The sequence below is a fragment of the Eriocheir sinensis genome, chromosome 3 (genome assembly GCF_024679095.1).
Source record: "Eriocheir sinensis breed Jianghai 21 chromosome 3, ASM2467909v1, whole genome shotgun sequence".
NCBI lineage: Eukaryota > Metazoa > Arthropoda > Malacostraca > Decapoda > Varunidae > Eriocheir > Eriocheir sinensis.
The window spans coordinates 25825704-25969882 of NC_066511.1; the positions used below are offsets into that span (position 1 = coordinate 25825704).

The 144179-nt window shown below is 39.8% G+C and overlaps 8 protein-coding genes and 1 long non-coding RNA gene across 14 annotated transcripts in view; 3 read left to right on the forward strand and 6 right to left on the reverse strand.

Moving 5' to 3' along the window:
- The window catches only part of LOC127007230 (transmembrane protein 70 homolog, mitochondrial-like), an 8987-nt gene extending 6436 nt beyond the window's left edge, over positions 1-2551 (forward strand). For all 4 annotated transcript variants that reach the window (XM_050877960.1, XM_050877946.1, XM_050877970.1 and 1 more), the window contains exons 5-6: positions 504-686; positions 1440-2551. In XM_050877960.1, coding sequence (XP_050733917.1) covers positions 504-686; positions 1440-1625 — 369 coding nt within the window. In that variant the 3' untranslated portion in view covers positions 1626-2551. The remainder of the gene's footprint in view (positions 1-503; positions 687-1439) is intronic.
- A 600-nt stretch (positions 2552-3151) lies between these two features.
- LOC127007224 (uncharacterized) lies at positions 3152-42105 on the reverse strand. The gene is made up of 4 exons (XM_050877933.1): positions 41275-42105; positions 8072-8323; positions 4034-4528; positions 3152-3568 (listed from the first exon to the last, which is right to left on the reverse strand). The coding sequence occupies exons 1-4, from the start codon at positions 41797-41799 to the stop codon at positions 3332-3334; spliced, it is 1509 nt and encodes a 502-aa protein (XP_050733890.1). The 5' UTR covers positions 41800-42105; the 3' UTR covers positions 3152-3331.
- LOC127007249 (uncharacterized) lies at positions 5922-21521 on the forward strand. Its single transcript, XR_007760127.1, has 3 exons — positions 5922-6246; positions 8140-8401; positions 21069-21521. It is a non-coding gene; the product is annotated as an uncharacterized LOC127007249 (long non-coding RNA).
- A 7115-nt stretch (positions 42106-49220) lies between the features above and the next one.
- On the forward strand, positions 49221-54677 carry LOC127007261 (X-box-binding protein 1-like). The gene is made up of 2 exons (XM_050878003.1): positions 49221-49586; positions 53433-54677. Exons 1-2 carry the CDS (start codon positions 49378-49380, stop codon positions 54001-54003), a joined length of 780 nt encoding a protein of 259 aa, XP_050733960.1. The 5' UTR covers positions 49221-49377; the 3' UTR covers positions 54004-54677.
- A 3742-nt stretch (positions 54678-58419) lies between these two features.
- LOC127007253 (condensin complex subunit 1-like) lies at positions 58420-95681 on the reverse strand. Of its 2 annotated transcripts, XM_050877998.1 has the most exons (30): positions 95514-95681; positions 93796-93916; positions 92578-92718; positions 92302-92477; positions 90418-90563; positions 87209-87359; positions 86223-86477; positions 85585-85746; positions 85166-85336; positions 84794-84983; positions 82523-82685; positions 81744-81978; positions 80437-80548; positions 78816-78957; positions 78213-78319; positions 77645-77759; positions 77347-77508; positions 76995-77115; positions 73575-73685; positions 72610-72828; positions 71898-72031; positions 71536-71662; positions 69388-69515; positions 66436-66575; positions 65922-66054; positions 64545-64679; positions 64055-64314; positions 63100-63201; positions 62544-62782; positions 58420-60979 (listed from the first exon to the last, which is right to left on the reverse strand). In XM_050877998.1, the coding sequence occupies exons 2-29, from the start codon at positions 93914-93916 to the stop codon at positions 62550-62552; spliced, it is 4392 nt and encodes a 1463-aa protein (XP_050733955.1). In that variant the 5' UTR covers positions 95514-95681; the 3' UTR covers positions 58420-60979; positions 62544-62549. The 2 variants fall into 2 exon arrangements, with proteins under 2 accessions (XP_050733955.1, XP_050733945.1); XM_050877988.1 differs by having other exon boundaries at positions 58420-62782; positions 95514-95679.
- A 4056-nt stretch (positions 95682-99737) lies between these two features.
- On the reverse strand, positions 99738-105433 carry LOC127007273 (cyclin-dependent kinases regulatory subunit-like). Its single transcript, XM_050878040.1, has 3 exons — positions 105223-105433; positions 101496-101623; positions 99738-100397 (listed from the first exon to the last, which is right to left on the reverse strand). The coding sequence occupies exons 1-3, from the start codon at positions 105279-105281 to the stop codon at positions 100321-100323; spliced, it is 264 nt and encodes an 87-aa protein (XP_050733997.1). The 5' UTR covers positions 105282-105433; the 3' UTR covers positions 99738-100320.
- Positions 105434-107230: 1797 nt separating this feature from the next.
- LOC127007264 (malate dehydrogenase, cytoplasmic-like) lies at positions 107231-120784 on the reverse strand. Of its 2 annotated transcripts, XM_050878026.1 has the most exons (7): positions 120627-120784; positions 114274-114469; positions 112679-112815; positions 112042-112197; positions 111649-111831; positions 110554-110778; positions 107231-109388 (listed from the first exon to the last, which is right to left on the reverse strand). In XM_050878026.1, the coding sequence occupies exons 1-7, from the start codon at positions 120627-120629 to the stop codon at positions 109290-109292; spliced, it is 999 nt and encodes a 332-aa protein (XP_050733983.1). In that variant the 5' UTR covers positions 120630-120784; the 3' UTR covers positions 107231-109289. The 2 variants fall into 2 exon arrangements, with proteins under 2 accessions (XP_050733983.1, XP_050733974.1); XM_050878017.1 differs by lacking the exon at positions 120627-120784 and having other exon boundaries at positions 114274-114499.
- A 1610-nt stretch (positions 120785-122394) lies between these two features.
- LOC127007278 (coiled-coil domain-containing protein 6-like) lies at positions 122395-139141 on the reverse strand. The gene is made up of 8 exons (XM_050878052.1): positions 138852-139141; positions 134977-135126; positions 134667-134810; positions 132408-132496; positions 130186-130343; positions 129102-129353; positions 128495-128661; positions 122395-125230 (listed from the first exon to the last, which is right to left on the reverse strand). Exons 1-8 carry the CDS (start codon positions 139128-139130, stop codon positions 124991-124993), a joined length of 1479 nt encoding a protein of 492 aa, XP_050734009.1. The 5' UTR covers positions 139131-139141; the 3' UTR covers positions 122395-124990.
- Positions 139142-143001: 3860 nt separating this feature from the next.
- LOC127007288 (sodium/calcium exchanger regulatory protein 1-like) overlaps positions 143002-144179 on the reverse strand; it is a 4054-nt gene continuing 2876 nt past the window's right edge. Inside the window, exon 3 of the mRNA XM_050878064.1 lies at positions 143002-143755. Within this exon, the coding sequence (XP_050734021.1) occupies positions 143705-143755 (51 nt within the window). The 3' untranslated portion in view covers positions 143002-143704. The remainder of the gene's footprint in view (positions 143756-144179) is intronic.

Below are 144179 nucleotides of genomic sequence, written 5' to 3' on the forward strand. Positions count from 1 at the left end.
GGGAAATTCCAGTTTTATCTCTAAACCTCCTTACTATTTTCCTCTTCCTTATCCAGATTAGTATATTATAAAGTGTTGAATTTTTCTGCGACTTCTTCCTCCATACTATTCATAGCTTCCTCTTGTGTCCTTTAACCCGGTAGCAGCGACAGGCCAAATTTGTGGCTTTACCACGTAGCAGCGACGGGCCAAATTTGTGCCATGATATAAACCCCAAAAGTAGATGATACATAAACTGATCACAAATGCTTTGATATATATTATGAAATGGTTTGTGTGAGTGATGATTTTTTCTCATTTTTCTCACTTAGAGGGACCATTAAGAAACACGATCCCCGCTGCTACCAGGTTAAAGCAAACTGACTTTCCATCTTGCATTTTCTAATTCTTCAGTTAGTACAGTTATGCTTCCTTCTTTTGCCAGTCATAACATTGTGTGTTACCAAGATTTTGAATATTTATTATAGCTTAAATGTAAAGATTAAGGAACCTTTTCCTTTCAGAAACTCTTGGGGACAAATGCAGGTATGATAGTGGCTGTAGGATCCTTTATTGGGTTTTTCACTTTTGTCACTCCATTGCTCATCCACTGGATCACCAAGAAGTATGTGACCAGCCTTGAGTATGACCCAGAAAGGGATGTGTACTCTGCCACAACACTCTCCTTTTTCCTAAGGAACAAAAAGGTAGGAATGATGAGAAATAGTTTTGTTGATCTACAGTGGATCACTCTCATTCTTGATAAAGTTATGAAGAATATCCTGTAAATCTTAGTGCAAAATGGGATAAATAAAAAAAAGATGAATTGATATAATGAACAAAGGCTGAACTTGAACTACTTGGATGAATTGCAGCCGAATGCTACACTAGTACCTCCTGATTTTTCTTTTTTTTTTTTTTCTTTTCTGTTGTAGTTGTTGTTGTCCATGGCAGGTTGAAAATCTAAAGATTAAGCAAAGTAGTCCCTGTGGGGGATACAGTGGTCAGTGATGGAGGGTATGGACTCAGCTGTGGGAAGGAGGGGTGACACAATAGTAAGCACAGAGTAGAGAGTCTCCCTCAGGGGGGGGGGAGTGATTACTAATGTGGAGGGTGTAGACCTGGCCAGAGGAGAAAACATTCTCCTTGAGTGGAGAGGAGAGGAACAGAGTTGGGGCTGACTAGAGCCAGCATAAATGTATATATTCTGTTAGTATGTGATATTTGTTCCTCTAAGAGGATACATCTTTTTGCTGAGAACCCCTTTTCTTCCAAAATAAAGGTCATTGGGCCCATGTTTCTCTGGTTCAACTAAACTAGACTAGTATATGCCCCCCCAAAATAATAATAATGAAACAAAAATAAGTTAGAAACTTTCTACTACCATTCTTAAAACAAACTAGTAAATTTAACTTGATAAATAGGTGCCTAATGCTGCCATTGTATTTCTGTTTCTTCAGATTCACTTTACAGTTGATGATGTAAAGGTGCCGGAGGTACCTGGCATGTTCACCTCGTTCCTCGTTAAAAACAAGCCCCTGTTTGTGGACCCTCATATGTTCAGTGACCTGGAGCACTATGGTCGTCTCATGGGCTATGACAAGCCAATCGACTTTCATCTTGGTAAAGAAGAAAAGGAAAAGTGATACAATAGTTGTTACACATTCAGAGTATATTACAGTATACCTATTTACACATCTTGAAACAAATGGGCTAATCTATATGTACAGTATGACAAGAAGTAAAATATGAAATGGCAATACTGTGTACCTACTTTTTGTCCTCATCCACTACAATTATATCCTTATTAACTCAGTTCAGGCTAACAGTAGGTGCTTTTTATGAAGTTTGGAAATTGTCTAGTACTGAATGGGATATATATGAAATTATATTTATGGTAAAATATATATATTAAATATTACTACAATAGACTTTATTACGAAAAAGGGTAAGTCAGCCTCTATTGTATAAAAATTTACATAATTATTTATTACACTTCATAGTTCATACTTGATAAGCTGACACACCAGTCCACCTCTATTCCTTGGCTCTACCTCCTCAATCATAGTCAAGATTCTTCTAACAACTAAGACAACTCCATCTTAAGGAGGTATGTGTTACCCAACATAAAGCCATGCCACCCAAAGTTTTGAGGTCAGGCTAGCCCATTTGGACTTCATTATGTCTGACTCATGAGAAAACAGTCTTTCCACAGCAGTAGAGCCGAGGATTGCTTTTTTATACCTGAGGAAAATCATCAACATGCTAAGACTTGTCTCTATAAGTTTGCAGGCAGGTTTGCAATAGCAGAAGTATATTTTACTTCTGCCAATACAAATCCACAAACAAAATCACGTTTCTGCTATTGCGGAATATGCAGTTAATGGAAGTCAGAAGTGCCCAGCTCTGAACACAACAATCATGTGCACCATAAACTCATATGTTCCTGTATCAAGACAATGACTAAGCAAAAAGAAATTGGCTATTGATATGTTGCCTTCCGCCATGTATATGAAAGCCCCTTTAACCTGATGTATACGTACTTCATTCTGCAGAAAAAGAGAGAGGGGGGGATAAAAGTTGGGAGTTATGCTATATTCAGCAGTGAAAAACCTGTGTCCTTTGAAGCTTTGGTGGATTATCAGGTAGTGCCAAGGAGCTTCATGGTAGGGTACTTGGCATGGATCCCAAAATTTTAACTGTGCCTTACTCAAGACAGCTTGTAGATAAGAAAGGTAGTACTCCAACCACACCACATTGCTTTCATTGCTAGGTCTTGGGATTATGTTCTGTTTTTCCCACTTAGTAAAGAAAACAGTTTCAATTACTATTCAGTAACATTCAATTACTAATGCATATTTGAAATATGTACACAAATCATGCTCTAACCACACATTTTTGAGCAATATGAATGTATGCAAAAATAAATGCATTTATTGGAGCATTTTATAAATTGATATGGTAAACCTTACATACATAAAAATATAGTGGATTATTTTAAAGTGCAGCTGGCAGTATGTTTTATAGGTGTTAAAAAAAGTAAGACAGAACAGGAAGATTGTAAATCTATCAAATGAAAAATTGTGTCATAGTTAGCTAGGGAGATGGTCAGCCTTAGCTTCACTTAACCACTGTGCTTACATGACAAATATTAAGTGCTACAAAAGCACCATATAATGTATGTACCTTAATACAGAATCATTATGGCACTGCAAGCAATTTTGTTCTCAAATATATAAATCTAGTATTCATTATAATCTACCTAACAAATATAAACAAAAATATAGTGTTATGTGCATTGTTTTCATATCTTACAGAATAGATATTAGTAAGCTTATTTTATTGCTAAAAACTAAAATGAGTCCTGCTCAAAACTGTTGCTAAAAGCCCTCTGAATGGAAAGGCCAGGCTCCATGGTGTTGTCTATGAATTCTTCTGCCAGTTCTCTGTCAAGGCCCGTGTAGGTACGTTCAATCTGTTCATCTGTCAGTTCTTTCTTGGGTTTCTTTGATTTCCTTTTCTCATGTTTTCCCTTCTTGTGTTTATGTTTGCCACCATCTCTCCTCTTATTTGTTCGTTGATGATGTTCCTGAAAGAGTGGAAAGAATGAGTTTTCCTTAATAGTACATAGCTACATACGTCATAGATCTGAGTGGAAATGTTTGAAATTTTATTAAATCAAATTTAGCTCGGCAAGTTGCTTTGTGTGGTTATTATTCATAATAATGAAGCAAATATTTCAAGAAACGTGTTAATTAACAATAGGGTTTGATTTGAATTAAAATATGAATATCCTTTGGTCATTAGAGTAAAATTAATTGAATTAATGTTATACCCTTGTAACTATATATCTACAGTTGGGCAGAAGAGAGTACGTTATACAAGTTTTGACTATACATTCAGAATTGTAATAGTGTGCATGAATATTTATTACTGAAACAGGAAAACCATTGCAGTACTGCAGAAGATTGACTTGACCATAAAAAGCAGGATGTAATGTGGTTGATTTATAATTTTAGTGATCTAGATATTTAATTAAAGCTGACAAAATCACCTGATCCTGTAGATGTTGAGGAACTGGCATCATGGGGGTCATGACTTGTGGGTAGTACAGGGAAGGATGGGCTGTGTGTGGTGGAAAGTGGTGTGGGTAGGAGGGGTGTGGGTAAGGCAGAGACATATGCATAGGTATGGGATGGCGGTGGTCTTGGGGGTGATGGGGGAAGTGTTGAGGGTGCTTGGAGGGAGGAAGGTATGTTGTTGGAGGAGGAAGGGAGTGGGGACCATGGTTGATGATAGGGAGAGCAGAAGGCTTGAGAATGGAGGGGATAGAAGTGTGTTCAGTTTTGAAAGAAATGTGAGAGGGTGCGGCAGTGCCATCAGAAAGTTTATGGATCTTGTGAGAGGTGGAAGACGGCAGGGTTGAGGAACGAGATGTAGGATCGCTTGAGGCCTTTCTCGGTGTGGCTGAATAGGAGGAGTCCGAGGAAGAGAGAGGCACAAATTGGGAGATGGAAGACACTCCCCTTGCTGGATTGTGCGAAGAGCCCTGAAACACAAGATGACATATCTTGTATTACACAGGCATTAAGGTGAGGTTAGGAGATAGAATGCTTGTGTGTCTACTTCTGCATCAGATATTTTATAATCAGAAGTGAAAGACCTATAATTTCACTTACACAATGAGTTACATATTTTGAGGAAAATCATTTATTTTTTGTCATTCTAAAATCATACCATACATGCTTATCAAGCAAGTCTGTTTTATCACACTGCAACTTTATGTTCATACAGAAAGCTCCCTTTGCCAAATTCTAGATGGATTCAGCACATTTGGGCTGATGTGCTTCCTGCTGCTACATAAACATTCCTGCAGGAATGGGCTAATAAGTAGTCAGCTTTTTCAATGACCACATTTCTTTACATTGTATAGATTCTTGTACAAATCTCTCTCATCCTTACTCATATGTATGTAATTCACCATTGTTTCACCACGCGATAGACTCGTGATCGCCTGCCAATACCCTTTCCGAACGAGCTTGGGAACTCTGAAGGGATGGATCTTTGAGTATGGCTGGAACCTCACACCCGGGAAGACGGACACAACACCCCTACTGACACCCGGTACCAGGGAGTCTAAACTAGACTACTCTAGAATCCTTGTCCGGTACCCATTAACTGCTGGGTGGACAGTAGGGAGATTGCCCATGCATCTACACTTCGCCAGGGAATTGAACTCGGAACCTCTCGATTGTGATGTGAGGGGGCTAACCGCTGCACTACGGAGCTTCATGTGTGTCAGTGTTAAGGCGAAGTTAAAGCTGTTATAGCCTGTGGTGGGAAGAACCCATTACTAGGTACCTCGGGACACGGGCCAGTGTGACATCCGAGTTCCTCGCATTTCCCCAGGTAGGCTACCTATTTACTGACCCAGCCCGAAAGTGATCACATGGGTGAGCCCGGTGAGGTGCATGCCGACAACCCCGATTCGATCCCAGTCCCGCGGATTTGTAGCTATAATAGGCACACTAACCATTGCACCACGGGGGTACGCAGGAGTGTATTTCACCACGCCCTGATCACGAGCTGGACTCGCAATCACCAGCCAATACCCTCCGGACAAGAGCAATACCTTTATAGTCGATCACTGGGTAGCCCTATTGCCAGGACCTCTACACACCACACACACCATTCCCCTTGCTCAAGGGGGGACAGTAACCACTCCTTGTCAGCGGAAAAATCCCGGCCTGAGCAGGGCTTAAACCTCAGCCTGTCAAGCCGCGAAGCCTGGCAGCGTAGAGCTTTTAACCACCGAGCTACGGAACGGTGTGTATGTGACTGTATAATATATATATATATATATATATATATATATATATATATATATATATATATATATATATATATATATATATATCATGGTCACAAGTTTGTGATGAAAGCAGATCTAAAGGACTGTCGGTTTGCGTCGGGCTTCGTAGTGCTCGGAGTGGCAGTTCCCGCGGCGGCTCGGGTAAACAAGCTGACGCCGTTGACCGAAGAGTGAGATTTTGTGTATAAACTCCTGAGAATCGACCGTTGCTGACTTTAACAAATATATTGTGACTGAAAAGGTATCAGCAGCGTCTGCTGTTTGTCTTAAATGTGGTGAAATGTAATAAAACAAGGAACACCGAATCGGATGAAAGGTGCCGCGGCCATGGGCACCTCCACGTCCCATGGCGGGGTGGTCCTCCAGCCAGGCAGCGGCATCATTTATGGACGCGTGTAAGTTACATGTGACTGTTCGTAGAGGAGCGTCATAAGTCAACATTCTTCAAATGATATTTCATTTTTTTCCTAGGAGTGAACTAGTCGTAGATGATAGGTGATCGGTGCTCCTTCACCACGTCCAAAACAACAACAATGGTAAGGTTTCAATTTTAAGTGATTCAACTTTTATACATATTGCATGGCTATTTTAACACTTGTTTTGATCTCTACACTCGTTCTGATGGGTTTACTGGAGGTTTAAAGGTTAGTAGAATAAATATATATATATATATATATATATATATATATATATATATATATATATATATATATATATATATATATATATATATATATATATATATATATATATATATATATATATATATATATATATATATATATATATATATATATATATATATATATATATATATATATATATATATATATATATATATATATATATATATATATATATATATATATATATATATATATATATATATATATATATATATATATATATATATATATATATATATATATATATATATATATATATATATATATATATATATATATATATATATATATATATATATATATATATATATATATATATATATATATATATATATATATATATAGAGAGAGAGAGAGAGAGAGAGAGAGAGAGAGAGAGAGATTGATTCTCTAAAGAGTTTCATACAAGGTGTACTCGTAGAACATACTACACGCCACAGTTACAATTTTACGTGTATAAGCTCAACATTAATCTATCATGCGGTATGTCATGAATACAGATTTCGTAAATGAAACTGAGGAAAACTTATCGATACATAAAACAAATGGAAAAGCACGAAGGGATCAATCTTTCAAAACGAATGTAAGTGAAATGCTTTCTTCTGACCTTGGCGTGCGTGGGAGGGAATAGTGACAGATTGGTTATTGTTGTTTAACTGTTCTATTGTTATAATTTCCAAGTAGGCAAGTACACAAACGTGACTGGGTACCGGGTGTCAGTCTGGGGTTGTGTCCCGCCTCATGAGTCTTGTCTTGGGTGTGTGTGGGTGTGAGGTTTCAGCCTTATCCAGATACGTCACTTGTGAAAGTGTGAGCAACCTCATTCGAGGAGGGTACTGGCTGTCGATCACCAGACTATGGTGAGTGGCTCAGTGAAGGCTGAGGACAGCTCCTCTCAAGCCGAAAGAAGTTTTCTGCTGATAAGGGCGTGTGTGGTGTGTGAAGGTCCCAGCAGTACTCATAACACGACTAACGAGCTCCGAATGCTCCCACCGGGAGGGTACGTGCTATCAATCACGAGTCCAGCACGCGATCAGGCCGTGGTGGTGAATTACACACACACATTCCAATACGTATCATAAGCTACTTAGTAAGGAATAAGTTGCTGCGCCATGACTGCATGCCCCAATCAAATGATCTATGGTGAATGAAAATGCTGGACAACTGAAACGATAAAAAAAAATAACTAAAAGTAGCTAAAATAAAGATGTATCACCCGACCCCAGTCTGAACATCACCGTACAATCCGTTTTTAGGATTTGTTAAAGGATACCAAAAAATAAAATTAAAGATTAACTCGGATGAAATTTATCAGACTAGAAACTGGTATGTAATCCGGTAATTTTGTATGCAAAGTTTAAGCTTGATCCTAATTTAAGTTTGTGATGCATTGTTCACAAGCTGGGTTGAGTAATATATATTTTTCTTTTACTCCATGTCATTGTATGCATCAGAGTTTTTTATCACTTGAAATCTTCATTGCATTATATTTTACAAAGAACTTAATCTAAATACACTTAAAAAAGAAACTGACAATGGGGAAGATGGTTTTCTGTTGACCCAGCCAGCGGTACAATCTTTCCTTCCGGTTGTGACCCTCAGACAGGCCGTGGACTTGGTCGGTGCCCTTTGAGTGCAGCCCGCACGCCTCCCTGGCACACACGGCAACGCAGGCGAGGCTCACTATGCAGTCCAGCACGCCGAGCAGCACCAGCGCCCCAGACACCAGCACGGCGGGCCGCTGCACCAACACTTCGCCAAGCACCTCGACCTCCTCCTGCGTCTCCTGAAATGTAATTAAAGAACGTTATGTGCTGCTCCCTCCGACAACACACAGAAGCAACTTAGTGCAGGATTTAATGAGGTAAAGTCAGTTTTTGCACGTATAATTATTTCCTTGATAAACAGACAATATTTTTTCTTCAAACGTAAAACATTCCTCTTGCCTCTTGCAATATTTTGAGAAATACAAAATCAGAGCTACTCAATACAAATTGCATTAGTAGTTCTTATTATCATTAGTTTTTATTAGGAAGGACAAGGTCAAACACATAATGAAGCAGGAAATGTTGAAACTCATTAATGACGAGCGAGAAGATTGTTACTAGTCGGGGAGTTTCTTCATCACTCTTACAGCAAAATGATTTCACTTCTGCTGTAGCTTTCACTGCGGCGCGTCGGAAAGTTTGGTGTATCTGGACAACAGATATGTGTATGTACTCCATAATGGGTGAAAATAACGGGAGTCGGCTGCTGTTGGCTGAGATGAAAGGTGCAATTTTCCCTGAGCTAGCATGCCGCGAGAGAAATCGACCCGCAGAAATCGCATGATATAATATTCGGTCACTCTCAGGTCCCTCGTAAAAATGATAATGTAAAATGATCTTTCATATTAAACACATCTATATTCTGGCGAGTATTTCTTCGTCGTATAATCAGCTGTGATACATCTACGTCGACGTGCTTTCTGCCATCCTATCAGCTTCTCAGCGCCGAAACACCGAGATCTATTCGTAGGTAAACACAAATAACAAACCACTGACTTCACATGCTAACGGAAATGTTCAGCTTCGTCATCCAAACCGGGAAAAATCTCTTACATGTTTCTGATTTTTTTTTTTTCATCTTTGCGACTAACCAATAATTAAATGGTCATAATATGTGGGATGTAGTTGCTTGTCCTGTAGTGCACGGGAGGCACCCACTTCATTATCTGGTTATCTAGGTATGTTTTACACATGTATGGCATTCACAAGATGCAAAATCAAAGAAAATGAAGGACAGGAAAAGTTTTCAGTTGTGTAAACTTACGTAAGAGTTGCCTCAAACACATGAGCATTAGCGTTCTTATCGTGGAAAGTAACACACACACACACACACACACACACACACACACACACACACACACACACACACACACACACACACACACACACACACAGGAGCACTATGACTCACGCCCATGCAAACGTCATTCCAAAGGCCAGTGACCTACTACAGACACCAGGGCCGTGACGATCAAGACAGGAAAAAACGCCTCGGAATTCCAAACATTATTATGATCAATTAGAAACAATATGCCTTCTCCCCATTGGGCGTAATGCACACAACACACACACACACACACACACCACTCTTGTGGCGCAGTGGATACTTTGCTCATCCTGTTATCCAGGACACTGAGGCTTGCTTAGGCCGAAAAGGTTTTTTTCTGCTGTCAAGGAGCAACTATTCTCCCCCTTTAAGAAATAAGAGGTGGGAGGGGTGGTAGTTGAGGACTCAGCTGTACTCAAAACCTACCCATGGATCGGATGACACTCAACGGAAGGGTACTGGATGACGCCCGCGAGTCCAACGCGTGATCAGAGTTTGGGTGAATGACACACCTAAACGAACTCTTTATTGTCATTAATATTATGTTCTGTTGTTGAAGCTTTTGTTTCTGCTAGTGCCGCTGCTGCTATTGTTGGTGCATGACCGCCTTAAAACAGCACACTTGTCTTAAATTCTTACGGGGAGCGAGAGTGACTCGGGGTTTGTCGCAACAATGGGACTGAGTAATTACCTGCATGGTAGTGGTGGTGGTTATGGTGTGTGTGTGTGTGTGTGTGTGTGTGTGTGTGTGTGCATATATATATATATATATATATATATATATATATATATATATATATATATATATATATATATATATATAGACGTTTACATAAATACATAAATATATCTATACATATATATATATATATATATATATATATCTATATATATATATATATATAGAGAGAGAGAGAGAGAGAGAGAGAGAGAGAGAGAGAGAGAGAGAGAGAGAGAGAATACTTCTCAAAAATATGTTCAATCTTAGGCTTTAATACCCCCATTTCCCATCGCACTTCACCCACCCCTCCCGGACGCTTATTCCTGAACTTAAGCAGTGTTCAGCACCCGACCCGTTTTAGGTTAGGTTAGTTAAAGTTACGTTCCCGCAGCAGCCTCCACCCACCACCCCGCATGCCGCCACCCCGCCTCCTGCTGTCTCCCCCGGGTTTCTTATGGTTCATTGGTCCTGTCTGTTGACGTGCCGATGTATGGTATGAGACTTGGGAATGCGTTGTGATATGTAGCATCATCAATATATGTCTTATTTCACTGAGCCTAACGCTTTGTGACGATGAAAGGACTATGGTTGCTCTCTCTCTCTCTCTCAATCTCTCTCTCTTTCCTCTGCCTCGAGGTTTGTTATCAAAGTTATAATACATCTGCCCAGCCTCTTACAGTTGGAGTAAATACATAATAGGCAGGAGAGAGAGAGAGAGAGAGAGAGAGAGAGAGAGAGAGAGAGAGAGAGAGAGAGAGAGAGAGAGAGAGAGAGAGAGAGAGAGAGGTCAAATTTGTGAAGAAAAAGAATAACAAATTACAGTAAGTGCAGGGAAAGGAGGAAGATAACTGTGCATGTAATGGTGGGAGCACGTACGTTTGTGAACCTTCTTATATAAGTGTGTGTGTGTGTGTGTGTGTGTGTGTGTGTGTGTGTGTGTGTGACCTCATATGAATAAGTGTTAAGAGAGTCAGCAATTACATGGGCGCCAGCCAGGCATGTACTACCCACCACCTTCATTGGGTTAGGTCAGGGCAAGGAGCCTAGAATCCGCGGGTCAGGGCGTCTGGAGTGAAGGTAACTGGATTGTGAACTTAGGTATGTTCGTTTAGGACATTGGTTTCCAAAGTGTGGTGCGCACCCCTGGGGGGGAGGGGGGATGCATGAGCTGATCACTAGGGATGCGTAAGGCAAGAAATAATAATGTAATGGCGGATTATATGTCTCATTAAAATTTCAAACACCTCATTAACTGACATTGTTTTAAAACTAATGTATGTTGTACGCTTCAGCGGAGTTGTCTGTTTTTTGTTTGAAATTTACCCAGACTCTGAGCACATTCATCCACCCCGCAGACCTGTACATTTCGTTCAGTTTTGATAGCCATCGCTCAGAGCCTCATACTTTGCGAGCACAAAATTCGTAAAAAAATGGACAAAATTTCAGGAAATCGACGGGACCTTAGTACTGCTCGAATCTTGGCGGGGGGGACTCGGTAACAGCCTGGGAGGTGGTGCGTGACCTGAAAAGTTTGGGAGCCGCTGGTTTAGGTCATGCTGCTAGCTATATATACGTGTCAACGAATCGGAAATCTCCTTCACAAAATTGTAAAATATAGTAGTGCTTTTGTTTAGGTTTTATACCCGTGTTGTGTCGATGCTTCAGATTTCATTTAAACGCAAGGGTTTGATCAGCTATGTTAGGTTTAGTCATTTATGTTCGGCCAGGTCATACCGCTAAGTGTCGAGGCATCAGAAAACACACATATGAAAGGGTTAGCTCAAACATGGTACATATATTGCATGTGTTTAGGTCATGCCGCGTAGTGTTAACCCATCAGGAATCATTTACACATGTAGCTTAAATCAATTACTTAACCTTTGGAAATACCTTGCAATGTTGATGAAATTAACTTCACATACAGTAAAAGGTCAAAATTAGATTAATTACACTGGTGTCAACTCTAGGCAAGCAAGTAGACTATATCATTAAAATGTCCAGCTTAACAGCCTTACACTTCGTTGTTGTTTTTTTCTTTTCTTTTCACGCAAGGAAAGCTTTGGTCGATCGGGAGGCATCGGACTTCATTAATAGTAGAGGCCTAGAATGACTCACAAGTATGTCATCCTGTAATATCCAACCCTTGTAGCTTTACAGCAGTGGTTCTTAAAGTGGGCCTTACCGCCCACCTGGGGGCGGTGGAAAGATCTGGGGGGCGGTGAGGATAAAGGAGGCGGTAGTGGGGCGGCAGGGTGCCTTTAGGAGTAATTAATTTGTTTTTACAAAATCTGAATGACAAAATCCATGTCACGAACACTAAGGCTAAGCTAAAGGAATACGTATTCTTTATAAATAATAAAACTGAAATAAGAAATATAAACGATAGCATAGCTTTATTTTGTTGCGTGTCCGCAGCATACCAAATACCGAGAAAGAGGCGTGTGTTCGCATGTGTGTGGGTGGAGGGGGCGCTAGGAACTCACCTGGAAACCAAAGGGAAACCAGCCTGGAAAAGTTTGGGATCCACTGTTTTACACATTGCACGTTTCCTAAGTCACATAGAGAAAGCTTTAGTTTTCGAACATACTAAATTCCACTTAGTAATGGTTAAATTAATTCATCAGGTGTTCATTTCAAGGCAAGCAATCAACCACACAACCACTGTAATGACGAGCCCAAAAACTTCACACGTCCCATAATTTCTGATGGACTTATAGAGAAAGGTAGGGGGTTCCGGGGGAGGTATCGTCTTCGTGGTCGTGTGTAGTCCTTCTCCGGTGAAAGTTAGGCCACCGGATCCTGGATTGTTCATGTGTGATGCTTCCCCGTGATCAAGGCTCGGTGGATGGGATGATTGCGTGTGGAGAGAACTTTGTGTGCAGGGAAACTCACATCGTTATTTCTGCTCAATGAAAGATGGAGCGACTGCGGTCGGACTTTCATTAGCAACGGTTGATATTTAGAAATGTGGTCGAAGGGTGGGAGGCGGGCGCAGATCTCTCATCGAAGTGTTCCTTTCTAAATAATTATTGAAAAAAAACTTATTATTTTGCTCCTTATTGTCTTTATTTATATTTATTCAGTTATACATTTATCGATTCAGTAATCAATTCAGTTTACTTGATTACTTGAAAGGCAAACTTGACCACGAGTGCATTCCTCTCCAGTGCACCGTTGTTCGTACCGCGGCCCTGTCCCACTCCTCGATAGTCACTCCTCATGCTGCACCGTTCACTTCCTCCGGGTTAGCCGCGCGCCTTCCTCCCCCTTACCGTTTTCCCTGTGCCTTTCCGCCGCCTTCCCGTCCCAAGGTGAGGAGGTGACCCCGTCCTGACCCCACGTAGCGGACCAGCCACCTCCAGACACGCCTCCTGCCCTCAGTTACGTTATAATGTAGCGAGGCGACGTGAGTGCTGTGATGCTAATAAGTAATGACGCTCAGTTATCTCTAGTGAATGACTGACTTGGAGAAGGTGGATAGAGTAGACACTATGCACAGAGCAGTACCAGCCGCGCCTGCTGCCCTCAATTAGGTTCGAGTTCACCGCGGGAAATACAGGTGTTGGTAACGTTGTGTAGTCTATTGTGAACTGACATGGTGAAGGGTACTGGGTCACCCCATCACAACTAGAGCATTAAATACCGTATGACTAGAGAGAGGTATGTAGTACTGCACAGCCTTACTAAGATAACTGTCAAGAGGCTTTTACATGCGTGGTGAGGGTAACTTGAAGTGGATGATAAGTCCTAGTATGAAAAGTCTGAAGGATGGATAGTGTTGTGAGGGTGGGTATAGCGAAGAGCGGCGCCACCACCAGCCACACACACCTCTTCTGACCCTGTACGATGTCGCCTTTTACCTGCTTTTTACTATTGTTTTTCCTTCACATTTTAGCATTTTTTAGTACTCACTTTGTGTCCAGATTGCAGACTTCCTTTTTATCCTTTTTTTCTTCTTTGTTGTCTTTGTTTATGCTTCCTCTTTTGTCCTTCACATTTTAACGTATTTTGGTAACGAGTCTGTGTCAGGGTTACGGACTGTCATGGCATTCTATTTAACCTGTTGGCCGGAAAAAGAGTAAAAACCTAATTGCCACGCTGGACCAGGAAATTAAACCGAACAAAAACAAAGCCGAATATAAGAAGATTGAGTAAATGTCATCTCATTACTGCGTTGAAAATTCACTACGAGTCGTAAGAACAACAACAAAAAAAAAAACTAATAAAAAAGTAATGGACTGTAAAATATTGACGGATGAAGAATAAGTAAATGCAGTCTCATTAGTATAACGTTAAAACATTATTATAAATTTAAAAAAAACTGCTTAAGAGGAAAAATAATGAAATGCTGAAAATTGACAGATGAACAAAAGAGTATCAACCGTAATACGTTATAACTTTCGTCGTGAGCTTAAAAATACAATCGATAATGTAAAAAAAAAAATAGATAGCCTGCGTGCAAAGTACTGACGAATGACACATTATCGGATTGTCTATTTTGTTTAGACTTCAGGATACGAATCACGAGGAAAACAAGTCTCTGAGGAGGAGGAAGAAAAAAGAGGAGAGGAAAGAGCCTCAAGTGTTTCTCGCAGAGGTTATGAAGGGATCAAATGGGGAGAAACGAGGAGGAAGAGGAGGAGGAGGAGGATTAAGTTACGTCTCGTTCAGAGGTCATGAAAGGATTGAATGGGAAGAAGACGGAGGGAGGAGGAGGAAGAGAAGGAGGAGGGTTATGGCTCTCAGAGGTCATGAAGGGATTGAATGGGAAAAACGAGAAAGAGGAGAAGAGGGCAAGAAAGAGGAGGAGAGGAGGAGGGGGAGGATTATGTTAAGCTTCATTCACGCCAAGCCAAGAATGAATGAGAAGACAAGGAGTAGGATTAAGATCTGTTTTGTTCTGATATCTTGGGATAAAGTCAATGCATGGGAAGACGAGGAGAACGAAGACGAGGAGGAGAGCGATTCTGCGCTGTGACATCATGGGGTCGAATCAATGGCAAGGCGAGGATGAGGAAGATAACGGGACCTTCGCATATAGACGTCTCGAAGATATTGGCTGGGGAGAACTGAAATGGAGTAGGTTCAAATGGTTTCGTTCTGACATCTTGAATACGAGGAGGGCGAGGAGGAGGAAGAGGAGGAGGATAAGCACCGTTGCCCCCGTGGAAGGAATTTCATCACTTCGCTACATGACGTGACCTGTGACACATGACCTCTTGAGCTTACTACAGCGGGGAAAGGGAGGAGCAGAGTACGGGAGGGAGGGAGTGGAGGAGAGGAGAGGAGACGGGATGGGGAAGGGATGTTGGAGGTGGGTCATGATCTGTGAATACCTGTTCTGTGTGTATGTGTGTGTGTGTGTGTGTGTGTGTGTGTGTGTGTGTGTGTGTGTGTGAGAGAGAGAGAGAGAGAGAGAGAGAGAGAGAGAGAGAGAGAGAGAGAGAGAGAGAGAGATGGGGTGTAACTCAGGTATTCTGTTAATGAACCCACCGTAAAGAGGATAATTGTTCCTGTAATTAAAAACAAAAGTAATTATCTCGTGCTGTGGTGGTGGCGGGGGGAGAAAGAGAAAGAGAAAAGAAAAATAAATAGACACAAAAGACAAGAAAATGGAAGAAAAATAAATTCAAGAAAAAAGGAGGAGGAGGAGGAGGAGGAAAAATAAATAGAAATAGAAAATAGAAGATGGAAAAAAAAGAAATTTAGGAAAAAAAGGAGGAGGAGGAAGCGGAGGAGGAAAAATAAATAGAAATGAGAAAGAGAAAATGGAAAAGGAATTAGGAAAAAATAGGAGGAGGAGGCAGAGGAAAAATAAATTGAAAGAAAAAGAAGAGAATGGAAGAAAAAAATAAGTTTGGGAAATTAGGAGGAGGAAAAATAAATTAGAATAAAAGAAGAGAAAAATATATAAGAAATAAGAAATTTAGGAAAATTAGGAGAAGGAAGATAATGATGAGAGGAGGAGGAGAAGGAGAAGGAGGAGGAGGAGGAAGAGAGAAAAAACGTGGAGATGGAGGCGATGGGAAGCATGGAAAAAAAATGCAATCAGTTAGGACATTATGTTTTACCCCCCCCAAAAAATTATGATGATATATTAATAAGATAAAAACAACAACGAAAGAACTTCGCCCGTCCACCTCTGCCTTGCCAATTCTCCACTTTACTGCATGAAGGCTTGCTCACATTGCAGCATAAATGTGACCGTTCTCTCCACGTAAAAAAAAAAATTCTGGTTGGCAGAAACACTTGCAGGCAGTGCTCCACGGTGAACAGAAAATCTTAAAAGAATATATACCGATCGTGTTTGGCAAGTCATCGACTTTCACTGCAATGAAAATATATTATTTAAAACGGTGTAAATTCGCTTAATGCTAAATGAAAAAAAAGCCTTGTCTCTTAAAGTGAAATAAAACTCCGGTTGTAAAGAAAACCGTGCCACATTGCGCCTGGCCCAAGGTACAGGACGAATCAAGTACTGAACTGAACTTTAAAGTGCAGGGAGTGTTCGAAGTTTCCAGGCTTGGGACACGTGCTGGTTGTTCGCAAATAACAGGCTGTTCATACAAGAATGATCGCTTAGCCGCTTGAAATGACACCTAAGATACCACCACTGATGTATGGTTTATTGACTTCCATTGATTAGCATGGCTGTGATAGCGTAATGTCAGTGACGAATGTCAGGTGCATGTAGAAGGGTTACTCAGTACGTATGGCGGCGGCGGCGACAGCAGTGGTGGTGGTGGTGGTGGTGGTATGCTTATGCTGTAAGTGATAGCAATATTGGTTGTGATCGATATAGAGGACATGCTGGTGGCGGCTCAGTAGACTGGTGATGGTGGGGGGAAGGTATGTTTATGCTGTAAGTGATAACATTGGCGGAGATCGATATCGAGGGGATGCTGGTGGCGTTTCAGTAGGCTGGTGATAGGGGTGTGGGGATGGAGGTGTTGAATGCTTATGATGGAGACGATAATGTTGTTGATCATTGTAAAAGAGTTATTGGTGGTGATTCCGTTGCAACAGCGACGTATATTTGAGGACACCGGGTCGCGACACACGTCTGGGGCGCACGTGAAGGTGCATGGTGCAAGTAGAACTTGACACAGACCAGAATGACTTTGACCCTTCCCCCCAACGTAGCATTACCCTGTGACCCGCCGCCTCCCAGCGTGCCTGTCTAACATTAACCAGCGAGGGCAAAAGTGAAAGTAGAATAGTGTATATAGAGATAGAAAAAAAAATGTAGGTTTGTGATTTGCTTGAACCAGTGTCGCGCAGAGAACCTTATAGACTAAAGTGTCAATTCATACAGCCAGGAGCGGGCCAAGTTCCCGGGAGAAAGTGAGAGGGGTTGACGAGGCATTGACTTGAGAGAGTGGGGGGAGGCGGTGGGAGGGATGCTGGTTTACGCCCTACAGCCTCCCTTACTCTATTCTCCCCACACATATACGTGAAATCTTCTCTCACTTTGGGGTTACAACTGCCAAGAGAGGAAGAATGAAAAGGCTGGGAGGAGGATCGAGGGAAGCTGGTATGCACTACGGTTTCAAGAGGGGCATTTCTCCCCTTTTCCACCCCTTGCCCCCCACCCCATTCTGTAGGCTACGTGTGGCCCTCACTCACTCGGGGGTTACAACTGGCACGAGGGAGTGGAGGGAGAGGCGGGAAGAGGAGTAGAGAGGAGGGAAGGTGGTATACACTGCAACCTCCAGGGGGTCATCTCTCCCCTCTGCCGCTTGTCCAGCATCCTACGCGTGGACTACTCTCACTTGTGGGGGTTATAACTCTCATGGAAGAGAAAGAGAAAGTGTACTACGAGCTTTCTCTGCTCCTGGGTATGACTTTCCCCTTTCGCTGGCCAGTGTCTGACGCTACGTAGGCAAACTACCAACCAGCCTAACCCGGACCGCAACTTTCTCCTGTGATAAGATGGAGAGAAACATTACCGCTGCCGATGCTCACGTCGCCTTTCAACCACGGCAAGCCACGGGGGAAGAGCGGAGGGAGGGAAAGAGAGTCTATATTCATCATCCACGTCTCGAAGTACGCGTGATTGAGGTCGATATCTCTGCTGCATGCTATTCTTCTCACACTCAATAAAGTGATGGTGCAACTACACACACACACACACACACACACACACACACACACTGGTCCTTCGTGACAACTCTTTACGTGTCGCTTAAAATCCCAAACACTCCCCGTTCCCACACACCTCCCCTGAACAGCTGTTTCTTCCTCCCTCCTCACCATTAAAAGCTTAAATTCGTCCCGCGAGTTTTAGCAGTTTCACTTTACCTTTAGTGAAAGTACGCACATGATATAACGAACACCATGACCGGCTCGTGTGTGTGTTTGTGTGTGTGTGTGTGTGTGTGTGTGTGTGTGTGTGTGTGTGTGTGTGTGTATTTACCTATACGTAATTAGAGTTAGTATCGCGTTGTCCTCGTATTTTTTTTGTGAGATACGATAGACGATAGACAGACAGACAAGCAGAAACACACACGGGTGAAAGTAAATGGAGACAGACATACACGGTGAGAAACACAAAAAACACACACGCGGGGAGAAAGCAACGAGACAAACAGACAGACAGACAGAAACACCCAATCTTACACACGTGGAGAAACCAGAAATAACACAGACACACAGACAAATATACAAACAGACAGTCATACAAAGAAAGGGACAGACATACAGCCAGACGAAACCGAATCAAACAGCTAAGCCATGGAGGGAGGACCGGCGCTTTCTCCTTTCCCTCGTTTATTCAGACAGGATTGAAAAATAGAAAGGCAGGCAGACAGACAAACAGACAGACAGAACCAGGCAGCAAAGAGGAGACCACTATTTCCTCATTCCGTCATATATACACAGATACAGACAAACAGGCAGACATATAGTATAATCATATATCACAAATGGTAGCTACAGTATAAATAAAGCCAGGAGAACCAGACAGTCAACCAACCAGCACCTCCCTTCGTTCCGCCTCGTGTGCACAGAGACAAACACACACAGAAGGACGTACACACAGACAGGCAGACAGACCAAACAACCGCGTGTCAGAAATGTCTAGCACAGGGAGACGAGAGCCAACCAGTCTGTCAGGCACTCAAGGAGGGTGAGACTCTGCGTTAATAGGTTAGGTTAGGTTAGGTTAGTTAACTTCATTCCCTCGTACATACATAGACAGACAGACTGAACCAACGTGTTTTAGGAATAATATACAAAGACAAAAGCCAGTGAGGGAGTTGAGAGGAGGAGGACCGGTCTTTCTTCCGTCATCTATGCATAAAAAGAGACGGATATGCATACAAGTTGTTAGATGAACGGACAAAACCATCGGATATCATGGTCCGTATTCTCAGACCCTTTCGTCGGGGCTTCGTGGTGCAGTGGTTAGCACATTCTGCTCACAACCGAGAGAGCCCGGGTTCGATTCCCGGGCGGAATGGAAAAATTTGGGCGGCTTTTCCGATACCCTGCGCCCCTGTCCACCCAGCAATGAATGGGTACCAGGTATTAATCGGGGGTTGTGTCCCGTCTCCTGGAGTCTGTTCCCTTCTCCTATAATTCCTGCCCCTCCTGTCTCTCTCCGGTGTCAAACCATCAGTAGGCTTATAAAACTACCCATGGAAATACCCACAACCTCTACGAAAGCCTTGTCAAACTATCAGTAGGCTTATAAAACTACCCATGGAAATACCCACAACCTCTACGAAAGCCTTGTCAAACTATCAGTAGGCTTATAAATCTACCCATGGAAATACCCACAACCTCTACGAAAGCCTTGTCAAACTATCAGTAGGCTTATAAAACTACCCATGGAAATACCCACAACCTCTACGAAAGCCTTGTCAAACTATCAGTAGGCTTATAAAACTACCCATGGAAATACCCACAACCTCTGCGAAAGCCTTGTCAAACTATCAGTAGGCTTATAAAACTACCCATGGAAATACCCACAACCTCTACGAAAGCCTTGTCAGATGTGGGTGTGTGAAGCCCCGAAATCACAAAAAATAGTTCCAGACATGGCATACGGCAATGGCATACGATGAGTCAGGGGGTGAGTGGCCGCGCTTTCCTTGATGCGTCTTGTATACACAGAGACAGATATATAGACAGACGGATAGACAGCCAGAACCACATTATGTCAGGCAGGAATAGCATACAGTGAGTCAGTGGGGAAAGGAACCACGCTTTCTTTGATTCGTTTTATATACACAGACAGACAGACAGACGAATAGGCAGCCAGAGCCACTTTATGCCAGCCGGTCAGAGGGGGAAGGAAGAGGAAGACACCGCGCTTCCCTTCCTCTTATAAAGTGTAATTGTCGTAGGTTCAGTGGCCAGAGGATTCACAGCGACTAATGAGACAGGATGGAGAGGCCTAAAAAGAAAGACTAAAAAAAAAAAACATTTCCTGTGCCTTGTGGGAAGAGAAAGATACATGTTCCTCCGTGTCTTGCATAGTTAAGTTGGACTCTAGTGTTTTTGTCTTCTAAAGCTGGTCTTCCCTCTAATGTTACCTTCTAATTTATTCTTCCAGTTTCATTTTTTTACATAGCTGGCCGAGTAATAATTTGTGTTTTTGTTCCATTCATTTCTCCTCAGTTTCCTCTGTTCCTGTATTGCCCTGTTCTATCCGTGTCATTTTTTCCTGAATCCTGGCTCTTTTTGCTTTTTCCCTCACTATACTTTCTCCTGAAGTGGGATTATTTTTACTTTGCCTGTTCATTCCTTCTTTTCTATTATTTAAAGCTGGTTTCCTAGTCATATTTTGTGTATGTTCCTTTCGTATTATTTCTGCTAACGTTGATGTCCTCTTTTTTATTCTTTTTATTTATCCCCTCTTTTATTTATCTAAAACTGGCCTATTCTTTTATATTGTCGCTAGTCTGTAGCTCCCATATCTTTTCTCCCAAAGCTGGTGTCCTCTTCTATTTTATCTCATCATGCTCCGTTACTCCACTTTGTGCAAGTCCACCGTTATCCTGAGTTCTGGCCTTAGTATCTATCGGCTACCGAAGACGTATCATCATAGCTGTTTCCGCCGCTGCACGCCTCCCCCTCCTGTGACCTGGAACGCAACCGGACGAAGGAACACACGCTGTGGCCCCCGTGTGAGCTGGCTGCGGAGCGCGTCGCCGCCCCCTCAACTCTGAATGGGAGGGAGTACACGCGTAGCTTCCTAGCGGTTGTTCCTGACACTGCAACTAAACCCAGGCATTGCAAGGGAGCGTCCGTTGTGATCGTGTGTACGGAGAAGCTTGATTGTATCGTCCCCGTATACCGAGAAAGTGTTGTCATGTGGGACTGATCAGGGGACAATAATGACTGCAATATCGTTGGTATGTGTATAGATTTCCTTAATGGCGACAATACAGCGCTGGGCGGAATAGTAGTAGTAGTAGTAGTAGTAGTAGTAGTAGTAGTAGTAGTAGGAGGAGGAGGAGGAGGAGGAGGAGTAGTAGTAGTAGAAGTAATAATGTTAATTCTATCTTTAGCCGATAGAGTTCATCGGTTCTATCCGTGTTCATGATTTTTTTTCCCCAAGCTGTATGTGGCCTCAGTCAACGGTAACTGTAGAGCAGGTGATAAGGCTAAGGGAAGATTAGTAAGACTCCCCAGATGGCGCCTGTAAATCGTCCTGCAAGTCACAAGGGCGCCCTGGAGTGAGGTAATGCAGCGTCACGTATAATTTTTCCTTGACTGATTACAACTCGTCCTTTACGTAAGTCAACACAATACGCAATCAGTTACTTGTCAGGCACGCGTCAACGGAGATAATTGTTCTGACAACTTAATTACTACTCGAGTGTGCTGTGAGGATGAAAGCCAATATGATCGTTAGTGAATGATGAAATACGGTGAATACTTGCGCTCATTGATGTTTTAGCTATTTTTGAGCCCAGAATAAATAATCTAGCGCTGTGGTAAAAAAAAAAACTCCACCAGTACACCTGAGCCTTTGTTTGTTAGGTGTGTGTATGAAACTTGTTCGAAGCATTTGACGCAATGGTCGGGGCACACACACACACACACACACGACCATTACAGCTATTTCTCCCTTATAAAGAATCTCTCTCTCTCTCTCTCTCTCTCTCTCTCTCTCTCTCTCTCTCTCTCTCTCTCTCTCTCTCTCCACCATTTCTTCCTCCCTTTCCTTCCTCATCTCTCCCCTTCCGCCTCCTCCTCATTCACCCCTCTCCGTCTAGCATTATTCTCCATTTAATCCCTGTCACTTTCCACTTTCTACGGGCGTGTGAGCACCTCCAGGTAAAAGCGGTGGAGGAGGCGTGGATAAAGACGAAAGGGAGGGAGGAGGAGGCAGGGCTCGGGAGGAAGACTGGTGAGAATGGCGATGAGGAGGTGAGGGAGAATAGTTGATAATTGTATTTTGAGGAAGAGGAGGAGGAGGAGGAGGGTAGTTTATGGAGGAGGAGGAGGTATTCGAGGTGGAAGTGATAATGGAGGAGGAGGAGGGGAGGAGGAGGTGGAAGAAAAAGAGGAGGAGGAGGATAAGAGGAAGGAGGAGTATGTTTTTATCACTGTCATTAGAGTACTTTCGGGAACGCTGTCATTTTCTCTTTTGTTATTGTGTGTGTGTGTGTGTGTGTGTGTGTGTGTGTGTGTGTGTGTGTGTGTGTGTGTGTGTGTGTGTGTGTGTGTGTCACTCTCTCCACCTGTTTCCACCACAACACATTTGCCATCTGTCACCGCCGCCACCACCATCACAACAACAACAGTAACAACAACAGTACCTTTGTCATTTAACGAGCCAACGCCTCTCACGGCTGCTCCAAACCACCACCATCACCATTATCACCATCACCACCATCACCATCACCAATTCCATCTATGTAACCCTCTCTATTTTCCTCACTTCCTTCACCCACGCCTTTCACTATCACCACCATCAACACCAGAACAGTTAACTACAGTAATAACCACATGTAAAGTCATCTCCCATAAAGGACCTCACACCACCACCACCACCACCATCATCATCCCTCTACCATCATCATCAACAACCATTTCTATCCACGTATCATCACCACTACCTATAACCACCTCCCTTGTAAACAAAACCACCACCATCACCACCACCACCACCACCACTACCATTTTATCTTCATGGTCATCACCCACATCATCACCATTAAAACTCCCCATTATAATTACCACTACCTAACCATCTCCATTATCAACTCCATCGCCACTATGTTCTCTCTGATATCAGCACCACCACCACAAACACCTATTACCAGCGTCTCTATTATTACAACCCCTACCACCACTATCATCCCCCTCCCCCTCCCCACAAGTTTATAGCACCCCCTTACCCCCACCCCCTCCACTACACCGGTACTCATTCGCTCACGCACGCACGCACACACGTTCTTCATTTTTCCCACGAAGATTCTTACACCGCGGGAAAGATAGACAGACCGGACAGATACTCGGCGGCTATTGCTCGTTTTCCCCATTGAGTGAAGAGGCGACGGTGGTTCTGAAAGGGGACGACGGAGGGGGAGGAGGACTACTTCGCGGCGGCTTCTTCTGTTTACCGTTACGCCGCGGGGTCGGTATAGAGGTGACATACCTTGTGGTCATTATCTTTTTGTCGGTCGCCTCATTCCGAGTAATAGACTGATCCAGAACACACACACACACACACACACACACACACACACACACACACACACACACACACACACACACACACACACACACACACACACCTGAGTTAGAGCGTATAAAACTAATGGATGAATATCACATCAAAACCAGCACCACCACCACCAAGGACACATACCTATCAGAGTACCTATGTAGCTAATATAATACTTACCTCATGACATTTCACGAACTCTATTTTTTCCCCTTATATTTATCCGAGGAGCTCTGTAACCTCTAACCCCGCGGTCCTTATGCTGGCTGGCCTTGAACTCCCAATAGTACCCAATCAAGTCACCAGAAATAAACACAACCGCAAGGAATGAAGATACCCACAAAGATAATCACAGGGCGCTCTGTTTCCCGTGGTAGCATAAGTTAACTATGAAGCCCGGCGTGAGAATGACGATGGCAACAGTAATGGCCAGCAGTGTGTGTGTACCTGGCTATGAAGTCACTGATACTCTGCACTCCAGCACAATAAAGGGACAAAGCAGTCTTGCCTCGTCTGAAATATCTGTCGGCCCTGACGTGAAAAATTACCACCACGGCAGTAATTCATCGAAGTCTCGTGTAAAGCGGCGTTGATACCACTGTGCAAAAACCTCCGAGTATGTTAGGGTAGAAAAAGGAAAGGGAATGAGGAAGACCACCCGCCTAATATGCCTGGACAACGGAATGTGAGAGTCATTTGTCCACTTCGGAATTCATCTCTTCCCTCCTCCTCCTCCCCTGTTTCTTCTTCTTCTTCCCTCCGTCCTCATCGGCTCATCTCGGCGCCAAGGTTAGTCGTGCAATCAATCAACCATTCCCTTTCTCCTTATCCACCCCGTGTTTTCATCTCTTCGTCTCCTTCTCCTTCTTCTCCTCCTCCTATTTTTTTTTTAATCCGCAGCATCCTCTCCATTTGTTCCCTTCCTTCTCGCATCCTCCTTTTCATTCTTCTTCTCCTAATCCGCCCATCCATCCTTAATTTCCCCCTCCTCATCTTTTTGCCTTCTTACATTCGGTTCGTCCCTTTATTCTCTATATTTGAACATTATTTTCTCTTCACTTTACCGCCTCCTATTTCTATACTCCTCCTCCTCCTCCTCCTCCTCCTCCTCCTTTCCCGTCCCCCTCACGTCACCTGTAATGCCGTGACCCAATCATGCCTTAATTCCACACGCCTCGCTAACCTTGACACTGCCCTAAACACAACCTTGCCACATCATCACGACAATTTTCACCCATCAGACGGTTGCCACATCTGCACGCCCGCCCGCCCCGCCACACCCGCATAATGAGCCTTGCCACACTACCCACCATCCCACCACACACTCATACTTAATGCCACCTTCTTCCACTGCCATCTAGAGTGTGAGTGCCACTTATTGCCATACCCATTCAGTGCCATATGCCACACTGCACCTGTCACCATACCCACACCCTATAAATACCCCTTCCTTCCACTCACGCTTTCTGTACCTAAAGTCACACCACATCTATTGAGCAAGTGCCACATCTCTTTCCATTCCTCTGCAGTACCACCCGCCTGTTTTGCCACACCTATACCCATTATGTACTACTTTCTTCCACACACCCATTGACACCCTCTGCCACGTCCATTGAGTGCCAGTGCCATCTCTCGTGCCATGCCCATTCAGTGCCACTCGTCAAAACAGACCATTCACTCATTACTCACAGTTCCACATGTCATCATATCGTCACCTTCGTAAACAAACCGCCTAAGTCATTATTTTCTATTTTTCAGGATATCAGAAAAGAACTGTCATTATCTCATTTGGGTTAAGATTTAGGCAGGAATGATAATGCCAATTCTAAAACACTCAAACCCTGAATAACGAAGGCAACTGTACAAAAATGGGCGTCACATGTTGAAAAATTGATATATACTAAAACCTGGAAATCGCTGAAAAATGACTTAGGCAATTATTTTATGAGGGTGACGATATATAGTACCCCCTCTGTGTCACCTCCCGCCATCCCCAATTAAAGTCACCTGTCATAAGCTCTCAGTAAATGTCACCTGCGGCCACATTGTCTTCAGTGCCACATTCTCATTCCTGTCACGCATAACCCCCTTTTTTCTTCTCATCCCGTCACGCCTCCCACGAAGTCACCACATTCCACCTCACATGTCCAAGATTACTGAAAGTGTAAATGTATGTGTATTTTTCTCTCTATCTATTCCATCTACTTATGTCTTCTCTATTTCTCTGAATAACTTGCCATCGGTCTATCTATATGTATCCATTTGTCATTATATCTATGTATCTGTATATCTATGTTTTATTTCTACCGATCTGTCTACCTTTCTCTTATTTTTCTCTTATATTCATGAAGCGGATACTTTAGAGAAGAAAGTGAGAAGAGTTATACCGCTGCAAACCATCAGGATAGAAGATGTTTTTGTTCCTTATGTTTTTTGTGGGAGTAATATTTCTCAATGATCATGGGAGCACTACCACCTGATAGTTCGCTCAAGATGACGACTTAGTATCTAAAATGCGCTTTGCGAGTAGCCAGAGGAAATTCACAGCGGCAGCTTCTTTATAACAGTTACTCCAATAAACAATAAAGCTGTTTATATAGCCTTGAAATGAGCATGTGTAGGCGGGCTAAGACTCATGCATCAACCTAATTACGTGGTCCGTTATGTTGTATATGTGCCATGAGAGAGAGAGAGAGAGAGAGAGAGAGAGAGAGATAATGGCTCGTATTCTCAAATATTTCGGGGCTTTAAGTACACACATTGGTAAAGCTTTGGTGGAGGTTCCCGGTATTTCTATGGATAGTTTTAGGAGTCTAGTGATAAAATGACAAGGCTTCTGTACCATGAACATGAAAAACGCTCTCGAGATCCCGACATATCTCCTGTGAGGCCTTTGGAAATAACTGTTGTGAGAACCGAAAGCGTTTGAGAATGTGCTTATATAGTATTTCGGGCTCGCCGGAGTGGTTGGTAGGCCTGCGCTGCGTCGCCGGCCGCATGTGTGAACGAGGCGCCAGGAAGCTAGCGTGACGGGGGCGTCGGACGAGGCGGATATCATTGCGGGTGTTTGGATTCCATGTCTCGTGGGCTATGTAGACATGGCAAACCCAGCGTGACCAAGACGTCCACAACATCGAATCCGCGCGATGTTTATGATCCGCGTGATGTTTATAATCCGCGCGACGATTATCATCCGCGCGATGTGTTCCTAAAACCTCAAACATCACACAGAACAAGATAACCACCACACCAGACCAGGACAAGCGATCTGTGACACCACGAATACTGGACACGATGCACTATATCAACACCACATGTGCAATACAGGACACTGCCACCAACACAGACCCGAGATTGTTAAGAGCACTATATCAACACCACATGTGCACTACAGGATACTGCCACCAACATAAACCCGAGAATTGCTAAGAGGGAAAAAAATATTAACACCAAACTTGAAATACAAGACATCAAAAAAAAATATTAACACCAAACATGAAATACAAGACCTCAAAAAAATATTAACACCAAACATGAAATACAAGACCTCAAAAAAATATTAACACCAAACATGAAATACAAGACATGAAACCAGACTCAAACTAAACCAGCAGTTCTCGAAATCAGCATTATATCAACACCAAACAGGCGATATTAAAGAACACCAGTCCACCCAGCCAGGCCAAAGCGAAACCGTACTCCTTGATCAACACTTCGCCTTACAAACAAAATCACTTCGGCATCAAGGTTTCTTCGGCTAACCCAGATTCTCAAAGCTTTTTACTTCATCCTCCCCCGCGTTGGTTGCCCTCCCTCCACCTCAGCGGCAGACTTAATGGTGTTGATTTGGATCCAGCAGGAAGCCAGGTGGTGGTTACAACTCTTTCTTTCTGCGCTGCTCACGAGGAGGAAACGCGTGAATTTAGTTCCGCGTGCTGACTCTCTCTCGCTTCTTCTCTGCGTCTATAAAAGGTAAATTATGTGATTCTCTCTCTCTCTCTCTCTCTCTCTCTCTCTCTCTCTCTCTCTCTCTCTCTCTCTCTCTCTCTCTCAATTTATCTCGCTCAACCCATTTTTTTCTATAATTATCTACCCTCATCATCATCATCATCTTCTTCTTCTTCTTCTTCTTCTTCTTCACGGGGATGGACACAGACAGAGTACGAAAAAACTTGTCTCCTCGTATATTTTCCTCTCTTTCCTTACCTCGACCCGTACAGCCTTCCTGCGCGTTCAACGACTAACCATGAAGAATGCGAGCCATCCGTCTACCCTTCGATGCGCCTTGGCTAGCGAGTGGCTCGTACTAAGATCCAGGGTCCGTTGGAGGAAGATTATCAGCGTTGCATTTCTTCGTGCGTGCGGGTGTGTGGGTGGGTTGTTGGGTTGACGGGTGGGTGTATACTCTCTGCGTGGGTTTCAGCGGGTGCATGGTTCGTGGGGTCGTTCGCAGGTTCGTCAGGGGTCATGAAAGTATTATCAACGCTGCTTTCCTTGGTGCGGAGCGGGTGGCCTCGCTGCGTGCACTGGTACTCTGGTATGCAGAATCAAAGCAATCTAGGCCACTGGAGAGGTTATGAGCGAGTTCCGTGCACGACATCACACCACTAAACGCCGTAACTATCCGTAACCATTCACCGATTTTTTTCTTTCTTTTTACCTGTGGTGTTTATGGCAGATCTGAACGCGGAATGGCAGGGTATACGTCTTTTTAGGTTTGATTTATACGCCAGAGGGAAGTGTTCGTAGTTTTTAGTCAAATGTGAATGCTCAAAGGTGGCTGGCGCTCATGAGAGACGATGCAGAACGCGGAAGGTATGCGCAGTCTTGTTCCTTGTACGTACACATTTGTACTTTAATGGGTGAAAATTACCTGGAAGGATTTGAAGGAGTTGATTGCAGGCGCAGGAAAGTTTGTATTTATTTAAAGCTGTTTTAAACGCGGGAAGTGAGCATTTCCATCACATCAATTGAGGAAGGATCCAAACGCTAAAAGAAAGTGTTCGTAGTATTCAGGAAAATTTAAACGTTAGAAGGGAGGTTATGTTCTTTCAAGGCAAATTTTAACGCGGTAGGGATGTGGGTACGTTTTTTTTTTTTTTTTTTTTTTTTTTTTTAGAGGGGGATGGGGGGGCAGGCACTAGAATTTACATATTGATTGCTCTGCGTGCATCAAATGATCAAGGACGCATTTTGCCGGGATAAGCCAAAGCAGTTAAGAAGATAGTATGTGTGTGTGTGTGTGTGTGTGTGTGTGTGTGTGTGTGTGTGTGTGTGTGTGTGTGTGTGTGTGTGTGTGTGTGTGTTCAAGCACAAGGACATTACGAGCTTGGTTCAGTCCCTTTAAAATGCCAAGAGGAGTATTCTATTAATCACTGTTGTTGTTGTTGTGTTGCTGTTGTGCTCTTGGTATTGCTGATGGTGTTGCTTGACGTTGCTTCATCTTATCTTTTTTTTTTCCACCATCATCCCCCCCCCCCCCCCATATAATTTCCTCCACCTTGTTCTCGCTGGCCTTGAATTTGTCTTCTTTCTGTTTTGGGTTTCTTTTTGTTTCTTTGTTTTTTCTCGCTCTCCCCTTAACTCTTCTGCTTCTCCCGTCCATGCTCCCCTACCTTCTCTTGCTCCTGCTTCTCTTTCTGCTCATTAAACAAGCTACTTCCTCTCATATTAATCATTCCCTTGTCGTCATTCTCATCCTCTTTGTCCTCCTCCTCATCCTCCTCCTTCCCCGCACTACCTCACGTCTTTTACTGTCATTTTTTCTTTCTCCTCGATCTTTCTCCTCATCCTCCGTCGCCTCCTCCACTCCCTCACTACCTAACGTCTTCTACTGCTATGTTTTCCTTCTCTCTCTCTCTCTCTCTCTCTCTCTCCCCCCACCCCCCTCCTAACGTCTTTTATCTTTTCCTCCGCACACCCTTGATTTCCACTCTAGATGGCGAGGTGAATCAGCGGTGCTTCCTCACTCGGTACACATCGTCTCGTCGTTCAAGGGGAAAGAATGCGCCAAGTTCGTATACAGAGGCGGAAGGAAGGAGGTAACGTGTTAGTTTGTATAGACATGGGCTGATTCTTGCGCTCCTCACCCCATACTTGCATACTACGTTACATCCACAGGCACGCGCTGATTAAGCCGGATTAAACACACACACACACACACACACACACACACACACACACACACACACACACACACACACACACACACACACAGGCATACACACACACACACACACACCTGCGGATCTTAATGTTTTTGTTTTTATTATACTTTGTTCATGTAGTAAATAGGATTTCTCTCTCTCTCTCTCTCTCTCTCTCTCTCTCTCTCTCTCTCTCTCTCTCTCTCTCTCTCTCTCTCTCTCTCTCTATCTCTCTATCTATCTATCTATCTATCTCTATATCTATCACACACACAGAGAGAGAGAGAGAGAGAGAGAGAGAGAACCGCCGTTATAGTGGGTGTATATTCCTTATACTCGTAGCCGTCCGCCCGTCATCCGCTGTTATTCTTTACATCTGTTGCGTTCCATCTCCCTCTAATCTTCCTCCGCCTGCCTCCCGCTGCGCGCACGTCTACTTTTGAAGAATCAAGTCTCACTCTCACGGATAGTAGTCTCCAGTGTTTTCTCCGCGTTATAAGTGAGGCTTCGCTGTGGGCTTGATGGCTCTGGAAATGAATTGTTTTCCTTCACACCTGAACATTTTCTGTTTTTGTTGAACATACTGTGGTAGAAGTTTATTTTGTTGCTTTTATTGTTCGCAATCCCTTCTATAATTAAATATAATTCCAAAACCGTACATAATCATCGTCACAGGTACATAGCGGATGATAAATACGATGTTACTCACTATGTTCAGATAATCATTTGGACGAGTGATTATTATTATTAATTATTTTTCGTTTTTGCATGAAGCAATCATCGCTCAGCCATCAAATTGACACACGCTATGCACTCTACCTCTTCCGATTAATTATCACCTCAGTGTTGTCTGGTGATCAGAAGTTGAGTTCCATGGCGATAAAATTTTCCCGATCCTAAATGAGGCTGTCAAAATCTATTCTGCCATCCTCCTCTCGTTTATAGATAGAAGCAACGAAAAAATGTTCGTTAAAAGTAGGGTAGCTGAAAATGCAGTCGTGTAGGGAGTGTATAATGTGTTTTGTTTCACACACACAAAAAAACGCTAGAATAAATTAAGATATGATACTAAAGTGTCTTGGTTTAATAATAACTGATGTATGTACTGCAAACGTAACAAGAAAATAGAAAAGGAGGGCACCAACAGGATATCTCATGTGAGACAGGAAGTGTAATTGCAATATGTGGAGAGTGAGTCTGCGCGCACACAGAAGCGTAATGTGCCTGACTTTTTTATACTTCCGCGCCACCCAACAATGAAGCGCCGCGGTGTGGCGCAGCACCGATCAGCGATGGTCACCCAAGGACACGCGCTCACGGGATGTTTGGCTACCTGGCGATACCTCACGGTTTAGAAAAAAGTTGCTACATAAAGTTATAATAATAATGATAATAATAATAATAGATAATAATAATAATAATAATAATAATAATAACAGTAACAGTAATGATGCTGACGATAATAATAATAATAATAATAATAATAATAATAGTAATAATATATGAATGAGACGAAAAAAGAGGAAAACGAATGAAGGGAAGGATGAGGATGATAAGAAGAAGGAAGCAGAGGACGGGCGGGAGAATAATTCCGCTTCGTTGAGACTGAGTTTTATTTATTTGCATTTTTTTTTTTTGTTTTTCTAGACCTCCCGTTGCACTGACGCATCGAAAACAGGCACTAAACATATACTTGGATAAATCAAGCACGATGGAGATGCAACGAGTTTGACGCAATCCTCCCTGACAGGCAATGGTGCGTGAAGTGGATGACGGAGCATGCAATACTTTTTTTTATCTCTTATTAAAATGCAGGTTTGTCTTAATCTTTTTACATATTTACGGAAAATTCTGAAGTCTTACAGTTACTCCTACTACCCCTACTACTATTTGTATTATGATTGCTCTCGTGTCCTCTGCCGCGTCCTTGTCCATGAATGCACGTCTTATTTATTTATTTATTTATTTTTTCTTTCCTCTCGTGCATGGCAACGCTGACATCATCATCCTTTTTCGTCTGCAATCTGACCGACATATTTTTAAAATTGGTTTGTTTTCTGTATTGAGTCTACTTTGACATCTTATGGTTTTATTATCTGATGACATATTTTTGGCGTCCATTTTCTGTATCTTTTTCTCTATAAATTTATATCACATGCCTTTCTTGGGCAATTGATTCCCCTGATGCAGTTGATCAAAACATTTTCACCCATATTCCGAACGATGGAACAGGAAATGAGCGAAAACTATGAAGGATAGAAGCTACCAGCTGTAAATGGCGAATATTTTAGACCGTATTCTTTTGTTTTCATTAAAGAAGGCAGTTGTAAGCCAAATAAAGAATTAATATGATAAGCCGCAGAAAACTGTTCTCACCACAAGAGGACAAGTTGAGTTAAAAAGATAGTCAGTTTAGGTTAAAGAAGTATTTATATACTTCAAGTCCTATAAGTAAGAGGAAATACGGACGAAGGAAGGCTGGTCTACAGTTTATCAGGGATAGGGATGAAAGAAGGAAGTTAAACGTTAATTCTTGCATTAAGGAGTTGGACAGCATAGGATTCAACTAGAAGAGAAAGACGTGTGCAGCAAGGTCGCAGGAGAGGTGGAGGCGTGCAGTAAATTAGCAGGTTCAGAACAGGAGTTAACATCAAAATGAAAATAGAAGTAGCAAGGGAACCAACGTTGCCAGTCAGTATTTCATGTTCTTGATGTTTTGTGGCAGGATTTACTATTTTGTTTGACTTTATTATTTTTTTATGAGATTCGACTTATTTTTCTGGGTGTATCTCGTATTGCTGTTAATTAAAATGCTTTAATACATCATCTTAAGCTTTCTAACAAAAAAATGTGTTTTCTTTTGTTTAACTATGCAGAGGGCCTATCGATTTAGTGCTTCATCTTTAGGATCGTCTCGGAGTGGAACCTTTCACATTTTCCGTTTTCTTTCTGGTGTTTCTCCTATTGTTAATTCATCAAAATAGTTTCTTCAGCTTTAAAATTAAAAAAAAAAATGTATTAGCTATAGTTTAATCATACAATAGGCTATCAGTTTAGTGTTTCATCTGTAGGATCGTCTGGTAGTGTAACTATTCGCATTTTCCATTTTCTGCGTCTGTCCAGTTCCTGCGTGCGCACTGTGAACCTCAAGTCTTGCGTCACGAAAGCTCGGCCGCCTAACGGTGCGAGGAACAGCTGCTACCACTCTCCGCCCCCCTCCCCTTCCTTCTTCAGCCAGGTGTGTGTGCGTTAGTAGGAGGCGGGGGAACACACACACACACACACACACACACACACACACACACACACACACACACACACACGTACTACCTCTTTCGCTGACCTAGAGACATGCTGATGATGATGATCGTTCGTTTTCTTCGCTCCATTTATCTCTCAACCTTTGTTCCCTTCCTACTTGTTCATCTCTTCTGTTGCAAGCCACTCTTTCTTTTCATATTTGCAAGCTCCTTCACTTTTTCCCTCATTTCCCTTCCCACTGGTTACATTTTTCTACTATTTTTATTTTTCCTTTTCATCGTTTCCCTCGCTTCATTTATGTCTACTCCGTTTCATTCAGTCTTATACACCTTTTCTCTGCCACTCTTTCTCTTCAAATGTACCACCTCTTTTACTTCTCTCGTCAAACTGGTTTCATCTTTACTCTTCCACTTTTTATCGTTTCATCGTTTCCATCAATATTATTTTTTCTCTTATTTGCCTTCCCATGAGTATATTTTTCCTCTGCTGTTTTCCGCTTTTCTCCTTCCTTCCGGTTACATCTTTTCCACTTTTTTTTTCATCGTTTCCACCACCCTTGTGTTTCCCTTTATTTACATTCCCACGAGTATATATTTCCTCCGCTATTTTCTTTTCTTTTTCATATTTGTCTCCAGCCTTGTGTTTTTCCCTTTATTTCCCTGCCTACTGGTTACATCTTTTCTCCTCCACTTAGTTTTTTTCCCTTATCGTTATTGGCATCATCTATATTTCCCCCTCATTTGTCTTCTTATATTTTTCCTTTGCTACTTCCTTTTATCATATTTCTCACCGTCCTTATTTTTCCCTTCATTTCCTTTCTCACTGGTTGAATCTCCTAATTTTTTTTTTTTTCGTTCCCACCGCCTTTATTTCTATCCCCTCTTTCCTCTTCCTGCTCGTACACATCTCCTTTGGCCCTATTTTTTATTTCCCTTCGTCATTATTCGCGTCTCCTTGGTGCAATGGTTAACATGCCTAACTACGAATCTGGGGGCCTGAGTTCGAGTCCTGGCCTGGGGAGTCGGCGCGCAGCCAACCCAGCCTCTCATCCTTCCCTGGGTACCTAGGAAACCTGGGAAAGGTAAACTGTGGTAACCCGGATGTACCACTGGCCCTGTGTCCCTGTGTTCTAGGTTCAAGGGCCAATGGTATGGAGATGAGCACCGCTGTCACGCGCAGTTAAAAGAGCATCCTCTCAACTTTACCTCACCTCTTTATTATTACTCATGTCACTCTTGCCTTTCAAATTTCCCACTTCTATTTATATAAATCGCTTGAACTCAGTGGAATGGCCGCTTCCTTCTTTGAATAGTTATAAGGAAAAATCCAGGTAATCGTTTTATGATTAACCAGGTTTTTATGTTGCACTTCTTTTTGTATGACTTTCTGTAAAATCCCACGAAAAACACACTCTAAAAAGTCGTAAGTATACAAACATTCCTCAGGTGAAATAATAAGGTAATTATGAAGAGAACCGTAAAACCTTTCCTCGTTTTCATAACCATCACGTCGGCTCCTCAGGCCACCCTACGGCTACCAGACAGACGAATTGTTGTTGTCTATTGGGCTCCGGGCTCAGCTAGCTGGACGTCGCCCGAGGGACGGTGAGGCCAGCAAACGACTGGAAAGTTATATCTACGTGAACTAGAGAAATCGTTCGTTACCAGCTTTCTTCTGTTTAAAGTGACTTTCAGCCTCAACACGTCTCTACCCCCTCAGGGCTCGGCAGCGGGACTCGTCCATTGGAGCCATCACAGTTAGAATACTATACTTATGGTGTTGGTATCATCGAATAAGTATTGGAATTAAAACTAATACCAAACTTGCGAGAGAGGATTATCAAGACACCTCTAGAACTAAATTTAAGAATTCTTCCATAGCATATATTGCCTTAGGAGTACCCAGCATGTTGCGAGCGTTTTTAGGCCCTTGGTGTGTTTCCATTAAAGTGAAAGAGAATAATGAACATGCTGACTGGTATGTTTGAAGTAATACTGAAATGAGAATGAATATCATAATTACCACGCTAATTAGTATGCTTCAAATAGTATTGAAGTTAAAACTAATATCATATGATTATATAACTGATTTATTTGCCTGAACTAGTATTAAAATATCAACAAATACTTATTAACAAAGTCTGTTAATGGAGAATGATTAACTGAAGTAATTTTTGAGAGTGTGCGTGCATGCGCCACAGCCTGCCCATGCTGGAGTGGTCGGCCTTGGTCCTGGGGGTCAAGGAGTTTGGAAAGATGGAGAGAGAGAGAGAGAGAGAGAGAGAGAGAGAAGACAAAGCGACGGAGATACAGACAGGCAGACAAGTAGGCAGAGAGAGAGAGAGAGAGAGAGAGAGAGAGAGAGAGAGAGAGATTGTAGGTACCCTTTTCTTTTTTCTGTCGTCATTCATTGCGTCATTCCTCAGCGATGTCGGTATTAGCAAGGGTAAAAAAAGAAATCCTTATCTTCGTTGCAAACCCTCTGCCATACCTTCCGTTGGATATGCCGGGGAACTCTTGTCTTCTCACCCACCTAAAGATATGGCGTAAAGTGAAGGCGTCCAGGGAAGAAAAAAAATAGCGCTAGCTCATTTCAAGTGTTACAAAACATATGAAAAAGAAAGATCATCTGAGTCATTTGTGGAGTAACGCAGAAAAAAATATTTGGAAGCTTATCATAATGTTATAAGTGGTTAATGGATTTGTTAATGTTGAGAAAGAAAAAAAATGTGTGTGTGTGTGTGTGTGTGTGTAATAGGCGCACCTAACATCACCAAATGTGGGGTACAAACTTGGCGGAAGGACTGTTTCTGTGCCTCGAGTGGCGGTAGTGGGCTAAAGAGTAGCCTATCCGGATTTTATTTGTTTCTTTATAAATGATCCACGAGACGTCCTGAAGTTAAATCAGAGTATGTGCTTATCTTTCTATTCATTCATACACACACTGGTAATATCTCTGTGGTGTCTGATTCACTTAATTGAGTGATATTATATTGTGATAAAGTCACAAATTCGTGTCACTAGTAAAATTGAAAGTAGTAATGTGTTATGCCTCCATGAAGTATACACAAATAGGTAAATACGAAAGCTCACGAAGTCACAATAAGTGACGTCACCTGCTTTTCGCATTAAAAATATGCTTTTTTAAGGTATCTGATACCCGCAAAAGGGCGTGCGCTGCTGCCTCGGCCCACAGTTGTCGTATAAAATATGAACGTATTTTCATATTATTGTTCTGTTGTTTATTCAATGTTCTGTTCAAGAAAAAGAATACTGATAATTTTTGTTAGTTTTCGGCTATAAGGATTCTTTACGAAATACAATTATAACATTACCGCCTATAAGTTAGGAAACGCACTGAATCCCGGATCGGCTATGGTGATGTTAGGAGCGCCTATTCACCAAGGCCTTACCACGTTCCAAACTCGCAATCGCCTGCCAGTACCCTCCACGAATGAGCTTCGATCTTAGAACCACGACAGATCTTTGGGTTAAGCTAGAATCCATACCCACACACACCTGGGAGGCGGGACACAACCTCCAACTGGCACCCGATACGCACTCACCGCTGGGTGGATGGGGGACACGGATTAAAGCAGACCCCCCATCAGTCTCTACTCCGCCAGGGAATCGAACCCGGAACCTCTCAGGTGTGAGGCGAGCGTGCTGACCACAGCACCACGGATCTCCGGTGTGTGTGTGTGTGTGTGTGTGTGTGTGTGTGTGTGTGCCTCGAGGGAGATAGCAAGATACGCGGGGAAGGGTCATGGACAAGCCCATGGGGGAAGACGTTTTAAAATTGTTGAGCCGATGGAGATGGAAGGTGTGAAAGGGAAGAGAGAGAGGAAAAGGGGGTATGGAGGGAGAGGACCTCGCCATGACCCCGCAACATTCCCTCCCTCCTTTCCACCCCTCCTACCCCCATCACATCCCCAGCGGAGCATCAGCAGAAAAATGAAATAATAAGATGTTTCATACAAGCGTGTACCCTACGATTACGGGGATCATAAACACACACACACACACACACACACACACACACACACACACTTCCAGTTGAATGAATCAAAAACTTCGTGTAATATTACGTCTCCACTTCATCAGTATAATTCTCTCTCTCTCTCTCTCTCTCTCTCTCTCTCTCTCTCTCTCTCTCTCTCTCCCTATTTATGCCACCCACCTACCAAACCATGCCTTACCTACCTACCTAAACCTTTCCCTATTATCCTTTTTTTAATCACTTTTCGGTCTTTTGGCGAAGATCAAAGTGAAAAGCCTCCTCCGTTACTTCTCCATCTTTACCATCACAGCCCATCACAGAACCATACGCAGCCCCCCTTCGCTTTTTCTCTCTCTCCCTCTTCTCCCCCGCCCCCACAATGCGCCACGCGGAACGCCAGACCCACCAGCCCGTCACTCACGACCTGCTGCGGGCCGCTTCGTCATGCCTTTTCCCCGGCAAGGCCCGGCGTGGGTGGGTCATAAACAATGGCCTGCCTCGCGGTAGTATACACCTGAACACTTTCAAGACCTCCGCTGAGTAGGAAGTGAAGGAACGTTATGCATAGTAACTCATGGGTGGTTCACGATGGTTGCCTTTCACTGTTTGTTAATGGAAAGCATGAATTCTTTTGTGTCTAAACATCATTTTTCACGGCAAAGGGGACAGACCAAGTGATGAACGGAAAAAATGGCCACAATATGCTGCTCTCAACTATTGAGGAAAACAGCAAATACCAAAAAAAAATTATCAGATTGATTTCAGAACTATCACTGTACTTCAGTGTAATATTACTATCGTCAGCCTTGTACTGTCGATGTTATTCGTAATACTTAGCAATTTACTTCGTCTCATTGGTTATGGGCGGCTGTGTCGTTGCCTAACCTGAACGGCATCTATTACGAAATAATTTGTTGACAGTCATTACCTTCTGGCTGTGTGGTTAACCCTATCCCTGGGCGGCAAGTGGGTGGTGGCCCCCTGTGTTGGTGGCTGCGTGGGCGCTTCCCTCAGTACCTTCCTGTTATTCTAATACTGCGCAGCTCATGTGCTGTTTTGTGTCTCCCACCCACTCGATTTCGCCCTATACTTCCATGTCACTGTTAAAATAAAGACATGGTTCGCCAGTTTTGTGTCACGAGGAAATGGCAATTCATCGGGGACTCATGCACGCCCATCCAGCTGTGGAGTGAGTGGCGCTGAGGCAAGCTTGACTCTATACGGGAAGACAGAGAAAGCCAACATTTTATGCATTACTTACACGAACCAGAGTACGCTAGCAGTGACCAGCGTACACACACACACACACACACACACACACACACACACACACACACACAGGGGCTGTGCTCCCCGGTGCCAGCGACCCAGACTTTCACTCGTAATCATGGGAGTTATATACCTGATGGTGATTATGCAGTGAAATTATCCTAACAGGCATGCTAACCTCAGCCATATGTTTTAATATATATATATATATATATATATATATATATATATATATATATATATATATATATATATATATATATATTCATGTGTGTATGTTTGTGTGTGTGTGTGTGTGTGTGTGAGAGAGAGAGAGAGAGAGAGAGAGAGAGAGAGAGAGAGAGAGAGAGAGAGAGAGAGAGAGAGAGAGAGAGAGAGAGAGAGAGAGAGAGACAGAAAAAAATATATAATAAATATCAGAAAATGTTAATAAAAATGTGGCGAAGAAGGGGGAGGGAGTGACTTGGCGCCAATCGGAAGCAGCGGCTTCCTCCTTGCTTCCGGAGAAACTATAGTCGTGAAAGTCGGGAATGGAGTAGAGAGTAAGCAAAGGAAGGGAGGGGAGCCAATGGAGGGAGGTAGAGAAAAGGAAGGAAACGGCTATTATATGAAGGGGAAGAAAGAAAACTTGGTATACATTAAGGCATGTGAGGAAAGGAGAGACGGGGAGGGCAAATCCATGGAAGACAATGGTAAATAACAGAAGTTGCGTGTGTGGGCCCAAAGTCTTGTCGCAGTTGCTTACTTGTGATTGCTGTTGAATGACCAGAGATTCTCGCACGCTCAATCTATTTACGCTGATTTCAATTCCGTTTCTGATCAAAGGGAACACACGGCGGTTAGCATAAGCCTCAACAGCCGCCACGGTGGGGAAAAAAAAAACGTGCCGGCACAGTCCCAGGCCGGCCACCCTCAAGAAAATTAGGCACAATGGGTTTTAAGTATAGTGTAAAAAAGGGAGGGCGACAAACGGAGAGAGAGAGAGAGAGAGAGGAGATTATGTGAAGTAAAGGAAAGGTGAGAGAGGCGTCTAAAGAGGAAGATCGAAGGCTATACACATAAGAAAGGAATAATGGGATACAAGTGGAGAGAGGGGCATATGTGTGTGTGGAGGGTGGAGAAAGGAAGGGTGAAGCAATGGGAGGGTGAGAGACGCAGAGGGAGGAAGAAGTGAGCCTAAACATGGTAATGAGAGAGAGAGAGAGAGAGAGAGAGAGAGAGAGAGAGAGAGAGAGAGAGAGAGAGAGAGAGAGAGAGAGAGAGAGAGAGAGAGAGAGAGAGAGAGAGAGAGAGAGAGAGAGAGAGAGAGAGAGAGAGAGAGAGAGAGAGAGAGAGAGAGAGAGAGAGAGAGAGAGAGAGAGAATGGAAGGTGTAGAAAAGGGAAGGGGGCAGCAAAGGGCGTAGGGTGGAGTGTATAGGTTCAGGTTGAAGTTAGGACGAGAGAGAGAGAGAGAGAGAGAGAGAGAGAGAGAGAGAGAGAGAGAGAGAGAGAGAGAGAGAGAGAGAGAGAGAGAGAGAGAGAATGGGAGGTGGAGAAAAGGGAAGGGGGGAGCTAAGGGCGTCGGGTGGAGTGTATAGGTTCATGTTGAAGTTAGGATGTGAGGGCGGTGTATACGGGTAAGAAATTAAGGGAATCAAGAATGTGAATGGTTTTGCGCACAAACACACACACACAAAAAAAAAATGACCCCTATATATACATGACCCCCACACCCAAAGTGTTTCCATGTGTTGTATTTATGCACACACACACACACACACACACACACACACACACACACACACACATGACGGGATAATCCTACAGGTTGTGGAATGTGTACACTGTATAGGCCTTTCGTCCCTCCCTCCCTCCCTCCTTCCTTCCCTTCCTCCCTCGTCTTCATTCTTACCTCAACCGTTGAACTTACCTTTCCTTTCCTTCATTCCTTGCCCACCCCCTCTGGTGTGTGTGTGTGTGTGTGTGTGTGTGTGTGTGTGTGTGTGTGTGTGTGTGTGTGTGTGTGTGTGTGTGTGCGAGAGAGAGAGAGAGAGAGAGAGAGAGAGAGAGAGAGAGAGAGAGAGAGAGAGAGAGAGAGAGAGAGAGAGAGAGAGAGAGTCCATTCATTCTATCTTTTTATTACCTCAGACGCTTTCACATATTTATATCAAGAATCAGGGTGTTACAGGTGTAAACTCATTCGAGAAAAACTGGCCCAGGTTTTCATGCTCTTCTAATCGATTCTAAGTTTCCATGACTCTTTGGTTCTCGTGAAGGGTAATCTGTTACTTGCCTCGCGTTGCCCCCTCCCCTGCCCAGCTCCTCGGAACTTCGCACGCTTAGAACTAGAGATGTGCCGATAGTACCAGTATCGGTATCGGCAGTATCGGACTTTATATGTAGTAACGGTATCGACAAGGTGAAAATATGACCGATACTCCGATACTTTTCTGGCTTATTTATTATGTGATCCAAGACTTTTTTTACAATCAACTTTCAAGACCATCCAATTATAGTTATTCCCAAATTCCCTTATTTCTAATTTTAAAATATTAGTAATTCTGTACCTTTCTAATCTTACAGATATGTGAAAAAAAATATCGGTATCGGTATTGGTATCGGCAAAATATCAACCACTTGTTAGTATCGGCTGAAAAGAGAGTATCGGTATTGGTATCGTCCAACATCGTGGTATGGGCATATCTCTACTTAGAACCCTGGCGAACATGAAATTCATTCCAACACACACACACACACACACACACACACACACACACACACACTTGCACATGTACACACTCACCTTGTCCACATAAACCGCACGCGGGAACTGGTCATCCCTCGCCCACGCCGTCGCCGATAGGATGATCACCAGCCCGGACGACACTATGCAGAGGATGGCCACGCACATGAAGCTCACCACGTAAACCTGCACGTACGGGCGCCGCGACGCACACACACCCAAAAACCCGGCTAGTCCTGCCACCGCGCCTGCCCAGAGTCCCACCCCGAGCGTGGCCATAGCAGCGTTAAGGGCCAACGCCAGGGCGCCGAGGACCACCATCAAGAGGGCCAGAAAGAGTTTGATGAGTCCCAGTGACAGAGCCAGCTTGGCGGGGAAGAAGTGCCCTTGGGGGTCAGTTGTGTCCGCAGTGCCAGACATTGACCTTAGGGAACGCCAGGTCAGCCCTCCATGCCCTCCCCCTCTTATCCCTACATGACTGTTAGTGCCTCGGCTGCTGGCACTCCGCCGGCCCCCACTCCGCCCTTCCATGTTGCTGGCGCCGCTCTTCAGCAGCACCGCCCGCAGGGACTCCCCACCGGCCATCACTGTTTACTTCCAAGTCACAGGCTTATTATTTACTTTTCCAGTGATCACCACTTGAACATGATCACTCCATCTGGCCAGGGCACCAAGCCACCCCTAGACTCTATGCTTTAGTAACACAAACTTAGATTTTCGAGTCAGGGATCATGTGCAGCGAGTCGCTGCAAGCTCAAGCCATTCAGGAGTCTTGTGAAACGTTGCGCTACGACCCACTCTTTGCGACGATCAAAAGAGCACTGGCAGCGGCGGGCGCAGACCGCAGAGAGCCGCAGACGGGAGACCGCGGGCCCTGGCGCAGACCCGGCAGAGTTGCCATCTGAAAGGTGAGGACTCGGAAACAGCCAGTTCCCCCATTCCCTCTCCAAAACTCGCCCAAGCCTGCCCAATGTATATATTTTTTGTCCCAAGTCACTCCATTAGATACTGATCTTAAGGTTTGCACTGCCTTTGGACACCTCACCTTAGTGCCATATTCACACTGTTGATGTGTTTGTTACTGAGTTATTTATGATAAATTATCTGTAGAAATATTTGCATTCCTTCATAATGTAAAACAAATCGCAGTACGCATTCATGTTGCTGTTCCAACTGAATTGCGAGGAGGAGTATGAATGTATGTATGTACTCTTGCACTGACATAGATATTGTTTTTGAAAAAGCATTTTTATCATGTTTATTGCCATACGCAGAAATGCTTGTTGTATTTTATTGAGTTTTATACATTCTTAAAAGTGTTATTTGTTGTTATTATAATTTAGTTGCCCAAAGTAAATGTGGAAGAAGAGTGTGTGTGTGTGTGTGTGTGTGTGTGTGTGTGTGTGTGTGTGTGTTTATTGCATGAATACTTAGTGTGGAACGTGCACATGTCTATGTAGGCTACTTCTGACATGAAAGGAATGTAGTTTTCTTTATATAAATTCAAGGGTTTTCATAACAAAACGTCAGTAAGCAGCCATACAGCCAAAATCCCGCTAAGACTTTTCGCTTGCTGCAAAATTTTATTTGTTCCGCGATTACATACAAAACTTCCAAAGTTGCAACCCCGCTGGTGACCTGCTGGTGACCATGGTGGTATTCTATATACCTCCACCTCCATGCTGCTGACTAACTGCCTGGCTCGCTGCGTTACTGGGTGACCGCTGGGTCTCTGTCCGCAAATGAGGGGCGAGGAGTCGGCCGTTCTCTTGCGGTTTGTAAGATGGTAGCGGTTGTTGCGAGGAGGAAGTCTTCCGGCCCCACACCTACTTGACACGCACTCGTAGCGCCGTGGACAGGGTGAAACGGGGTTTCTTGAACCATGGTAGAACAGCAAGAACACGAATCTGCATTTTTGTTCTTCAAATGTTTATAATATATCGTAATCCCGAACTGCAATAAACACATTTTTTATAACGTCAGTGACAGACTCCATCATATAATACCGTTATCCCTCTCGCTGTCGTTTGTCCTGAGATTCCTTTAGCACTGATCATTGTTATAGGGTTTGCCTCATTGATTACTGAAACTTGGGTGCCAAGTGAGCAGGACGAACTTAAGTGATGAAAAAAATGTTATTCACGCTTGGTTTCTTTTTCTTTTTGATATGTAGATTTTTTTTATTTACTCAATATATGTGACTAGCCTTTGGTCTCTACAGCAGTGAGCACACCCGTCTATGTTGTGAGTCACTGTGGGCGCTCTTTCACACCTCTGTCAACTTTAACATACATTCCCGAGCCCACTGACGCCCACTAACAACAGGTGAGGCTGGCCCTCCTGCATCCGTGTTTGCTGCCAGGAAGGGCCACGAGCTTTACTTAGTCCGTATCAAGAGATAGTTTAGCAGGAAATGGTATTTGTTTATTCTATGTATGCATGTATTTTGACATGCAGCATTTTGACTTTCAGTCATTAAAGGCCCATGACCGCCTTTGTACGCCATGACCGCCAGTGTACGGGGTCACAGCCGTCCCTTACCTATGAATGCGTACCTCCTCATGTGTCAGTCATTATAACTATAGATGCTTAGCTGGTGCATGTTTTTCGTAATTTTTTTACTAAGTAATATGTTACATTGTTAATTATACATTAGAAGGCACAAAAATGATTCGCTGACGTCATATGTAAGAATATGAACATAATAATTACTTGACAGCAACTGCAGGACGCTTTGCTAGTCTGACACAAGCCAAGAAAGAATTTTGAATGTTGACAACTTCACAGCCATGTTGTGAGTGGCAAAAAGTCTTACCAAAACCCAAGACTTTAGTCACGGGGGGATTAAACGTCTAAAGCTAATTAGCTCAGACTGCTTTGAAGCGAGCAGCAAAGCACCGGCAGCTGAACACTAGTCTATCTTCTAATACTGGTAAGTCATTCATATGGCTGTCTGTATGGGGCCACGGATGCCTCTCCGGGGCCATGGATGCCTCTTTAGTTCCATGGATGCCTCTCCGGGGCCATGAATGCCTTTTCAGGGCCATGGATACCTTTGTACGGAGCTCTGACCGCCTCTATAGCCCATGACCGCCTCTGCGGAGCCAGGCAAGCATACTAGTAACATGTCCAGTTTGTTCTTGTATTGCTCAACAAAGTAGTTAGTGATGTTTCAGTTTTGTGAAGGATGCACACACTCCACACCTTAGTCAGTGAGCAACAAAATATGTAAACTGATTATGATCTCATATTTGCACATCGTTTCTAACCTGTATGTGCTAATTGTGTTAATGAAGCCAAAAGAGCAGTGAATTAAATAAGGAAGTGTCCAGAAACTGGTGACGTCACGCCGAAAACTCGTGGGTTTTAAGTTAGCCTGTCTGCCACAGTCTGAACAATGGACCATCGCAACCCAAGATTAGGCATACAGATCTTCTTTGGATATATTCTTTAAGCAGTTCGATGACAAAGTAAATGTGCTTGAATCAACGGTAATGGATCTTCAGAAGAGTCTGGAATTCACCCAGGATGATGTAGCTAAAAAACGAAATCATGTGAAAGAAAATAAAGAATCGTGACATCACATAAGATCTGGATGAAAGCGGCAGTTACTTAGACTCTTAAGAGGACTACACCCGTCGCAACAATATTTCCATCACTGGTATGGAAGAAAAACCTGGAGGTGAGACATAGCAACAGAGCGCAGATTATGAAACACCTGCTGGCCGGCAAGCTGCAGCAAACGAACCTGAAACTTGAAAGCGCTCATCGTGTTGGCCGACGTGTCGACCAGAAACTTCGTCTGGTTGTCGCTCGTTTCACCTGCTATGGTGACCGTGAATTGGTAATGAGAAACGCCACCAACCTAAGAGGCGCGAATATATTTATGAACGATGACCTTTCTCCAGCTTCACAGGAAAAAAAAAAGAAAGACTGATTGCCAATACTAAATAAAACCAGAAGCGAGTGGGAAATTACTTACTCTCGTTACACCAAGTTAATCAATCATTCGAGACAGATATGAAGTTTCGAGACTTGGCATGAGTGGTAGTGTCGCTGTTCCGTCTGGAGGAGGGTTGGAGTCCGAGTCTGGGGAAGGCTGCAATCGTCAGGCCAGGTCTGGCCTCCGTCGACAGTTCAGCGGAGGGAGCGAAGACCTTGCTGGAGTCTGAACAAGTTTGACATTCTCCTGAGCAAGGATCGTGGGGCGGCCTTGTCACCAGTTTGCCGCATCCCGCTGATTATGCAGCTCGTTAGGCATCTAAACGAGATGGCAGGAACCTTCGAGATCGAAAGAAATAGCTGTCTATTGAAGGTAATATTTGTCACATAAAAGTTTCGTGGCTGAAATATGTAATAACCAGTTAGCTAGCTTAAGTAATATTCCGTACATGTCAACTGACTGTCTTGATACTCTGGTGTATTATCCTATTTCTCAATGGAGCAGTTTGTAATACCGACCTTTGATATGTTTAGAAACAACCAAAATTAGCTTTGATGTCACGGGTTTCTAGAAAACAAATAATGCTAGTGCCATTATTCCAGCTGCCAGGGTAAAAACTAAAACTTATTGGATTCATGCCTTGAACCTTTTTTTCGAGTCTGTAGAAGAAGAATGTCCATACTGTAGTTATCTTATACCTGTACTAATCGTCCTCCAAACAGTAAGTAATATTACTAATTTTATGGTATAGTGGACTGAAATTTCCAACATTTTTCGGAGACTGAAATAGTGAATATTAAAACGTATTGAACTATTTTAAGAGTGTCATGTAATTTCATTGGTGTGTAGACTACCGTTGATAACAAAACCTACTGATTTCAAATGTTGGTGCAATACTGGTTGATAATATGTAAACATCAGAAGTGGAAACAAACCTTAAAATTTTAGTAATACATATTCCGGACCATGTTCCAACAAAATTTTGTTTTCCCAGGACTAGAATTGAGGGAAAAATATTCTCGAATACGGCCAATAGTTATGTAAGATAGTTTCTGATGTCTGCTGGGACAGTATCTATGACATGAGGTGTCAAACTAATATTTAATGTTCCTTGAGACAAGTTTCAGCGAGCATTGAAAAAAATAAATAAAGTATACTGGTAATGACGCACCTCCCTAGTTGATAAAATTAACCTCTGATTTTGATGCACCCTGTAAGTGTGCTTTGATTGTCCCCGGGACTTTGGCTTGATAAACGTTTCCTGTTGGCCACTAGGTGGTAGGACTAAAACAGGACACTTTTTTTTTAGGGAGACTACATTAATTAGAAGACTATAATGATTAAAGTTACAAGCGGCTAACAATAAAGGAGCAGAAAATTTGTCCACCTTGGTTCATACTACTGTATTTACAAAGACCAACAACCATATCCATTCCTCTCCTTCCTTGTTTTCTGGCTCCAACCTAACTCATTTGATGATCCAATACCCCATATTCAATCTATGATGAATATGTTTGTTCGAAACTATAATTGTTTACGATATAAGGATACCTCAACCTTTGTCATCTTCCTTTTGTCATGTCATTTGGCCTGACACATAAACTTCGTTTGGCAAGTCGGCTTGCAACCAATACAGGATTGTTACTCAAGATTGTACAGCCACGGCTTGTCAAACCAAGGATGTCCATAACGCGCCTTTACTTCATAAAAAAAATTAAAAAAAAACCGACTCTTTGAAGAGTTTGCCCATCAAAGTTAAAAGATTGAAAAAGTAGTTCTTCTGTTCAAAAATGGTGTCAAAAAGATGGGAAACAACTAAAGACAAATATCAATGCTTCCATAGTAAGTAACTGTTTGGAAAAATCCAACATAACGAAACGGATCTATCGAGACTGCCCTCATCCAATTCACAAGCATGTATAGATGTCTCGTAAGAAAAAAATATCATGTAGCAGAGTGTTTCTCGACCATTTGAGAGCATATGATTCCTTGAACCACAAGATATTGTCGGAAAAGTTGATAAACATGGTAGCTTGAGGATTGCTATTAAAATTGTTTACTAGCTACAGTTTAGATAGACTGCAAGCTGTATATTGTAATAACGCATATTCATCATTTGTGAACATACTCAGAACAGTTCAGCAAGGATCTCTATTGGGCCTTACTTCTTAATAGACAGATTCATAGACGTCGTAAGTGAAAGTAAAACTTGTAACTATGTAATGTTTGCTGATGATACCCCCCCCCCCTTTTTATGCCCCCCTTTTTTTATAAGTTGATTGGTTGTAAACATTATTACGCCAGGAAATCGTTGCCAAGTTAAACTGGATTTATTCGAATACTCAAATCGAATATAGAAAAAACAAAATACTAAATAAAATAAGTAATAATATGTATAATAAGGAGCTTAAAATAGGTTGATTTATAAGGTAAAGATTATATAAAAATAGTAACTTTTTATATAGATATCTTAAAATACTTTTAATACAAGATAGTCAACATATTAAAGTGTGCGTGAAATGAGTCGGAGTCGGCGAATTTTCGTCGCAACTTCTGGTCAAGCTCGAGCAAAAACTACTGAAGCTAGGAAGGCGTGCTTGGTGGCAAATGAAAGCTCTATTAATACAGATTAATAATCCGAGAAAAAAACTGGAAAGCACTAAATAAATAAAAAAAAAGTTATAAGCAAAAATCTAGGACGTGTCCAAATCGCGGCAAAAGGGCCGAAAAACATGCTATTTTGTGACGGCTCGACGACAAATTTGGAATCGAGCTATCAAAAAATCCTTCGAGCTGGTCAAACTACATTGCCAAGAGGGGCTACATGCCAAATTACAGCCTTCTAGACTCTAGAGGCAATAGCAATGCCACACTAGACAAAAACGGCAAAGTGTCTGGAGTTCGTCAAAATCGCTCTCAAAAGGGTTTACGTTTCGAGCTCTTGCGACGAAACTACTGGGAGTAGGGAAATGTTATGCCTCATGTTGGAAAGCACATTGGTAGGGCTAAAGTAATTGTTAAATAAGGTTTTTGAAATTCTCAAGAAATGAGTGGGTTTCAAGGTTGGGAACTCAAAAATAGTTTTTTTCAGTCGTTTTTGCGAATTTATTCGATTTTTTACCCTTTCGAGTCGGTTTTTGAGCCCGGTCGCTTTTGAAAAGATATAGCCCTTTCATTTCGCCGTCGATTGATACCAAAAACATTTCTGTAGCCCCAGAAATAAGGGGGTTATGGCGATTCACACCAAAGCGGTTGATTTTCCAAAATTCGCGGCCTAATGACAGGGCTGGGGCAAGTTTAGTGTAGGGTTCACTGGTACAGTTAATTCATGGCTATTTTTAAACTTTTTTTCTCTTTAAACTCCTCCCAATTGTTTTTCCTAGATTATCGATGCAATTAACGACTGAGTTTTTTTTATATACATAATCATTCAAATATATTATTGAAAAATAAGCTTGAATGTTTATCACAGTTGATTTTCACGTATTCACGAACTCGAAATGCGCAGGTGCCACATCTATCAAAATTCCCGCTCTGTTGGTGGACAGATGAAATGAAACAGATAACATGCACACGGTTTCGCCGGGCAAGCCGAAAAACACTGCATGAGAAGAAACCAAAACTTGTTGCATCAGCACGCGCAGGAGACTCAAGTAGGCCGATCGATGCAGTAGCTTGGCCGCACGTATTATTATTATTTTATTATTAGCATTATTGTTGTTGTTGTTGTTTAGGTCTTTCTGACTACTAATTCCGTTTCAAACATCAGTCAGTATAGAAATTATGTTAATACTTTTTTGCGCTATAAATATATGATGCAACTTTTCCGCTTCCACGTTCATGCTGGTTTGACGTCATTTTGGTGTCACAGAAGCTGCCGGAATCGTACTGAACTAAAAATAAGTTTCATGAAAAAAAGCATACGGACTAATAATGCTAGTTCGTGTCATTTCTATTATAATGTTGCTTTTAGGCTTGGGGTATTTGCCTCTGAGAGAACAGTTATATTCCTCAGTAAAACAGTGCAAGGAAAAGGTTGCGTTAACGCCTGGCAACTGTCCGGAGCCAATCACGGCGAGCCACACCTGCAGCCAGCCCACACTGGCAGGAATGTGACATTACTGCGTCACGCAAGCCGAGGGAGGACTCCGCCACGACTACAAGAAGGAAGTTAGGGACTATTATTGTACAGGACTACAGAAGATCCTGACGTGCCCAGGATGGCGGCGGCCAAGACCATAGTGATCACCCTTCCGAGGCCCCTGAAGCCAGCCAGCCCTCAAGTGGTGCCTCTGCTGGCGACGGGGGACATCCTGAGGGTGGTGAAGGACGAGCCCGAGGATGGCGGCAGGACGGGAGACCCAGACAAACCTCCAAGAAAGAGGCAGAGGCTCGACCATCTCTCGCAGGAGGAAAAGATCATGAGAAGGTGAGCTGCGGAATACTTTTGATTGGAAACGGCATTTTTCTTTAACGTAGATAAGCCATATGGTCGCTCTGTTTATAATCAGATTTCCCCGTAAGTCCTTCATAGCTGGTTTTATTTCTTATCACGTTATTAAGATGGAACTATTTATCTTACATTTGTTCTTTACTATCTTATACACTACTTTACAAGCCCTCTTGCGTCATCCATTTTATATATATATTGTAGTATACGTATTGCATGTCACGTTTGTGTAATCTGATACATTAAGTAGAGCACTTTAAGGCTTTAAATATGAAAATCAGGACACCTGGACTAGCACAAGGCGGTGTATATCAACAAAAGGAGTGCCATAGAATGTTCTAGACTATGGTCAGTACACCCAAGTATGAGGTGTGCATTATCGTGCACTGGCAACTTACTGGGCCGTATTACAAGTCGAATCCGAGAAGTTTTGGGTCCCTCAGAGTTCAGGATGAGTAACTCCGTAGGGACCTGAAACTTCATGGATTGGACTTGTAATACGCCCTAGAAACTGACCTTTCTAGGGACCCGAAACTTCTTGGATTCGACTTGTAATACGGCCCACTGTCCCACGGCCTCTCCGATTTCGTGGGTAATGTATGGTAGCCTATACACAGGAAAGCCCTCAGATTCAATAATATGCAGGCAGCAATGACAAATACTGTCAATTCTAGTCGATTTTGAGTTAAAAATTACTATTAGTACTGTCATAAACAGCTGTTAATTTTCTCGGTGGCAGACAGTGCTAAGGCTGTTTAACCCGGTAGCAGCAGGTATCATGTTTCTTAATGGCCCCTCCAAGCGAGAAAAAATCACCCCTCACACAAACCATTTTATAATATATATCAAAGCATTTGTGATCAGATTATGTATCATCTATTTTGGGGGGTAAATATCATGGCACAAATTTGGCCCGTCACTGCTACACAGTAAAGCCACAAATTTGGCCCGCTGTTACTACCGGGTTAATAATTACAACCAACAATCTTGTAAATTAACAAAACTGCTGTTTTCAACAGTTTTAGTAATTTATTACTGAAAATCAACTGTAGTTAAAAGTACTAGTTGTTGTTGCCTGCAGAATATTGATTCTGACGACTTTCCTAGGCGTAAACTATCATACTTATTCCACGAAATCGGACACGCATGTTAATGCACACCTCAGACTAGGTGTGGTAATTTGTCAACCGCTGATTCAGAACTCATATATATTTTTATTTTAGTATTGTTTCCTCACTTAATATGTTTACTAATCATTATCCCAAAATCTCTGGTGTGTCTGTCAAATTTAAACTAAAGAAGCTAAATATTTATCTAGTTTTACACTCATTACACAGCAGAATGTGGACCCATTGTAAATGACAAGTCTTTCTTTTCCTCTTAATAACCATTTCCATTTATAATCAAAGAATCAGAATACAGTCGTCCTCTCGCCGTATCGCAGTCTCACTGTCGCAGATTTTTTAATTGTATATATCTAATTTTGTATCGCAGATTTTTCACTATAGCACAGGATTTTGCGATATATAGGTATTTTTATACATATATTTATTTTAATTATTTTTGTGGTAAAATAAGCATTTTCTAGCCTAAAAAAATAAAACTAAAAAAAAAATAATTAGAACATATTAAAAGAATATTAAATTGAAATAAAATACGTAGCGTACAGCAGATGAGTAGACAAAGACGCACATATGGAAAACGCAGCTATTGCAGCTTGAGCTAGTTTGCCCACGTGAGATCGTACACGGCACACTATTGGCTGATGGATGGGAGGCGACCAACCAGAGCACTGTGTTCTATATCCTGAGCGCTGATTGGCTCAGTGACCTTAACATCAGTCTCCTCCATCTCCCGCGTATAGCATGCGTTTAGCATCTCGCCTTGTCCATTTCACATCGACGTCTGATCACTGTGCATAGGGGCTGTGCCTGCAAGCAGGCGAGTCCCATGCAAAAGGATTCAGGACTGCGCATGCGCAAAGAAGCCACGTCTCATGATTGGTGGAGTGTTGCCCCGCCCCTCCCCTTCTGCTAGCAAATATAAACAAATTATCTTGTGAATTTCATTAATAAGAGTGTGGGAAAGGTTTATAAGAATATGGGGAGGGTTTATAAAGCCTTAAAATATATATAAATAATAAAATAAATATAAGGTCGCTACTTCAAGGATTTTCATCAATCGCAGCGGGTTCTGGAACCTAACCCCCGCGAAAGACGAGGGACCACTGTACTGGTGCTATATAAATTGGCTTGGTCAAAAAATAGCTCATAGAAAGAAATTCAACTTTATCAAAATTTCACTCACTACCATTGCCTAGGTATGTTTTGACCCTGAAACCTGTACTTAACCCCTTCACTCCAGTGACACTGACGTTGGCGTCTGACAGCATCACCATATGGAAAGGGTTATTCCTCTTCTAAACCTCTTAATCCTCTTCCATTTCCTCTTCATCCTCTTCTAAACCTCTTAAGAGGAAATGGAAGAGGATTAAGAGGAATTTAGAGGAGGATTGAGAGGTTTATAAGAGGATTAATCCTCTTCCATTTCCTCTTGACCCTTTCCATACTGTGACGACGATGTCTGCGTCACGGATGGAAAGGGTTAAGTCAGATAAGCAGTTTCAGTCAATAGAAGGCAGTATAGGGGCACTATAAATATAAATTACAAATATGGCAAATATTTAAAAAAATGCCCATGTTGATCCATCTCTCCTCTCAGTCATCTACTTTTGTTCTACTTTTGTTGTACGGTATATTTCAATTCTTGTCAATAGTAATTGGTCTTTTAACTCCAACATAACTCTCAGCCAATACCAGCTTTTACAGGTAGTGCAAGTAGACAAACCTGACCGTTATTTCTTACAGTGGTTTAACCATTAGGCATATGCAATGGGTGTGACTTATTCTCGTGGGGAGGTATTTCTCAGCACACCACCCAACTCTCACTCACTCCATATTAAATCTCATAAAATCAGATACCCTAACTTGGATAATAATCTAAATACACCTATTGCCCATGAAGAGTATCATAGCCTCATCAAATGGTAGCCTAACCCAATACTCATTCCCGATCTACTCCCAAAAATATGTGGGGTAGCATCGTCATGATGAGGGCTCATGAGCAAACATTACCACGTGTGGCATGTGCTCATTGTTATTATTGTGATTGGGGGTTTTACACTTCAGACATATTAGGAACATGGATAGTAAATAAAATGAGTTCAGAATATATGAATCTTGCAAGTGATTTTCAAGTAAAAATAAAACTGAATTTATCTGCTTGCCATCATGCAATATTAGCCACATTGTGTGGTTGAAATAAGGTATGGGTGACAAAAGGGTGTAATGCTATTGCAATTCGTGATCAGAGGTTTCTTTGAAGGAATATAGTTTTATTTTTGACAGAGGAATAAGGCAGGAATGGGCAGTGTCACCTTTGTTCTTGAACATATTTCACTAATGAGTAACAAAAAAATAAATTTTAGTATCAGGCTGTTGATACTTTTTAACAGTGGATCCCATTATTTTTAGATTCTTCATCCTTTTATCAAAGCTGAAGTCCACATGACCACCTCACCCTCAGTCATATGAGTTTTATAAACTACTTTTTGAGAAGGAAAGATACAAAGTCATTAAATAATTCATCCATTTTTGGAGACGTAACTACAATGTTTGTTTGTTTATTTTTCCTAGGTTAGGAAATCACCCCTCCATGACCTAAAGATATAAACCCTTGTGTTAAATACTTAAAAAGAGGTCTGCCCTTTATTTTAGGGGAAGTTGTTTTGCATTGTTTGCTTACATTTGTTCTTTTCTTCCACAGAAAACTGAAGAACAGAGTTGCTGCACAGACTGCTCGTGATAGAAAGAAGCTTCGAATGGACCAACTGGAGTCGCAGTTATCGGACTTGACAGAACACATATCAGAACTAACAAATTTGGCTTCGATTCTTTCAAGTAAAAATGAAGAGCTAATGGAACAAAATGCAGCTCTACAAGAAAAGCTAGCTCAGTGCACTTGCTCAGGAAAGGCTGAAACCCCAGAGAAGTCACAGAGCATGGCCACTAAGAGTGAACCCCAGAGTATCAGAGTGGAGGGAGTCATGGTCCCTGTCACTGTGCCGTCTGATGGATCCGCAGTATCCTTACCCCAGCAGAGGGCAGTCGGCACTCTGGCAGTCCTCAGGATCATGGCCCTCTCTACACTATGCTCCCAGTGGGCAACACAAGCTGCCATGGCTCTAGTGATGAACTGTACTCCACATCCACAGCTAGAAAACCACACACCAGTCGAAGTCAGGTACCCAGAATACCCACTACCAGTGAAGAAGCGCCCAACCTGCGGCAAGTGGTGGGGACCACAACAACAGTCGTGGAACCCAGCTGGGACGTAGACCATGACTATAGTAGTAGAGGTCATCACACAAAACAGGATCCAAATGATAGACTTACGCCTGCTGAAGAAGATTTCATCTCTCAACTGACCAGTGCTTTGGATGAAGTGCCTAATTCAAGTGTTAAGTGTACGTCACCTGAAAATGCTGCTGAGTCCCAAGCAACAAAAGATGTATCCACCCCTGACATTGTCAAAGATTTCTTTGACTTTGGAATGGATTCTAGTATCTTTCAAGAAGTAAGTTCACCTGTAATAAGCACAAAAAGTTCAGAGAGCCCTAAAGAAAGCCCCAGAGTACAGTCACCAATCAGCAAAGAACAGATTCTAGACTACCTTCAAGACCAAGTTATCAGCACTAGTCCACAGTCTTTGTTTGAATCAGAGTCAGGTTATGAGTCAAGTTCACCAAAATATTTTGCCTCAGATGATGAGCAAAATATTGATTTTGATATGGACTCATTTTCAGAGTTGTTTCCAGCTTTGTTCTAGTGTTCATTCAGGTGTTTAAATTCTCATCCAAAGAAAATTTAATAAATAAAGGTATGTAAAAATGTAGGCATAGGAAATTAATTAACTGCAAAAACACATATATAATTTTATAAAATGTAGGTGTAAGAAATCATTTTTTGTTTGTGTGATGATAATAAACTACAAATATATAAAAAAAATAAGTATTTTGACACCTAGCTGTGTAAGGTTGTAGCAAAGGTTGGTGGCATATGCTATAGCTGTGCACAGTCTTGGTGCTCACATATCATATTATCCCTTAAGCCTATGGTGGGTTAAAACCAATACTCGGGGACACAGGGCAGATGTGACATTCAGGTTACAACAGTATACCTTCCTCAGGTATCTATTTATACATCTGCCCAAAAGGGAGGATGAATAGCTGGCTTGGCTGCAGACTGACTTCCCATGGCAGAATTTGAACCCATGGCTACAGATGAGAAGGTATAATGCTAACCACTGGGGTGGATGCCATGTATAATCTAAAAACTGCCAAGATAATTGGGGGGGGGTGTTATCTACCTGCACAAAAAAAAGAACAGAACCTATTACCCTGGGACACGGGGTAAGTGACATTTGGGCTACCACAGCTTACTTTCCTTGGGTGTCCACTTATCTACCAGCCCAAATGGGAGGATTAACAGCTGGGTGGGCTGACTGCCCAGGCCAGGATTCTAACTATGCCCACAGATTAGCTGAAATGCCAACCACTGAGGTAGAGGTTGTGAAAGTATCAGGCTAGATTTACATAACTCAAGGAAATGGCATGGGGGGTCAGGATACATATCTACCAGCTTGAAAGGGAGGATTTAACCATTGGATGGGCTGACTGCTGACTGCCCAGGCCACATTTTCTGAATTGTAGAACCCTGAACTGCTCAGCATTCAGCCTAGTTTAGGCTAGGTTAGGTTAGATAAGCTATACAGATACTTTTTTACTGGGAAATAAAATTACTAACGAGAAGAGGATTACATGGTTAGTGAGGAAGCTATGGCCCACAGCTAGGATTCAAACCCATCCCCACAGGTAAAATGCTAGCCACTGAGGTGGAGGCTGTGTTTGTATGAGGTTAAAACTAAACTGTCAAGGAAAGAGACATGGGTGGGGGGTTAAATTTTTAGATCTTTGGGAGAGATATTGAAAGATGCAAGCTAGAGTATTCTAATACAGTGTAGACTGTGCTAATAGAAGGGAGCAGAAACCTGTAATGGGTGTTTCCTTGCAGAATCTTAAGGAATCAGTGTAGTGCCAAAACTAAATTACCTTTTGACTGGAATGAAGGAAATTAATAGTCAACAAGATCCATTTAACATTGTTGTAGTAGTGCCTGTGTGGTGCAATGGGTAGACTTTACAGAGCACTAGAGTGATTAGTGATGACACAGTTTGTATAAATATTAATGAGTTATGGTGATTGTTCCAAAACTGGACAGCCATATGACCTTTGATGTCTGGCACATCATTACTTTCTTCTCATTAACTGATTCCAAAACTGTATAGGTATTAGGGAAGGATGTTTAACCCTTTCATTGCTAAGCACTCACAACGAGACTATACCCTCAGGCGCGCTCGGGCACCCCAGCGGGGGAAGGGGATCTCTTTTAACCGCTATATCTCAAAAACTATTCATCACAGCTACAAAACAAAAGCACCATTGGAAAGAGGAGGCCAAGATCTATAAGATTCGGTTATATAAGCCTCTCTTGCGAACGTACAGGCACGTTCAGGGGGTGTTGCCTGTGAAGACGTACATTTATATGTGGGCGACGGTCAGCCGTAAGGCGACTACTGTAGAATAAGTGTAGATCTCTTGATGATGGGGTGCTGGCAGGGCAGTATTGCCAGCTGCAAAATTTACAACTATTTGGTCAAAATATCAGTCATGTGATAGGTGAAGCTATGCAAAAATGCCACTATGTTGGTCAACAACATCCACCAGTTGCTCGTCCGTAGATTTGCCGCGCTGGGCTGATATGATTTTCCACCAAATTTAGTGAAGAATCCACTCAATTGGCAATCCTGTGTTGTGAGAATTAGTGTTGGAACACTCTCATACGCGGGAGATTTGAGTGCGGCTGGAGCTCGCAGCAAGCATTTAGCGCCACCAGCAAATACGCCTAACGCTCGCTGCAAGGGTTTAGCAATGAAAGGGTTAATGTTCTCAAAGTGAACTGATATCTATGGAGTGAGCTAGGAGTTAAAACTGTTGGAAAAGGTATAAATTTAGAGAATGAAAGTTTTAAACTCTAAATGTCTTCAGACAACTTGGCTCTATAGAGAGGGTAAGGGCCTCTGGAGGCCTCCAAGATACTAAATTTAGACAAAACTTTTAATAAAAAAATTGAAGTGGAAATGAAAAAAATAAAGACCACTAAATAGTGCAGCCCTTGAAGTGGTTTAGGAGCTTAATTATTTAAACTCCATAACTAGTAATAAAGTTGTATTTACACAAAATTTGTGAATCACGTGAGTGAGATAATTGGGTTAGTTGGTGACCTATATTTCTTCCCATTTAATGAATACATGGTCAGCAACTTTCCAGTTCACTGGTATTTATGCTTCCTTACGTTAACGATGATAAATTATCATACAAGTTCTTTATATCTTATTTACACTCTGTCTATGCTGTCTGATTGTTTTCCTACAACTTCGTTCCTTCACTAGGTTGTTTTTATTTATTCCATTTATGATGATAAATGCCATCAAAGTTTTCATACCAAGCATTTGAGATCTATGAAGATAACTTTTTGTTATCAATTTAATACCATGACTGGTTCCTATTTATACATGCCAAAAATTCCACTCTTCTTCTTCCTCTGTTGGCGTTTCCCATTTTCATATGGGGTCGCATATGCCAAAAATTCCACTATGGAGCATATATTTCAACCATTTATCACATTATTACCATATCATTATCACCAACTGTTCAACTCATGGCTGGAGTGATCCATGACTGGACTGGGCCAAACCAGACTACACCACTTCAGGGAGGGTTGGGCCGGACTAGCTGTTGTTAAGTTATATTCGACAAACAGCCTTCCCAGAAACTTTAAGGTAAACTAAGCTAAACAGTAAGATATAGTGGTTTACAGTTTACTGAACTGTCAGACTGGGCTTGCATGACTGCTGGATTCCTTTAAGTATTTGATTTCAGTTCTATATTACTCACTTATATGAGTTATATCAGTCATCTAGATTCTGACATATGTAATGATGTAAACATGTTTGCTCAGTATTTTTTGATCGATCAAGTTGTGGCTAAGCAGTACGGTGCAGAAGGTTCAGGTTAATGACATGAAATCAGACTGGGCATGTTCCTTAACCCATGGAGTGCAAGCACATCTCAGGCTGTGCTAAGTTCAACCATGTCTCACAAAAGTTCCTGTCACAGCAGGCATAAACTAACCCTAACAGCATGTAGGCGAAGCTTTCCTTATCTTGCTATGCCCCCAACTTCAGTAAGCCTCTAGGCAGTATGGGCAACAGAAGTAAATCATTATCATAAAGAAAATAAAACAAAAGAATAACATATATTCCTCTATTAGGTTGAATAAAATTCTGAAGTACAGAGACTCCCTTACATACAAACATTCGTGTTGCATATTTTTAATGATACAGACAATCTACCCTTAACCCCAACGTTACCAACTGCAAACTGCTCCCGTGCACCAAACGCTTCTCCCACACCAACTTTTTTGCCCGCTTTGCCCAATTTCATGAAGGTAATTTGTATGTCTACACCCTTACTTAGTGGTTCATATATATATATATATATATATATATATATATATATATATATATATATATATATATATAGATATATATATATATATATATATATATATATATATATAAATATATATATATATAAATATATATATATATATATATATATATATATATTTTTTTTTTTTTACATGCTCAGATAGAATTTGGCCATGAGATGTGTTTTAAGTGAAATGTAATTTATTAGATATTATGTATTTCTTGTGCAGAGAAGCTACGAGATGATATGGAAAAAGCACCTCCACATTCAACAACTGGGTATATACTACAGTTTATGTCCAACCATTGGTCCTTGAAACATATGTTGCCACAGCTATGATGCCAGTAATTATAATTTAAGATATATATTTGTATATGATATAAATCTATATACAGTGGCCTCACATTAAATGTGGGAATTCAGTCAGCTATCGTATTGTGTTGGGCAAACAAAAGAACCTGTGGGAAAATATAATTTTGTTGGAGATTTTCTGGAAAATACACTCAACCCTTGATTTTCCAGATATCAGATTTCCTGGACAAAATCCAGGGTCAAGTCCAGGGACTGAAGTAAAATCCAGGTAAAAAATCTGCTAAGTCTGACAATTGACAGACAAATGCCTAGCCAAGTCTGTGTCTGCAACACATATTAGGACTTCCTCTTCTTTTGACCAGTTTTGCTTTGTAGGCCCTCCTCTTCTGCTTATTGGCACACTTTGCTTTTCAATGGCATTACACTATTTATCTTTCCTCACTATCATACACTATACCACTATAATTTTCATACTTTATTTCTTTTCTTGCTTGAATAACACAGAAATTTCTACCCTTTTCCTTGGATTTATTAAAAAAATTGTGCCCTTTTTTCCCTGCACTTAGGAACACTTTTGTTTTTTTACAATCCTTTCTGTTGCCTTTTTGTCACATACACTCCAAACACTGTGCAGCTATACTGTCTATTTTTAGCTTGCAACTGAATCCTAGGCTGCTTTTGTAAGCTCGTCACTGAATGGACAGTAGCCTGAGGCAGCCTTCCCCCACACATCACAGAAACAGACCTCACCCCAGTACAAGTTTTACTTTTATGCTTCGTAGCCCACTCATGTCGTGTAATAAATACTTGGTCTTTTGGTCTTTTCATCACTGAACAGGAGAAAGAGTGCAGATTACGACTGTGTTAACCCTTTCTCTGCGAGTGTCCCATATATGAGACACAGACTTTGGTGCTGTTGCCTACAAGTGTCCCACATATGGGCCAGGATAATTTCAAAGTAGCGCGCCAATTCTTTCGCACTGAAATTAAGTGGAAATCAATATGTGGCATCTGCTGCAGTGTTTCCAAACATAAATCATATTTTTTTGAATTGTAGTCAGTAGCCCTTGTAATGTCAAGTAGGGATGTACAACATGTTAGTGTTAGTGAAAAGATAAGTGCGCTACCTATTATACCCGAAGCATCTAGCATATCTGTCATTAGCATCTTTCGTCAGGCAGCGCAGTATTGCAAAAAGCTTACTCTGCAAGATGCTGATATATTAGGTAAGAAATGTTGTAGCATTACAATATTTATATATTTGTGTTCAGGAAGCAAAGTTTTATTTATTGAAGGACTTTTTTTTCTTCGAAAATGCCCCGCACTGAGGTGTTCATTAATTTTAAATTAGATGGCAAGAAAAGGGTTAAAAACAACTAAAACTGACTAATAATAAAGGAAATAATGCGAGTTGAAGACAAAGGCGGGATTATAAATGTTTATGCCGCGTGTTATTCCATGTCAATTTTTTCATAGAATTATTAAGCTACTGTACAAACATACAATGCCATCTGATCAAGAAAATTCTCCTGAAGATGATAGTGTCAACAGATTATCGGTAAGTTAGAAAGAAAGGGAGGTAAGCAAGTTTTTTTACGAACTTAATAAATTGTATGATTAAGCTACCTGTGCTTTTACAGTACAAAGCCACTCGTCCATCTCCTACAGCTTTGTATAATAGCTTGGTTACCTCCCTTTCTTTCTAACTTACTGATAATCTGTTGACACTATCATCTTCAGGAGAATTTTCTTTATCAGATGGCACTGTTTGTTTGTACAGTAGCTTAATAATTCAATGAAAAAATCGGAATGGAATAACATGTGGCATAAACATTTATAATCCCGTCTTTGTCTTCAACTCGCATTATTTCCTTTATTTTTAATCAATTTAATGTGTTTTTAACACAGGTGTAATCTGCACTCTTTCTTCTGTCCAGTGATGAAGAAATCAAGTATGTATTACGCGACATGAGACGGCTACGAAGAATAAAAGTAAAACGTACTGTGGCGAGGTCTGTTTCTATGATGTGTGGGGGAAGGCTGCCTCAGGCCACTGTCCAATCAGCGATGAGCTTACAAAAGCAGCCTAGGATCCAGTTGCAAGCTAAAAATAGACAGAGTATAACCCCATTGTCCTCCTGAAGTCTCCTATCCCACTCCTCTTTGCCTATTGGTCACTAATGAAGCTCTCCTCTCTGTCTCATAGTTGCTGCATCCTACAATCAACTCCTCTACTGTTTCTTTCTCTCCTGTCCTGCAAATACAGCTATGGTTATCTTCATCCCTGTTCCTCCCATTTACATCTATGGTTCTTGTTCTTGCTTTAAACATAAGCTTGCTCCCGTAGTCTCCTACATGCCATGTCATTCCCTCTGGTTTTTGCTTCCCCCTGAAACATTAAAAATGTTGATTTTCCATTTATTCCCTCCTGCCATTTGTCCTGTCCGATGCTTTCAATTTTCCTTTTTATGCCCTTGATCTCCATCTCCTTCCACTCTGTCAAATTTTCTATCTTGTTGTTGGGGGTGGTGATGGTCATGTTGCCTCCACAATGGATTCAGCAACTTCATTTTATATAAAAATGGTCAGAAATAGCATATAATGAACAAAGGTCACTATATGCATGAAGTTCAGATCCCTCAGATATGTCACCCCTCCCCTCAATTGGTCCATTAAAGAGAGGGTTTAATGTATATATGTTGCACTTATGAATGAGTGCTTGAAACCAAACCTGTTTGTAAGTAGGGGAGACTGTATTACCCATGCAGTGTAAACTAAGAATCTATATGAAAATATTTTTTTTATATGTACTTATATTTCATAGGTTGAAAATTTCTTACACTAAAAGAGATTATACATTCAAGCAAAAAGGAAATGACATAAAATAGCTTTTAAAATTAACTTCCTACGCTTATGTAATTTTCCTCGGAAAGAGAAAACAAGTGTCTGTGATGAGAAACAATTTAGTTAAATTGATATTGTCAATCAGAGCTAAATCCAAATACCCTATGGAACAATTTAGATTTTGAATTAATACAGGTGGTCTTTGTCATTGAGTTACAGTGGGGTCCGGGACTGACGGGCTGGTTGTAAGTAGAATTGGTCACAAGTCGAAATTTACCTTGAAAATAATAATAAATTATTCAAATGTCCTGCCAAGGATAGACCAGTGTTCCTGCGCCTCCAACCCTCACCCCTGATCCACCTCTGTACTCAGAGGTCACCTCGCCCTAGCCCTGCATTTGGTTGACTCTTTAACCACAGAATGTTATCCAATGTTGTGCGATTAAGCAACCAAGTTTTGTTAGTGGTGTTAGACTTGGTCTTGGTCTTGATCTCCACCACCAGGTCGTTTCCCGGAGGGTTCTGTCAGCATTGGGGGGAGGGGGTGAATGTTTCATTCAACTATGTTTGCTGTTTCTAAATGGTTGCCTGCAGAAGCTGCTCCAGGAATACTGTGAGGGGACTGTTGTTGTGAAATCCCATGATGCTAGACAGCTGGTGTCTGCTAGATCAAGCAGGAAAGCCTGTATATGACTGTAGGCCTATAAACGGGTAGTAGCAGCTAACAGCACGACTGTGAGTAGTACTTGCAGCTTGAGTTCCAAAGGTAAATGAAGGGGAAGGGTGGGTGGGCTAGCCAAGCCAAGCCAACCCACCCTTCCCTCCTGCCTTAACCCAGTCTGGCTGTGGTGGGGCCAGCACGTGAGGACGGCAGTGGAGTGGGGGTGGGGGGGGTGAGGAGTGGGAGCTGCTGCTGCTCTACCCTTGGTGGAATATTTGAAATGTCAACACATTACTTAGCCAAATATTACTAATATCAGTGGCCTGGTCATAAGTGCAAGCGGTTATAAGTTGCATACGTCGAAACTCAAGAACTACCTGTACAGTCTTAAACTGAGCACAGAGAATAATCACCATTATTTTATCATGAATTACTGTAGTCTATATACCTGCAGTTAGACTTTATTCTTGCCTGCTGATATATACTTCTGATTATGATTTCTTCGGGACTTTCTTGAAGGCTGAGAATTGCTCACAATCAAAGGGTTGCGTGGTGTAGCTTTGTTACTCAACTCTGCCTCACTGGCACTACTTGAAGAATCTTTCTCTTCTTCCTCAGAACTATCACTTTTCTGTTGTTGTTTCTTTGTAGAAGCAACTGATGGTCTGGTTGATCGCCTCAGATTTTCTGTTGGATTTCATATATATTATCAAACTCTGAATTTGTAGCAGCTTAATAATAAAACTACTGTGGTCCAAACATGTGAGTTCATGAAAACAATATATAAATTCAATGTAAAGCTTTGGAATGATTCAAAGACCACAAGTCATACATGAAATACATGAAAGGTGGAAGTATTGTTAGAGATAAGGGAGTGTGAAGAGGCAGGACTGAAGATTACACAATGGAATAAGGCTACCTGCTTGGAGGAAACCTGAATACATTATACCTTGGTAATTGTATCTATCTAACTGTGATATTCAGGAATTAAACCAAAATCTTACCCTTATTACTCCTGTGAACAGGATGTAACTGTTGACGAGTATCTTCATCATCACTTTCAAACTCACTGGAACTTGAATTATTCTTTTTTCCGGTGTTTCTAGCTGTTAAAAAGAATAATGCTCATATAAATCCACAATCCAGCTTCAAAATGAAAAATAATGCTGATGATAATAATAATAATAATAATAATAATAATAATAATAATAATAATAATAATAATAATATAACTACACTTTTGAATACTGCACTCTCATTGGTCATAAGGAGTCTAAAAGAAAAAGAAAAAGACAAATTGCATTCAATATTTTGTCATCTATCAAATAAATAAATAATCTTAACACAAACAGGAGCTCAGAGTAACCCTCTGGATATCTGGAATGCAGAAGGAATATTGATAAAATGAGAAGGGCACAAATTGTAAGTTATAGGTTGCCAGAGCAGCGTTTAGCAGGCTTTTTTGTTGCTGTTTTAGTTTTTGGCCCTTCAGCTGTCTCCCTTACAGAAAACACTGTAATAAGGCAATCATATGCCACATAAAAAAATAACATTGAAAATCATCTGATATACATATCTGTTGTCCACAACAGAGATTTCACTATTGTTCTACTTCACCTTCCTGACTGGAAAGCTGCACAACAGTTCTGTCATCAGACTCCATCTATTTACTCAGTGATATGCCATCACTTGAAACTTCTGCTGTGCACTTGAGTAAGTCTAATGCACATTCATTTATGTAAATTTTTATGCACTTGTCATACCTTTTAGATTCAAATATAAGAATTAAATACTAAATAAACTTTAGGTAGATGAAAAATATAATTGAATGTTCCTGTAAATATCAAATGAAAAGGATAGCATCCACCATTTTAAGAAAATACACATTTTTGAAAAGTAAAAGAAAAGTAACTCAAATAGAGGCACCTGCTCAGTACACTACATTAGTAAGTTACTTACATGTTTTCCTTGCTGCATTGTTATTTGTCACCTTCAACTTTGACTGCACAGCCTTCTTGGCAGTATTTTCATCCTCCACACCTTTCTCATGACTCTCCACAATCCGTTTTTCAATTTCTTCCACAAGTGACTTGACTTCTGGCTTTACAGTTTTTTGAGCATTTGATATGATTTCCATAAATAGTTCATAAACCTCTGGTTCATGCAACTTGTCTGCATAACAAGTAAAGTTTTCATTTAGCTTTCTGATACTTTTCTCACTAAAAATAAAAAGAAAAAAAGATGGAGATTAATAACAAGAATATAATACTGGAATTAACTTTTACATTAAATCCGCAAATAGGGTTTTTGAAAGAATCACATGGAATAATAATTTTTGCATTTTTTAAGAACATATTCATTTAAATATGGAAAAAAAGTGATCTCTTATTTCAAAATGATATTATTAACTTTAAAACAACTATCAACAATTACATGTAAAGTTACTCACTTGAATTGCAGCTGAGCAAGACAGTAAGAAATGTCCCTCCACTGACGTACACTAACAGTGGCTTGGAATCTATGACAAAGCTTCTCCACTAAGTTTTCCCAGTGTTTGTCTTTTTGAATCAAATTGAGTACTTCTCTGAAAATAAAAAAAATATAAACAATTAATGCAATAAAATTTCAACTACATGTTAAGTATCTGCAGATGTACTGTAAATACAATTGTTTCAATACCATACTTAATGTAAGGCCAGTGTTTAGTTTACATTTTGAATACTGAAAAATAATGTAAATGGTACAGCACACTTGTCCATGAAAAATAACCCATGGTTCTGCATTCACACACTTATAAGTAAACTTCTTATGTGTCTATGTACCCTTGCGTAGTGGAAGTATTGTAAACAATGAAGCCAAACATTTGTCTGAGAGCTGCTACACTGTGCCAAACTAAAGCATCAGAGTTTTGGGAAACTAGCTGCACCTCAAGGGCTACCACAAGCATTGCTTTGCCTGTGGTAGCCAAGTTCTATGTACACTCCCTTTACAAGGTGGCCCTGTTAGTATTCCGCAATCTTTTGAATCATCCTTATATGGTTTGCCTTGTTTTATTTTTGTATGTGGTGGAACATGTGGTGGAACTGAAGAGAAGGATGGGCACTACTGGTACTTTATTCTTTTGTACAGACTGTGATAATGGTGCCTTTTTTTTTTTTTTTTTTTTTTAATACATATTATTCAATGGACTACAGCAGTGGCTCTTAGAAATTTGATGACTTGTATCCTTCCAGGAATGATCACTATGCTAGCCCCTGGAGGGAGTGAAAATGAATAATAATAATAATAATAATAATAATAATAATAATAATAATAATAATAATAATAATTAAAATAAAAGTAATATTACTTATAGCTTTAAAGTGTTGATTCTTCCAAAAAAATTCATTAGCACTTGGGAAAACACTCATCTTATTGTAGGAATGAGTTTCTGAGGATGTGAGGGCAGGATAAAGGGAAGAGTATTGGAGAGAGAGCTGATAGGCAAGGAACTGAGTGTGGTGAGAAGGGATGCAAAAACGGATAATTAGAGGCACTTCTGCTGTGGCTTCCTGGTTGGGGCAAGTTCAAGTGAGAGAATAAGGCATCAGAGATAATAAGATACAGAGCTAAGCAGGGTCTCCTCAGATGACTGTCATCAGCATAAAATAAATCTGATAAAATGCACCTTGATGATTAGTTCTTATTTCAATTTAGGATATTAATTGAGCCTTATTCTACACTTACACTAAAGGAACTCTTCACACTCTACTCAATAAAAATTTATTCGTCTCAACAATTAGCATTAGAATAAAGTGCTGAAAGAGTTAAAAAAATAATAACTTACCCAATAATTTTTCTGAATGACTGTTCATCAACTCCGACTTCAGGGTCCGAAAGACGAGAAATCATGTCTGGCAAGACATTATACAGAGTATTGCCTTTTCTTGCAAGTTCATGGAAAAAGAGATTTGCCAGACCTATGGAAAAAAAGAAAATCACCATTACATTTTTTCACACAAAAAAATAAAGTGGCAGCATGAGTAGTGTAAAAACTGACAACTAAACAAATTGCTTAACCAATGGATGACACTTTTAAACATTTTGCATCCCACAAATACTGCATAGCAAAGAAAGTATGATATGATTGTTGTGGTACTACTGAAAACTACTGCTTCATTTCCTTCCAATAAGGTCACTTCCATTCTACTCTACCTTTTATTATATTTTTGTGCATTACAGCTGCCTACAAAGCCCAACTAAGCATTAATTGGTATCTTGTTGCTTTCCATAAATTCTTTTTATAATGGTTGATATAAAACACCTAAAATATGTCGTGGAAAGAAAGAAACAGAACTTACCTGAGATGTGGGGATCTTCATCACAAATACAGAAAGCTATGTCAGAGATGTGTCTTTTCACCTTGACCATATCATTAAGTACAAGATGTGTTAAAATAGTTAATGTGTTCTGTCGAACCATTGAGGAGGAGTCACGCAGCCTGAAAGCAAAGCATTGTTAAAAATTCAAGTATGTAAGGCTGTATAATGAACATTTATATAATGGTTATGTGAAACTGATAAGGAGTCTTAACTCCTAAAGGGCGGATGACGGGTTTTGCCGGTTGCCAGGTTGAGGGCGAGTAACGGGTTTTCTGGTCTGCCTTTCTCCATCGTAATTTGGAAGTTTGCATGGGGATTTAGAGGTCAGTGTAACTCCAAGGCTGCCACACAACTCCTCCGTGCCATTCTCAGTGTTTCTGTGACTGTAATAATGTCAGGAGAGTTTTTTGGATCTTCCTCGTCTGATTCCGTGTTCGAGTGTCCACAGCCAGGGACCTCAACTCCTCATAAGCCGCCTCTTGCTCCCAAAAGAGCTCTAATTGTGAACATAATTGGGAGAGAGCTGAAAGTGACTTTTTCAAGCTTCAAAAGTGGTGTTAGTGGTAAGGACAGCGACAGCAACAGCATTGAACTCCAGCCCCTTGTTTTATCAGTAAGGCTGGGCCCCCGTTTATTGTGTAACAAAGGGAATGCTCATAAATTTAAAGCTATTGGCTTAGGCAGAGCCATAAAACTGGTGATGGAAAGTAAGCAATTTTTGGAAAAACGTCAAAACATTACTGTACAAGGAAGCGATTTCATTACATCCCTGCCTGGGTTAATTATAATCTATCTCTAATAAAAGTAATACTACTAGCAAATGCAAATTAATTGGTAATTGGTAATTAGCAATTTGATTTCTTTTTTTATTTTTTTTTTTTTTTTTTTTTTCCAATAGCAGGTGTTCCACCCACATGACAATATTTCCTCCTCTAAGCATAATTTTCTTTTCTCTCAAGTCCTGAATTCCACCCTATCTGGGATAGGAAATGGGGGTTAAGAATATTATGATGATTATTATCATGTCTAACTGTAGCTTTGGTGCCATGGCCACATACCCCCTCAAGCATTAAGTCTTAACTCCCAGGGATTTCCCTAGAATTACTTAAGACAATGATCATCATTATGATGTCAACTCCCAGAGATTTCTAATCATCAATCACATATCAACATATTTATCTGATGATGTGATTCCTGGTTTCCCCTTTCAAAGGTATTAATCGCTCTAGGGCGAGGGTATCGTGATGCACAAAGTCATTCATTGTTGCCAGGTTTGATCAGCAAAAATTTGCCTGGTTTATACTCATTACTTACAGTGTCATCTACTTTTCAGCTCTTTTTGCCTTGGGTTGGAGTGGCAGTTCTTTGCTCTCTGCATTTCAAGATGACCAGGAGGGTGTATGTGAGTGAGATAGAGGGAGGGAATGCTAGAGGACAACCTCCAGTGAAATGGAGGGACAGAGTGCAAGAGTATGTTAGGGAGAGGGAGGGAAAAGATCTTTGAGAAACTTTGAGCAGGCAAGGAGGGAGTGCCTGGATAGAGAAAGTTGGAAACTCTTCTGCCGTGGCCATCCCCTGGTGGGAGCTCCTAGGAGCAGGGGTCGATGAAATGATGATGATGATTTCAACCCTTTTTCTATACGTACTGGTGTTTGTTCCGAACATGCTTGTAAGTAGATGAAACTTCTCATAGCCAGAATTGCGTTCTATTACTGTCATTTGAGAGGCAAATTTCACTCTAAAGTATCCTGCATACTTGACTTTCATGCATTTCAACCATACTTTTGAATGCAACGATTGATTTGGTGGTTGTGGTGGTGGTGGGGAGGGATCTTGTAGTGGCGAGGCACTTGAACTCAAAAGCATTGGCCCGTAGCTGTTATTTCCATTTTCCCTTGTATAAGCTGCCATTTGGCAGTTCTTCTCCACATGCCATTTCTGCTTTAACATGATGTCAGTGACAAGCTTCAGGGCAATAATAAATACTCTAATGCCTTAGCAAGAGCTCATGAAGGAAGATTGCAGTGTAAACAAAGTAGTCTTCCCTCAGGCACCAGTTTATCTGAGTGAGAGGCAGGAAAGCCACGGTGGGCCAGATGCATGAGAATACACTGGTATATGATTATTTTATCATATTCATCGAAAATAACATAACAAAACGATTCCTGCCATTCGCACTAGAGCTGGCTTGCCATGCCCACTTATTAGGCATTTAAATTCAGGCTCGGTGGGACATTTAAATTCACAGAAAAAATATATAAAGCTGCCATTTGATAGCTTATGCATAGACAATCATGCCAGAGAGCTTAACTTATTTTTGACATCTTCAACTAACTTCTTAAAATAGGGTGCCGGAACCTCCCCTTAAGAAACAAGATAATTATGTCAAGGGGAGGGAACACTTTCCAGTAAAATGAACCATACTGCCATTGGAACACTGCTCAAATTAATTAAATTAAAAGGAGGAAATTTAATCATCAAATGGTATGTTTTCATTTAAGGCCATCTCAAAGTCCAAGAAGTTATCTTTTGGAAAAATTACACATTACTTGGTGAATCTGAAAATGTTGTGAGGCATGGTTTAGTGACAAGCTGCCTCCAGTAAACACTACACATAGTTTAAAAGGAAATAGGGTATTTTATGACTATACAACTAGTTTGAATGTAGGATGAAGATCTTTGACTTACATTGATTTTTTCCTCTATCTGGCTGTAGCAAGCAAGCAAGAAAACAAACAGATTAACACATCAGCATCTTTGAAACTCTATGCTATACTCTTATTTATTGGAACATCCAAGATCCCACTGAATTTGTTTAAGCAGTTCAATTCTTGTTAATCAAGTGGTTTAAATCAAACAGTGACTATACACACACACACACACACACACACACACACACACACACACACACACACACACACACACACATACCTGGCATAGAAACGAGGTGTCCAAGGCTCAAGCTGATTGGGAAATCTAAAGTAGAGGTCACCAAGAGCGATGACAAGGTTGGCTCGTACAACTGCCTCTTTAGACTTCTCCAAAATGGTGAACAAGAGCTGTAAAACAAAGATGAGTTACTAACTACATTATTAAAATAAGATTTATAAAATATACGATCCTATTCAAGGTATACATAAATATCCCAATTCGCGCACCTAATATCACCACATGAGGGGTACAAACTTGGTGGAGGGACTTTTTTTTGCCTCTCAAGAGAGGGTAGTGGGCCTAAACAGTAGCCTATTTTGATTTATTGTTTATTTATACATGGCCCACAAAACATTCTAGTTAATTCAAAGTATGTGCTTATCTTTGTATTTATTCATACACACTCTGGTAATATTTTTATAATTTCTGGTTTACATAACTGAGTGAAATTCTTATAAGATAAACACTCACAAAATCTGTCACTAGTGAAATTGAAAATAATAATGTAAGTTATCCTTCCATGAATTATACGTAAATAGATAAAATGAAAGCTCATGAAATTTAGAATAAGTAACGTCACCTGCTCTGCGCAGTAATGGTTATTTAAATAATCTGATACCCGCTATATGGTGCAGGCTGCTGCCAGATGTACGAAACCATCACATAATTTAGTAAAGGGATTTTGGATGTGAAATGGTAATGTGAGGAACATGCTAGAATATACACGTGCTCTTACCGTACGACTGCGTCTTATTCATGGAACTAAACAGATAGATACCCATGTTTGAATAGGCTGAAGGACAGTGAAACAATTCCATCTCAGAAAACATGGCGAAGCGATTGTAAAAAAATATGCAGGATGGAGGGGGACAAAACTTTCACGTATCTGCTCCAAACACTTCCAGTGTTCCTAAGCACATTCAGACACAGAATACTTTGCTTACAATGACTGGGGAAGAGCACCCACACCCAGAATGAAGTATGTGGTGCAAATCAGGTCTTCAGTCATGGGTGTAGGTACATATGCTATGCTGTTTTGGTGCCGGCTCGTAGCACCTGGCCGCAGTTGTCATATGAAATATGAACGTATATTCTGATTCTGTTGTTTATTCAATGTTTTATCCAAGAAAAAGAATACTAAAAGTATTAATGACATTTTGGAATAAAGTATTCTTAACAAAACACAATAATTACATTACTTCCTACTGCCTAAGATATGTACTATATCCACGTCTTGTGTGGAGATGTTGGGAGCAAATATTCCAACTTTTGAGATAAGTTCACTTGCTAACTGAGGAATACAGGAAAAAACAATTTTGAGCATATACTGTATAACAAAACAGAGAAATTTGCTGGAAGAGGTGAAAGACAGGAATGAATTAACAGAGATATGCAGATATATATTGGTGAAAAGATTGGTTAGGGAAAGTAAAAAGAAGAATTTAGTACCAAGATTTCAGCAAAACATCTTAAATACAGAAAGCTCTTTTGGAAAGAAGTTAAAAATAAGTGGTGAGAAGAAAGAGTGACACTAGCATGACTGAAAAGTGATGGAATGCTTGTGAAAAGGAATGAGGAAATAAAAGAGGTATGAAAGAGGTATTTTTAATCTGTGATGAATGAGCGTGCAAGGAAGAGCAGAAAAGACCAATAAATTAATTAATACTATTGTAAGGCAGCCACATAAGTATGGGAAGGTGAAGAGCAGTGAGAGAGGTGGCAAGGAAAAAGTTAAAAGTTATCAACAGCACAACAGAAATGCTAAAATATGGATATGAAGTCATGGAATGGAAGCAGGGTGAAGTATCAGAAAATGAGTAAAATCATTATTGTACCACTGTACAAAGGAAAAGGAAAGAGGGATAATTGCAATGGCTATAGAGGAAAAAAGCTCATTCTATGTCCCAGGTAATTATATGGAAGAGTTTTAAAAGAATGATAAAAATAAATTTTAAAATGTTTGTGATGAACAAGAGGGTTTTAGGAAAAGGAAGGATGTGTGGATCAAATTTTTCAACTGAAAATTATAATTAAAAAGTACTCAGAGTAGTTTTATTATAAAGGAATTATAGCCTCCTTCAGTCACCTTGTGTTTATTTTTATGCCTTTTTATTTTATTTTATTCATTAACCTGCATTTCTAACTTACCCTTAAATTATCTTCACATACAGTAGAAGACACCATCATGTACTTAGCTAGAGCCAAGGAACTCGCTGCCTGGAGGTCTGTGTTATTGTACTTATCTGGATTTGTGCATAATGTCCAAACCAATGGCCTGTAATGAAATAATAGATATGCATAATGAATAGAAAAAACAAGGAAATAATTACATATAATTAGTTTCATAAAACAAGCCTAATTTATGAAGACAGTATAATCATACTTACATTTCAGAGAAAATGTCTGAAGAACACTGACTATATTTAAATTCTTAAACTAATCATAATGACACAAAAAAGTTGACACCTTGAAAATGTAATATCACAATAAAGACAATATCAAATTATTACTTTATCATTCCAAGAAGATTATCATCATTGAGTATCTCAGTTTCACAAACAAAGCGGATATATTCTGCCTCTGTGTCATCAGCAACGGCACCAACTAATCCCATTTCTTCATCTGGATCTGTCTCTTGTGATCCCTGCAATGAAAATATAATTTTTTGAAAATTTTGGATTCATTATTTGACAATTTCATTATTTGACTACTTTCCACAAAATGGAACCCTATTGAATAGCTGGATTTGCCTGTAACACCTGTTAAACCACATTTGGGAATCATGGAAGATGACCTTTCATATATGAATACATAAGAATAATCACAAAGAAGAGGACTGACAGTTACATTGCTTTGAAAACAACAAGGAAAAGCATGAGTATGCAGTTGGTACAATTTTAATTTTTTAGCCATATTTACATACATATAACTGAAAGATGTGTTTGTTATAGGAGAAATACATTATGAGCATACATATAGCAAGAACTGCCTGTATCAATTTCATGAGAACCTTTTGGCATGATTCAAATTGGGCATGTAATTTTCCTATATGATACTGCTAAAAGTGTCACAAATTAATCCATTGAAATATGTAACATTTTTGATTTGGCACCACTTCCAATGGAACACTTCTTGTGCTAAACTGACATCCTACAGTAATGTACATTATTATAACTATATTATAGCTTTATGTTCTGGAAAATAAAACAAGAAAAAACTTACCTTGGCTGTGTCACTAGCTGAAGATGGGAGGGACTTTTTTGTGTGTTTTGATTTCTTTTTTCTTGTTTTCTCTATTTCCATTTCATCCCTGAGGTTGTTTCTTCTCTTCAGTTCTGAGAAAACATAAATGTCAAGATGGACCAGCTGGCACAAGGCCACATGACCCAGCACGACACAGAACCGAGTCAGCACTGCAGCTGACACTTGACTGGTGCTCTCCTGAAAATTCAGGACAGATATTAACAAAATAAATATTTGCAATTCCATCAAGAATGTAGAATGTCCACTATTTTGCATCAACATCCAATTTCCCAAATCAGTTTGGTAGGCTTCACATAAAATTAAACTATTTATAATCACAGGGAGAAGATATCAAGCAAAATTAACTATCTCTTCACACACCATTAAGTACCATTGTCCTAAAATCTGACAATGGTTAGGATTTCAACACTTGGCAATACTATTATGTCCCAAAGGCCATCAAAGGCCTGACTCGTTTATCAAAAGGAGTCTTATCTAATGTATTCCTATGTCATAAAGAAGTTTTCCACACCATTCTAAAGGTCATCAGTTATTTGGCATATGATATTTCCTTTCCATGTACTCACTAACAAATCTTATTTACCTTACATATATTTTGAAAACTGGTGCTTATTTTTCATTATAGAGCCTGGAGCCTTCATAAAAGACACACTAAACAATACACGTTTCTAGCTTCAAAATAGCTTAGTTGTTATAAAGGATGATTATGAGAGATGGAGAGAAAAAGTTAAAAAGTTACCCAGAATAAACACCTACTGATAAATAGAGAAAAAAATCATCTGGGTGGCAATTGCCCTTCAGTGGACCAAATATAGATGCCAATAAAAAGGAATAGGTGATCTGAATCCTACAGTGAACTAAGCAAGGCTGCACAAAATCACAATGTCAGTTACACATTCAGACCAAGAATGTTACAAAATTACCTTTGCATCACTATCAGTTGGTGATTTCTCTTTTAAATCCTGGCAAATTCCCAAGGATTTGACCATTTTCTGAATTATTTCCCCACATATCAAATCAGGGTGTTCTGCAGTCTGTAAAATGAATAAAAAATAAATCAGTAAATACAGTACTTTATTGAGAGAGAGAGAGAGAGAGAGAGAGAGAGAGAGAGAGAGAGATTTACATAGATTTACATAGAAAATCAGACCACACAGACCCCATGGTCCAGACTTGGTGGTCTGTCCTTAAACCTAAGTGATTTTACATTAATCAGAAGACTCCAAAACGTTGCATTTCTACTCTAGTTGATATTAAGTTGAAGGAAGTGACGGTCGAGCTTATTTTTGAAGGAGTCAATCGTGTTACACTGGACCACTGATGGTGGAAGCTTATTCCATTCTCGCACTACAACGTTGGTGAAGAAAAATTTGGTGCAGTCTGAATTTACTTGTCTACATCTGAGTTTTACGCCATTGTTCCTCGTCGCAAAGTGTCATCGATCATAAACAATGTTGATCTGTCTACATTCGTGAAACCATTAAGTATTTTAAAACATTCGATCAGTTTTCCTCAGGCGACGTTTCTCAAGAGAGAACATGTTAAGGGTAGAAAGCCTTTCTTCGTAGGATTTGTTGCGCAAGGAAGGGATCATTTTCGTTGCCCGACGCTGAACACCTTCTAATTTAGCAATATCCTTTGCATGGTGGGGAGACCAAAACTGTACCGCATATTCCAAGTGGGGTCTGACTAAACTGTTGTAGAGCGGAGTATTACATCTTTATTCTTGAATACAAAGTTTCTTTTAATGAAGCCCAACATTCTGTTCGCTTTATTTGCTGCATCGATGCATTGCTGTGAGAATTTGAGGTTTGACGCGATTTTGACCCCCAAGTCTTTGACGCATTGAACGCTTTTGAGTTTAACGCCACGCATTTCGTATTCGAACTTCTTATTCCTCGTTCCAACTTGAAGGACCTGGCACTTGTCTCGTTAAAGGGCATCTCCCATCTATCCGACCAAGCTGAAATTTTGTGCAAATCCTCTTGGAGGCTTTGCCTGTCTTCGCCAGTGAGAACCGAGTTGCCAATCTTTGTGTCGTCTGCAAATTTACTAATGCGGTTATTGAGTCCAACATCCATGTCGTTGATGTAAATAATGAAGAGCACTGGGCCAAGGACCGAGCCCTGAGGGACGCCACTAGTGACAGGCGCCCACTCTGAGTTAAATCCGTCAATCACTACTCTTTGTTGTCTGTTGCTCAACCAATTCGCGATCCATTGGTTTACTTGACCGTCAATACCTATTTGCTTTAATTTGTAAAGTAATTTATGATGCGGGACTTTATCAAATGCTTTCTGGAAATCAAGATAGACTACGTCCAGTGATTTGGTTACGTCATAAACAGTGAAGAGGTCGTTATAAAAGGTTAATAGGTTTGATAGGCAGGATCTTTTGTTTCGGAAGCCATGTTGTGAGTCCCCAATCAATGAGTGGCTTTCAAGGTAATTCACAATTTTGTCTCTAATTATGCCTCAAGTAGCTTACCTACAACCGTTAGACTAATGGGCCTGTAATTACCTGGTACTTTTTGTCTCCTTTCTTGAAAATCGGTGTCACGTTAGCCTTTTTCCAATCTGAAGGGACGATGCCTTGTCGCAAGGACATATTGAATACGGTTGTGAGGGAGGAGAGTATTTCGCTCTTTGTTTCTTTCAGCAGAGTTGGATATACTTTGTCAGGTCCAGGACTTTTATTTGTTTTAAATGAATGGAGAGCTTTAAGGACTTCATCGGTTGTTATTTCAAAATTAGGCAATGCATGCTCGAGATTTACAATAGTACTGGTGTTGGTGGTAGCGAGAGGAAGACTGTTAATATTAAACACCGAGGAAAAGTAATTGTTTAAGAGGTTTGCAACGTGTTGGCTGTCAGTCACTAGTGCACCGTCGCTGTTTGTTAAAGGTCCAATACCACTTTTGATCGCCTTTCTGTTGTTTATGTAACTGAAGAAAGATTTCGGATTATTTTTACAGTTGGCTGCAATATTTTCTTCGTATCTACGCTTTGCCTGACCTACTAGTCTTTTTACTCGTCGCCTGGCATCATTATAAAGTCTAATGTTTTCGGGCGTGCTTTGTTCTTTCTTTAACCTGTAAAACAATTTTCTCTCATTGACTGATTGTTTAATTTCGCTATTAAACCACGGTGGGCTTTTATTAGTGTTAATTCGCTTCTCGCACAAGGGGACGAATGTGTTCTGCTGAGTGAGTAAGTGATTTTTAAGGCTTAGCCAGGCTATTAAGGCTTAGCCAGGCTTTTAAGGCTTAGCCAGGCTTTTAAGGCTTAGCCAGGCTCTTTAAGGCTTAGCAGAGAGAGAGAGAGAGAGAGAGAGAGAGAGAGAGAGAATCAAAATATTTTTGTATCACTGGACACTAGTTTGACCTTAACTTGGACTGCCATCAGTCCACAAGCCAAGTGGAGGCTCCTGGAAGCTCAATGCTTAGAGGTCCAGCTGGATGGGTGGGTGATTTTCTACTTACATATGGATGGTACGTCATCTTCGTCCAGAACAAGTATCTTTAGTCAAAATTAGACTTGTATATATTTGATATCATATACATCATACTGCCTCAGCGATGTATATTCTAACGCCAGCTAAATTCAGTGATGTTAGTAATTTAGCAGTAGCATATAGTGCCACTTTAACTGAAAAATAAATTTAGTAAGATATATATGTTTCATTACATTATTAACTTTATATTTACAATTTTATTGATAGTTTATATGTCACTACCAGGCACTGATGTTTCATTTCTCTTTTTTGTTTTTCCAATGACCAAATTTCTTGATGACATATATTGCCGCACCAGCTGGCTGGCATCATGTTTGTTTATGCATATATGAAGCTGCCAGCCCTTTGCATACCTCTTCCTTCTTGTTTTTGTGAGTAACAACTGATGTAGGTACCTATACCATCCACAAATCAGGTTTTGCCATTAGATAAAGAAGATGAAGTTAATGGCACAGCCTCCTCAACATCTACAATTAATTCATGAATCACTATGCATTATTTAGAATTTACTTTGCTTTTGCATTTATTAAAATTCAAATGGGTTAATATGCTGAAAGCTGCTCACTGCTCACCTGAAATGAAAATGGAGTTTGGGAGGTCATTTTTGGTATTTTCCAAATCTTCAATACCATTTTTCCTATTCTTTACCTATAACTCATTTTTAGAAGATAACCAGATCGTAGGGTAAAAGAGGCTGCATACGTCTGTTTTTTTTTTCTTTTTTTCCCCTGATGAGTTGTAACTGAAGGGAGCATACAATTTGGCAAGGATACCCTAATAATGATAAAAGTCAAAGAGCATAATTAATTGTAACTGAAAACAATACTCACTGCATAAATAGCAGATACAGCTTTCACTGCCATGGGTGAATACTGGCGATCCTTGAGATTTGTTAAGCCCTGGATAAGTATGCTGCTCAGTCGCTGGAAAATTGTATGATCACGGTCCAACCTGTGAAAAAAGAATGAGCCATTCCTTTGAGCTAACATGCATGCCTTCCTAAAAAATGTATATATTTTTGTGTTATGACCAGTTACACTTTCTTATCTTATGAACGCTCACAACTTAGAAAGTGTAATCTTTACAAAAAATTATATTATCAGTTCCAAATTTTACTGTCACCATAATGCATATTCATGAAGAAATAGTAAGATATTCACTTCATCAGCATGATAAATGTACCTGTTTGGTGCTGTGGGTGCATCTGTCTTGGGTTTCAGGACAGCTACTTTCAGCAATGCATGGCAAGTTTCTTTCACGAGAGCAAAGTCTTGCTCCCCTCGCTCACCTAAGCCTGAGGTGGTCAGCACATCTAAGTTGCTTGAAATGATACTCTGTTCAGCACTGGAAAAAGAAATGCAGAAAAAAGGGAAGTCAATCATATTACTATGAACTTAATGCTGTGCATATCATATGCATTTATATATATTTCATTTCCCTACATTTCTCTGTCATACACATGCAGCACAAGCTATCTTACTTGGCACACATGGTGAGGAGAATCAAGGCTGTGTGGGCCTCCTCATCAGTTGTATCTGGAAGAGTCTTGGTGAAGCGCTCCCACAACAGTGTTATGCACTGCTTTGTGATGTCTCCTGTTCAGAATATAAAAACACACCTTTCAGTAGGTTTTCAACCCTTTTAGTATTTATTGCTTTAATCTCAAACTAAATGTACTGCATTAAACTGACTATCATCAATTTTGTCATCATCAATATTAACATCACCATTATTTCATTTCAGGCACTAAAAAGATGGAGATTTCATGATGTGCATAAGAACACTTCATGAAAAGATGAAAAGAGACACAAAGTACATAAAACTATAAAATATCACTTTAAACTGTCAAGTTATTACCATACATAAGCAATGGCTAAATGATGTCTTAAGATCGTATGTTAGAGAGTATCTACCAAGTTTACCCTTGGCCCATTATACTGAAGTTTTTTTATAGAAACTCCTGTGTAGAGTATCTTCTAAGCTGATTTATATATTTTAGATCCCTCTTAATGAATGCAATCTAAGCTGTCATGCAAATCACTACCAACCTGAGGAGACAAACTGGGAGACAATTTCTTCAAGTGAGGTACGTTCTCCCATAGTGGCTCCAAGAATAAGCGACGACAGATTTTCCACTATCTGGAGAGCCTGTGTTCTACAAATTAAGATAGGAAGAGATGGAAATGGATGATGTGCTGTAATAACCACTAATGATAACAACATTAAGAATAAGGCAAACATAATAACTGTGTGACAAGAACAATTCATATGAAGACAGTTTGACAGGGTTTTTCTTTTATAAGTGAGGATCATCACTCTCTTCTCAATGATGAATGCAAGCAATAGAACATAAAAACTACATGAGAAGAAATCTTGACATGAGGGCGTGTTAGCAAATCTGTACAAACTCTACCAGAAAACAAATATTGAGAGGAGGTACAAAAGAAATATCATCAATATAAAATTTGATTATCAAACTTTATTTTTATATTTCATTTCTATATCTCAATCAAATTTATCCTGAGTATTTTTTTTTTTTTTTTTTTTTTAATATCAATTGGAATGGTGTATACAATTTGACAAACTTATCCTAATTGAAAAGAATACGACAAATACAGTAAATAAAACTGCCAGAAAAACAACTCACAGACCTTTCATTGTGGATATCAGTGTTCATGTACAAGCGTCGGTAGGCCTCTACCACAGCTGCCTTCACCTCCTGCTCCTTGCTCCACACCAACATGAGCATTTTTCGAACACCTTTCATGGCGTCAAGGACCCCAAATTCAAATGCTGATGGACAAAGATATAGTTATAAGATGGATATAACCTCCTAATATTATATAAAATTAAAATATTAGACAGAATATGCACATTATGTTATTCAATTACATGGATTCTTCTCTTTTTATAATAATGGTTTCCTAAGTAGCAGTTATAAGTGAAGTTTTCTTAACCCTTAATCACCAAGGTTGTTCAGGATTCCAGCAAAGAGCCGCTAGGCCTATGAGGCTGGCTGCCTATGATATCTCAGTTTAGGTTGTGGTCTTGCTGTGTGAGGTGCTTTCGTGAGGCTCCTAGGTATAGAAAAACCTTACAGCCCCATTGTCCGGGACAATGGGGCTGTATATTTAACAGCATGGGCCAAAGCAACCCATGCTGCAGAAGGGCTGGGGGGGCTGGAGCATCCCAGGGAACATCTTGACTTCATGTGTGGCAAGTTTGAGCAGAATACCTTAACACTGTTGCTGGTTGCGATTTTTCCATCATATAGGCTACCTTGATTTTTCTTTGTTTTTTTTCAATGCAAGCTTCATGGCCTAATATGTAATGGCATAATAAGGCATAATATGTAATGTTCATACTGAGAAAGGAAAAGAATGTTAAAAACTTTGTCATGAAAGACTGATAATCTAGATAATAAAAATATCATGACTCGTAATTTTTTCAAAAAAATTACTTTCCATTAAATCATGTCAGTAGGGCGAAATTAAGCACTATTTGGGGTCAACTGCACTTCAGGTAATTAGTAAGGTTATAATTCAAATAAATTTACAACAGTAAATAAAAATGGGAGAATTAACTTTTATACCAGCAATGTCTTGCTGACATGGCGGAACGTGATGTCATGCATTGAAGCACTGAAGCTTTACCGAAACTGAAGACACGTACACCGAAGCATGAAACCCCCAACTTGGATTTCAATCAGGAGCTGGTTAACAACCTTCTCTCCGAGTTAATTTACCGTCTCACCTTTCCCCTACCTTTATGGTTATAATTTATATTGTACAAATGTATATAAGCTCAATGCTCGATGTAGCATTAATTTACATTGTCCATGGCCTCACACACCTACAAGGAACTCAACCAGATGACCCCCATCTCCACTATGTTTCACCAGAGCTAAGAACATTGTATTGATTTCCTGTATGGCTTACGGGCAATTATATCACCAAAATCCCTGTATATATAACAGATCCGTCATATAGGGAATTGATCTTTGTAACGCTCCACACTGCTTCTCCCAAGTCTGGGACATCGAATGGGGATGATCTCACAGCCAGTGACATGGTATGTAATATATGGCACATAATTCTGGAGTGTGGCAAGTTCAATGGGTGTTTTTTCTAACTCTTGGGAGCTCTATTCTACATATCCATTTCAATGTTGGGACATTTTTCACCTGCTTATTGTGGAAAAGACTTGATTTGATGACAACACTGATCCTGATAATAATAATAATGACACCAATATGGAAATGCCAGATTTTACCTGTCACAAAAAAGGATATGGCTTCCATAACATCAGAAGTATGCCTGCTGCCAAGAAGCTGACACATTATAGGCAGTGCTTGTTGGATCAGCTTAGCAAACTTCACAGAATCCTGCAAAGAATAAGATTAAAAAATTTATTGTTCTCGCATTTCAATGGATTATATATTGTTATGATAATACATTACTGAGCATCACCATAAAACCCTGAACAGTTAACTAATTGTTGAAACATAAACTACTATGATCATGAAATCATAAGAAAGAAAATAAGTGCTAAATAGGTTATACCTCCTACAGAGTTCTTAACCCTTTCTTTGCTAAGCGCTCACAATGAGACTATCCCCCCAGGCGCGCTCGCGCACCCCAGCGGGGAAGGGGATTTCTTTTAACCACTGTATCTCAAAAACTATTCATCACAGCTACAAAACAAAAACACCATTAGAAAGAGGAGGCCAAGATCTATAAAATTTGGTTAAGTAAGCCTCTCCTGTGAACATACAGGCACGTTCAGGGGGTGTTTTTTGCTGTGAGTGCGACTGGCACTCGCAGCGAGCTATTAGCACCACCAGCAAGTGACACTAGTGCTCGTTATTTTAATCTCTATATCTCAAAAACTATTCATCACAGCTAAAAAATAAAAACACCATTGGAAAGAGGAGACCAAGATCTATAAGATTCAGTAATGTAAGCCTCTCCTGCAAACATACAGGCATGTTCAGGGTGTGTTGCCTGTGAAGACGTACATTTATGCGTGCGCGACGGTCAGCCGTAAGGCAACTACCGAGTAGATCTCTCGATGATGGGGTGCTGGCATGGCATTATTGCCAACTGCAAAATTTACAACAATTTGGTCAAAATATCAGTCATGTGATAGGTGAAGCTATGCAAAAATGTTGCTATATTGGTCAACAACATTCACCAGTTGGTCGTCCGTAGATTTTCTGCGCTAGGCTGATACGATTTTCCATCAAATTTCATAGAAAACCCACTGAATTGGCAATGCTGTGGGGGGAGAAATAGTGTTGGAACATTCTCATATGCAGGAAATTTGAGTGCAACTGGAGCTCACAGCAAGCGTTTAGCACCACCCGCAAGTTATGCTAGTGCTCGCTGTGAGCGTTTAGCAACAAAAGGGTTAAGAGTGATTGCCTGATCTCCCTGATCATCTGCTAAAAGAAAAGAAGATTACAAACCAGGTGACTGGTTGGGTGATAGACAGAGATTAGGCTTGAGGTAGCTGTTATTTTACCTATTTACAAGTATTTATCTACAAATTCCTGACACTTGCTAAATAGCCTTACTTACCTTTAAATATGCAACAAGTGTTTTTTGTTTATTTATTTCACCCTTCTCTTCATTTTGTATAACATTACTGTTGGTCTCTTCATCTTTTCCTTCTGGTGATAATACATCTTTCTCAATTTCCTTAGCCGACAGGAATATCCTCTCAAGAACCACCAGATGATGAATCTGTGTCTGTGATAGTTCCTCTTCAGCTAAATCTTCATATTGCTTTGAAGAGTGTTCTTCTGGATTGTAGCTGCAATATAAAATTATTGTTTTCCATTCAAATATTAGAGGAAGGATATTGGAGTCAAATTGAAAAACTAATGATTCTCCTTATCATTTTTAGTTTAACCAAAATAATAAAATACACAAGGAGTAGAAGTTATAACCCTGATTCACTGATTCTGTATTCTAAACCTTCAATTCCAGCTCATGTCCCATATTCCCACACTTGCATGAAGGTACAGTGCCCTACCATTTTGTGCGCACTAATCTATTTTGTGTATCAAATATTCAGTATACATTAAGATTTGGCATCACTATGGCCAGGTGACTCTACAAGCAGGCCCTGCCCAACCAGACTTCATAGGTGGACCTGACTACAGTATACCCAGTAATCTTTTCTTCAGTTTCAGCCAACATTTAGGCTGTCTAATTTGATTCTCACCATGTCTATTTAGTCTTTTGGAATAAGTTTCAGGAAGATCTAACTCTTATGACTAAAGCATTTATGGTATACTTTATTATGATTTACTTTAGTTAGTAAAAGCAACAAAATCAGAGGAAAGAAAACTTACCACAATACTTCAGCTCCACAAAACTTTTCTAATGCAGACTCTAGCAATCTGACTGACCGCTCAATTTTCTTGGAGAGCAGAGCATCAGCTATGTCCTTTAAAACAGTGTCAAGACTAGCATCATCTTCAAGGCTGTCCTCATCATCTTCACATTCCATATCACCTGCAGATGTATGTATATGCATATAGTAAAGGCCCATTTCTATTGGATTATTTTTCCTTCTCAAGGCTTTATCACTTACAAATGGAAAGACAGTTTTGATGATGATTGTGATGAATGTAAATCAATGCACCCTATTTATGATTCCTTGATAAAATTGTATTAAATTTATCATTTATGGCTAGATTTAGGTATGGTTAAAATTTTGTAAAGCTTCAATAATCCGAACACAGGTAATCCAAAAATCCCAATAGTCCAAATTTTCTAAAGTGGGTGACAAAAAATTCCAAAACTGAAAAATAATAAAAAAGATCAACTGAGGCGCCAAATGCATGAAGTGGTGCCAAGTAGCGAGAACAAGAAACAGGAGACTCAGGAGAGATTTGAATTTGGTCAAAATGTTGGTCAAATATTCCCTTGATTATCAGACTGTACAGTGCCCTTTATCACTGAAAAGATGGCTCCCAAGGCTTCCACAAGTGATAGTCCTGAACTGATGCTCAAGGACGACAAGGGAAAGTGATAAAGAAAGTGATATGTACAGTAAAGTTAATGAATTTTGCATGGTACAGTAATAAGGCAATAATATTAATGAGTGAAAAGTGAACAGATTTAGTGAACATACTGTACTCAGGCAACCTCGACTCGACTCCATGATTGTCAAGAGTTATCGTTTCCAACAGCAGCTCCTTGCTGCTTGGCATTTTCGTAAACCTGCTTCACTTTTTTGTGCCTTCATTACCTCTTTTTACATGGATTTACCATCCTAAAACTGCTGTTAACACTTTTTAGCATTAGCAGTGAGTAATAAATCACATCATGTCTTTTTACTGACTGAATATATTTTACATATTCAAGGGTCCCTCTCAATGATCCAAACTATTTAATATTCCGAATGACCTTCTGTCTGATGCCAACTGAATTATTGAACTTTTACTGTACACCATGCACAGAGTTCAGGTAAATGGCAAGAAATTTTATTGTAGTTTCATTGCCCCATTTTTGATATTATATCAATCATCATTCCATTCAGTGTTCTGCATTCTAGTTAAGTACAAAAATAAGAAACTTTGCAGATGGTACTTAGATTGATCAGCTAATGAGATTTAACTATGATACTAAGGCACTATAGGTGAAATAACATACAATGGCCTCGCATCTAATGCAAGGATTTGGTCAGATTTAGTTGCGTTTGACAAACAAAAGAACCTATGGAAAAAATTTATTGTCAAAGAATTTCCGAAAATACACTCAACCCTTGATTTCCTTGATATTGGATTTTCAGGACAAATACAGGGTCCAGTAGACGGACTTTTTTTTTTTTTTTTTCTTCTTTTTTTTTACCGCAAAGGAGACAGTTCAAGGGCATATAAAAAAAATAATAATAATAATAATATAAACAATAATGAAAAAAAAAAAGCTGCTACTTACTGCTCCTGAACAGAGTACAGAGGAGTAGCCAAAAAGGGAGATCAATTTCCGGAGAATAGAGGTGTCCTGATACCCTACTCTAGACAGAGTTCAAGTCGTAGGCAGGAGGAAATACAGATGAAGGAAGATCGTTCCAGAGTTAACCAGCATGAGGGATGAAAGAGTGAAGATGCTGGTTAACTCTTGCATAAGGGGTTTGGACAGTGTAGGGATGAGCTTGATCAGAAAGTCGTGTGAGGCGAGGCCGCAGGAGGGGGGGAGGCATGCAGTTAGCAAGTTCAGAAGAGCAGTCAGCGTGAAAATATTGATAGAAGATAGAAAGAGAGGCAACATCGCAACATAATTTAAGAGGTAGAAGACTATCAGTATGAGGAGGAGAGCTGATGAGATGAAGAGCCCAGTTAATGTACAGTTCATTTACACCCTGCCTCCTGAGGGCCAGCATGACTGCTTAAGTTTAAACTGGGTCAAATGCTTTCTCATTATCTATGACACCCAAGCATTGAGGTTTACTGTACCTGGCAGAGTTTTAGAAGGATTAAACCAAGAAACCATTTTCTTTAAAGAAAATTGGTCCATATTCTATCTAATAGCTTTGAATTTATCACGCCTCAAAATTATGAAAATATGTTAGATGGAAATACAATAGCTTTGCATAAAATGGAAGACAGCAGACTCACCTTCTTCTAGTACATTCTGAACAGCTTTAATAACATTAGGTAACATGCCAATCCATACTCCACGTGGTGTGCTGTTCTCATCAACAAGATCATCTTCTGTGCCCAAAGAGTCAACATTGATGCCTGGGGACAGTTCTTCCAGTTTCTTCAGCTCCAGAACACACTGAGATTCAAGCTCCTCTAAGGGCAACTACAAAATACATTTTGTTGTATTAATTTAGGGGAGAGATATGCTTCCTCTTTATTTCATTGTTCACATGTGCTACTCTAAACTCCCTTAACATAGACTGGGTCAAAATGCCATCAATTCCCATGAGTTAAATCTTTAAAACTTTTAAATGAGTAATAAATTTAATAAAGAGTTATGCATACCTTGGCTGCAAAAGGATTACTGTTTACAAACGCCGTCATTAACTGCATGGCATTCTTCCTTACAAGGGATGATTTATCCCACAGCCGTCCCAACACAAGTTTCAGTACATGGTGCTGTCGGGACAGTGGCACAGCCTTCTCCCGTATAAGATCATTCCATATTTGAAGAACCTGTCCATAAAGAGAGACTTTGTGGTGTTTTTGCTTTCTATCCTTATTTTCAAACCTGCTAAAGTGCTTCTAAAGATTTTCATCTTGAAAACAGTATGATACAAAGGATAATCGTATTTATCAAAAGTAATGATTTTCATTCACTGACAAAAAATAATAAGACATTAGATCCAGGGTTGACAGTTTTAGAAGAAAAAAAAAAATCCAACTCCTATACAAATGATAGTTGAATATTTCCCTTCACTTACTTTGCTCCGAACAAAGGCATGAACATCATGTATATGATCTTCAAGGTGCTCCAAACACTGGTCCCTCAAGCCTTTGCTTTTTGAGTCAAGGTTGTCTCCACTCAAAATGTTCAGCACCACAGAGCCCATAATGGACAGCACACAATTCCGTAGAGAATACACCTGATAGTAAAAACAAGACACATTATGCATCCCTAAAAATGTAGATATGTGAAGTATAAATCTACAGGGCAATGCAATTTAAGTATTTCTAATAAAATGGTTAAGAGCAATCCATTACATTCTGTTCTTGAGACAGCAATATTCAGTGACTCAAACCTTTTAGAATAACCTTTTCAAAATTATAGTTATGCAAATGTAAGTATGCATCAAACTGATAACTTGCCCCCCTAAAAAAATGCAGATACCTTTTGCTTCATAAAACTGTAAGAAAACTCCAGGAAATGGAAGAAAAGTAGTGAGAAATCATGATGCAGTTATAAATACTAGTTTTAAAAATTATAATCTACAATTCATAATTGTTAAGGACACTTAAAGTTGAATGCACTACCTTTGTACACAGCAGATAATCTGAAACATTCACAGATCATTGATATATAAAAAAAATTAGCAACAATTTTTTAACTTATGAAATTCACCTCTTCATCTAAGAAACTTGTAAGCAGGCTCAGGGAAGGCACAATCATTTGGGGACAACTACTCGAAACTTCTGTAAGAAATTGGGTAAAGTTGCGGATTCCAGATGCTGATGTGTCCTTGCCAGTGTTGTTTCTGCCCATTCTTGAAATTTCTTTGATAATTTCTGTCAGCACAAACTTGTCTCCAAATGTCTGAATGAGCATGATCACTCCATGAGATGCTGCGGTCACCATGTGTTCATGTAGCCGAAGGAGCTGTTGAAAAATTTATGAAACAAATAATCCTTATATTACCATAATAATATAAATAACTAAATAAAGTAATTATTTATTAATGATATATATATATATATATATATATATATATATATATATATATATATATATATATATATATATATATATATATATATATATATATATATATATATATGTATAAACAGTCAAACCTCAGTTTACGAGTGCCTTAGCTTACGAGTGTTTTAATTTACGAGCAAAAAAATTCCACAAAAAATGCCTTGGTTTGCAAGTGGTGACTTGGTACACTAGTATCCTGTTTGTTCCATTCTTCTTCCTTTTTTTTTTTTTTTCATTTGTCGCCACCCCCCAGGTGGGGACACAGGCTATAGGGAGGCTGTCAGAGTCAAGCACGTACGTCCCTTCGAGGAGAGACCACAAACCCTTGCCGGTTGACGGCTCATAAAGGGGAGGGGAGGATGCCAATAGACTGACTCTATCGGCTTGCGTCAGCCTAGCCGACCAATTAGTACTTGCTGGCCATTGCGAGCCCAGCTCATGATCAGAACGTGGGTGGGTGAGTTACACACACACACATATCAACCCAACAACACAGGTATTTTAGTGGGGTAAATTTAGTCAGGGTTTGCAGGCTAGAGATATTCGTGGTTTTCCACTTTTGTGACTCCTGCACCCCTAACCTCCACATATGTGGAGTGCTGACTGTACCTGTGGCCAATGATACACACCTGCATAAGCTTAAGTGAGCATCCTAAGCCATGACTGAACTTCTTAACAAGTGTGCCAATGATCTGGAAGAGGGATGTGCGGGTATCCTTGGTCCGAACCAAGCCCATGTTTGGGGACTCCAGCATCTTGTAGCAGCAATCACCAATTAATCTGAAAAAAATTGTAACTGCCATCATGGTACTCTTAAGCCAATTATCTGCCATAAATAAGTGTTTGTTTTGAAAAATATATAACATCTATGAAAAAATTAAGTTCCTGCACATTTCCTCTACCACGCAGTAAAATTTTACAACAATGATTGCCTAAATAAATTAATTATCTACAGCTCTTTTTTGAACTCCACTATCATGGCTTTATCTATGATTGGCAACACTCAATTCTTACAATATGTATAGTGTCTCTTGCCAATATTTACCATCAACTTTCTTCTCTTACATACTTTATCCAATTCATCTGCAATATTCTGCAGCATCCACTCACTTTGTAGCATAACACTGTATCATCTGCATAAAGACCTGCCACCCAAGATTGCTCCACAGCTCTCACTTTCAGCCTTGGGTATAATTCCCCTATTCTTGCTTTCATTTCTCTCATACAATCATCCATATATAAACACTTGGATTATTGCAGAAAGATTTCTTTTCAAGACCCTTAAGGTAAATGCCTTCCTACCAGGGATGGAGTGAATACAAGATCTGTGTATACAAATACGAATATTTCCAACAAATACAAATACAAATTTGTAGTACACTGAAATACTAGTTCTAATTCAATTACAAATACAAACACTTCTTGAAAGTATTCATGAATACAGTCATGAATTCTTTTTATTGAAAAATACCTCCTTGACGTAACTGTTCTAAAGTTATGCAACAGTATAATGAGCTCTTGAACCTGTACTATAAACAACAATAACACATCAGCCCAAAAGGTTGGAGTTTTAAGGAACAACGGCTGTTATATCTGACTATAAATTTTTAAGTATTTATCACATAATTTGCAAAGTACAAATATTTTTCTCTTGTATTCGAATACGAATGAGACTACTTTGATCTCTGTTAATAATTATTTGAATACAAATACACCCAATACGGTATTCAAATACGTATACTCCATCCCTGCTTCCTACACCATATGTCCATAGTATTTCCATAAACCCTACATGTAAAAAGATTCCAAGCTTTCTCCAGGTATTTTGTAAGTCATTTTTAGTGCAAAAATTTCATCCACACCATCTCTCTTATATCCTCCAAGTTATCCACCTACACTTTTATTGGTTATTTTCATCTTCTCATCTAAATCAAACCCATTCCATGTACCTTTTCTGGAACACACTAATAATTGTTACCATTATCCCTCCTTCCTTTCCCTTGTACAATATCACAATGATGTTTTTCTCTTCAGTCTTCTCCTCACCCTGCTCCCATGCTAATTACATGTCCACAAAATTTCCTACGTAAAGATATCTCATATATATTCTAGATTTTTCACCATTATGAAATCTATACCAGGGTGCTGGGGGCAGAGTTTTGCAGTATATACACATCTTTTATACTGCCTAAATTCATGGATCCCACCCCAGCATGGTCATCCTCTCTGACCCTAACCTAATGACAGCAGCTTGAGAAGGTTCAGAAGCTGGAATGCAGGGTTATTTTGGGCCCTGCTTACCATACTCATGACAATTCCCTGACCACCCTGAGTCTGCTGAGGTGCTCTGACAGGCACCAGGATCCCCTCAGGAAGTTTGGTGAGGACCTGCTATGCCATCCTAGCCATCGACACCTACTACCACCCACCAGGCATCATAATAAACTTACCCCCCTCAGTGTGCCGTGCACCAACCTCTAAAATGGTTGTGCAGGCGATAGTGCACATTATAAACAATGTGTAGAAGCCCTGTCAACCCAAAGAGCTGCAGTGATAATTAGCACCTCACTATCCTCTCTGCCTCAACTATACCACCCCCCAACTTAATTTTGTTCCTATTTTAATATTCTCCTAACCATACCCCAATTCTTCTTTATGTCTATTTTTGTATTAACTATAAGATGAATTATTCATAAATTTTCAGCCTAATAGTTGCTAAAGATTAATAAACCTTTCATTATTACTATTATTTACTGCTTTTAATTTCTTCATTGCCTCCTCTATCTCAGTCCTTTCCACTTCCCCTGCAGAAATGGCCACCTGACATTAATCTTTACTCTTATACTGCTCACTCCAACTTCCTCTCCCACACTCATTTGTTACAAATTCAAAATGTTTCTCCATACCTCCTTCATCTCATTCCTTTTCACAAGTAGCCCATCACTCTCCTTTATTCTGCACATGTCCCTCTTCCTTCCCTTATTTCACTTTTAACTTTTTTTTTTAAAGAAAATCATATTTTCCTGATAAATTCTTACCAAAAGCCTCATCTACTCCCTCTTTACTTTCCCTAACCAATCTTTTCACCAATACCTCAACACTTTCTCTCCTCTTCTGGCACATATCGCTAACATTTTTTGTTTCTTCTTTTCACCTCAACTGTTTCTTTAATATTATCTATACCTTGCATTCCCTTTCTCTCTTCTTCTACACACCCTAAATCCAACTACCTCCTCAGTTCCTCCAGTCAGTCTCACCGCCACACTGCTCTATTCTACTCATGGTCTCCCAAGCAATTCCTTCACCTTACTTCTACATATCTCCTTGTAGCCAGTCAAGGAGTCTTTCACTTACCAATTCTTCCTCACAAAATCTTTCTTCCCATTCCTTTTAATTCTCATTTTTATATAAAATTACCTTAAACTTTATTATAATCAATCCACTAAATAGGTATGCATAAATTATTGTAAAGTAATCAAATTCCATGATACATAAAACCCCCAGACAATTGCATTCACTTCCTTATAATAATAAGAAAATTATCTTCCTCGCTCATTCTTGAAGGAAATAATAAATAATATTAGCCAGTATTTTTGTCAAAGCCCCTAAAATCCATGACTTTAAGTAAAAGAAAGATAGTACTGCTAAGATAGTTTCAACATAGACCATTTTCATGGCTGAAGCCATTTTGGTGTTTGAAGTGACAGACAACACTCCTTACATTCTCTTCTAATTTCCTATTCCCATTCTTATTCTTATATTGTGAAAAAATTCAAGAATCAAGAACTAAGACAATAATGATTTGAGGGTGACATCAAAGTCTGCACACAGTACTCACATGACAAAGTCGTCCTCTACAACAGGTGGGTTCCACAGGCGTTGCAAAGGATACTGCAGGAGGGAATAAAGGTGGACCAACATACCATTCCGATCCTCCTCCCAGCAGCGGCCCTGGTCATCTCCCTGGACAGTCTTTTTTCTTCCCTGCAGGAGTTAAATATGGAAGTGCAAACACAAGAATACCAGTATGTAAGTGCAATGAGTGAAAATAAAGGGATTCCAGCAAATCTGCTAATCATAATTTAATTAAAAGCAACTGGAATGGAAAGATAATTTAAATTTGTAAAAACACTAAATTATAGCACAATAATCTAGTAAATGAAATGAATAACTGCAAAACTAATAATATACCAGAAACAATATTTCTTATTTAATGTGACATCCATAATTATCCCTTTCACGCACCAAAAGTTTAATGTTTCTCTTTCCACTGCAACATCGGTCTGGGGCTCCCTAGGGGGCCTCGCAGAATGGCCTGACCGTGCGGCGAATTTTTTTTTCGTGTTATCAATTTCACCCACGAGTATTCTTTTTCTTGGCATTATTATATATCACTGGTTTTGGAAGAGATTATTCTGCCTTATGAAAGAAAAAAATATCAAGAAATGCAAATAAAAGGCAAAGTTTACCGACTCCGAAAAAACAATGATTAAAGATAAATAAAAAATGTTTACGTTCACCACCTCATAGCTCGAAACTTCCTGAGTCGACTTTTTATGGTTTATATGCCAATAAAAGGGCATTTTTATGAGGATTCCAACGCTATCATTGGAATTTTCATACGACCAGTAGTTCTTGAGAAAATGGAGGAAAACTATATTTTTCTATCTATTCTGTTCTCTACAGTAGAAGAAACAGCTCAAGGGCAGCAAACAAAACACAACGACCAAGTCAAGGCGTTCAAAATAGAAGTCAATTTTGTCTTGAATAGAGTTTTGACAATAATAACACTCAGTGCAGAGTTGTCCACGACCTCATTGTACCTATTAGTAACTTCACAAAATACATTGCGCATGTTCAACACATCGAGGCCATGTTTAGAAGCACCATTTATTCTTGGCTCATGCTGCCCCCCGGAACTCTTTCTTGATTCACTTGGACGGTTTCTTCTAAAGTCCAGGTCGATGGGTGATCTTCACGACAGCATGTGGGTAGTCTTAGGCCAATCAGCGGTGACTGAAAAATCCCAGGTGGTAGCGTGGGGATTCGAACCCGCGTTGTCCAGCACACGGTGAATCCAACCACCGCCAAAATGAAGGACACAAAAGTCTTGACTTCATTCCCAACTCTCCACCTCAATGACATTATTCTGTTGTCTACCTCATCCACCGAGTCAGACATTGAAACTCCTTCACGGCAAGCAGCACTGATCTGTATGTTTTTCACTTTTCACTTTCTTTTTACTTTGAGGTTTTCTTTTCTCACTCTGGCCCGTGGCCTGCTCCTGAAAGTCTCCTCCAGCCCTTACTTTAAAAAGGTTGCCCACCCTTGATTTACAGAAAAAAGAATGCATTGGTAAGCAATTCACATTAGTACGATACATAAGTGCCCAGAGAATTATAAACGAAAGTGGCAGACACTGTTCACCACCATCCACATTAAATTATGTACAGAAGTGACCACAGGCCCCCTAACAGCTCTATATTCTACCAAATGGTGCTCCCTATGCTTAGATTACAACTTATTCTAACATGTAATCATGGTAAGTGCAATTTTTTTTTGGGGGGGAGGCCAGTCCCATAAATCAACAATATATATATATATATATATATATATATATATATATATATATATATATATATATATATATATATATATATATATATATATATATATATCTATATCTATATATATATATATATATTCCAACACTACTACTTACCCTTCCAGTTACAATGATGTCTGCAGATGCCTTGTTGAATTTGGTTTCCAATGCCTCAGTCAGTTTGCAAGCAATAAATGAGTTCATCTTCACTACATTGACCCATTTGTGCTTCATACTTCCATTCAAGTCACCATCAATAATGCGACCCAAATTTGATACTAATTTTTCCATTGCTGTAATAAGAAAACAAGAATCATATGAATTTCAGCTAGGCCTATACACCTAAACTATCAACTCTTTGGTATGCTTATTTTCATATTTTCATGTTTTTACCTTTCATCATTAACTCCCAAGACTGTCGCTGAACTTCTCCATCTAGTGAAGCAAAGTTCACAATGACACTATATAGTGTATCAAACACTTTTCCTTGGAGAATAAATTCTGGTCCATCCTGCCGCAGCAATCCCTGAACCTCTGTGAAGAGAAATTTATCCTTGTAAGACCTTGGATATCATTCTAAATTTGTGTTCCTAAAACTGGCTCATTTCCAGTATCAACACTGAAATGTAGCCCTGGAGTCCAGTAACAACAGTGAATTTCTTACACCTCTATAAGAAGATATGAGGCAAGAGTATGTCACATACAGCAAAAGAATAAATGCATTATAATGGTGTGATCATTCAAAAGTAAAATAGCTGCAAGCCCATCAAACACATCTTTCTTTGTATCACCCCACCTCAAAAGATCTACAAGGTGAGCTTAAAAATATATTTAATGTAGATTAAAAACTATGCCAAGTGACAGTTGTATCTAAGGGGAATGCTTGTAGCAATAAAATCACCGCATAACACCACACTGTCATCCATCATGAACACAACATAGGTCCTTTAGACATCGTGCTGCCAATGCAGGCTTTTCTGACTAAAGCTTTACTCTAGCATGATAATTTTTGCTTCAGTTTTATTTTAAGAATCATTTTCATGTTGCACATTTGTTTAAAAGTATCTCTAACTCACCTTGATTACAAAAGAAGCTGTTCATAAGTCTCTCAACTTTTCACTAATTTCTCATTTGAAAAGCTATAGTTTACAACTCAGTCTCTAAAGAGCCATGGGTTGGTTCAAGAAAAATGCTATTGTGGTGCAATAGGATAATTCTATTGCGAATAAATTTATTCTATGAGCATGACCCTAGAACCCATTCCGTGACTTGGTCTAATCTTTGGTGTCCATCATACATGTTTTTCAGCTCGACTTACAAAATTTGCAAGGTAATGTAACACGTATAAACGAGAAGTGTTGGAAGCACTTGCAACATTGAATGAAGCACACCATTATAAGTCATCTGATGCTTTGCTAGTTATGTTAGTGTCATGTGACATTTTTTACTTCCTATTTTCTAACAAAGAAGTATGAAATTCACTGCAGTTACAGGCTTTCACAAAGCCCTGGGTTATATTTAGGTGGAAAGTCAGCCATTAAAAGTAATAAAATATAATTATGTAGGATACATCTGAATATCAACAAATACTAATTCTTTTTTGCTACTTACCTTTCATTTTACTTGCAACTTCCCAAGCAGTGAGCACACTGGTAACAACATACTGCTTATTAGAAGAAGGATCCTCTAATGTCCGAAGGCTCAGTGGTATAACGAAGTCAAAGTCTGCCATCTGAAATTTTATATGACACTAATCTCATGAAAATGAGAAAAGAGAGAGAGAGAGAGAGAGAGAGAGAGAGAGAGAGAGAGAGAGAGAGAGAGAGAGAGAGAGAGAGAGAGAGAGAGAGAGAGAGAGAGAGAGAGATATTGGTTGCTGCTTGTAAAGCTTCAATATTATTGATCAATGGCAATAATTGTCAACTAAAGTTTGTAACCATATTGAAAAAAGAGCTATGCTGTGCAATCATGTGGCTGCGTAGAGTTGAGTATTACTATGAACAAGGGTACACCTCTATTTTTCAATCCTGCTTTCTTTCACATAAACATTAATAGTAGACACAAATAAAAAGAAACAATCGGAAACAGTACAGTTTTGGGGAGCCAAGGGAAAGAAGCCCCAAAGGGATTACAAATATATATTTATACCTTTACACTTTAGTCCCTCCCCTCTATGCCTCAGTCATGTTATCAAAAGTTGTTATTAATAAATTTGGTGTCTATTACTAGTTTGAAAATTCTGTAAAATATAATAAAAAAGGCATACCGTCATTCTTAGCAATTATTGGTACTAGTTGAACAGCCTAGCTATTTGAACACATTTTACAATGGAGAAAAGGATGGGAGGAGGAAGAAAGGAAGAAAAAGGCATTACATCTACATTTAAGAAAAGGAAAGGTAGGAGAGAGGAAAAAGGTGTTTAAAAGGAGGGAAACAGTTTGGAGAGGGGAGATGCCAATATAGCTCCACTCTGAAGAACTGGGCATCTAGACACTGCACGTCAGGACACAAGGGCACATGACTGCAAACTGCTCCAAGGATACGAAGATATTAACCAAGTTCTTCCAATGGGGTTTGTTAAGGAAATTTTTGAGACACTGACTGTTGATTTCTGGGCAAAATATGATGCTTTTTATTACAGATAGTTTTATTTTACAGAAATCACTAAATGATTGACTTTTTCAATGCCTGAGGTGTACCCGCCGCTGTCCTGCTCCCATCCATTATCACCAGCCAGCACATTAGACCCACCCCTGCTGCCGCCCGCCGTCCTGCGCTGCATATTTCTGCTGGGCAACACCGCATGCCGAATAACTCTAATCTAACCCAATTCAACCTACCGAACAGGGATTTCACCCCCTTTGACCCCCGTTAACGGAGGAGCTTCATCCCCTTGACCCTCCCCTATGTTTTCACGTTTACCACCACATTCCCCGAAGTCTCAATGGCCCCCAAGCCAATTTTTGTTGAGGGGTGAGTATGGGCAAACACTAGAATAATACCAAATCTATAATGTAAGCATTGACTTCGCAAGAGGTGGCTACCCCATCTTCGACATTAGCCCTTCCAACACAACACCAACCAGTAGAGGATACAGCCCCCACCACTCCAAAACCTTTCCATCCCCAACCACTGGAGAACAACAGTGAAAGGGCACAGGCTCTCCATCAGTCATAAAGATGTGGAATCCCCTAGCAGATAACATGTCACTGTAGATATAATGTCTACCATCCATAGCCTAAAAGGTGTCCACTGTCTGTAGGTGATTGTGCCCGTGCTTCGTGATTTCGGTGGTCTCATGGCCAGTTAATACTCAGTTTGCTATTTACCTTGTTGTCGGCGTTTCATGCGAGTCTTGGAGATAATATTCACCCTGGGCACGGGGTAATTTCAAAGATAATGAACTAGAGGTGATGTAAAGCAACGCGACATGACAGACCGCGCTCCTCGGCTCCCGCGCAAAGCCTTCGTGTTTACATTTGAACATTTGACCGATATCGTACTCTAGCCAAAATTGTCGTACTTTGACCGTATTGAATTTATAAAACCTATATTTGCGGTACGAACAGCTCAGAACAGTTAATTCGTAGCTATTTTCTTTTTTCTCTTCTTTAGACCTGTTCCGCTTTGTATCGCTTCTTAATTAAGTACTTCTTCGTACTTTTCTACACACTCAATTAGGTACTTCAACCTGCACTGAGCCCCGTTTTTCTTTTATCTTTACATTATTTTCCATGGTTTCCCAAGGAGTTCGAAAGTCAGAATATAGAAGGCAAATGACAGCTTAGGCAACTATAAAGAAAAAGTCGGTTCATCCTTGGAGGAAGAATACATGGAGTGGCCCTCAGCGGGCGCCGCTCTTCATGCACTGTGGGCAAGGATTATATACTTTAAGGATAGCTCACTAAGCATTTGTTTTACCCACAATGCACCGCGTATACAATCTGGTTCACTCTCTCCATATGAAATGTGATTGATTGATTGATAGTTTATTGTTGCAGGTAAACAACAAGGGAGAAGGGAGGAACATGCCATCCCTACCCCCAGGCAGGACAGAGTGAGATTATACAACTATTAATACATGTGTAGGTAGCACCATGAAATTAAAAAGATACAATGGTAGGAAGGAAAGCACAACAAGGGAGGGGGCGGTACCTCCCCCTGGACAAATAGGACAATAAAATGTGGGGACGGAGAACATTGCCCAAGCACTAGATGGGAATGAATACAGAGATAGAGTAAATACTAGTCCTTAAAGTAAAATACTGCAGAGATCACAGCCTTGTATAGCACGGCAGTAGTTCAGGCTGCCACACACGGCATCACCACCTTGGTGCAAACTGAGGGTGTTCCTTGAGGATAGCAGGGAGGACATCATGGTTCAGGAGCCAACAAATTGTCTGGGGCAGGTCAAGGCAGTCCCGTGGCTTAAACTTAGCAATGAGAGGGCATTCCATGACATAGTGATGCAGTGTGTGGCCCCTCGGCCTGGCACAGAGCTCCATATGAAATGTATTAGAAAACCATTACTTATTAATCTTGTCACTCATTCATAGTCAGATTTTGCGCTTTTTTATTGCTAAGGATATGTAATTAAATTAGGCAGCTGTTGAGTTGGCACATAGTATACAGTAATATACATTACTGATAAATATGTTAGAAAAAGGTACTGAAAAATATTGCTGTCTACCATATGTCGAAGCTTACGTTTTCTCAAGTTTCATTAACATTCATTTTCTACAGCTTTGCAGCGTTAACTAATCCTGTCATCAAAATAGCTAACAGATATATATTAATTGAAGTATAATTACTGTTGAATCAGGAAAATCATATCCAATGGTTAATATAAATAATGTATAAAGGGCTCAATGTATATGTAAGAATACACGAAGACTATACCAACTTCTATATTATCTATAACGATATTGATGACAGGATTTGTTACCCTTGTAGAGTTGTAGAAAATGAATGTTAATGAAATTTACGAAAACGTAAGCATCAATATACGGTAGACGGCAATATTTCTTAGTACCTTTTCCTAACATATATACCAATTATATTACTGTATACTATTGCCAATTCAACAGCTGCCTAATTTAATTACATATCCTTAGCAATCAAAACAGCGCAAAATCTGACCTGAATGAGTGACAAGATTAATATGTAATGGTTTTCTAATACATTTTATATGAAGAGGGTGAACCAGATGACCATTACTCGCGGAGCTTAGCCGGTGAGCAAGTCCACTCAAAACATTGACTTTCTCGATCGCTCACAGATCGTCGGAGTAAATGAGCTTGTCTGCCTTATTCTTCCACATATCATATGTTTTTAGTTATTCAACTGCTGCAGTATATGTACTGGTTTTCATATAAAAACCACCAGCATTTTTTCCTTATCTTTATTACATAGACGCTGAGGTGAAATGTTCCACGCCCGCCTTGATCCCTCACACTTCCTCTGTATAATATTCATTATATATTGATCATGGCCCTACTTTTAATGTAGAAGGATGCACAGCCTTATATGTAGAGCGTCTCAGATGTGATCAAAACTCACTACGAGAAAACAGAAGGAAGTATTGGGGCAGGAAGGAGAAAAACTTACCCATGCGCAAATAATAGTCTATATTTGACTCGACGTCAACCAACCGTGTTACACAATCATGCATGTCATTGTTAAGAGGTATATTTAACCAGTAATGGAGAAAATACAACATACAGGTCAGGCACCAATTACTGAGAAGGGTTGGTTACATGTTTTTAGGGAGAGAAATGGTTGTAGAGTGGCGGTGATATATTGATCACCAGAGATGAAAAAAAAAAAAAAAAGACATTAAGAGTGGAATAAATAATAGAAGATAACTCCTGTGAGAGAGAGAGAGAGAGAGATTGAAAATGAGGGGGAATGATAATGAGAATGAGAGAGGGAGAGAATGAGAAAGAGAATGAGAATGAAGAAGAGAGAGATAATGAGAATTAGAGAATAAGAGTGAGAGAGAATGAGAAAGAGAATAAGAGTGAGAGAATGAGAATTAACGTTGTCAGGCAAATGAGTGCCCGTGGGTTGAATCGACTCGGTAACTTGCCCAGGTTTACACTCTTATTTTGCATGTTTTGCAAAATAACTGTGTTCATTGTACTTCTGATAGTACCCAAAGACCTCTACATTCCAGTAATGTAACCTGTTTGTGTGTAAAAGCCATGGGAGATGAATTACAGATGATTTCCTTGAAATTTCCACCAAGGAATCATTCGCATTCTTTTGTCACTCGTTTTCTGCTTCAGTTTACGCGTATGGGTAAAATTCTACAAGTGTGCTAGTCTCGCATGGGCAGACGTAACTTTTTTTTCCAGTTTTCAGTGAGTTATGAAATAATGTGATAATTGTTTCTGTCACAAATCATTAAATGACCGACTTTTCAATGGCTGTTGTCCCAGCCGCCGACTGCCGTAGCCGCAAAACAACTCACGGAGAGGTTCACATGCATACTGTCTATTCATTTCACTCACCGCTCACACTCGGAAGTTGACACACTAATTGAACAAAACCAGGTAAATTAATGTTTTCCTGCTCAGTATTCCCCCCGTACGCATGCGTGGTGGACAGCAACGCGACTTGTTACTGCAAGGAGGTATTTCTCGCAGCCCACGAATTGGACCACACTCGCCGCCGCCATGTTCCGTCCCAAGTTTTGTATTTCCGCCGTCCCAAACCGCGAGCCAAATAAATTTAACCAAACCTAACTTAACCTAACCTACCTAACGGGAGGGGGGAGGGGCTTCACCCTCCTCGACCTCCTTAAGGGAAGCGATACAAGCAGGTTTGATGAAAAATATCACTTTCGGTGATATTGTTATTATTTTAGGGTTTTGACGTTTCTAAAGCCGGTGTCACACTGAACAAATCTACCCAGCAACGGACAGAATGTCCCTTGAGATTTTGTGGTCCGTTAAATCCGAAATCCGTTAAGTCGACGGCCGAGTGTACATAGTTACGCGCTACATTCAATTTTCAGAGAGATTCTCGCTTTCCGGAGCTGGCGTCATGCTCGTTGCTTACGTCAGCAAAAACTATATGACGCCACCGGCATCGTCGTAATCAAGGGGTTAACTGTACGCTTTTCACTATCACAAAACTGTTTTATTATGTAATATGAATTTCTATGAATACTTATAAGCAATTAGGCTGCAAAATTTTCTTTCAAAGTATGTACATGGCATCTTATAATAATGAGATGCTTGCATATTCTTACTCGATCAACTCAATCAATGACATAGTTCTAGGGTAATAAATTTTCATGAGGCAAAAAATAAAATATTACACTAAACCTATTAGAAAGGTCACAAACTTCATTCTGTAATCATATAATTATTCTCATGTCAAATATACGAGATGAAGCCCTATATCTATTTCCATATTAGTTCAGCTGATGGTAAAACTAGCTACTGAATGGATATAATAAGGTGCCATCTCACTCATAACAACACTTCTATTTAGGAAAACTAAAGAAGCAATTTTTGAGGAAGACTGGGCTGAATACTACTCATATATAATGTTTGCATATTATATATTTGCTTATAAAAGTATGAAGGTCAGCTTATGCTCAGTGTTCAATAAAAAAAGTATAAACAATAGATCATGCTGCTACCTGCTGGTGCCTTGAACATAAAAATCCTAATCTCTGTTATGAAATCAACATTTGCTGATCCTACCTACTTTCAACTTACCAAATTTTGGTAATACAAAAAGCCATAAAAATTAACTTTAAAATAATATAGGAAAAACACATACACAGTACCTAACTGATTAAATACAATGAACAGAGAAAACACATACACCAAATATATATAATATTTGACTAAATTACACAAAAAAAGAAACAGGTTACCACTGAAAAACAGGAAAACTTATAGAAGTGCAAATAAAAATAATTCAGGTACAGACAAATAAGAAAAAAATATTGATATTAAGTGAAAATACCAGAAGTAGCAGCTATATATAAATTTATATCATAAGTTATGAAACTGAAGAAATAAAGAGACAGTATAAAAAACAAGAGTTACTTATGATAAGGCACTGCTAGGAAGACAGTAGCAAATAGACGAAGAAAAATAATCCTTTCAGACTTATTGCCTAACTCCTTTTCTGGTCTGTAGCCTCACTCTGCACCAGATCTGTCCGAGGTCTTCTGAACAGTAGGATGTGTGGCTCTAAGAAGAGAAAATATAGGAGTCAATGTCCGATACTGAAATTACTGAAGTAGCATATAAATAACTTCAGATAATTAGCATAATAACATATTAATAACTAGTTCCTTTTGTGGCTTAGAGATGATGTATATGTCAGTGACACATGATCAATGATGACACCTATAATCACTACTTTTATGAACCTTAGCTATCATACTTCAAAAGGTATCTAGCTATAACTGTTACCTGATTCCTTATGGGAACTCAATTTAAGGGAATGATTATGGCAGGAGAGCCCCCCCCTTTCTCAACATCAATACACTCCTTAAATATATTATCACCTCTTTCACATATATTCAATTCTCTAAATCATGCTGACTAATTAAATAAAAGTAAATAAAGATGCCACCTGTTTCCCTTGATGTTTCCCTTAGGAAACATATGATACTCATTCAGTAAAACAAAATACTACATGTCTTGCATATGGAATGTATTCAACCTAATCTAAAGCTTTAAATGAGTGAGATGCTAAGGTTGCCTGAATATTGAAAACTTTCCTGAATAACTATTCTAAGTAAGTATCTAAAAGATCAATTTTGATAGGCAGAGTTGGTGCTATAGGATGAACAAAACAGGAATGTGGTACAGGGTCATGAGAAAGGGAAAAGCATGCAATTAATAAATTGAAAATAGTAAACCTACAGAAATGTATTAAGAGATGATAGCAAGGGAAGCGGTCTCTGCATGGGTGGTGGCTGAAGACAGCTAAAGGAAATGAGTTGATGAGAGAAATAGACTTTGACTTGACTGGGAAGAGCTATGCAAGGGCAGCCTAGCTCCCCATTCATCTGATATATATTTTATACATAGTTACCATTTGTGAGATTTGAGAGAACACCTAACTATGAAAGCTGTACCTCAGACATACGAAAAATAGAATTGATATGTGAAAGAATCTGTCATAAAGGCAAAAATTTCAAACTTTTTACATGTCAGCTATGAAGACAGACTGAGTTACTATGAAATGTCCAGTATAACAAATACAGATGGATGTAGGGCAGGTCACTAGAGGAAAACAAAAGGGGGTTTTAAAATTATTTTGTTGGGTTGGTGCCTCACCTGGGCTATGGACTAAGTAATGGACCCAGCCAGGGGACTGCTGTACACCAAGGTTGCGCCATTCTGTCTCCGTCATGAGGTGAGTTTTCGGTACTAGCTTTGCTAAATCTGTCGGCAGAATCACATGCCTGAAAGATGAAAACCATTATAATGAATCTTCACTGAAGTTTCTTTTATGTCTTTAATGTACCCTTAAACATATGGAATGTATACTCCATATAGTTAGCATCTGAAAGGTAAAAAGAATTGAAGACGATACAAAATGCCAAACCTCAAGGAAGCAAATTTACCACTCATATGAAAAAAGACAAGGCGCCCTGGATCTTACTACACTGAAGCCAAGAGGAGTGAGAGATCTCTTAGAAAATTACAAAGTTTTGCATGGACATGAAAATATTGACATCTAATTCTTCCACCTTGCCTTCTAAATAACAACATTGTCATGATAGAAAACAGTCTTAAGGGGAGGTCCTGCCAAAAATGGGTATTTTTCACTATTTCAGCCAAATTTTAAAAGTTACTCCAAAAAATAGCTGAATATGTCACACGTTCCCCGTGAAAGTTTGGCAGCTATACGATGATTCTTTCCCTCTCAAATAATTTGATTTGTATTCCTAATTTCGTGGTCCCCTCTTTGCAGAAACCTCCATTTTCTGCAATTTTTTTTTTTTTTTTTTTTTACAGCTAAGGAGACAGTTCAAGGGCGTAAAGAAAAATATAAAAAAAAGCCCGCTACTCACTGCTCCTGAATAGAGGTCAAAGGAGTGTCCAAAAAGAGAGGTCAATTTCGGGAGGAGAGGTGTCCTGATACCTTCCTCTTGAAAGAGTTCAAGTCATAGGCAGGAGGAAATACAGATGAAGGAAGATTGTTCCAGAGTTTACCAGCATGAGGGATGAAAGAGTGAAGATGCTGGTTGACTCTTGCATAAGGGGTTTGGACAGTATAGGGATGAGCATGAGTAGAAAGTCGTGTGCAGTGGGGCCGCGGGAGGGGGAGAGGCATGCAGTTAGCAAGTTCAAAAGAGCAGTCAGCATGAAAATATCGATAGAAGATAGAAAGAGAGGCAACATGACGGCGGAATTTGAGAGGTAGAAGACTATCAGTATGAGGAGGAGAGCTGATGAGACGAAGAGCCTTTGACTCCCTGTCAAGGAGAGCTGTGTGAGTGGACCTCCCCCACACATGAGATGCATACTCCATACGAGGGCAGACAAGGCTCCTGTAAATGGATAGCAACTGTGCGGGGGAGAAGAACTGGCGGAGACGGTACAGAATACCCAGCCTAGAGGAAGCTGATTTAGTAAGAGATGAGATATGAAGTTTCCAGTTGAGATTTTGAGTTAAGGATAGACTGAGGATGTTTAGTGTTGAAGAAGGTGATAGCTGGGTGTTGTCAAAGAATAGGGGATAGTTGTTTGGAAGATTGTGTCAAGTGGATAGGTGGAGAAACTGTGTTTTTGAGGAGTTGAAGGACACCAGGTTCCTCTTGCCCCAATCGGAAATAATAGTAAGGTCTGAGGCTAAGCGTTCTGTTGCCTCCAGCCTTGAATCGTTAAGTTCCTGTAGAGTGGGTCTTCTATTAAAAGAAGTTGAGTAATGCAGAGTGGAGTCATCGGCGTAAGAATGGATAGGACAGTTCATTTTGGAAAGATCATCAATGAACAACAAAAAGAGAGTGGGAGATAGGACAGAACCCTATGGGACACCACTGTTAATAGGTTTAGGGGAAGAACAGTGACCGTCCACCACATATACTCATATATGTTACGAGCGCTCCTCAGAGGTACATTTGTACTTGTACTTTGGCAGGTTTGGACACTTAGGAAAAGAAAAGAAGCCCAAAAGAAAAGAAAGTAACGAAGAAGAAATAACAGGAGGTATCCGAACAATACTACAGCCCAGGAGATTTCTAGTGAGTGTATACACACACACACACACACACACACACACACAGGTGCCAATTATGATTATTTTTTTTATTTTATCATTCATTGCCATTCAGAAATATAACTGCATAGGTATCTAAGTTGTATTTTACCCCTGTAAGATCCTTTAAAAATCATAACTTTGTATGCAAACTGCATCTACACACAAAATAGCTGATATCTCAAAAAATGCATTTTTTGTACTTTGGAGAATAATAACTCCATTAGTTGTGAAGATAATAAAAAAAAGATCTGCTGAAAGACAAGTGGATGGTAAAAAAATTGTCCGTCAGTTTTTTTTATAAAAAAAAAAAAAAAAACACTGCTGATATGATTTATTGAAGGTAAAAAAGGTGGTAGAGTTATGGGACACATTAAATGGTGATTTTGGTAATTTTTTTGCGCTGGAACAGTGAGACATTAAAAATTTGAACGGACAATTTTCAACTAATGGTGCCATGAGTAAAACTACCCAATATTGTACATATTGAGTGAACATGCTGGCCCTCATTAACATTTTTACCTCTGCTTTTATTACAAGTAATAAATTCCATTTGTAATTTTCTTTGTACAGAAGCACAAAAGCTATTATGCTGATACACGCAGATCTTATTGCATTTACCTGAGTCTTCAAAGAAAAAAATACCTTAGAACAACTGAAACAAAATGAATGTGCCCTCCACTAATACTAGGCGGCACCTCCCCTTAACCTTAGTAAAGTATATAATATTTTTTCAAACCTTGAATGGTATCCATGTCCCCAAAAGCAATTGCCCCATTAAAAATTTGACTGATTTGATTTTTTTTCTTCACCAAAAATTAACTCAAAGATTCCTTAATATTAGAAAATATGTTAGGTAATGAAAGTTGAGTGACTCATAATATTTAACTATTTATTTTGCATAAAATTACCTACAAAAAAAAGTGCCAAATGATTGACTTATCAATGCTTGTTGAGCACCCGCAGCCACCCACCGCTGCAGCTGCAAAATAGCTTGCAGCAAGAGGTTCAACTTGCTTACTGTTTCTGTTTCACTAACCACTCACAAAGACCACAAGTGGATAAACTCAAAGAAATCCAGGCCAATTAATGTTTTCCTGTTCTGAATTTTTCCAGCGCACATGCGTGGTGGACAACAGAGTGATTTATTATTTCGAGGAGGTATTTCTTGAAACACCGGCCTGCGTAGTGGACCACCCCAGCCTCCGCCATGTCTGTCCTGCCTGCGCTATGTATTTACCTAACGGGGGGTTTTGTCCCCCTTGACCCCCCTTCTCTTTGTGACAGAAAAGCAATACGGCAGTGTTGTATGAACACAATATACACATAGCACCAAATGTTCTTTCCTGAGACGAGTGATGTTCTGGAATAATACCAAAACTGTTTAGTGGATAAGTTTAGGGAAAGTCTCGCTACTTTCCTGAGGGCAGTGCCAGATGAGCCACCACCTACACAAGTTGCTGGGCAACAACAAACTCATTAACACAACAAGTGGCCCTCACCCTTACCAGGTAGGGCCACCACCGATCCAGTGTCCAGCCAGCTAAGTCAGGACATGAAAGGGGGGGTGACCAGGAACATGGTGACGCGCCAGCCAAGTATGCAAAGTGGTTGGACTGGAGAAAGACCAGGGCTGAATACAGCGGTGGACCACCACGACTATACGTCGGCCTCTAGGCAAGACTAAGTAAACTAAGTATGTTATAAACCAACACCCCCCATGCCAACCCCTGTCACTCGAGTCAGGAGGAAGTCTGCCCCCCCAAGCTCCTTCCTTCCTTGGACTGGCGCATATCTCACCTGTACTCATACTTGTCGTCGTGGTACTTCTCGGAGTATTGTATCTGGTCCGCTTTCATGGCTGCCACTATGTTAGGAGGACAACTTATCTCTTGACCCAGGTGAGGTAGCTAGCAGGGCCCTCCTCGTGGGCGGCGGCCAGGCACTGTAAACAACTTTGGCGCGTTGGCCAGGGCTGCCAACCCGACCGGTGGACCCAAGGAGACTATAGTCTTGGGTGGACCTTTTTAAAGAGGGGACCATCATGACGCCTATGGACTTAATTTTGATGGTTTTAGGCTTTTTCTTTATAAGCAGCAGCAAGATGCACGTTTTTTTTTAATATTCTCCTTTTTTCATGTAACTTTTGATATGCCTCTTCTTACGTTCTGTTACACCACCGGTGACCGGGAGACTTGTTCCTTGTCCGGGCTAAAAGGATTAAAAACAACAGCTGATGGTCGCTGCCTCGCTCCCCGTTGGTTCAACCCCGCAGGGTATACGAACGGTGCGTACCGCGCGTGAAGGTGAGGATGGGGTAGGCTACCTTCCCAGTCAGAGGGTAGCCGTATTGCTCTTTTCCCAATACCCCAAAAACAAGGGAGCTCTACGCATCGGCAATAACGCACCCGGATAAACCTCATTGGTTACGATACTGTCATTGTGCATGAACTTTGTTAATGAGAACATGCAGGGGCTGAGGCTGCTAAAAAATTGGAGTCTGTTGAGCAAATTAGTACCAAGAGTGTTGGAAAGATGAAACCAAAGTTCATGATATGCAATGTGCATATCATGAAAATATAAAGGGGACCATCTTGGACCGCAATTAGTTTTTACACACAATTCAGGAAGTTGAGAAAAAAATTGAGCTGATTTTCAGTAAGCCTGCAGCTGGCGGCATGATGCACTACATTTTTAGGTGCAACCCAACTGTAAGAGCTGATTTACAAGAATCATGAATCATGACGTTGAAATTAGAATGGGGAATATACACGGTGAGAGACAGATACCATATGCAATTATATGATATCATTGTCAGAGATACTGGTATTTTGAGGCCAACTGTACTGCCAAGACCAATAGAGATCGAAGCCCCAAAATGTTTCAAATGCGCTGGTGATCATAAATCAAAGGAGTGCACCATGGCCGAGAAATGCATAAATTGTGTGAGGTACAAGAAGCCTGAAATCTACCACTCAGCGAATGACCAGTAGGCTATTGTATAGTTCTTCAAACTGAAATTGAGAGAATTCGTAACATAACCGATCATGGCTATTAATTAGTGTTTATACGCAAAAGACAAATTGTGTTAAATGTATATTGAGTAGGAAATAATTTAGTGCGAACCCAAACACGGCCAAGTGACTATGATGATGCTAACTTTATTAAAAGTCCATCAGTGGGCTATTCATGAAAGCAATCAACTCATGCAATTCGACGTGGACCATGGGGATGACACATATGCCACTCCTATGCAATTCTGCTGTTCACAACATGCATTTTGTCACTTCCAGCAACTTGTGATCCAGTCTAATTAAGGACAGACAATGTAAATTATAAAAAAAAAAAAAAAAAAAAAATCCATATATATAATTCATTTCCACTTGTCATCAGGTAATTTTTTCATAGATTTTTTGCCTCCTATCCATCTATATCTATATAGAAAAATGCCCCAAGAACTGCTAACACTCACCCTTGGTAGCAAGGCTTCTGTAAACACAATGGTGCCACAAGAGCCAGCCAATCACAAGCCACTTCCAGTAGTCGTATCTTTCCCCCTCAAGGCTTTATTATACTCATAACCAAATACCCTATTCTACTGTCCTTTTACCACCAGACCTTATTGACATCATCCTTGTCAAAAAGCTACCACTAGCTACTTTCTCTGTTACCTATCAGTGGCTATATAACATTTCAACATCAAATTCTTAGTTTTTTAGTGTAATTAAAGAAAATGATGGTTGAAAGTTCTGGTGAACTCCCCATGCCCTCCACAACTCATGGTACATGTCTGAAAATAAAACTACTATTCAACATTTCATTTACTGACAAGTAAACATACAAAATTTGAATTTCAAAATAATGATGGTGTGAACATGATCACAACATTCAGTCGAGCAGTCATACAAGGTAACATGCGCCACACCTCATAAAAATATATACCTTAGTATCATCTTATAAGGCTTTCATTAATTATTTATGTATGAGTAGTGGAATCATTAAGCAAACATAGTATGACAAATCTGCGTACAAAATTTGCAAATTTTGCCGTACTTTGTGTGGCATGGCTTGAGCTGCATGTTATCATAGACCACAGAATATGAACAAATCTATTTAACTTTTGCTTGAGGAAGATTTATCGAGCAATAATGAAATACAACAGCCATAAGTAAAGTTTGCATATTCAATATAAATCACTTATTCAATTAGTTTAGATGACCTGAAGGGAAGCGGATGCTGGGTCATGTACTACTTGTAAAAGTTGATAATAAGCATTTAATTGGTCACTTTTGTTTTGATGGTTTGCACCTAAGCATACCAGCTTGGCAGTGCCACAGATGTGTGCAAAGGGGTAAATAACATAAAAAAAGTTAATACCGGTATTTCAAATTCGGCAGTACCTCCAATTCCACTGCTTTGTTATTTGCCTATGGTGTCCGTTCAATGAAACTAAATCTTGAGCGTACAAGTTCAAATCTTGAATATTGCTTTACCATGTATTTTCTACTTGATTGTTTTTAGTAGAGATATTTTAGGGTGATTTCTTACAAATGCACACCTTTTCAGTTGGGTGCAACAATAAAAATAATGATCTGCCAGCCTGTACATATATATATTTAACACCCAATCTAAAACTTTTACTATCTTAGTAATACTTAAGTGGAACACTGTATACTTGAATTGCAAGCAAAAAAGTAACTGGGCAAGATTACATGGTATTTCACCCCAACTTTGCAATGTTGCTACTGTAGTTGAAGGCATGCTTACAAGAAAAGCTACTCAACTCTTGCCTGGTTATATATTATCAGGAGTTACTCACTTCAGTCCATACTACCTGCATTCATGGATCATATCAGTATAAACTTGTAAAACTAGAAGCTACCCTCACCAAATAAAACAAAAATGCATAAACATCATCCTGAGGATTGATTTCCATAGTTCTTCCATGTATACAGGTGTATGTATTTCTCCTTGTACTTGTGACTGCATGAATAGGTTTAAACCCTCCGCTTTCCTTCAGAGAAGAATTAGGTCCCACTCTATCAAGTACATTCCAACTCAACTTGACCATTCCATAAAGGAGTAGAGTCCATCAGTGGTTCTAGCTGCATATGCAAGTTTTTAACATGAATTTTTGAAGCCCATAGTTTTGAACAGGTAAGATAAACACCAACACCAACAAATAAACACACATAAACATTGGGGAGTAAATCTGTAAATATAAGTACATGACAAATACAGTAGTAATCCACATGCAAGTCTATTTCAAAATCATGACATACATGGATGTTACACAAAAATAAAAACAATTAAAGGTTTAATTATGACAATTTAAAATTCAGATAAGTATCAAGCAACTTAATGTAATGTCCGAGGGCAGCTAAACTGAAGGCAAAAAACAAAAATACGGGGAGATAAACTTGGGTATATACATACTACATAATGTAACCTACTTAACAGTTCTTATGTACAGACGACTGCTGAAATTTTGGCTAAAATACTTCCCTTATCTTTTACCAGATCATATGATGGCTAAAATAAATTTTCACTTTTCCATTCTGATATTGGGAATCTGCTGAGTGGTAACTCCTTTGGAAAAAAATAAAATAAAAAATAAAAAATAAAAATATATATATATATATATATATATATATATATATATATATATATATATATATATATATATATATATATATATATATATATATTCTTGATAATATAGTTTACTAATTTGCTCTACAGATTGGATAATTTTATAAATATTCATCTTTCAATTTCACAAATTAATATTCTTAATTTGATAAAGGGAACCATATTAATTTTGAATTTTGTATTTGTCAAAGCCTCGGTTTAACTGCTGACCCATCCTAATCCTGGCAGGCAGCGATGGCATCATCTCTTTCTTCACAAAGCTCCTTTGCAGTGATGTCCATTTTTTCACGTCCAAAGTCATCAATTGGTAAATCCTGGAAAAAAGAATATGAGTATGTATAGTAGCTCGCTATGTATCACAAAATGGTGAAATGAGAATGAGATATCATGTTACTCCAACTTCATCAATGACTCTGATAAACCGGAGTGTGTTTGTAATGATTAGTGTAAGTAGTTAGGTACACTTAATTATATTTAGGCAGAATCATAGTAACAGGACAGGCAAGTTTACTGATTGTAATCCTGTTTTTATATATATATGCCTTCCAACACCTTTATGTACATTTCACCTAAGCTCTGCCTCTTGAGTGCCTGCATGACTGCTGAAGTTATAACCGATTCAAATTCTCTCATGATCTATGAAACTATGCATCATGATTTATTTTACTGAGCTAACTTTTTGAAAACTTGGTTGATAACATGGATGGGGTCTCTTGTTGGGTATCCACTATGAAATACAACTGGTTTTTGTGGCTGCTTTAAATCTAGTGTTGCACTTATTGTGTTAAGTGACGGAGAAGAGAAACAGCAGGTAGTTAATTTAGTTGCCTTTTGTCATCTTTTTTTTTGTAAATCAATATAATGGTGGCATTTTTTTCAGGTTTTAAGAGTTGACTTTGTAAGCATTTTGTATATGTGAGCTATTTTTTTTCTCGGCATGATATTGCCTTAAGCTTTGATTAGTTCTATAATCAGGCCATTTTCTCCTTCTTGCAATACCTCCTCCTTATTAGTAATTATACTGCTATTTGCATCTTTCAGAGTAAACGACTGATGTCTGCAAGTGCCCAGTATTTTCTTGAATGTTTTCATGCTTCAGCCATTCTTTGATCTTGTTTGTATAAAATTTACTGATCATTAATTTCCTGTTGTTGATAACTCAGTCCTCCTCTCAACAGTTCTATTTCATCCTTTTTAGTTCTTACTTTCAAATCTTTGCACTTCTTTGAGATTATTTCCTTTGTTAGTTTATTGACTGTTCACAGGTGCCTTCCCTCCTGTTGCTGGATTTGACCAAGCATATGTCCAACAGTTGCCGAACCCTGAATTTTGTCGGGGAAATCTGACATTCAGGAAATTGAGGGCTAAGTGTATATCATACAAACTGATAAAATGCAGATTAAGACTTTGTAATTACCTAACAGATGAAGATGTTTAAACAGAAAATCTATAACACACATTTTATGGAATACAACTCACCTTAACAATGGTCCACTTTTGGTCTTTGATGGTGACTGGGAAGGAGTACATCACCCCTTCAGGGGTATTGTATGAGCCATCAGAAAACACTCCCATTGACACAAAATGGCCATCTTGAGTCCCTTGCCAGATGCTCATCATGTGGTCACAAGCAGCTTTTGCAGCAGACATGGCAGATGAAAGTTTGCGAGCAGCAATGACTGCACCACCACGCTTTTGGACAGACTGCAAATATATTCATTTTTGGAGTGAAACTGATCAAAAAAAAAAAAAAAAAAAGCTGCAACTGGTGAAGAATTGCATATGAAGTAGAGAATGAAGAAAAATAAGTATAAACTGACAATTAACCCTTTCACGCACCATGACGCAATTCGGGTTAAAATGGAACCGTCTACATCTGAGCTTTTGACTCGAATCACGTCAAAAGAACTTTTAAAAATTCGCCAAAAATAACGTATCTTTCAGAATCGCATCAAAATTCTTTGTATCAAAGATTCAAGCAAGACATAAAATAAACTAATCCTCAACTCTCTCGTGCCGTTGGATTTGAACTGATAAGAGCCTGTGGCTTAGTTGTCTCTCAGCAGGCAGCCTGTGAGCACGGACATTCGTCCCTTTAAATTGTGTCCAGAGCCTGATGAGCCTGGATTACAGTTGTCAGACGATATTGGTGAAATTCATACTTACTTCCGACGTAAAGTGATCGTGCCATGATACAATATTTTGTGGCCCATTTGTACAGAGCATGATGATTCTCATGAAAGTGATGATGATGGAAAAAGTTAAAAAAAAATCCAGCAGAGAGTGTTAGGGAGAGAGGCTTAGTGGTAATTTTCATGATTATTATTGCAACTGGTGAAGTTTTTCCAGGCAGCAAATAGGTGTGCTAATAGTCATGTTTGTTATTACTATCAAAACTATTCCAGCCAAAACTGACTTCTATTTTGACCGCCTTGACTTGGCCGTTGTGTTTTGTTTGCTGCCCTTCAGCTGTTTCTAGAGAACAGAAAAGATAGAAAAATATTCCAATAATAGTGTTGGAATCCTCATAAAAATGCGATTCCAAACGAATGATTGAAAAGACAAAGAACTTACTGTGATGAAGTCTCCCTTCAAGTAAGCATCATCCTTGATAGCATCATACACAGGAACCTCCTGTCCATTAACAAGAGCTGTGGCATGACGGAGGTCAGGGAACTGCGTGGACGAGTGGTTGCCCCAGATGATAACATTCTTCACATCGGCAACAGGGATCCCTAGTTTGCTAGCAATCTGAGCCTGTCAAAGCATTTTCATCACATTAAATTTACTGTATATTACCTAAAAAGAAATAAAGAAATATAAAAGTTACACCATATATCAAATAACATTCCCTCTAGGCTCTACCAGAGAGCATGCACTTTTCAATCTAGTTTAGGATTCTGTCTATAAAATATGTGAAAAATTCCCATCTATTAAAGGTGGAAAATTCTCTCTCTCTCAATTTACTTGAGCACGATTCTGGTCCAGACGAGTCATGGCAGAGAAGTTCTCACGAGGGATGGAAGGGGCGTACTTGGCACAAATTAGTGCATTTGTGTTGGCTGGGTTTCCAACAACAAGAACCTTAACAGACTTCTTGGCATACTGGTCCAGTGCTTGACCCTGTAATACAACCTCATAAAATACATATTTTGATACATAATGTGCGTATTATACATCTAGCATCCAAAAGTTGTGGAATTTAAGTAAACCACAGAACTATTTCCTCTTATAAATCTTCTTGCTCTTTATGTTGAATTTCCCTTCTCTTGCTTACATGGAATAGTGTTATTAACAATGGAGATTATGATGTATGGCTAAAGTATGAGCATGCATAGTATAGTGAATAATATTACAACAGTGTTGATTTTTTACCCAAGCTCCAATCTACAAAATATTTAATATTAGCAGCACAGTTTTCATAATTAATGGAGATAGTAAAGGTTTCTGAGCTCATATTATCACAGCAGAATTATCTTTTTTTATCAAGAACCTTTTTAAAATTTTTGAATGGAACTTTCATGTGTGGGAAAAAACAAATCATGTAAACATAGTTCAATACTCAAGAGAAAATCCCAAGATTTCAGTCTTCTGACAATCTCACCTGAGCCTTAAAGATCTTGACATTTGCAGCCAACAAGTCCTTACGCTCCATGCCCTCTTTACGGGGCATGGCACCAACGAGGAAGGCAGCATCAATATCTTTAAAGGCAACGGCCGGGTCATCTGTGGCAATAACATCTGAAAACCATAACATTCATTTAGTAAATTGTTGACTGAGGCTACTCATTAAGTTGAAGCATTTCTAAGATAAAGAAGAGAGACCTCACACCTAAGCTATGTTTTGGAGTCTTCATAACTGTGAACTTAAATGTCTCAATTACCTACTGAAGCTCTGTAAAACACATGTTCATTCCCTGTAGGTAGTGTTAAGATGTCAAATAAAAAACAATTCTAAATAGCTAAAAGATAGATAGACTAAAGAAAACTAGATCATCTGGACCAGATGATACTTTCCCATGTGTTCTAACTTCCAAAGGAAGCCAGCGATATAATTCCGAACCACTAGCCAGCATTTTTAGGAAGTCTCTTGAAACCAATATGAAGAAGGGTCCATGTTGCGTTGATATTTAAGAAGAGGAATATTGTGCCAGGAACAACGATCATTCATATCTCAGTATTCCTAAAAATCATGGAGACCAACAATCACAAACGTCCTATTAAAAGCTGACAACCATGTGCTCAGCCCCGATTCTGATAGATCCCTTCCAACCTATTATAACAGAATGTTGGATAGCTGGAGGGAGGATCCCAACCTGTATCCAGGGAATGGGGATAACCCCTCACCTTCCTCTCACTGACTCCCTCTACGCTATTGTCTTTCTTCAGCTTTAATGGGCCACAGCTCAGCAACTATTTGGTCTAAAATGCTCTGGTTTGGGGTATAGGGTGTGTAAATTCAAGCTCTAAAATATGAGCACAAATTTTTTATTTATTTTTTACTTCAATAGGAGTAGAAAAAATTACCATGATTTGCAGTTGAATCTGTCAAAACATTGCGTACCAGAGGGTTTAATAATGGCACTTTATATGAAGTATGTACTTACATTAAAAACAGATGTAAGAACACACAGCAATGGATATAGGTAAATAAATCCAAGTTCAGGAAGAAAATAGACAAGAACTGGTTCATGAACACTGTGGTGGATGAGTGGCAGGTAGGAAGTTGAGGCAAACACAAATGAAAAATTTAAATGGGGGTCAGATGTATTTTGGGATGGGAAGGGAATCTGGTGAATAACCCTTTCAGGAGCTGCCATGTGTAGGCCATCTGGCCTCTTGTGGTTTCCTTATATCCTTGTGTAAATATTTATATCATGCAAAATATAGCATGAACTGGCACTATATTCACAAGACAATTACAGAAAATACACATGGGAAATATAAAATGTCTAATCAAATTTATAATTCAATTTCTGAACATGACTTGTTGTAATTGATTAAATGACTGTAGTTCATCTATATCATAACTAAAAATAATAATTTTATTTTATTTTGTCTCATCAATGACATTTCCTAAAAGGCAGCCTGAGAGCAACATTTTTTGTGAAAAATTTATAAGAATAAGTTTCTAACAGTACTGGATTAAAATAACCCATGAAAACTGAAACATTGAGGCGCATGATATGAAAATCTTACCTCGGACATTGGGTAGAGCACAGTCACTTATCTCCATGCATACTCCATTGAGGACACCCATCATGGGAGAGATGTCCAGCAGGTGGAGGATGACTGGGGTGTCACTGCCAAACACCACCCCAGACCCCACCATGTACACCAGAGAGTAGCCAATCTGGCCAGCAGCCCCAGTGACACATACTCGCACAGGTTCAGCCTGCATGTTAAACATTTTACGTAAATAGTGAAAACAAATATGTGTGAGATCCACCGATATGTTTCTACTATATAATAATGAAAAGTTCCTGCTTATAACACAGCAATTCCCAAACTGTAAGAGTGCTCCCCATAGAGGAAGCGAGGTAAATACAAGGGAGGCCTGAAAGCATCGGCTACTTTGATCATAGAAGCTTGTACAATGAAGTTCCTTGAGAAGTAACTTAGATTAAGCTTATTTTATATATATATATATATATATATATATATATATATATATATATATATATATATATATATATATATATATATATATATATATATATATATATTTTTTTTTTTTTATGTTTTGGCCTATGGTGCCATTAGGCTTTCTTGGTGTCTTGGTGGGGCCTGATGGTCAGACCCAGCCTGTTGTGGCACACTCAAGTGTTTATAGGGGTGCCATCTTGCTTGACTCATGCTGCTCCCCAGAGCTCATCTTTAAGCCTCTCTTTAGATAGAGAATCTAGAGTCCAGGTTGATAGGTGGTCTTAAGGACAGCATGTGGGTAGTCAAAGGCCACTCCACGGTGACTGAAAAATCCCAGCTGTGGTGGCGGGCAGGACTTGAATCCATGTCTTTCTGGATGCAGCGCCGGCATGCTAACCACTCGGCCCCGTCCACATGATCAGGCAATGTTCCCGGGCACATGTGAGCAGTTTGCCTGTCAATGGGCTTGCCGCTTATACCAGCAAGGAAATTAATAAAATAACCAAGCTGGTGGTTGAGCAATTTCACCAGGCACTGTCCAGTAGTAGGTTGCTTCCAGACACACGAAGGCCCCTTTTTTTCCCCACTTTGTTCCTTTTCTGTTTCACCAACACAGAAATGATTGTGCCACACAATGTTTACAGTCATTAGTACGCATAGTTTTAGTACTATACATGGCGTTACTGAGAAAACAAGCCCTGCCTGGTTGTCTGGGCCAGACACTGCCGTGTGGACAAGAATACATGTCCATCAGTAGACTTTGCCTGGTGAAAGGGTCAAGCCCGATAAGCAGTGCACAATCATGTGGACGGGGCCTCAACCATAGTCTACCAGGTATTAACATCCACTTTCTTTACTCCTTAAAAGTTTTGGATATCTCATGGATTTCATACTAACTCACTTTGATGAGTTACTGACTGGTGTTATTTCATAACACTCTTACTACCTCTCTCTCCTCCTTGCCTCCTGAATATAATTTTTCTCATAGCTTCTTTAATATATTTACTATAGCAGTTGAGATGTGAACATGATGCTCATTCCATAAAATGGCTTATTAAAACTCCTTTTTCCATTTAGCATGTGATGTTTAACCCGGGAACACAAACCTGGGGTGCTGTCCACCCCACAAAAAAAAAAAACATTGGCAATTCTCCTGCATTAGCTCACAGCTGCTGGGTTATCCTTGCGTTGAATCGGGTGGTGTGGATGTGGTGGTGTGCTGTGTTTGGTGTTTGTTTTTCTCTTTGTTGATGTTTTTTTTTTTTTCTTTTTAGCACGTAGTGTTTTATAGTGTTTAAGTTGTTATGTGCTTTGTGACACCCTGTATATGAATATGCTGGGTATGATATGCTGGGGTAGGTTTTGTTTTGGTTTTTTTTTTTTTTTTATTTTTTTTCTTTAATTAATTTTTTTATTTAATTTTGATTTTTTATTTTTTTTTTTTTTTTTTTTTGAAATTTTTGTTTTTTCCAATTTTTTTTTAGTGAAGAATTTAAGAAGTCAAGTAATTTTAACAACCAAAATGAAGAAAAAAGGGCTAATTTCTGTGTGTTTTTTTGTTTACAAAAAAATGAAATTGCGTGTTTTCTTTGTGTGAAAATGCTACACCCAGTTTGTGTATAGGTGTTGTGTTGTTGCTCTGGTTAATAAAGAGGTTTTCTATTCTCTTTTTTTTTCTTTTTCTAGCACTCTCTCGGTCCCACACGTCCTCTGCGTGTATCGAAACACACGAGAAATTAATCACAACAAGGAGAGGGTATTCCCTAGCTGCCTGGGATTGAACCTGCGACCAGCGTGACGGGAGAGCCACTCCTTACTGAGTCGGCCAAAGAGGTACCCCACTGGCTAAGTGAGTTATGGGAGGCTCGTTCATCAGGCATAGTCGCTGCACTACACGACTTTCCCCTCTATGCAGATTAATTTCTGTGTGTTGAGACCTTAGACAGTGACCTCTATCGGTTCACTATTCCACAACGTCCCCGTAGACATACCTCCAACTCTCCTCTCCCATTTTCTATTACCCTCGGAGAGCATGGGCCATCCTTCCTGTTACCCCTTCGGGGAAACTCAACAGAACCGCAGGATAGGATCCCACTGCTGCCACCAGTTTAATGAAGAGATTTTCTATTCTTTTTTTTCTTTTCTATTACTCTCTCGGTCCCACACGTCCTCTGCGTGTATCGAAACACACGAGAAATTAATCACAACAAGGAGAGGGTATTCCCCGGCTGCCTGGAATTGAACCCGCGACCAGCGTGACGGGAGAGCCACTCCTTACCGAGTCGGTCAAAGAGGTACCCCACTGGCTAAGTGGGTTATTGGAGGCTCGTTCATCAGGCATAGTCACCGCACTACAGATGAACTGAGCTGAATGACTTCATGGTGTGCTACTGATATCTGCTGTGTGACTATAATGTAGCTGAGCTATGAAATGTCAGAGGAAAGGGTGGTGTATAGGTGTACCGGTATAGTATATATCGTACAATACTATGACTGTTGGTGTGTGGCTGAAAATACAGTAGCCATTGTGAATGTAACTTAATTTTAAAATATAGATATGAGGAAGCAGGTTTTATTTTATTTAGGCATCTCCATGGTACAGGGATTAGCATGCTCAGCCCAGATTTGAATTCAAGTCTGGGCAGTCAGCACACAGCCCACTCAGCTGTTCATGCTCCGGTTAAGGCTGGTCAATAAATAAATAGTGTCTTAGGTAATCTGGGGAGGGTAAATTGTGGTAACCTGGATGTCATACTGGCCCTTTGTCCCAGGGTAATAGGTTATCACCTGCCACAAGGTCAAGGGCCAATACAATTGAAATGAGCACCAAACCCACATCTCGGCAGGTGCTCCAAAATTTATCGTTACCTATGAGAGTTTTCTAGCAGCCAGAATGGGGAGTCATGCAAAATATTTGGGGAACCACTCTCATTGCACTACAATCATTCATTTGAATAATTTCATACAAGATAATGGAAGCTTGAGAATGCATCATTTCTAAAGTGAAGGGAACCATGATGAAAGATGAAGCATACCAGGGGAGCTACGCTCGTGCTGTCCCGTCTCTATATCTACTATAATCCAACTTGGTTTTAAATTCATTAAATTGTCTTTGTGTGGACCACAGCTTTTTCCAGGCCGTTCCAGATATTTCTGTGGAACTCTCTGCCTCAGTGTTGTCTTTACTCAGAAGATTTCTTGCTAACTATCTTAGTGATATTTTGTACAGCTTTTATAGCCTCTAACCATGACCTTGCATGCTTCAACTAACTACTCATTTCTTCAGATATTGCAGCGTATATCAAACTTTCCAGCCTCATATAAATACATGTCACTGTGCTTTCTTTGATTACATCATGATTTGGGGGGGGGGTTCAATTATTGCATGAGGCTTTAGCAGCAGAGTTGCCAGGTTGGCGGATTTCCCGCCAAATGTGGCATTTTTTTTGGCGGATTTCTGTCCTGCTTGGCAATTTTTTGGTGTCCTTTTGTCCAGTAAATTTCAAATTATCCTTACTATCAAAATTATCTTCGAGGTCATGATTCATAAAACATGTAGCCTAGTGGACTATAGCGAGTGAAAAGAATGTTTGCACTCAGTTGCTAATGATGATCCCTGCCTGCCCTCACACCCTGGGTCAGGGTCACTCCCTGCCTGTGACCTCTCCCCACTAATTACCCCTGTCTCCCCCTTCCCTTTCCCTCTCCTTGCCCTTGGTCACATCAGGTCAAGAGGGGAGGGCACTAGGCCTAAGGAAGTGAATTTCCATATATGTTTATGATATGTGGGCATAATAAACAACTCCTGAGTTGTGAAACGGCATTTATTGCCAAGAATTTGAGCTGTCATCATCAATGTTAACCCTTTTCACTCAAGTCAAATACCGTAAGTGTACTTATAAGGATATATGTGGAACGGACCTGGATTTCCTGAATTATAAAACTATAGAGGAAAATAGTTATAGCTATAGGTATAGGCTAAAAATAAATTTCTCTCTCCTATTGAACAGCACAATTCTTATATTAAAGCAGCATTTTATTTATTGCCATTAATAATTAACTTATTCAGTATCATGTGATATATATTTGTTTCTTTTGTGGGTAATTACTGTAGTAGATATATGACATTGTTTATAAATTAGAACGGATTTCTGTGTAATATATTGAAACTATAGTTTTAGTTTTACTTATGTAAATTCTAAGAAAATACAGTGTTCTGGATAATGAAAAAGTCTACGTATGATGCCTTAATGTTATTTGCCTTTTTTTTTAGGGGGGGGGGGGGGGGGGGGGAGCAAATTGGTCTGGCGGGATTTGGCGGTTTTCGGGGAGGGATGTGGTGGGTTTGCTATCCCCAACCTGGCAATTCTGTTCTCCAGTCTGGAGTTTGTGAAGGCCACAAGGCAAGAAGACCAGGTGAACAGGCCTGCTGCTACTTGGAAGAGAGGATGGATTGCCTGTTCCAGTATAATGACAAAGCACCAGAGAATTTGAGCAATGCCTCATTACCTCTGAAGGCTTTGTGTGCAGGAAGACCCTGCTCCAGGAATAGAGATTAGCAAATGAAGTGGGAGATTGTTTCAGTACAACATTTTGTATCTCCTACTCCTCTTTTTATATCCATGAGCGTGTGTGTGTGTGTGTTGTATTTACCTAGTTGTGGTATACAGGAGAGGAGCTACGCTTGTTCTTTCCCGTCTCTATATCTACTATAAGCCAACTTGACCTTAAATTCATAAACTGTCTGTGTCAACCACATTTTTGCCAGGCCATTCCAGGCCCCCACTACTCTTTGTGGAAAGCTGTTCTTCTTCATGTCTCTTCTACAGGCTTCCTTTTTCATTTTCCTTCCATGACCTTTTGATTCCCTTGTATCGCATATTATTAGATCTTCTTTTGCCCACTTTCTCCATCCCAGTAGAATTAAATTAGGCTTTTCAACAGATTAGGGGGATTAATAAGGGCAATTTAGGCAAAGCACTTATCTTATAAACTGATGTAAGAACATGCTGAAATGGGTATAAGTTGGATAAATTCCAGTTCAGGAAGGAAATAAAGACAGTTCATGAACAAGGTGAAGGATGAGTGGAACTAACTGAGCAGGTATGTAGTTAAATCAAACAAAAATTAAAGCTTTAGAAGGGAATTCAGCAACTCATTTTCAGGAGCAGCCATGCATAGGGCTTCTGGACTCTTGCAGTCTCTTTATATCTTTGTGTATCTTATCACAAAGATATGTATTGTCATTTGGAATTCATAATCTAATCCTGGATTCATGAGAACTGACGACTCAGGCTCAAAATATATGAATACATAACACAGCTTCTGGGTTGGGCTCAGCTGAAAACCCAGCATTTGATGTATTTCACTAATAACTTTAAGGGAGATGTACTGTTAAAGGTGAACACTCTTCCAGGCGACAGGAACGTTATGGTAACTTCCTAGTGACAAGACAGTATCAGTGAGGCTTAACAAGCAGCCCCATGCAGTATGTGACACTTCGATGCCTGGGGGCTGGGCGGGCGAGGAGACTACCCAAGGTCCCTGATCAAGGTTGTCACTATGACCTTCATTAGTAAGTTGCTATGCGAGCCATTTTCGCTTTTCCGACCAACAGACCAGGTTTAGCTGAGGAAAACAACGCATAAATGTTAAATACAAGGTGTAATGAAGCTTTGCCACACCGGTACAGCCTACGGTATGCCTACGCTGAATTCTTGGCAGACATCGACCGGCCTGGCCTCTCGGTCCTCCGGCGGCCTGGCTCCCTCCCTTGACCCCGCTCACCGCCTCCCCATGCCCTGCACACACGCTCCCCCTCTCCCCACACAATGCCCATCACTTAATAATCACCCCTCGAATAGTTTAGGGACGTGACAGTTGATATAAGGAGTGATCAGCCTTACCATAGTGGAGGTTGCTGCTTCTCTGCGCTGGCCGGTCTGAGTGACGTCAAGAGGCTGAACTTTACACGGCCGGGGTTGCCAGGGTCGGTATTCCCAGACGCCTCCACCCTTCACATCAACTATTTTCAAAGGCCAAAAAGGAGATCAATCGGGTTCTAATGAGTGTTCTTTTCATGTTCATGGCATAGAAGAAGGGTCAAACTACCATCGAGGTCATTAAGCTACTCCTGGAAGTGCCCCAAAGTCCCACGAAAGCCTTGTTAAATATGTGTACTTGGGCGCCGACAGGTCTGAGAAGGCCATCAGGTACCGGTGTTGCGAGAAATATCTCCTCGCAGAAATAAGTCGCTTAGATGTCCACTACGCATGCGAAATAGGGGAATATGCAGCAGGAAAACCTTCTAATTTGCCTGGAATGGAGTGATGGGAGTAGTAGTTAGGCCTAGGAATAGAGATTTTAGGATAGGGTAAATCTCCCCCTTCCCCCTTAATTCCTCTTCCATTCTCTCCCTTCCCAGCATTTGTCATTTCCTACTGCCATTATTTTTTTGCATTTTCCCTCATTTCCCACTCTCATCCTAGTTTTGTCCATCTGTGATCCTTGTGATGGTTGATATTGCCCGCAAGAATACAACACAGCAGACCAAACAAGCAAAGTAAGATATCGAACTGAGTGAACGTCAACGTGGGGTAGTTCTTTCTTTAAATTCTGCCCTATTCGTATGTTTAAAGCATTCTCTTGATCAACAGTGTTGCCCCGATGTTTGTGCCGTGTATTGGAGCCGAAACAGGACAAGTAAACGACAACAGTGAGTGAAATAAAGAATAAGTAAGCACTGACGTTGAACTTCTCTCTGCGAGTTATTTTACAATTGCGAACTAATTCCTATAACACCGGTTGCCACACCTGCTGAGAGGAGAAAAAAATAATTCACATTTTAGTACAACAATTTAATGCCCTCCCTTTTTAGAAAGACAGAAAAAAATGCATAGAAGTTCAGCATCCATATGAAGAAAAACACAAATAATTTTATAGGAAAATTCTTTTCAGTATTAAAGAAATAAAATATCGAATAAAATTTGGAAAAAAATGATGTTACAGTAAACAGTAAAATAATGACAGTAGTAGTGCCGTTCCAAAAGCTATATATACTCTGCCCTATCAACTGAACAATTATATAATTTGGAAAGTAGTATCAGAGCGAACCTGCTGAAAACGGATGCATTGGGAACGAACCGTAGGCTCCCACGGCCACATTTATGTGTTTAGAATGGTGTCCCTCTAACAGGTGTTAGAGAAAACGGATGCGCCCTCATTCGAGTCAGTTTATGGGTTAAATAAAATATATTGTTTCATTAAAAATTTAATATTAGAGAATCTGGGTGTAGTTAGAAGGCAAATAAAAGAAAGGCAACTTGCTCTCTTCCAACCTGAAAGGAAAGGGCCACACAGCAACATAGACCATACAACCACGTTTCCAAATGAGCTATATTATTCTGTAGCTTTTCTTTGCCTTGTTATTTCTCACTCCTTCTTGTGTGTTTTGAATATATGCATATGTGAATCTACTTCATAAAAAAACTTTTTCTTAAGGTTGGAAAGTCCTCTGTTTAATAAATGTGATGCAGGTGACATCTCCATTTAACTCATGTTGTAACAGGCTCGCTAAACAAGACATTGCCAAATATCTGGTTTTCCAGGAATGCATCTCCATTTTATACATAAAAAAGGTTAACATGTATAATAGTGAAATATCAAAGACCTTCATTTATGTAGTGTTGAATAAATTTATTGCTTCAATATAAATTTTCCCATGAGGAAGTTATGTAACTCACTGAATATAAAATTTCAATACACTTTTAATATTCTAGAAGTAAGCACCACTATCATTATACTCAATAGGTATCCCCAGGAAGGTATTCAACTCAAGCCTCACATCAAAAATGCCTAAAGGTTTATGTGCTTTGCTATTAAGAAAAGGGGTTTCAGTGTTGCATATGAATGGTTTTGACAGTCAGAGCACAAAGGCAAAGCCAGTTAGCAAACTCTCAAAGTAAATAATAAAGCAAACAAGAAATGACAATATGCATCCCTCAATCTATATACATCATAATTATCATTACATTTTTGCAAATTAACATATGCACAATTCTGATTAGCTATTATTTATTCTATAATACAGATAAAGTTGCTTTATCCACATTAAAAAAATAATGTGCTGCCCAAGGAAATGAAACAGTATCTTAAACATTGATATTAAGTCAACATGTTTTTCTTACACATAAATGATTATGTTCATGGTGGGGTAGTGGCATAGCTACAGTGAGGCTAAGAAAAGTTGGGCCCACAACTGGCACCTCAATATGAAATTCTGAGGGAAGTTATGTAATAAGTAACTGTATGGATACTTGGCCCTTCTCATAAAATTATGTAGATCCCTAGCTATGCCACTGTTGTGGGGTATTAGTTTTCCACTCAAATACTTTTGAAAAGGTTAGCATATTCAGGATCTTGCACAGCAGAATCATTGGTAAGGCATTTAGTGGTTACTACATCGTATCAGTCTCAAATGCCTTAAATGCTGAAAACTTGTAGTACTTGCCCAGATGAGAGTTCTGATTGAACTGGAGATTTGATTCATACTTCATATCCATTAAGAATTTCCTAATAATGTTAATATATTCAGATACAACATGCATGCATTCATGATGGCTCCTGACAAGTATTAGGCTGTCATAGCAATGCGGTATAATACAGAGTGATAAAGACTTGTTAATATCATTAAAAGAGCATGATGAACTATTTTTTTTTCAATAGCAGTTTACTGAAATTTCACTCAAAATGTAGTGGTTACATTAAGATCAAGCTATTCAAGAGAACATGATAATTTATTTTGTGAAGCTACCCAAGGAGGACATGGTGCTTATTTGGAGTGCAGCTCAGATTCACTGATGCCAAAATCCAAAGATATATGACACATTAAATATCATAATATTAATGACCCTGCCAGCTTCTTGCACCTACAACCTATGGATAATAAAAATAGCATCTGTGTATTACCCTGCTTCCAGCACCCATGTAATTTTCAAGCTGCCACAACTATTTACAAGCAAATAACAATCTATGTTGAATACAGGTAATGCATTAGTGCTGGTGATGTATATTAGCCACAGTGATATAAGTCATTAAACAGTTAGTACAGCAAGTATGGTCAAGAAATACTTTTGACCATATTATAAATGCCACATACTTACCAATCCATATTTTATTTGAAAGTTTGATCACCCACACAGTTACGATGATTATTGTGTGGATAAATCAGCTTTATCTGTGTAGTGAATCTTTGTCATAGCTTTTTCCAATCTATAACAGCAACTGTGTGCTTATTTTCAATTATACAAAAACAATTTCCACTTCATTCTTGTAAACTTTTGAGACCTACTTAGGTATCATCCAAAACAATGGGTAACAATAAAATACTATGACCAAATTATCCTATAATGTAATTATTACCTGCATTTTCAAATGGAACAGTTGTGCATAAACTGGTTGATTGCAGTTTCAAATAGTGTAGAAGAAAATAATCTGTGCTACAATCAGGTTGAATATGTATTAGTGTATCTCATCTAAAGGAATTGAGTCGGCACTAAATTCTAAAGACACTGACATACAGTGGTCCAACAACAAGCAGGCTTGATATCACAATTTTAGAGGGAGAAAGAGATAAAGATGGACAGACACAAAATACAGACAGACAGACAGAAAGACATTCAGACAGACAGAATGAAAATAACTGAAACAGACAATGAATGAAAGAAACAGACAGACTTACTCACTGATATAGATTGACATTAAGTGTCTTAAAAGAGATGCTGGCAGATGAACCAGACAAAGTGACTAAGGCAGTGATACAGACTGACTGCTAGACAGAATGACAGACAAGGAAATTGATGTACAGACTGACAGAGGAAGACAGAAACAGTCCACTTCACTGACATTGTTTCTTATACTAACACAGCTTCAATTTATTCTATTAACATTTCCTTATGTCAGTATCTCACATAAGTATCACATTTAGCTTAGACATTTTCTATGAACTTAATATGCATATGTTTTAATAACTGAATTGCCCAAGGACAGCTGTGACATACATCATTCACTGTACAGTTGTCCACACTACCAAAAATGTCCAGAGTTGCCCCTTTTCACTGTTATCAGTATTTTTTCTATCACAATAGTCACAACATTATCTCCACAAGCAAGAAAAAATAATTTCCCAATTCTATCAGGATATTAAGCTTACTAGCAACCTTTCTAAAGGTGATATATCAGATTTTTCACCAAGAATCCATGCTGTTCTTCATCAATTACGACTCACATCCATTGGGGAAGGTGGAGCAACAGGGTGGGGAGAAGAAGGTAGTTGAGGGGCTGGAACTGGAGGAGGCGGGGGGTGGGGAGGTGTTGAGCTGGAGGCTGATCCAGATGTACTAGATGATGTGTGGTGGGAGGCTGGAGTAGCCAACAAAGCAGAGCTACTTGGAGGAGGAGCAATGGGTTTCACAAATCGTTCTTGAGAAGTGCGAGTGCCATGCCTCTGGAACTAACAATGGAGGAATTAATATTTGATTTACATAAATCACACACACACACACACACACAGATTTGAGTAAGCTTGGACAAAAGAAGACACCTCCTCATATGTCCCCCCAGGCCCCCTCCACCCCCTCTCGCGACGCCACTGCACAAGGGTCCAACGTGCAGATGGAGATCGAGGAGATGAGCAGGGAGGGGGCCGTGGTCCACAACACCCAGGGCGCCTCGGAACGCTGCCGGGCTTAACTTGATTAGCCCTTGCTTGGGGGGCAGCAGGAGAGGTGCGACCTCTCTCTCCGGGGTTACGCGTGGAAATCAATCAATCAATCAATCTCTCTCTCTCTCTCTCTCTCTCTCTTTGCCAGCCAGGCAGCTTCCCTTCGTACCTACGCAATATTACATATAGTATATACAGTTACACAGTTAAATACATACATACATACTTTTACAAATTTACATGATACATACATACTACATAGTTACTATGTAAAATTATCTCCTTTTTGCCCTTCCGCAAAATTCTTGACATATTAGGTTGTGTAAATTTGATAGGAAATGAATAGAAGGTGTAATTTTAGTAGAAGTAGAAGTTTAGTAACATACATTAATTTATTTTCTTCAACTTTGCAAGCTCTATACTCTGTAATCTGCATTATGATCTCTAAGTCTGTGACTCTGTAATGAATAAAATATATCCGCAACATCCTCTTTGTGTGGTGCGGATGCGGATGTTTATTTCATCACAAATGCAGATGAGGATGTTTTATTTATCAGAAATGTGGATGCGGAAAATTATTTTGATGTTCCGCGGATGCGGATGTGGATATCCGATACATGACTAATATATATATATATATATATATATATATATATATATATATATATATATATATATATATATATATATATATATATATATATATATATATATATATATATATATATATATACACACACACACACACACACACAAGCGGTGACTTGGTATACAAGCATCTCGTTTGTACAAGTCTTTTTTTTTCTTTATACATGTTTGTTGCCACCTCAAGGGTGGAGACACGGTCTATATGGAGGCTGTCAGGGTCAAGCGCATACATCCCTCCAAGGAGGGACCACAGGCCCTTGCTGGATGATGGCTCATGAAGGGGAGGGGAGGATGTCGACAGACCGACTATATCAGCTGACGTCAGCCTAGCCAACCAAGTCGGTCTTTCAATGAGGACCAGCGTCTCTTTGTACAAGTCAAAGATGTGAGCGTGGGTTCCCTTTGTTCGCCGGAAGATGAGAAATATCTCAGTGGTAAATGGTTTGTGTTGTAGAAATATGCCTGTAGCCATGACCAACCCTGCTGATGATTTATATAACTACACATGTAGTCTAAGGGTTTAAATAAAATTAAATGATTATTTCTCTCTCCATTCATAAGGATCCACTGGTAGTTATTCCTGTCAATTTTTAGTTTATAAATCCAAAGAAACAATGCATTTCAACATTCATTAAAGTAACAGTTAGTATATTGGTAAAGTTAGGGGCATACGCTTTAGCTGCGTGTGGCCTCGGTGCTAATCTCTGTTGCATTGGCCCTTGAGCCTGTGGTGGGTAAGAACCTATCACCCCAGGGCACAGGGCTGGTGTGACAGCCTGGTTACCACAGTCAAGAAAAAGAAGTAACATTATAGTTTCACCATTTGCATGGAAAGGAACATCACAAAATGCAGAAACTTTTCACCACAGTCCAGTAAAGTCATAGGATAAACATGCTACAAGCAGTTAGTGTATATTCACCTAACCCTCTGCAAGCATATTGATGTCATACAGGTATCTGACTTGTATAATCATAAAGCATGACATATCCATTAATTTGGGCACAAATTTTGTGAAATTTAATAGGAGCAGCCTGCTGGGATGGTCAGGGAGCCACAGATTTGAAATTTCACTAAAAAGAATGCTGATTAGTATCACATCAACTTATGAAGTTTCACTTCCTTATTTATGTCAGTCAACTTATGAGTTAATGTGCAGCATCCTATCCCTAACTTATTCTCCTCATAAGGTAGCTGTGAATAGTGTTAGTTTGGAGCTAAGGGCAATGTCAATTCTGTAGTGTCAGCACCAAGTATATATTGTTGATTTTCAGGGCCACTCAGGCTAGTTCACGCCTGTCCTCTAACACGTCCACATGTACACATTCGTATTCTGTTTTCTTCCCAAAGAGTACACAGACTATAATTTATCCACTGTTTGTCTATCCCAACATTGCAAGTATAGACAACACCCTCAACCCCATGTCTATCCCATCACTGCAAGTCTAGACAGCACCCTAAACCTCATGTCTATCTCATCATTGAAGTCTAGACAGCACCCTAAACCCCATGTCTATCCCATCACTGGAAGTCTAGACATCTTCAACCAAAGTAACATGCAAAGTTTTATCATCACCTACATCAAACGCTCAGTGAAGTAGCCCCTTCCATACATCTTCCTGATCATGTATGATTGTATATCATCTTCTCTCCATCAAGCATGTCCTTGAACTTCTTTATCTATATGACTTGGCATTAACTCTTCCTCCAGAGGTAGTGTTTAATACCCAGACTCTACATACAATTGATTTTTTTTTTTTTTCATCTATCACAACATTTGAGGCCCCAGCTACTAAATTTGTGTGTGAGCTCTATCTCTCTTTAAATATACTCATAGCTAATAAATATTTCTCAAAAAGTTGTAAACAAAAAAACTCACGACTAAAAAGAATTCATCATTAGAGGAATAAAACAGCTTCTTCCATTTTACTTATGATTTCAACTCTAGCTCCTCAGATTTCACTTAAGACTGGTAGCCATAACACATCCCTCCACTCTTTACTGCATCGACATCCATTCTGTCATCGCATATTCAAGTCTTCAAACTTTCCATGCCACTATATCACTAGTTCATGTGGTACCTAGTTTTGCATCAAACATTCTGCCGTAGATTAATTGCTTATGAGATGCCATGAATCAATTTTCAGGGAGATTCATGAAATGTAATAAAATGGGGATACTATGTACACTTGAACAATAGAGCTGATAAATGTGTAAATATGACTTATTGCTACAAGGTTAAAGGTAATTAACTGGTGCTTAAGTTAGCACTCAGCTGGCTGCTCACCTTAAATAACAAAATTACTCTCAAATTATGAACATCTGAACCTTCACTAATTAACAGTCAATATCCAATGATAGCAAATGTGGTGCTATCTAAAATATGCTTAACAGAGATGTCAACTTACTGCAGGAGATATTACAGGTGGAGGGGGAGGGGATGCTGATGGCAAGTAGTTAGGTGGAGGAACAGAGGGCGGAGGATGGTGGATGATCACCTGGCCACAGTGGGGGCACCGACCCATAGGACTTGGTGGGGAGAACAAGTCACGTCCACCACTGTAACTTGAAAGACCTGGGCCAAAAAGATGGTTAAAACATTTTTATTGCAGTTTCATTTACCTCAAGCTTAAAAAATTATATATAATATTTGATGATTTTATTGATTCCATAAACTTATGGATTTTTGAGGCTTCTAAAGAAGAAATAACAATATAGCTACTGACTGCAAAGCTTCTCAGTCAATTAACATGATTATTTCAACATCTGCTTTAAAGTAAATGTAATATAAAACATTCTTTTCAAAATTTCACCAAATGGCTGTATGAAACTATACTGATAAACAAGTGGTTCTGAAACTTTACTTAGTGATGCCTACATCATTCAATCTCCTATTGGCATTGAAAGTGCATGAAAACAATTTTTTCTTTTCCTAATAAAAACTAATTGAAAGCAAGCATGCAGACTGGCATACAACCTCTACATGAACACCACAGCAAAACACTCAAAATGTACCTGGTGACAGAGGACGTGAGGAGCTAGGAGAGGGGTTATACGGCACTGGGCTGGAGAGTGTTCGGTGACGATGGGAGGTGATTTCATTGTAGTGCCTCTCCTCCTCCATTTCCAGGCTTGACTCAGACTCAGAGAGGTGTCGACATAAGGCTTCTCGTCGCTCAACTTCCATTTGCAACTTTCTTTGGAGACGCAGATTTTCTTCACGAATTAAGCGCTCCTCATTTGCATATTGTTGGGTTGTGCGATTGTCTGCAAAAAGCACAGCTGGCTTACCTGTGTATAACAGCTGCTCTGAATGCAACAACCTACCTCAAATAGTATCAACATATTAAGTTCACATGCTAAATTAATTTGTTCTGAAACTTGTTCTAAACTCTGTTTCCTGTCTGAGTGGGGAATAAGACAAATGAATCTGGGATGCAAGAGAAATTATTAGAGAATGTTCACCAATTTGTACACAGCATTCCAATACTGTCAGGAATAAGGTGCTCTGAGCAGTAGTTTAAAGTGGAAAATTGTCAAAATAAAGTCTAATTATCAACCTTTTTTTTTTTTTTTGTAATATGTACGGCACTTCACTTTTATGACTATCTCCAGTTTTCAATCTAACTTACTTTTCCTGATATGAGTGTTAACTGGGATGGTGCATACCATGTAACTCATATTCTACTAGTTTCTTAAATAATGTGATTTTCACGTTAACTTGGGAGGAAAAACTTAAATCACATATACTGTCACATAAAACTTCAGCCCTTCACTTCTTAACTGGGATCTATTTCCCTTTTATGAGTCACCATTAGCATATTTTATTGAAAATCCTAATAGCTAAAATTGTATATTAATAGGATTCACTTATATTATCTTCCAAGTGAAGGGCGTTATGAATATTCGCCTGGCAAATTGTTTTATTCCTAGGTCAAAACTACCTATAAGTATCACTTTGTTGTCTATTTAAAAATAAGAGACCCATCATCGAGCCTAATCATAAATCCTGACTTCTTTGCTCTTAATAAACTGTTCTTACACACTTCTGGCTACACTCTCCCAAAATGCACAATGTAGCTTAAAAAGGATTACTTACGCTCTTCCTGGGCACTGGTGAGTTGCTCCCTAAACCTAGATACTTCATCCCGCAAGTGCTGTATATGAGAAGACAAATTGTTTGCACGGTCACCTTGATTGAAATCTGCTGGAGATGGGGGATTGGAGATCGGCTGTTCAAGTTTGCCCTGCAGCATCCTTGGGAGGGAAGAGAAGATGATGAATGATAAGGGTAGGAGAGGATACAGAAGAAATGTGACAAAAATATAATAAAGGAGGAAAACACAGTATGAATGCTGAAATATGGAGTTTATATGAATGAGAATTTACTGTTATACAAGTTAACTTTAAAACAAGTGCCACATATGATATCAGAATAATGGAAGTTATACTAAGGAAGTAAAGAATGAATATTGTAGTTAAAAGGGTAAAGTTAATGGGGTGTACCAGAAAATGTGTACAGGAAAATTCTGAAAAAGAAAAAAGGGTTAGAGGGTTTAGGGAGGGAAGAGGATGTGTAGATAACTTTTCTACTAACCACTCAACAGTCAGGGCAGGCTCTATTCCAGAGCACCAAATTCAAACTGCTAGTAGCAATAGATTCTATATTTTATTAATTATTTTTTACAGGGATATTTTCCAGGGAACCCAGGACATAGATATGTCCTGGGCAGTGATGGGCACCACTAGCTGAAAAGTTAGCTTTGCTAACTAGTAATCCACTAACTAAAAAGTTAGCTTCACTTACGCTAAACCGCTAAACTGATAAAGAAATTAGTAGAAGCTAACGCTAACCGCTAACTTTTTATATGGATTTAGCTTCGGTTTAGTATTTTAGCTTTAAAACCCTTAAAAACAAACCTAGTGACCTGAAATTTCAACATGTTGTAGCTTAGACATAGAGCTTTCGACAAAGGTATAGCATGCCAAAATCAGATGCTGATAAATATGTACGCAAATAAACAAATTAAATTCAACATCCACATTATTTATCCCTTATATATAAACTTGCAATAGCAGTGCAGAAATGGAAGATGTACTGTAAGGCATAATTTACCCAAAATTGGAAACCCTGGAATTATTGTGCCATGTGGCTGAACTGGTGTTGTGTCTGCCCACAACAGACAAGAACAATTCTGTATGAATTTTTTAATGGACTTAAAGTTAGTGGAGGAAGAACTACATTTCGCAGAAGCTAATTGGTCCCCTAACTGCTTCAAAATTTAGCGAAAACGCTAGTCAGCAAACGAAAAAGTTAACTTCGCTAATTAGCGGAACCATGCCCACCACTGATCCTGGGATATTCTTCATGTAACCAGGACATACAAAGTACATCCCCACTGCAAAAACAGAGTACAGAAATATCATGGATAGGTCAGAAAGTTACACAGGGATTCTCTAAGAAGTCTGTAAGATGCCAGTCTGGCTTTTTATCTTTACAGTGATGAATAAAGTTCAGGGGCAAAAGAATTGAGAAAAGCCTGCAAATCACTGAGCTCACACAGAGGACAGAAGTATTAAAACCATGGTCAATTTAGGTTGGAAAAGTGTCTTGAATCTTGATGCTCCCCTCTTGAAAATATTCAAGTCATAGGAAGGAGGAAATAAATATGAAGGAAGACTGTTTCAGAGTTTGCCAGTGAAAGGGATAATACTGATGCTGATTAACTTTTGCATTATGAATTTGGATAGCATGTAGACACTACTACTACTAGTACTTTACAAAGACAGGAATTTAAAGCTGAAGTATGCAAATTTGAAGGGTTAAAGTGGTCACCATTCTAAGGCACTGGTTTGTATATAGATGTACTCTCAACAGGAAGGAAAGGTAGGTGTTGATAGACAGAAGTGAATGAATTGGACCAGGCAGGGCATGAATGTAAGTAACATCATAGCATACGTAGATGCAACATCCAGCTTTGGAGTGAAATTGAGGATGGAAAAAGTAGAACAAAACAGAGAAACCAGTGTTTTGGTTAACTTGAAGTTTGCAGGAGGAGAGATGGTGTTCCAAATGACAGAAACTGCAGCAAAGACCAAGAATGTTGCAGAAGTTATTGTAGTGAATTAGCTTTCAAGACACCTTCCAGGCACCTTTCAAGGGAGCTTCCAAATGCTTCCTGTATGTATTTAAAGAAAGCATATTGGGGATTTTCTTGACATAACATAAATAGATTGACAGCAAAAATGTGACAGGTTCTGCAGGCTATGGTGCAATCTTACTTCTTCATAAAATAATCATTGACCTGGCTCATAACTTACCTTTTTTCAGCCTCTAATTTGTCCATCCTCTTCCATAGTTTATTGACTAGTGCTTCTTGCTCCTGTTCTAATGTATTCTCTAATTCAATCTGTTGAATATAAATTATAATCAGGGACAGAGTTTTTTACAATTAGGAATTAGGTGCTTACTCTTAAGTTTTGGAGGCCGTGTTATATCGTTGTCCAAGAATAACTTTTTAACAAAGCAAGCAGAGCATGTTTCAGACTTTGCCTACTTACATCATTATGATTTATTACGATGTGAATAATCAAGGCAATTATAAGAGCAACCTAACGATAAAACCCAGCTGATGAAGTGCATTCTGTAGTGAGGTTTCTCTCAGCGGGTGGCTGGCAGGCTGAGTCAGTGACTGAAGAGCGAAATCAAGGTTCTCTTAACTGCTCTGGTAACAGAAATGAGAAAATAAAATGATTAAAGGATAAAACATGTGGCAGAGCTCTGGCATTGGTGCTGCCACAGGTGAATGAATCATGTGGCTGACATCTTGCTGGCCACTGGCATGGGCGAAGTACGATGTCTCTCCAGAAATCTTTGCTAGCCTTGCAACACGAAGCACTTCATCTGCTGGGTTTTATCGTTACGTGCCTCTTAAACTGCCTTAACTGGCCACATCTTTTCAACAAATTATATTGATGAGAATAGGGCAAGGTCTGAAACATACTTTGCCAAATTATCATCCTTATCCAATGCTTTGTTAAAAAGTTATGCTTGAAAAATCATACAACACGGCCTCTGAAACCCATAGTATATCAAAGCTGTATATGAAAATAAAATAGCTATATAAATTTTGGTTGAAGACTATCTATTCACATTTGCATGTCCCTTTGAGAAATTATTAATTTTAAAGGAATGGCAAAGAAAATGTTTGAAGGAAACCATCTACCTTGGTCTACATACTATTTTTGACAAAATTTAAAGTCCCACACACACAACCAATCACCACCGTCGGCATGCACTGGAGAGTTTCACCTCACCTAGGTGACTAGTCTCCTTAAATTTCACCAACAAGCAGGGCCACTGCCAGTGTTTGTTTGCTGGCTTCCTGTCCACACTACCATTTTTGAGTGGTGAACACTAAATGAGTTATATAAGAGGTGCATATGGTGTTTCAGGATGGGATGGAGAAAGTAATGACCGTGTATGAGTGGTTTGGTATGGGTGTGACAGCAAAAGGAGAGGAGTGTGGAGTGGTGGAGTGGGTGAAGCGTGGTGCGTTCAGATGGTTTGGACACGTGATGAGAACGGGGAAAAATGAATTCATGAAGAAAGTGTATGAGGGAAGGATTGAGGGAGGGGGTGTCAGGGGAAGATCACCTGTGAAGTGGATCAATAGGGTGAGTGAGTATTGGAGCGAGAGAGTTGGAAGTAGCAGGATTGAATGTGCTGAGAGGGAGTGCCAGAACAGGGAGGGATGGAGACACTTCTGCTGCGGCCACCCCCTGGAGGGAAGTTCCCGCGAGGGAGCAGGGCGTCAGAGATATAGATAAATAGATAGATAGCACACTCATTTTTTTTTTTTTTCTTTACGTCTTGGCCTATTGCGCCGTTTGGCTTCTTCCCGGTGGATCTTGATGGTCGGTCCAAGGCTTCTTCCTGGTGGGTCCTGATGGTGGGCCCAGCCCGTTCTGGCGCAGGCGAGTGTTTATAGTGGCGCCATCTTGCATTGGCTCATGCTGCCTTCCTGGAACTCATCTTTAATCTTAGAATCTAGAGTCCGGGTTGATAGGTGGTCTTCCGGACAGCATGTGGGTAGTTATAAGCCACTCGGCGGAGGCTGAAAAATCCCAGCTTGGTGGCACCGGTCGGGGATTGATCTCGTGTCCTCCTGAACGTGAGGCCGTCTTGCTATCTGTTCAGCCACCGCCAACGGTGGCAAGTGGTAGTGTGTATGGGACATACACACTAGTTTTCAGTGGTTTATGGCTAGTTTTACAGTGTTGTTAGCCACTTTAAGGCATTTTTAAAGCATTATGTTCAGCTTATGTCATGGCTCTTGGATTCAATTAATGACATAGGGTGGGATATGACTGTATAAACATTTGTCTAGACTCCAAGCAAGAGCAACATCAATATCTGATATTGAGAAAAGAATAAAGGGAATAGCAGAAGTGGGAGTAATCAGATGACATGCATGGAAAGAAGACTTCTATCGCCCAGTTATCATGATTTGGTGATATACAGATAAGGAAACGGGCTAAGAAATAGGAAGACAGGAAACAAAAATACAAGGGGCAAACCTTTTCTCTCCTTAGGGTTTCTAGGTCATTTTGTTTTGCTGCCGTTTCTGTTTCCAGCTTTTCTATCTTGCGCATCAACTTGTTAACAAGGCACTCCTGTTCCTGTTCAAGTGTTTGCTCCAGCTCCACTTTTTCTTGCCGCAGCTGGAAGTACATAATGATATTAGTAAAGTTCTTCTAGTTCTTGAAATAGTATGAAAACTTTGAAAGATAAAGTCATATAAAACACAAGCAGTACATTTTATGTATAGCAAATTCGCATGCAGGTAAACAGAAAATTTCAAAAGTATAAAACAAAATGTAGACCTACTTGACTGAGTTTGCGAGACAGATCATTTGTCAAACACTCCTCTTCCTGCTCGTAATTAAGAGCCAGAGTTTCCTTTTCTTTTTTGAGAGCTTGAATCTTCTTCAATAAAGTGTTGCTAATAAACTCCTCCTCTTGCTCAGCTCTGGCTTGCTGCAAAAGAAAAATGCAACTGACTAGTTAGTGAATAAAAAATAAAAAATAAATAAATAAATAAATAAAAATAAATAAATAAATAAATAAATAAATAAATAAATAAATAAATAAATAAATAAATAAAAAAAAAAAAAAAAATATATATATATATATATATATATATATATATATATATATATATATATATATATATATATATATATATATATATATATATATCACATAGTTATATGGTCTATGGCAACATCCTATCCTTTGGCTTTCGAATGGTAAATCTTTTTCAGTCAAACATAAATTTAAATGCCAAATAGCGAAGAGATTTAAATGGCTACTGCGTGGGCGTGGCACGTTGACTGCGGCGCATCAGCTGGCATGCCAAAGTATGGAGTAAATGTTGAAAAATCAAACATGCAGCAATCTTCAGGGTGAAGTTTGTAACCCATGTAACAGTTTTGGAACATAATTTGGGTAGGTGGTGGCTGAGTGGTTTGAGTGCGGGCCCTGCATTCATTGTGTGATGGACAACGTGGGTTCGAATCTGCCGCTACCACCTGGGATTTTTCAGTCACCGCCGAGTGGCTTGAAACTACCCCTATGCTGTCCTGAAGACCACCCATCAACCCGCACTCTAGAGGAAACCGTTCAAGAGAATCAAGAACGAGCTCCAGGGGAGCATGAGCCAAGAAAAGATGGCGCCACTATAAAACGCTTGCGCCATGACGGGCTGGGGCCAAATACCATCTAGGCCCCTCAAGAGAGCCTACCGGCGCTATTGGCTGGCACGTAAAATAAAAAAATATGGATATGAAAAGTGCAACCTGCTCACAAAAATGTTTGGAACAAATGAACACATAGAAAAAAGATTAGAAATGAGAGAAAAGAGAAGAATTACACTGAAGAAGAGGAAGACAGACAAAGGACATCCAACAGATAGCTATACATCTGGAGAGTACTGATCGAACCTTGCAACAATGAGGGGCGTGGCGCGCCCTGACACCCTCACCTTTGAGCGATTAATACCTTTATGAGGGGGGACAAGGTGCCTGATCCTTTTATGCACTCACTGATATGTGATTACTGATCCCATAAAATTCATATGAAAGTAGCATTGACAGTATAGTACCTACACTGGGCCGAAGAACTTTAGCAAAACTTTAATAGAGTTTTTCTCAAAACTAGTAGAAAATTAACAAAAATATTTTTTGTTTTTTATATTTTGGACGACTTTCATGAAACTTTAGGACATACAAGATCATATATCATATTAATATTCTACAAGATGCTTTTTTGATAAACAGCATAGTTTCTATATATGGGAAAATTATCCAAAAACAAAAACAAAAAAAACAAAAAACAAAAAAAAATTAGATTAACAAAAATAGTTTTCAAAAAAACATCTTGACAAATTGTTCGAATAACAATGCATTATCAGATGTGCATGTCACAAGAAAATCAGTAAAAAGATGGCTGAAAAAAATTAATTCAAAAGTTTTATAAAAATAACAAAAAATAATTTTCTTAATTATTCGTTTCATCTGATCAGCTTGAATTTTTCATATGATAACAAAGGTACTGATATATACAACATATAAATTATTCATGACCATAGATGCAATTTTAATCCACGGCGGACTTTCCCCTTAACCCGGCAGCAGCGGGGATCATGTTTCTTAATGGTCCCTCTAAGCAAGAAAAATGAGAAAAATCATCACTGACACAAACCATTTCATAATATATAACAAAGCATTTGTGATCAGTTTATGTATCATCTATTTTTGGGGGTTTATATCATGGCACAAATTTGGCCCGTTGCTGCTACACGGTAAAGCCACAAATTTGGCCAGTCTCTGCTACTGGGTTAAGCCCCCTTCCATATCTCGTTTTCTACTTTACTGACTGTTTTTCTGTTGTCAAATATGTATTCTACTAACAGTCAAACCTCCCAGAAAACTATAGGAAAGATTGTAGAGATCAAAATAAGTGAGATAATAACTATGAGATAGAAGTGGGAACCTGCATGCCGTGGGCAGTGGATTAGCCCATAGCATCCTCTGGCAGCTAAGGCCTAAGGCTTACCACAGCTACAATCCAATGGGAGCTTTCATTGTCTTGCAAATGGAGGACTTTGCCACTCGCAACCCCCTTTAGGATCACTAAAAGACAAATAAATGGTTAAGATTCGTTTTTGCAACGTACCAGTATTTCATTACCTACCTTATGAAACATCACTAGCTCTTCATATATCTTTTCAACAAACGTTCAACAATCATGGAAACGCTTTCAAAATCCAATTCAAGGACTATTTTTTTATTGTTGAAAATAGGGGATAATATCCACGAATATTATCCGGCGGTCCAGCCGGTTTTGCGATAAATACCTCCTTGCAGAAATAAGTCGCATATGTGTGTGTGTGTGTATGTGGGGGGGAGGTACAGCCCCTCCTGGTTACAAGGGGGGTCAAGGGGGGCGAAGCCCCTGTTAGCCGTCAGGTCATAAAGTTCGGTTGGAGTAGTTTAAATATGCTCCCCCATCCAATACCCCTGATTTTCCATGGGGCCCCCAAGTTGAACCTCTCTGTGAGCTATTTTGAGGCTGCGGCAGCAGGCCCACAATAGGCATTGAATAGTCAATCTTTTAGTCATTTCCAGAGAAAAATACTATCTCCATGATAAACAGCATTATATTTTGTCCAGAAATAAGCAGTCAGCATTTCAAAATTACTAACATCATTAACCCGGTAGCAGCGGGGATCATGTTTCTTAATGGTCCTTCTATGCGAGAAAAATGAGAAAAAATCATCCCTCACACAAACCATTTCATAATATATATCAAAGCATTTGTGATCAGTTTATGTATCATCTTTTTAGGGGAGGGTTATAGCTTGGCACAAATCTGTCCCGTCGCTGCTACATGGTAAAGCCACAAATTTGGCCCGTCGCTGATACCGGGTTAAAATGAATCTTTACCCAAATGAATATACTTTAATCTCCCTTGACCTCCCTTGTGTTGATACGTTTTCGCATTGGGCCAATCTGCCTCTTGGGGTCACACAAGTTCCCAGACACATTTGATGGCTATCTGCACACTTGTTCTGATCTCTGCATGCTTTCCTAACCTGGGAACTTTGAAGGTTGGTAAAAGACACATATGACAACAGAACAGTTAATTAAATATGAAATGATATGTGGAAGAGTGCATAAACCAAACCTTAACCCTGCACTGCATTAAGACCAAAATACAACACATAATGTATGTACTAACCTTGCGTGAGATGGCTACCATAATTTAAATATTCGCAAGAATTTCCTACAATGTCTGACATTTGGTGAAACCTAATGACATTAAACAAAATGCTGTCATTCCATAATTTAATCTGGTCACTTGGGTAAGCTGGGTTCCATGAATATCAAACATCAATTTGTCTTATGCTTCTATTCTACTTTTAAGTAATTATTACTTTCGTCAACAGCCTGCAGCTCTGGCTCACAGAATTATCTACATTCCTTCACACAGAATGGTTTGGCGAGGCAAAGGAACTGCCAAAAAATGCTATGCGAGGAAAAACCTTTCCCGAAGAAAACTGTTATTCCTTCCCAATACTACGCCTCATCTCCTACCAATCCCCATAACATCCTCCCTGCGTGTCTCCCTCCCCGCCCCGCCACACACACGCCCTGACACCGAGGCCCGGGGCAGGAGAGGAACATGCTGCGTGGACTCACAATATTGACAGACGCCTGCCGCAACGCCCTGTTCTCCTCGTGCAGGCTCTTCACGCGGAGTTTGTAGGTCTCCAGCTCGGCCCTGAGGACGCGGTTTTGTTGCTGCAGGCAGTCTATCCTCTTCTGCCACTGCTCCCTTGTGATGGGGGACGGCGGCATGGACGGGGGCTGCATGGTGGGCCCGTCAGTCACGGAGGACGAGTCGCTCTCGCTGGCGCTGTCGGCCATGTTTACACCCTGGCTATAGACGGAGGACTCCCGCCGCCCGTCATCAGTCATCACCAAGGCTCCTCGCCACTCCTCCCTCACCACAAGACATACCTGAATATTGTACGCTCTGATTTTTTTGTACTTTACTATATTGTACCTAATTACTGTTGTTCAGAAATACGATAATAATCTGTGGTCAGGTAGCCTTTAATAGATGGAAGACTCCTCAGCCCGCTGTCAGCAGTCATCATCACCTATGCAAGCACATGCAGTACTAAAAATTGTAAGCTATGATTATTTATTGAATCATGTCTAATTATTGTTATTCAGAAATAAAATAGAACTCTGTGGTCAGGTAATAGACGAAAGACTCCTCCAACCCACCTGTCATCCGTCATCACACGCCCCACGCCACCACCGGGCAAGGAGCAGCGGTGGGTGGGGTTGTGGGTGGGGGAGGGGCGGAAACTGCGAGTTACTTCATTTCATTACTGTTGTTGGCAATAATGAAATAAATAGTGCTTGTCATCAGTCGATCATTACCAGCATATCAACACCACGGTCCTAGCTGGGAGAGAGGTTCGTGCAAGGATTCTTTGGTATAGATTCCTTGGTGTGTGCATGTGTGTGTGTGTGTGTGTGTGTGTGTGTGTTTCCTAGTTGGAGTGTAGGCCTACTGGACCTTAGTTATGCTTGTTGTGTTTGCTGTTTCCATGTCTTCTTTTGTCCGGCCTCGGTAGGGTGGGAAGGAGCAGTCACCACTCTTAACACCCCCCGCCTATATTACAATAGTGATGAGTTAGGGCTTCTGTTTGTGCTGTTTGCCATACGACTAATTATTGTCCAATACTATACCAACCAGTGAACAGCCTAACAACGATACAATAGGACTGATTGGAAGGGTTAGAAGGAATCGTCACCACAACCTATCCACAATTTTTCCACAACTCAACTACTTAACCTGTGAAAAGTTGTTTCTTTGCTTAGGAAAAAAGCCTTCGCATATTTGTGCAACCCCAAGCTATACAGTGGCCAGGCAAAGTGATCAAGGAGGACAATAATATTCGTGATGACTGAAACAAGTACGCTCTGAATCAAAATGTCGGCGAGATCGGCACACGAAGCATGGGTCGGTGTAATCTCCATGTATAGTTACCTCATTGGACGGAGTGTATAGTTATTGGTATAGTCAAGCCTGCCTGTCATCACCAGCCCTACACCACCAGACTCTTGAGAAAAAAAAGCAAGGTGTGTTTTTTCTTAGTTTCATACAGTATTCGTGGAGGAGGTTTACGTAGAACCAGTAATTAGGTCAAATGTACGTAAACGATGGGAGATTCAGCCGCTCATGTTATGGCAGTAACCTTCATCCAGCCCACTGGACAGATGCGTGACGCTCATGATAATTTTTATCAGTGTTATAGTTTTTTTTTTCCAGGGTATTTTCTTATTTTTTTTCCATGCATAAGCTACCTTATTATTTTATTTTCTAACGTCAAGTGATAAGTTTAAGAACTGAACTTTAAAGTCAGCATATATTTTATTCGCAAATATTAGACATCTGTTAATACTACTCATATATGAAATATGGCTTGATGCTGGTAATATGGGCTACCCAACCTGGTACAAATATGGGCCACCCTACCAGGTGCTAATATTGGCTCCAGCCATCAGAAAGAAGACGAGTAACAGGGTTATACAAAATAACATTATACCCCATTTCAGTCAATATGTCAATAAAACAGACTAGAGACTTAGTCAATTTATAAAGTGTCTGCAAATTTCAGCTGATTTGTAAAATGACTGAGTGAATCAGGCAATTCACAAACTGCCTGAAACTTTCAGGTACTTTACAAATTGTGTAAATTTAGATATTGACTGCAATATATATATATATATATATATATATATATATATATATATATATATATATATATATATATATATACATATATATATATATATATATATATATATATATATATATATATATATATATATATATATATATATATATATATATATATATATATATATATATATATATATATATATATATATATATATATATATATATATATATATATATATATATATATATATATATATATATATATATATATATATATATATATATATATATATATATATATATTTAATGTAATACATATATAATAACTGTTACTGAAATATACCACTCAAGGGCCGGATTTGGCTCACGAACCGCCAGTTCAACAGTCCTATAAGACTGTTACGATGGCTACTCTGCCCGAAAACTCTTTGCCCAAATGTGGGGGGGCTGCATCCCTCCCAACCCCCCGGCTCGTACGCCTATGTTTACCTACCAGAGATATGTACAGGTGCTTGGACGTGTCACACTCGAGACCTACAAATCTTCATTCCATGTTGTTTTTTTCACATGTGATTGTCTGCTGCTGCTCATCATCCATCATTTTCTTCGGCTTGTGTAATGTCACCTTCCGTAGAGTTTATTAAATTTTAATTTCATCCCGAACAAACTCCAATTTCTTTACTTCTCTAAATATTTAATAACAATTTCTTTTTCAGGAGCTTCAATGGCGTATTATCACCGTCATCCTTCACTGCATAGTCATACATTTGCTCAGCACAGCATGTGATACTAGTCCTCACAGATTTCACAGCACGCACAGTGCCTTGTCATCAATGACTGCGGTAGAACCGTAAGTGCACAAATCTTTGTTTTATCTGGGCCCTTTTCTGCCAGAGGCATCAGGCCTTTTTATTTTGTTTGCCTTCTGTCCACACGTAGAGACAAAGAGGCTATTTTAATATAATTGCGTGCAGTCTTCTACCTCTTAAATTCCGCCACAGTGTTGCCTCTCTGTCTTCTATTGATATTTTCACGCTGACTGCTCTTCTGAACTTGCTAACTGCATGCCTCCACCCCTCCCGCGGCCCCCGCGGTCCCTGGAACAATCTTCCTTCATCTGCATTTCCTCCTGCCTACAACTTGAACTCTTTCAAGAGGAGAGTATCAGGACACCTCTCTTCCCGAATTTGATCTTTCTTTTGGCCACTCCTCTCAACTCTTTTTATAGGAGCAGTGATATGCGGGCTTTTTTTTTTATTATTTTTTGCCCATGAGGTGTTTCCTTTACTGTAAGAAAAAAAGTCCTCCCTATCTACTCCTCTTCACACGGCTTTATTCACCAGCCACGAAAGCGGTATGATTTTTTGTTTGTTTCATAGGCATATTTTTTAATGTGTGTGTATATGTGTGTGTGTGTGTGTGTGTGTGTGTGTGTGTGCGCGCGCCACTTGTCTGTCTAGAGGCCGGATTCACAAACCGTTCAGGGCGTAGTTTTGGCCTTCAACAAGAAGGTGCAATTCACAAAGCTCCGCGGTAACAACTACAAGTTATTAGCCACCTTAACGCGTGCATGCACAAAACATTGATGATGTTTTTTTATACATGTTGTCCACCGCGCTACCGCACACATTCACAAAGCTCTTTCGTCACGCTGCGTGACACTAAATTTGTTGTCCAATAACTACTGTCTCGGAGGTGTAATAAATACTGACAGTATTATTATATTTACATATAAATATTTCCAATTTGTGTTTTCAACTTGAAATATAACTTTGTGAGTAAGCGAAGCCAATTCCTTTATAAAATGATGATAGTCACCGCCCTGACATGGGAGGGACATGACTTGTGCCGTCCCGTAGTTCTGGCCCTGCATAGAACTTTGTGTCTCCTGCCATCTGGTACTTTTTTTTATCTATTTATTAATACGTGGCGACCCTTTGAGAAGTCTGTTATGATCCAGCACTGAAGTGTATTTTGAAGAACTAGTGGATAATTATTACGATTAACGTCAAGCATAGGAAGCACAAGAAGTCGGACGAGTCGAAGTAGATCCCATCAAAGGAATGCATAGCTAGGTAAATCACATCAGTTGTCTTACTCTTTAATTCATCAAGAAGCATGGGTATTATTGGGAAATGGTGATATAAAAATAATTATGACTAAATATATAAAAAAAAATACTAGGCTCTGCTTTTTTCTTTCTATTTATTCTTCGGAATCCTAACTATTGTAAAAATGGTGATGGAGAGGAACATATAAAAATAGTGATCACTTGACAAACAGGATTTCCGCTGATATATTTTACCTTTCTTTGATATCCTGACTGATGTATAAAGGATATAATGTTAGTATTGTATGTTTACGTTACACAAAACGAGCAGTGAGTCAAAAGAGCATTCAGGAAGTGAATGTAGATAACCTTCCTTCTCCTCCCCCTCACCTCCCCCCAAAAAGTAAAGGTTTTCACACGGGTACAGGATTTACATGACAATCTGTGCTCGCTATTCCAGCTTGTGGCTACTCACACCAGAAGAATAAAGCAAATAAAAACAAACTACTAAAACAAATCTTGTTGATGTATGAAAATGAAGTTTTGTCAAAATTAGATTTTATTTCTGGTATGAGTAATGGAGGAGAAGGATCGACAAGCATAATCTGTACCCAACGATAAGTGATGTAGCGTTTAGTGCCTGGTTTTCCTGATTTAGGTTTCTTGATGCAGTTGCTTTATTCCATTGGTTCTGAGCTTCCCCGGTGAGTGTTGCTGTTGTTGTTGTTGGTGGTGGCTAGATCACTGACGCTTGTACACCCTCGTCGATTTCACACCATCACACTCCGACACCTGCAAGCATTATGGTTCCCAGTAAGTTAACGAGTAGAAAAATGGTGAGGTAGGAAAGTCAATTTTATGGTAGGCTCGTCAATCTGTAAGCATCATTCTTGTTAGCACTCACATTTGAAATAAAAACTGGGTTCTCTGCAATATGAGTTGATGTAATATTGAAATGTCAAGATGACGAGTGATAGATATTCCTTATTTTGAGAATGCAGTTAATTTTTGTAGTGCATCTGAATTTCTCGGTAGGTATTCCATTTGGTAAATAGATAAAACAGCCCCATCGTCCATTTTCTTCCTACTTTCTCTCGTATGTCCAACAAACTTAGGGACCTGGGGGAACACTTTTTAGCGGATGGGTCAGCACAATTTTTATAATCTACTGCATGTTGTATTGGAACTAATTGCACGTCTGTCTGAGCCGCAGCAC

Excerpts from the sequence above, each read along its gene's own strand:
- LOC127007273 (XM_050878040.1), bottom strand. The coding sequence starts at position 105,281 with ATGAAAGCGGACCAGATACAATACTCCGAGAAGTACCACGACGACAAG. Across the intron at positions 101,624-105,222 it reads GACGACAAGTATGAGTACAG|GCATGTGATTCTGCCGACAG; the intron begins GTGAGATATGCG and ends TTCATCTTTCAG. Across the intron at positions 100,398-101,495 it reads TTACTTAGTCCATAGCCCAG|AGCCACACATCCTACTGTTC; the intron begins GTGAGGCACCAA and ends TTCTCTTCTTAG.
- LOC127007278 (XM_050878052.1), bottom strand. The coding sequence starts at position 139,130 with ATGACTGATGACGGGCGGCGGGAGTCCTCCGTCTATAGCCAGGGTGTA. Across the intron at positions 135,127-138,851 it reads GGCAGGCGTCTGTCAATATT|CAAGCCAGAGCTGAGCAAGA; the intron begins GTGAGTCCACGC and ends TTTCTTTTGCAG. Across the intron at positions 128,662-129,101 it reads CTCACGTCCTCTGTCACCAG|GTCTTTCAAGTTACAGTGGT; the intron begins GTACATTTTGAG and ends TTTTTGGCCCAG.
- LOC127007253 (XM_050877998.1), bottom strand. The coding sequence starts at position 93,916 with ATGGCAGACTTTGACTTCGTTATACCACTGAGCCTTCGGACATTAGAG. Across the intron at positions 81,979-82,522 it reads TGTGGAGCTGAAGTATTGTG|CTACAATCCAGAAGAACACT; the intron begins GTAAGTTTTCTT and ends TTTATATTGCAG. Across the intron at positions 64,680-65,921 it reads TCATTCAGAAAAATTATTGG|AGAAGTACTCAATTTGATTC; the intron begins GTAAGTTATTAT and ends TTTTATTTTCAG.
- LOC127007264 (XM_050878017.1), bottom strand. The coding sequence starts at position 114,484 with ATGTTTAACATGCAGGCTGAACCTGTGCGAGTATGTGTCACTGGGGCT. Across the intron at positions 112,816-114,273 it reads TGCTCTACCCAATGTCCGAG|ATGTTATTGCCACAGATGAC; the intron begins GTAAGATTTTCA and ends TATGGTTTTCAG. Across the intron at positions 109,389-110,553 it reads AAAAGTGGACCATTGTTAAG|GATTTACCAATTGATGACTT; the intron begins GTGAGTTGTATT and ends TCTTTTTTCCAG.
- LOC127007224 (XM_050877933.1), bottom strand. The coding sequence starts at position 41,799 with ATGGCCGGTGGGGAGTCCCTGCGGGCGGTGCTGCTGAAGAGCGGCGCC. Across the intron at positions 4,529-8,071 it reads AGAAAACCATCTTCCCCATT|GGCTCTTCGCACAATCCAGC; the intron begins GTCAGTTTCTTT and ends CTTGTGTTTCAG. Across the intron at positions 3,569-4,033 it reads CTCAACATCTACAGGATCAG|GAACATCATCAACGAACAAA; the intron begins GTGATTTTGTCA and ends CCACTCTTTCAG.
- LOC127007261 (XM_050878003.1), top strand. The coding sequence starts at position 49,378 with ATGGCGGCGGCCAAGACCATAGTGATCACCCTTCCGAGGCCCCTGAAG. Across the intron at positions 49,587-53,432 it reads GAGGAAAAGATCATGAGAAG|AAAACTGAAGAACAGAGTTG; the intron begins GTGAGCTGCGGA and ends TTTCTTCCACAG.